Source organism: Molossus molossus, unplaced genomic scaffold (genome assembly GCF_014108415.1).
Source record: "Molossus molossus isolate mMolMol1 unplaced genomic scaffold, mMolMol1.p scaffold_m16_p_6, whole genome shotgun sequence".
Taxonomy (NCBI): domain Eukaryota; kingdom Metazoa; phylum Chordata; class Mammalia; order Chiroptera; family Molossidae; genus Molossus; species Molossus molossus.
This window is the reverse complement of record NW_023425399.1, coordinates 16,944,596-17,067,616: the sequence shown is the minus strand read 5'-3', so window position 1 is coordinate 17,067,616 and position 123,021 is coordinate 16,944,596. Positions and strand designations below refer to the sequence as shown.

The following is a 123,021-nucleotide window of genomic DNA, read 5'->3' as shown; positions in this document are numbered from 1 at the left end:
TTCTCTCTCCTTCCTCTCTCTCCCTCCCACTCTATCTGTACAAAAAATGGGAAAATATCCTCGGGTGAGGATAAAAAAACAAACAAAAAACACCAATAAAAACATATTTTTTTAAAAAGTGAGCACACAGGTTCTGAGCCTATAAAAGGGGAATGTTTAATTAAGCCCTATAGTGCCCTGGCCTGTTTGGCTCAGCGGTTAGAGCGTCGGCCTGCGGTCCTGAGAGACCCGGGTTCGGTTCCCGCTAAGGGCACGTACCTCGGTTGCAGTTTGTCCCTGGCCCTGGTGGGTTGTGCGGGTGGCAGCCACTCGATGTGTTCCTTTCACATCAATGTTTCTCTCTCTCTCTCCCTCCCACTCTACCTGAACAAAGAATGGAAAAATGTTCTCGGGTGAGGATAAAAAAAAAAAAAATAATAATAATAATAATTAAGCCCTATAGTGAGTTTAGAGAAGTCTTAAAGCTGATCATTATAAGGGTATTTTAAAGGATGGAAGGAGAATTCTAGGTAGAGGGTTTATCGGTTTTGAATCCCATTTTAATTTTTATGGAAACAAAGAAGCTATTTGGAAAATGAATGTATGCATGTAAATTTAGACCACCTCCGAATTTGCTCTATTTGAGTTAAGGAGAGCTAACATTGATTGAACGCCTGCCAGGTCTTACACTGTTTTAGGTGTTTTACATGTTACCTCATTTAATACAACCTTTTTAAATATTAGATAACAGGAGCTAGGAAATGGCAAAGTTAGACATTCCAAGTCATGTCTCCTTGTTTCCAGCCCTGATCTTTCCATGACTCTCATTTCTCTCAAAGACAGATTTTCTCCACAGCTGCATAGATTCTGAAGCCTCTCACTTCCACCTGGTTGCTTACCCATTCAGTAGTTCCTCTACTTGAGTTTACCAGCTCTCATTAGCTCTTCTTGGGATTAGTGAAATCTTTCTCAAGCTTGTTGAATAAAAGAATCATCTCTGGGGCTTCTTAAAATGCAGGTTCCCAAGCCTTTGCCCCGGAGATTCTGACTCAAGAACGGGTCGGGACTAGTAGGTGTTTTTAACAAGCATTTGAACCCCATGAGCAGGCACATCGTAGTAACACTGGGTTAGTGTCCTAGCCTAACTGATTTGCCCGTTTCTAAGCCTTACTCCAAACCATTTTTTATCCTCGTTTTTCTGCATTACTCTCAAGGCCCCTGAAGACCTCCTTCCATACGTTACCCATTGTTTATTACCGATAGTAATGAACACTACTGTTCGCCGAGCATTTACTTGTTCACTATCCAGTGTCGCCTCCACCTTGAACCGAGAATTCCATGAAGGAAAGGCTGAACACTGCAGCACCTGGGCGCCCAGGACCTATTTTCTGAACCAGCAAACCCACAAGGCAGTTATTATTATCCTTCAACTTGAAAATATGGAGGAGTGTAAAAGAGAAATAGTAAAGCTGAGATATGAGATCGCCTGTGACATAATCAGTATTTAGCGGTCCCTTCCCAAAGCTTGCCCTCCCGAAGCGAGCGGCCGCCACCCGACCACAACGTGGTCCTCCGGGGGCCACTGGGACCCGCGGTCCGCCCAGCTTTAGAGAAGTGTGATCTTTTCTCCGCGGGGCGGATCACGTGGGCCTGGGGGCGGGGCCAGAGCGCTCGCTGGGTGCGAGCTGTAGGTCACGTGGTGCAAGGGGGCGGTCGCCATGGGGGGCGTGGCCGTAACACCGCGGGAACCGCCGAGCCTAGACTCCTCGCGGGCCACGCCCCCCGGCCCGGGCTCGCGCGCGACGGAGAGGTGGAGGGGTGGAGCCTTCTTCGTCACCTTTCACCCCAGCATGGCTGCGCCCGTGGGACCGGTGAAGTTCTGGCGACCGGGTAAGGCTCTTAGCGGAATGCCGGGCAGATGCGGCGGCCTGACTGGTCTTGGCCCCGCGGCCGGCGTTCTGGGGCCTGCAGACCTGCCCGCAGGCCTCACCTCGGCGGGCTGGCCATCGCCGCCTCAGTGCCGGTCGGTTCTGCGGCTCTGGCGCCCACAGTGGTCCGGAGGGATTCGGGGGTCCGCGCCCAGCCTGGGCAGACATTGTGTGTGACCTTGTTCGAGTTTCTCTCCGGGCCTCATTGACCTCACTCCTGATGCCTGTCTTGCCCAACCCGCGAGATGGGGAAACGCCAAAGCGCCCACGCGTGTCCTGTTACCGCCCTGGGGCTACTCTGGGACCGGACAGGCGGTGCTGCTCAGGATTAGGAGCTCAAGCTATGGTGTCAGACTGCCAGGGTTCGAATTTTCCGCTCTGCCCGTAGTAGCCCAGTGGCTTTGGGCAAGTCACTTAACCCTTCTGAGCCTTAGCCTCCTCACCTGTGCAGCGGGCAGAGCAGTAACATTTATTCTATTGGCTTGAATAACGACCACGACGTGTTGCCTGGCAGAGTAAACGCTCATAAAAAGGGAAGTGTCTTGTTTTGTTTTAGGGTAATTCTTGTTCACTCCGAGTGCCAACCAGAAAGTGAACTCCTTCATATTGGCTGCCACGCACTTTCCCTCTTGCAGGTTAAAACGAATCTCAGTCCCAAAATGCTTTGCTTGTTTTGTTTTAATCTTCCCCATCAGGATTTTACTGAATGTATTACGTGTGAGACCGTTCTAGATGCATTACTCCCTTTCCTTCCATCAGTTTATCGTGAAAAACAAAAGTTTCATTTTTCCACCGCTTGCACCTCTGCAGGTCTGGATGTGCAAAGTATATTGCAGCAAAAATGAAATGAGACAGAGAAGGTAATGCAAGGAAAGCTTTTAAAGGATATTTTAGAGTGGGTCCCTGAAATTCTGACCATACGTATAAGTGATGTAGATAAACCCACACAAAGGGATGTGTTAATTCTTTTATAAAATCTGTAGTTTGTCACTTAACAGTTTTATGATTCAGCATTTTAAGTCATCAGCCAGTTATTCATTCTGAGTTTTATTTGTAGCCAAAACTAAGCTCCCATTAGGTGAGGAGATACCCTCTTTTTATTCAAGCCTTTAATAATAGGTCAAAGTGTTTAGTATAATAAAGGCCTGAATGAGCTGTTGATATTATTTTAGAACATGGGATTACTCTAAGAGTTTTATTTCATTATTTAGTTTATTCATTGAGCTTATACTTATTGAACACCAAATCTTGTGATCAGGAGACAGATATAGAAGACCAGGGCTCTGCTTTGCTCTCAAGGTTTATTTTCTCTCTCCCAGTTATACTATGAAGTTGGGTACCCTTTAGAAGAGATTTTAAAACAAGGCAGAAAAGGATGTGGTAAGGAAAATGGGCTATTGAGTCAGGCAGTAGATCCATCCTTGACTACCATTTACTAGCTTGGTGACTTGGTAAAGTCATTAAAGTGCAGAAAGTCTCAGTTACCTCATCTGTAAATTGGGCATAACACTTACCCAAAGGATTGTTCTGATGATTAAACGAGAGTACATGTAGAGCTGTTAGCACTAGACACATATTAACCATTATAATCATATGGAAGTATAGAGGAGAGGGAAAGATCGAATGTGTGGATGAGAAATACTTCATAAAGATAGTGATATTTTTGAGATGGACACTGAAGCACAAGTGAGGCTTTGTTCCATGCAGAGGTGGGAGAGGAGCTCTAGCTAGGCAAAGGGTGCAATATGAACAAAGACAAAGTGGGATGGGTGCCTCAAGAATGTCTGAAAAACCAAAATACTTGATGAGTAGTGTGATAGTGTTAAGTGGTAGGGTATACAGGGTGGGGCACAAGTAGCTTTACAGTTGTTCAAATGGAAAATAATGCAATAATAAATAATAACACAAGAATATAAACTCTGCTTTGCGTACTTACCACTGTAAACTACTTTTGTTCCACCTTGTATTTTGGGGTATAGCAGGAGATGAAGCTAGAAAGATGGGGGCCTCATTGTGAGACCTCTTATGGCAAGTTAAAGAATTTGGACTTTATTGCTTTTAAGCAGGAGATGACATAATCAGGTTTATTTTAGACAGATAACTTTGGCAGTGCTGTGAAGAATGGTTAGGAGAAGAAATTAGAGTCGGGCACCCTTAAGAAAAAGTGCTACTAAAATTGAGGGGTCCGGCCGGTGTGGCTCAGTGGTTGAGCACCGACCCGTGCACCAAGAGGTCACCCATACACCATGATTCCTGGTCAGTACACATGCCCAGGTTGTGGGCCCAATTCCAAATGAAGGCATCCAGGAGGCGGTCAGTCGATGTTCTTGCTTGTCGATGTTTCTGTCTCTCCCCCTCTCACTTCCTCTCTCTCTAAAATCAATAAAGGAAAAAATATTTTAAAAAAATTGAAGAGGGATATTGAAAGCCTTAATTTTAGTCTTGGAGCAGAGAGGAGGGACCTTATTGAAGAGACATTTTAGAGGCAGATATAGGAGAAGGTAAAGTCAGTAATGACTCAAATTTCTGGGTTAGGTGACTATATAGGTAAGTGGTTCTCAAATTTTGCTGTGTGGTTGAATCACTTGGGAAGCTTTTACATATTGCTGTTCTGTCATACCCTGTGGCACTAAATCAGAAGTCTGGAGGGCTAGGAACCAAGCATCAGTATTTTTTAAAGATTCCCCAGCTGATTCCAGCATGTCTCAAAGTATGGGAACGACTAGTCTAGGTAAACTGTTGTCATTAACGGAAGTGAGAATGGATTTAGAACATAATGTACTTACTGGGCCCTAACTTTGTGCTAGTCACTTTTACTTTCATCATCTAGTATCACTCTCATTTTACAGATTAAGAAACTGAAGATCAAGGTATGAAAGTAGGGTATGGGAAATATGGTGAAGGTCATGAAGGTGGTTGAGGCTAGACATAAGGCTAGATGTTGGAATCACGAACATGTCCTGTAGTCTGGGAGTCACAAACTCAGGTAGCTGCAAGCATCTTTCAGACCGTCTAAATAAGTGAAGCTGTCAGGTGGGATAATAGGGAGTGGTGAGGACTATGGCCAACGAGTATGCCTACACTGATAGATATACACCCAAGCTTGCATATGCTATCTAAAGCAGGAAGCTGTATTTGGTTCTACCTAATGGAGCTCAGAGTTGCAAGAGTCTTTTTTTAAGCCTAATATCCAGATTTGAATAGGAACTTTTTACTTTTTAATTGAACTATTTCAAACATTTGTTTTTTGTTTATTTGTTTTTGTTAATCCTCACCCAAGAATATTTTTTCCATTGATTTTTAGAGAGAGTGGAGGGTAGAGGTGGGGAGAGAGAGGGAAAGAGAGAAATATCCATGTGAGAGAGAGACATTGATTGGTTGCCTTCTGCGCGAGCCTGACTGGGGCAGGGATCGAACCTGCAACCAAGGTACGTGCCCTTGACCAGGCAGTGAAACTGAGACCCTTCAGTGTGCAGGCTGACTCTCTAACCACTGAGCCACATGGACCAGGGCCAAACATTTTAACCAAGGCATGTTTGGGTACCTTGAGTAAATAGTTGGTGATCTTGACTAGTTTGTGATTTCTGCCTTAAGAGCTTTGCATGAGCTGCCTAAGATTTCTGTAGAAAACTACCACTAGCACAAGTGGGTCAGAAAGGCCTGGTCATTTTTCTTCATTCATTCAATAGATATTTAATGATTGCTGACCACTTGCCTGACAAAAACTTTATAGCAACAACTTTGGAGATTTTTTTACCTGACCTACAGTGAAGAATGTATTGTGCTATGATCCAGCATGTACACACACACAGTCACACTCCTACACCCCTGAAAAAAGTTGTACATAAACAGTATTGCTTTCTGGGACACACACTGATACTTTCCATTCTATTTCTCATTCCTTATTAAAAAATGCTGGTCATGATCCACTACATTAATTTCATAACTCTCTGATGGATCACCACTCAAACCGAAAAACTGAGGAGGAATGCTGGATTGGTGTGGGTGCTGTCTTCAGCCTTGGTTTATAGGTGGAAAATGAAGGCATTTGTGGTTTGCAAGAATTACAAACTGATTATTCCCATAAGCCTAGAGAATGTTCCCAAGGGAAAAACAACCACAGGCAGCCAGAATGGGCCGTGGGATGTATATAAAGGGGAAGCAGTCCTTTGGCTGAATGAAGTCTTTTGTAAGGAGGAGACATGCTCAATATTGATTGACAGCAGCTGTTCTTGTAAAAGATCCCATAACAGAATGTTATACTTAGGTGGACCAGGAGGGGTGGGGTAGTGAAGGAGACACCTGGGTGGATTAGCCTAGGTGGTGAGGGAAGAAGAGACCTTACAGGAGCAATGCTAAAATGTTCTTGATGTGCTGTAAAGGGTTAAAATGTGTTTTGAAAAGGAGAAAATTCAGAACAAACAGCTGATGAGGGAGGATAAGGTATTCTTTGCAATAGTTTTCTTGGGTAAAGGTTTCAAGAAATTACTAGGATACAGTGATAATAATGTTGTGTATAACGAGGGAAGGAAGGAAACCATTTTCTGAGCACAGGCTTTGTTCCAGGTACTATTCTATCTTTTATCTGGAAAGAAAGGCCAACATTTTGGCAAAAACAGTGCAGCAGTGTTGGGTTGCAGCCCCTTGGAGAGCTTCTTGGATGAAATCTGAAATTGGCCCCTATAACAGAGGGCAGGGAGAGACCAAAGAAAAAGGCAGGCTTTCTTCCAGATTGGTAGGTGGCAGGTTAATAAGCAAAGGAATTTACATATGAGGCTTGTCATGGACATTGGAAAATGAATAGATTGCCACACCCACTGGCCAAATCTTTAAAAAATATTATTATATAGAGATCTTAAGTGGGGTCAGTCAGTCACATACACAGGGCCTTAATTGGGTTTAGTCATGCACACAGTCCAGAGAGTCTCATCCCACATTTCTGTCTCAAGGCTGAGTCCTTGGGCAGCGTCTAGGCCAGGGAAAACAAGCGGAGTGCACCTTCCAAAGCAGAGAAATGGGTGAGGAGCTCCCAATTGCCTGGGTCCAACTCTCAGGTCAAGCTGGTAGTCTTCTTTTCTTGATGATCTTCCCTAACAAGCAGTTCCTGACTTTTGGCAATCCTGGCCCTCTGAAATGATGTTCCTAGAAATGAATGGAGAAGGGATCAGAGATCTCTGGCACTGATTCTAAACCCAGCATTTTGCATTCTGATAAACTACATTCTGGTGTATTTTTCAGGAGAGGGCGTTCATAGCCATTGATTAGATTATTGAAAGGGGATTTGGGACCCCTAAAATGTAAACCTAAATCACTGGGCTAAATATTCTTGTCATAAAGGCCCTGTACTTTCACATACCATCACAGATTCTGAGTTCAGAAGACCTTTGAGATGATAGTTTTGGGTAATTATCCCTGAGGCAATCCTTAAAAGAAAGCTGTGCAGCATGTATTTGAACTTCTAAGGACGGTTTTTATTGATTCAAAAGGTACCACGCCCCAGGGCTGAATAGCTCTAACTTTTAGAAATTATCTCCCTTATGTTGAGTTGAATTCTGAATCCCGTGTCTTTTACTTATTACTCTTACTTCTGTCCTAGGGTTACATGAACAAATCGGCAGGAAAAGTCATGGAGCCGGTCATAGAAATGCTTCTCCTAAAGCATTTTCCTTTTCAGGCTAAAAATCCATGGTACCTCGAATAGTTTTTCATGACATATGGCTTCCCTATTCTTTACCACCCTGAGCACCAGGTCGTCATTGTTCTTACCAAGAAGGTTTAATCTGCTCAGCAAAGGGGTTTCTTAGAACAGCACTTCCCACCCACCCTCTCCAATTCTGTGATTCAAGTGGAGGTTGCCATTGATTGCATCCCAGTCCGCTGGCCATGGCTGATTGGATTGGCCTGGGCATTGGGCCTAAGCTGGGAGAAAAAGAGCCTCCCCCACCCCCAAATAGCACACACCTGGGAGTTTCAGTCTCCCCTTACTGGGTCTTTAATTTTCTACTTAGCACTTACTACAAGTTCATGCACTAAGTTATGTTCTGTTGGGAGGAAGACTAGAAGAAGCAAGTAAGCTGCACGAGGGTAGGGCCTGCCTCCGCAGTGTTCATGCTGTATCTCTTGCAGTTCCATCCCTGTTGGGTGAGTGAATGAATGATTGTTGGAAGAATTGTGAGACTGAGCTCTGGCACTGTCAGCAGCCTTGATTTTAGCTCGTAAGAGACCGAGAGGAACTTGTCGAGAGGTGCAGAGATGAGAGGAGGAGAAAGCCCAGGCAGCATTTAAGTAGTCCTTAGTTCGTCATCCTTGAACCTTGCTGCCATCCTCAGTAATAGGACTCATCCTTTGCCTCAGCTACTCCCATTGCATTTCTTGTCATTTTTATTAAGTGTTGAGTAATACCAACTTAGAGGCCAGACCTGAAAACATTGTCTTCTGTAATATACATTTGTGTGTGGCCAGCTTGGAGCTCACTGGGACTGTATCTCCGTTGTTCTTGAAACTGCAGGTGAAGCTTACAGAGAACATTTTTGTATTTTCAAAGGTATTTTTCTAGATGCTTTTCTGAAGTTAAAGTTTAATATCTCTTAAAAGTTTGAGATCAAATGCATTGCTTCTGTTGTATAGCTTCGTATTTGAATTTGTAACTTTTGCACATTTTTCTGTTCACTATATCAGAATTTGAAAAAAAATTTCTGTTACAGGTACAGAGGGACCAGGTGTCAGCATCTCTGAAGAGAGACAAAGTTTAGCTGAAAACTCTGCAACGACCATTGTTTACAACCCTTATGCTGCCCTTTCTATAGAGCAGCAGAGACAGAAGCTGCCAGTGTTCAAGGTACATTGAATAAACATGTTCAGTTTGCTGACCTGAAGCCATCTGCAAGAGTGTTATACTTGGCACCGAAGTGAATGGTGGCCTCTTATCCTAACGACTCTTTAGAATGAAAGAGCTCAGAGACACCCTTATCCGAAGGGATTACCTTTTCAAAATATGTGTGTTAGTTGACCTAATACATCTTCAAAGTCCTTAAGATTTTTTTTTTAGTTCTTCTGTACTGAAAACTGGAAGAAATGGAATGATGTTCTTTTCTCTCCTCTTTGCTTTCAACTATGGACAAGTTCAAACATACAGAAAACAGAGAAAAGAGCACATTGAACTTCTATGCATCCAGCTTCCATAGATTACTAACATATGGCCAATTTTGGCTTCCTTTTTAAAGGCATATTTTCTTAAACAAGATTACTTGGGAATATGAGGTGGTTTCTGTTGAAGAGGTTAATTCCCATTGAGACAGTGTCAGCATTTCAGTGTGTTTATTACGTACCAGGTGCACATCCAGACACTTGATTTCATTTGTCTCATGAAATGAGCACATCTCTTGTCATCTCACAAAATATCAAAGTGTAAACTAGAATTCAGAATGTGCTTGTTGACAGTGAGCCATAGTTCTTCAGTATAGGTGAACCCAGTCCATGGACACACTTTCTCCCTGTTGCCAAATCCACTTGGGAAGCCAAATTGTAATCAGGAAGTAAGCTCAGAGCCAAAGGTGATTTAGACATAGTTGAAGGGTATTTTTTTCATATATCCCCTAATGAAGGGTGATGAGCTGACCCTGCTTCACTGCCTCACCTAATGTCTCTGGAATGACCTGAGTAGGTGTGACCACCAGCACGCCTGTCTTTCTGTCTGCCTTCTGGACAGTGCTGGGTGAAAGCTGCCAAGTTCTTATACTTAGGGAGTCCCACTGTCTAGATTGTTAATAATTAATTCCTCTTTTATTAATATATTCTTTTTTCAAATGGATATAAAATGGCAGCCCTCTTAATTTAGCCAAGTGTCGTTCATTAGAATTTTGCATGGCCCCAAGCGTATTTTTTCTTTTGTGATTCCTTTTATTATGAATGGGCTCATACATTTTTTTTTCATAACTTTAAGAATCATTTGAACTCTTTTTTCTGTGAACTGTTTTGTTCATGTCCTTTACCCATTTTCTATTGTCTTTATTCTGTTTCCTTGTATGAATTATTATTGCATCAAGGAAATAAGCCTTTTGGCCCTGGCCAGGTAGCTCAGTTGGTTGTGGCCCCATACATTTTAGTCACTCACACACTGACAGTCTCTGGGTTTCTTTCTCAGGTGATTAACCTCATCTACTATATGTGAATGTAAACCATTTTGACCCTCAGGAGAAGAGCTCATAGTTTCACTGTTGCTTTCTCCCCAATGAGGGGCACAGTTTGAGCTGTGAGGAGGTGTCTGGACTGTGGAGTTCAAACCCAAGCTTCATCATTTGTGTGCTGTGTGACCTTGACCTTGCTTCACCATCTGAGCTTCTGTTTTCTTATCTATAATAGAAGACTAATGTGTGCGCACCATATATTGTGATAACTTTTATGCTCAGTTAGAATTGTATCAGCTGACTCCAGCAGTACCTAAGAGTTGGAAATAACATTTTGATAGTTCTTTTAAAACTTTACTTTTCTTCTGCAAACAGCTCATTTCATAATGTTTGAATGTCTTTGTTTAGGTCTTTTGAGAAAATGTATGGTTTTTTATAATGTATGGTTCTATTTTTTCAGCTTAGGAATCATATATTATATTTGATAGAAAACTATCAGACAGTGGTGATTGTTGGAGAAACAGGATGTGGGAAAAGCACGCAGATTCCACAGGTGAGTGTGTATTTAAATGTGCCTTTATGTTAGATTTGATTGGAAGTGTCTTGTAATAACTCTTCACTATCATTTGCATTTTCACTATCTTCTCTCAGGGAGAATTCAACCCAACTAGACATTTTTTATTAAACTTATAATTTTTTTATTAGTACTGAAGTAACAGTTTTTGATTTAACATAATTCCAAAATAACTGAATAACCATACTCTGAAAGTAACAGTGGGGACTGAATTACAGAGGTGTAATGCATAGTTTTTGTCTTCAAAAAAATATAGTTGAAGAGGAGGGGTAAAATGAATATTGCTATAGTTATAAATAAAAATTGACTATTTTAAAATTACAGAGGGACACGGGAGAAGGGCCATGTTAAATTACTGAGAGATTATCAGAGAATAATAGGACTAATAATTAGTAGTAATAAGTATTATAATAAGTGCTCATAAAATGATCATTTTTTTTTTTTTTATCCTCACCCGAGGACATTTTTGCATTTTTTGTTCAGACAGAGCGGGAGGGAGAGAGAGGAAGAGAGAGAGAGAAACATCGATGTGAAGGGACACATCGAGTGGTTGCCACCCGCACGACCAACCAGGGCTGGGGACAAACTGCAACCGAGGTACGTGCCCTTAGCGGGAACCGAACCCGGGTCCCTCTGTACCGCAGGCCGACGCTCTAACCGCTGAGCCAAACCGGCCAGGGCATAAAATGATCATTTTAAACAATCTAATACTGTTAATCCGTTTTGGATTTTTAAAATGCATATAATCAAATAAATATATAAAGCAAATAAGTACATAAATAAATATAATAAAATTTTATATCCTGGCTAGTGTGGCTCAGTGTTTGAGCATCAACTCATGCACTGAGAGGTTGCCGGTTCGATTCCTGATCAGGGCACATGCCCGGGTTGTGAGCCTGATCCCCAGTGCGGAGCATGCAGGAGGCGGGTGATCGATATTCTCTCTCATGGATGTTTTTATCTCTCCCTTCCTCTCTCTAACATCAATCAAACAAACAAACACAAAAAATTTTATGTACATTATAATCTCTTGGCACATACACATATATAAAAATCTAATTATTTTTATTTATTCTAACTAAAACATTTTGTATGATTGATATTTATATTGAGCTGTGTCTGTGTGTCCTTTAAAAGTCTTTGTTCTACAGATTTAGCTCTGTTCTTTCTCCCCCCTCCCCCACCTTAGGACTATTCTGAGTGACTCATGGATAGGTTTTATTCCTTTAAGCAGTTCTAATACATGGACATTTTTATAAGACTGGGGAGTCAGAATGTTGAAATTTGCCTTGGTTCTCCTGATTATTAGCTGTGATGTGAACTTAAATTACCTAACATTTCCAAGCCTCAGAACCCTCATTTGCAAAATAATTTCCAAAATATTTGTTAGGACAAAAATCTGTTATTTCTTTTCTCAGTGAATTTAACACAATACAGAGTGCCTGGGGGGAGATTGTTTCTGGAGAAGTGGTGTCAGATGTATACACAGATGTCATTTTATTTGCAGTACCTTGCAGAGGCTGGCTGGACAGCTGAAGGAAGAGTTGTAGGAGTGACCCAGCCTCGAAGAGTGGCTGCCGTTACGGTGAGTTTCCGTTTTTCCGTTTTTTTTGTGTTGCAAAGACTCCTTCTGTCTTATATTTCAGTAAAGCCTTATTTTTTTTGTTTCCTAAAACCTACAAATGAATATGACATTACTACTTAAGAATTTAATTCTTCGGTTTAAAAAGAAGTATGGCTTGATTATTTTTATAAAATTGATCCTTTTACATTATGAATTTTTTAAGTAGTAATAACGTACAGAGGAAGTTAAAACACACAAATAAAAAACAAAACAAAACAAAACAAAAAACCCCAAAATCTCACCATACAGCAAAAACATTATAAATGTTTGTGAACATCATTCCAAGCTTCTCTTTTATGTTCACATAAAGATGAGTGGTTAGCTGGATGGATAGAAATAACTTAATAAAAATATGATTATAGTCATATATTTGCTTTTGTTGAATTTAACAGAGGAGGACATTGAAGTTAAAATATGAGTAATTATACTGGACTTTGGATAAATATTTGTTACCACAAGATAATTTATTAAATCTTGAAAACAAAGAAAACAGAAAAAGCTTTAGGATGTTACTTATTTTTGAAACTATGATAGGTAGTTTCCTGTTATAAGAGTAAATTAGCACACTTATTCTTTCCATCTTTCCCCCTCCATTTGTTATAGATGCAGTGCTATACTTTTTATTTCAAGATTTATAAATGTACATATTTTTTCTGTAATCATAACTCCCACAAGTGTTTCATTCTAGTTTGGTGTTAATGTTCATCACTAAATACTTCCATTGTTTTGCCAACCTTGAATTGCTCATTTTGCTTTATTTCTTGATTGGCTGAATTTTATATGCCTGAGAATGTTTGATTATGTTCTTTGTTGATATAAAATTATTAGTAGTATTGTTAATCCTTACCTGGGGATATTTTTCCATTGATTTTTTTTTTAAGATAGAGTGGAAGGGAGGGAGGGGTAGAGAGAGAGAGAAACATTGATGTCAGAGAGGGACATCGATCCCTTGCCTCCCACATGATCCTGACCAGGGCTGGGGATTGAACCTGCAACCCCGGTAAATGCCCTTGACCAGGAATTGAACCCAAAACCCTTTAGTTTTGGGCTTATGCTCTAACCACTGAGCCAAAGCAGCCAGGGTGATATAAAATTCTTGATTCCACTCTCTTTCCCTGGGAACAGTGCAGACATTGCTGTCTTGCCTTTGCCATGGAGGATCACTATACAGAAGTCTAAGGTCCAGCAGGGTCCACCCCCCCTACTTCCTGGCTTACTTTTTCTGCACGAATGCTTTTAAGATTATTTTTACACAAGGATATTTCTTTGTTTTGTTGTTAATTTTCACTTCAGAATATTTTTTTCCACTGGTTTTTGGAGAGAGTGGAATGGAGGGAAAAGAGACAGACAGACAGACAGACAGACATTAGTGTGAGAGATCAGTTGCCTCACAGCTGAGGCAGGGGATAGAACCTGCAGCCCAGGTATATGCCCTTGACTGGGAATCGGTGTGTGGACTAATGTTCTGACTACGGAACCATACCGGCCAGGGAGCACCAGGATATGTCTTGATTCTGATTGCTGTCTCATTTTTTTCTTAAACATGGAAAAACTTTTAATCTTCAGGTTCAAATCTTTTTATATCAGGCAGATTTTCTTCTAATTATAACTTGGCATATTTTTCTGTCCCATTTATTCTCTTTTTCTAAGAGTATCAATTAAGTGTATATTAGATCTCCTTTGTCTATTTTTAGTGTTTATCAGTATCTCTGGAATCATGTGCTCTTTTCCATGTTGTTTTGTGAGATTTCTTTTAAGTCTGTCCACAATTTTCATGATTGTTTGTAGTCAAATTTATTGTATTTTGGTTCCTTTATATTTTTTATCTAGGTCTCATAATTCTTTCTTTTTTTGTTTAATTTTTAAAATATGTTTTTATTGATTTTTTGAGAGAGAGGAAGGGAGAACGAGGGAGAGAGACAGAAACATTGATGAGAGAAAACATCAATCAGCGCTGCTTCCTGCATGCCCCACACTGGGGATCAAGCCCCCAACTGGGCATGTGCCCTGACCGGGAATTGAACCTGGTGACCTCTTGGTGCATTGCTCAACCACTGAGCCACACCAGCCGGGCGGTCTCATAATTATTTCTTTGAATATTTTTTTTCTTTATAGATAGAGAAGTGAATATTTAGAATGGGAGAAGGTATTATAATTTTAAAAAGCAGATAATGCCACAAATATTTCTTAGAAGTTGAGAAAAATAACAGTACTTTTTTTAATTAACTGCCTGACACATTTCTGTAAAATTTTTAGGCAATTTTTGGCTGCTTTTCCATGACAGTGATTTTCTATCACAGTATTTTCCTATAGAGAGAGTAGAGCAATATTTCAGTATTACTACAGCATGGTGGATTCAGGTTTGCTTTTTATTATTGACACTGTGGAAAAGTTTCTTTTAATTTCATAACTGGTATTTTTATAGCACTGCATAAATTTTAGAGATTGTTCTCAAATTTGGGGAAAGCCTTTCTAGCGTGTCTCATGTCTTCAGTCTGGCTTCTGGTCTGGATATTTGAGACCTTGTTTCTCTTTGACTCTTTTTTGACTTTGCATGTGTTCCTTAAGCTGTTTTTAGCTTAAGCTTGTGATTTTTTTTGAAAGTGGATTTCTTTGGCTGAATTCTACTTCTGGGTTTTTTTTGTTTTTTTTGAGTAATACTTCTAAAGTTTATTTTTAAACTTTTTTTTTTTTTACTTGTATTCCTTTCCTTCTTTCTTCCTTGGCTTTAATGCATTGGGTTTGTATTAGTACTTTTAATGGCTGCAGAATTGTGAGGTTGTACTGGTCTGGATAATAATGACCTCTCACCAAGTGTGTTATCCTCCTTTGCTGGAGTATGAGGATGAGTATCGGGCAGTACACTTCTTAGTGATTTAAAAGGTCTGTAATGGCTGAAGATGAAATTCTCTGGGCGCTCTGATTTGGGATTTGCTGCTTGCTCCTGATTGCCTGCCTCTCCCTCAACTCCTCTCCCTTGTGATTCTTTGCTGTCAAAATGGGTCCCCCACTGAGACATTTCCTATGTCTTCAGGGCCTGAACACACTGCCGCTTCTGTCTTCCTAATAGAAGGATTGTCCACCCTGCCCTTTAGGGTGGTAACACTTTAAGGGAGCCGGCAGCCTGCGAGGAGGCTAGGGCTTCTCTTCGGATTCATACCTCACAGTATTTGGCAGCGCTCCTTCCTAATTCATTCGGGCCCTTGGTGGTTTCCTTCGTTCATTGAAGATGGAGGTTTTCATTGATAATATGTTTTATTTCTTTTGTTGTTTTAAATCAGCTCTGAGAGAGTGCCATCTTTACCTGGATGAGACATAATTCTGTTTCCTTGAATTATTTTTGCTGTGTGCTGAGTTTTAATTATTTTGTAATGCCTTTTCCCTGAAGTTCATTTTCTAATTGTCTTCAAGTTAGACATTATTGATAAATATTTTCAAAGTCTTGTGTGTGTGTGAAAATGGAAATAACAGTTTGGAAACTACTTAACCTTTTATATCACAAGAGATGACTGAATTACTTAAAATTTTCCTATTTGTGGTTTGGAATCCCAGGGCCTAATCAGTTTGCATTTTAGCTCCAAATTTGTAGCCGTTGATAATTTACATGAAACTGCATGCTTTCCCTGTAAAGAACCAAACGTGTATAAATTAACCATGTAACGTTAATTGAGCTGTCAGGTTTGAAAGGCTAAATCTCAAAAGTACTTTGTGTGCAGATTGAAATCTGAAAACAATCTCAGAGCCTAGAACAAACAGATTGCATAAGCAGTTGCTTGATCTCTGTGAGAGGCAGTTACTATTGAGTATTATGTTCACTGGGCTCAGATGGTCTGGGTCTGCCTTCAAGGCTAGGCCCTGCCTGAGCTGTGATTCTTATTTCACTTTCCCTCTTTGTGAAAAGGAGGGTATCTTGCCCATCTCATGGGCCGTATGCATCTTTAATGAGGACAATTTCTGAAAGCTTGGGGCACAGTACTTGCAGGTAGTAGGTGCTCAGTGATTGGTTTTTCTTTTTACCTCCCTTTCCCTATATTTATTTGTTTTTGTCAAAAAGATAATATTTATCCTGTCAAATTGATGAGGCTTTTGGGAGTAGAACTTAATAGAGGTAACAATCTATTAAAAAGCCAATATATTATGACCTTTCAAATATCAAGTTGTGTGGTCATAAATCAATTTTTTAAAAAAGAGCCTGAGAGCCCTGGCTGGTTTGGCTCAGTGGTTAGAATGTTGGCCTGCGGACCAAAGAGTCACGGGTTCCATTCCAGTCAAGGGCACGTACCTTGATTGCAGTTCGTCCTCAGTCCTCAGCCCTGGTTGGGGTCCTGTGGGAGGCAGAGTCGATGAGTCACTCTCGTGTCAATGTTTCTCTCTCCCCCTCTCCTCCCTCCTTCACCCTCCCACTCTATCTGAGATAAATGGAAAAATATCCTTGGGTGAGGATTTAAAAACAAAAACGAGTTCGAGGCCCAGGCCAGGTAGCTCAGTAAGTTAGAGCATTGCTCCCAGTATGCCAGGCTTGCGGGTTCGAGCTCCGGTCAGAGTACATAGGAATCAACCAATGAATGTATAGCTAAGTGGAACAACAAATCGATGTTTCTCTCTCTCAAATCAGTAAAAAGAAATAAAAGTTTCAAAATAAATTTTTTTTTGGAGAGGGTTGGTTCATTTATACTCATTCTTATATGCCTGTTTTCCCCATCAACTCCTAGTATTTCTGTGCACACATTCTCTATTTGTGCTATTTTCTGAGATTTATTATGTAATTGTAGGGTTGAAATTGAAACAATAACAATAACAAAACTGCCCTGGTGAAATACTGGTTATCAGGAAATATAACCTGCAGAGGTAGGGCAGTGTAGGATGAATTTCTGGTTTCATAAGATGTTTTGAAAGACTGCGGTGTAGGTCAGCTGCTGGAAGATTGATTCTGTTTTGGCCTACCAGATCTGTAATTTCAAGTCGCTAGGCAGAGCCACTTCTGATCTTCATCTGCTCTTCAGTTTCTTAAACACTGGTGTTCTTGGCTTGGGGAGCTGTGTGCAGTGAGACTGGGCTCCCAAGCCTGAGGCTGCTGTGGCCCAATGGCTGTAGCAGTAAACTGCTTCAGGACACCTGTGCCTGCCCCCATTCCAAACCCAGGACTCAGGGACTTCATGGGCAAGTGGCCTCACGTTGGGTGGGTGTGCCAGGTCCCCAGGAAACCTCTATAATACTGCTTCCCTTTGGTTCTTTTCAGTTCGGTAATTGATACAATGAATGTTCCACTCTTTATTTTCTTTTAAACAAAATTATAAGCATTATTTTTCTTCCACTTTTTTATTCATTATTTCAGTTATTTTCTATTAAGTTAATAATCTTTGACTGTCCTTGGGGAGGTAGGAGATCTTGCTGTTGGAGTCTTTTTTTGTTTCTCACATTCACCTTTTATTTGTCATATATTGGTAGATGAAAAATCTACAAATAATTTATGTTCTTCATAATATATTATACGCTTTGTTTTCTAGTTTCACTGTATTATGTTAACTTGGATCCTTGGTTAATCTTCTCATCAGTTCATCTGCCTTTTTTCCTTTTTAATCTGTATTCTTGTCTTTATTTCCTCTTTTAATGGTTTTGGTAGCTGGGACACTGTTGCGCATTGTTTTAGATTATCTTGCTCTGGAAACATTATTCTTTTTGCCCCTCAAAAGAAAATGAATTTGGCCCAGTAATGAATTTGATCATTCCTGTTCCACTGCCTTCATGGTCCAGTGGAAGGTGCTTTATTTCAAGGTATGAAGACATGAAAATTTATGCCTAGTTGGTGTATGAAAGAATAAAGAAGGCTTTAGGAACAGAGTGAATCTTGTCATTTCTTCTGCTTCCTTTTTTGCTTGACCACCAGAAAATTTAGAGCTGAATTTGTAGCTCAATTTAAATAACTTTGGCATATCTTTTTTTTTTTTTTTAATCCTCACCCGAGGACATTTTTTCATATTTTGTTCAGATGGAGTGGGAGGGAGAGAGAGAGAGAAACATCAACGTGAAAGGGACACATCGAGTGGCTGTCACCCGCACAGCCCAACCAAGGCCAGGGACAAACTGCAACCGAGGTACATGCCCTTAGCTGGAACCGAACCTGGGTCTCCCCGGACCGCAGGCCGACGCTCTAACCGCTGAGCCAAACCGGCCAGGACCATATCTATGTTTTTAAATTTTTCTCACTGTCCTTGATCTTTTGAATTTCATCTGTCATTTCTTTGATCCTGATCCTGTAACATCTTTATGTGATTCTGTTTTTATTGCATATGTTCTTATAATTTGCCTCAAGTTGATTGAAGAGTGAGGTGAGATATATAAAGTTAATAAATCACAAAGGTTATCACACTTGTTCTCTAATAACCTGCCCTTTTACTTTTCATTTTCTCCTGTGTTCACGTATTGTTTAAAAATAAGTGACCTTTAGATTTTCTGTGATGTGTGCTCTGTGCAGTAATTGCTATGTCTCTATTTTCAGCATGATCTTTCTTCCCAAAGGTTGCAGGGAGAGTAGCTGATGAGAGGGGTGCAGTGCTGGGCCACGAGGTGGGCTACTGCATCCGCTTTGATGACTGCACTGACCCGCTGGCTACAAGAATTAAGGTGAGGTACTCAAGCTGCTTGTTCTGTTGTGAATAAGGGAGACGATTATTTGGGGGGAATTGAAAACATGCAGTGTGACTGCTGATGGGACACCGATACCATCGCCCTCTGGGAATTTAGTCTGCCGGGAATTTAGTCTTAGTCCTGAAGGAACCTTTTTTCTACAGATGGGGAGGTTGAGGACCTGGGAGGTTGAATTACTTGCCTCATGTTATGTGCCTGTCAGTGATAGTACCAGGACTCAAAGCTGTCCTTCCTTGTGTGTGTTTTATTGTTTTCCACCAATTCACATAGCTGTCTAAATATAGAAACTTGCCTATAAATAAGGTCTAAAAACAGGGGCAAGGTAGTATAAATTGATAAAGTAACGAATTTAGTTTTACTAGTTAGAACTTTCTAATTTTTACATGATAATGGATTTTGTATCTGTGTTCTTTGACCTACTTGCCAACATTAAAATAATTAGTATCAATAGTAATTGCATACAGTCACCTCAACAGAGTGTCTACTAGGTACCACTATGCTGGAATCAAAGACTAATCAAATAGTACTCTAAAACCATGAATGAAAATGCTCTGATGAAGTGAAAATGGGTTATTAGAATCTCAGTTAACCTCTCAATTTGGAACAGAGGAAAATTTGAAATAATCAGATGAGCTAAATGAACATTGTAGTGGTTTGTAAAAAATATGGACCTTGTTTGTCAAACTTCTGTATTTTGTTACCTTTACATTCATTTTACTAGGTAAAGGGAATATTCTTCTGTACCACTGAATATATTTAAACTGTCTAATTTTTAGATAAATTTCAGTGGATTATATAACTGAATGATTGTTTTCAAATCTTTCATGAAAAGCTTTTGTATTCCATTTGGTCATGATTTCAGGGCATTCATTTCTTAACTGGTGGACTGTCATTGGTGGCAGGCTCTCAGTTTCACTCCAGTGTGTCTGTGTGGCAGCTGGTACCAGTTCCAAGAAAAACGTGGGAATGCATCCTGCTCTTATAGACAAAAAGTAAAAACACTAACATACAGCATGTGAGGGAGGTTTTAGCCTTGTCAAAGTGCTGAACTGTTTTGGATGAGAGTAACAATATCTCATTCTTGCTGCATATTTCTAAAGCATTTTATAAACATTCATTAATCTTAAATGATAATAGGTGACATTTTTAAAATTATCTTTTTATTTTTATTTTATTATTATTATTTTTAAATCCTCACCCAAGGATGTTTCCATTGATTTTTAGATAGAGTGGAAAGAGGGGAGGGAGAGAGGAAGAGAGAGAGAGAAACATCCATGTGAGAGAGACACATCGATTGGTTGCCTCTCAAACGACCCAACAAGGGCCAGGGATCGAACCTGCAACCCAGGTTTGTGCCCTTGACCAGGAATCAAACTCACAACTCTTCAGTCCAACTCTCTAACTGCTAAGCCAAACCGGCCAGGGCTAGCTGACATTCTTGAACACTATGTACTGGGTCCTGTGCTAAACACTTTATGTGTGCTATTTCATTTAATTCCCACAATAACCCTCTGAAGTAGATACTTTTTAAAAAAAAATTTCTATTTTACAAATGAGGAATCAGGCTCAGAGAGGGTAAGTAACTTGCCCGAGGTTCACACAGCTAGTAAGAGGTAGAGCCAAGACCTGAACTCCCAGCAGTCTGACACCATAGCCTGTGTTCTTAACCACAGTCACTTCCAGCCTCCCTAAAATAAGATCAGTTGAAGTTGAAGTTAGTCACCTCAAGAGAGCTGCAAGTCCATAGTTTTAAGAACAGTTATTTCATACCGGTGCCATTCCCTTCGGCAGACACAGGTTTGTCTTTACCGCCTGTCAGCAGGACCGTTGGTGCCGGCCTGGAGGAAGTGAGGCTCAGCTGATGTTCACAGAGTAAATGCAGGTGAAATTCGGCTGAAAGAATGCAAACTCATGTTTGAAGTCTTGTTTATGAGCAGCTCCATTGCTTAATAACTGAAATGTTGGGGCATTTCCTCATTGTGCTTTGTGGGAATTGTCTTGTACACTTGCTGATAAGGAGGTTGTTCGGTTGTACTTAAACTTTTTAGGAAAAATCATTAATATACAGTGTAAATGAATTCTTTCTAAAATTTTTGTGTTTTTGTTTTATAGTTTCTGACTGATGGAATGTTGGTCAGGGAAATGATGGTTGATCCTTTGTTAACAAAATATAGGTAAATGTCTTTTTCCTATGGTAACTTTCCTAAAGTTTCAAAAGTACACAAGGAGGTTGAAAAGCAGTTGTGTTCATACTGAAGGTTCACATCTGTGTTCAGCTGCCCTAAAGCTTTGTCTTTACCTTGGCTGTTTAGACCGTTGATGTTCTGCTCAGAATTTACACACAGTCAGAAAGGGAAAATTGAAATCCCTGATATTATTTGAACAGTCTGTGGACTTGTCCTTTTTATCTTGCCTCGGTTACATCCCAGGATTGATGGGGACTGCAGAGTTGCAGCACAGAACTGGGCAGCATTTTGTTGAATGTAATACTCAGTAACTACACTTCCCTCCTCCCTTGTATGTCTTTGATTATCATTCAAGGTATTAAAATGGTCCCACCAAGCTCTAGTATTCTGGGAAAGGATATCACATTTGACTCAATTTGTTACACACGGAACACAGCTGGATCACATGCCTTTTTGTGTTATTTTCTGCAGTTTAATCTTTAAGTGGTTGACCTGTTCCAATTGTTATGTGCTCTGTGAGGTTGTATGTTATATTGTAATTTAAAATCAGATGTTAGATCCTATTGGAATCCAGTGTGGGTGGTAAAACTCTTTAAAGATAGCAATAAATACACCATGTTCTTCACCAGGATATGTTGATGTCACCATTCTTATTAGCTTAAGAGTTACCTCCTGGAGGCTTTATTTTGATGCGAGGTGATTGCATGAGGGCTAAATACCCAGACACCCCTTGGATGATCTGGATGGGGTCATGTGGGGGCTGAGGGTTGTCTGGATGTTTATAGAGATATTCCTTTTGATTCTCAGTGCCATCATGCTGGATGAAGCCCATGAGAGGACCTTGTATACAGACATTGCCATTGGCTTGCTGAAAAAGGTATGACTTTGCTGCCAGACTTCTGTTTTATGTTTTTGTTTTGTTGCCTGATTAGGAAAATAATTGTAGCAATTTGGAAAATCCAACCAAATATGAAGGAAAAAACCTTTAAATCATCATCCATAATCCTAGTCCTACCCGTTCAGAGAAAAATCACTGGTGGAATGTTGGTATGTTTTCTTTTCTTTTTTCTGTTTGTGTGTGTGTATACATGCATCTGTTTTGGCGTAGTAGGGAATGGCTTGTATATGCTAATTTGTATCTTGTGTATTTCTCTTAACATTACATCAAGATCATTACATCATAATGTCATTAGTATTCTTTGAAGATGTTATTGTTGATGGCTGTTTAATCATGTCTCTACCATAAAGTATTTGATTTTTCCCTTACTGTTAGGCACTTATATGCTTCCAGATTTGAAGTATTTTAAATAATGTCGCAGTGAGCACTGCTGTAATAAATCTGTTTCATTCCTTTTCTGTTTTTTAATTTTTTACTATAGAAAGTGTCAAACATACCCCAGAGTAAAGAGAAGGTTTAATGACCCCCACGGGCTCATCATCTGGCTTCAATAATTAAACTTGTGGACAATCTTGTTTCAACCTTACCACCATCTCTCCCAACTTCCTAATTGTTTTTCTTGTATTTTCTGATTGTTTTCTTTGGATAAATTCCCAGTTACAGGAGTCTAGAAAGAGGTGGTGGAGCAGAGAGATTAAGATAATTGATTCGGGGTCAGATGGCCCAGGTTCAAATTCTGACAGCTGAGTTTACTCATCTCTAACATAAGGATAACAGAAGGGTCTGTATGTGTGCTGGCGCACTTTTCTATATGGTAGCCACTAACCGCCTTGGATTTAAATTGGCCAAAGTAGAATAAAATAAAAAATTCAGTACCTCAGTCACACTGGCTCTATTTCAAGGGCTCTGCAGGCACATGTGCCGAGTGGCTACTGCATGGGACAGAAGCTCTCCTTCCTGAAGAGTCCTTTCGCACAGAGCTGCTCTGTATCATGATTTGTTGTGGGGCTTAAGTAGACAGCGTAAAATTCTTAGGAGGGCACCTGGCACAGGGTCACAAATAGACTATGAGGTACCTTTGTGCAAATTAGAAGAAGATGCCCCCACTAGGAGGATGTTCCCAGCTAGGTGAGGGGAGGGTGGGCTGGATTTCAGATGCCCCAGCCTCCTTAGACAGGCATCTTTGTACAGTGGATATACTATACAGCTGTACTCGGGGATCCTGGAATGGTATGGAACTTAGTATTTGTTAGCTGCTATTGTTATTTTGATTATTATCTTATTCCTTGGCCAAAGCTATAAACTTTTTGATATTTATGAGGACTTATCCTATATTACCTTCTTAGGAACAGTATAATAAGAGAGCTTATTTTACTGAATCTTTGCCAACACTAAACATTAACTTGAAAAAGTAGATCCTTGCCAATGTGATAGTTGAAAAAATAATCTCACTGTCATTATATATATTTGCTATAGTTTATTTGACCATTTCTCTTATGCCTGTTGATCATCTGTTTCTTCTGATAACTGTTAATGTCTTTTATCCATATTTCTGTCTTGGTGCTATCATTTAGTATTTGTTTGCTTTTAAAGCACTTCTTTTTTTCTTTATTGATTTTAGAGAGAGAAGAAAGGAGAGGGAGAGAGAGATAGAAACATCGATTGGCTACCTCCTGCATGCTCCTCACTGGGGATTTGGCCCACAGCCTGGGCATGTGCCCTGACTGGGAATCGAACTGGCGACCTCTTGGTGCATGGGTCGATGCTCAACCACTGAGCCACACCGGCCAGGCTAAATAAAGTACTTTTTTGTATTTTGTATATAGGGTGAGGCAAAAGTAGATTTACATTTGTGAGTATTTGAAACACAGAGTTTATTCTTATATTATTATTTATTAATTATTGTATTATTTGCCATACGAACGACTATAAACCTACCTTTGCCCCACCCTGTATACGTAGATTCTGACTATCCAGAGACAGGTGTCAGGAAAAATGGTTTTACTTTTAGTAAATTCAAATTCAGGTCTTAAAGCTCCTTTATATTTTGTATAAAATATTTTTAACTCTTTATTTTGGAAAATTTTATACATTTATACAGTTGGAAAGAATAGAACGATTAACCCCTATTTTGACCTATGATTTTAATAATTATCAACTTGTGGTCGGTCTTGTTTCATCTATAATATCCTCCTCACCCCAAAAATACACATACTAAATTATTTTAGATATCAAATTTTGTCCATAAATTTTACAGTGACTGTTTCATGATGCCTTCTTTTTTAGATTCAGAAAAAGCGAGGGGATCTTCGATTGATTGTGGCGTCAGCCACTCTGGATGCAGAGGTAAGAACATTGCCCCTCTCTCCCTTGCCCCCCAGAAACACTGAAATTGCTGGCCATGTCTGTGGGAAGTTACCTCTAGCAAGAGCTTATCTTTGGCGGAATGGCCTACCTTCTTTATGGGGCATCTGATGACCCAGATTCCATAGGATCGGAGCATACTCCTTTTTAGCCTGTGGGTGGAAATTAACCTGTAATTAATTGAGTTCATAATACCTACTTGTCTAGTTTCTCTACATACTGTGTGTCTACTCTCACAGGCACCTTCTTTTTATTACTTTTTTTTTTAGTACGAGGCTGTATTTCTTGCATTTATTTATGGCTATAGCATTTATATTTAGAATTTTTGTACAATTGAAGTTTTCCCGTACATAGAATAATTTCCGTGTTATATTTTTTATGGCTAAGTTTATATTATTCTCTCTTAGCTAATATTTTAGTTCAAATAGCAGTTCAGCTCAACAGGTAATTCTCACCATTTGTCATATGTATATATAAAATAAATAGGTGTTTACAGTTCATTATGTTCAAGGTGCCGGGACAGCCCGGGAGGGAGTTCCTAACTCCGCTGGCTTCAGGTGTCCAGAAGCTTTCCCAGAGGAGCTACATCCCAGTTGGGTTTGAACGATGCGCAGAAGTTTGTCATGTGGTCAGGGTGGGGAGGGCATCCTGAGCAGCCATGTGTGCATGGGCTGGGGTCAGTGTAAAGCGGGAGTGTTGCCTGTAGGGCCTGGCACCGGGTGATCTGCCTCGGACTTACACTCTCTCCAGTTTCTCTGCACTTTAGCCCACCGGTCCCCTTGCTGTTTCTCCGAAAAACACAAGCATGCTCTGCTCTGGGAGGGACCCTCTTTCTAGACTCTTCTTCCCTCAGATGTTCTCATGGCTCCACCCTCATTTCATTCCAGTCTTGATCAGGTATTATCCTCTTAGAGAGGCCTTTCCTGACCACTCTGTCTAGAGTAGTGCTACTGTTGCTGTCCATCTTCTTACTCTGCTGCTTTTTTCTGTTTAGCACTTATCACTACCTAACATTATGTGTATGTCCAAGTGTTTGTTTATCGTGTGTCTCCCATCATGAAAAGTAAGCTCCCTGGAGGTTGGAACTTTGTCTTCAGTAGTGTCTGGCATAACGTAGGTGCTGCAGGTTGAATGGGAGGCAATGGGAGATTAAAATGGAAAGGTTGGGGGGTGGGGGGGGCATAAACCAAAGAACTTCTATGCATATACGCATAACCAGTGGACACAGACAGTAGAGTGGTGAAGATGGGGGAGTGGGGAAGAGGGTGTTAATAGGGGAAAAAAAGGAGGAACATCTGTAATACTTGCTACAATAAAGAAAAAATAGTTTCAACATAAAAAAATAAAATAAAGTCAGGTCTTTCAAAATTAACTCCAAAGTGGTGTTCAGCTCCTCTTTCCCCATTCCCTGTCTTCTTCCCCGACCAGGTGCGTTACCTTTGCCTTTCCCGCTCCTAAGCCCCAAGGGCCCTTCTGCTTCTGCAGTTTGTTTCCTGAGCCACACAGCCCAGCTGGCTCACTTCTGTCACCTCTGTAACCTTCTAAATACATTTTCTCTTATAATTTGAAGAAACAAAACAAAACAACTCAGTTGTCATAAATCCCCTCCTTGGGAGCAACTCTAAACCTCCTTGGAGATCGGGTCATCACGACACTGAAAATCAACTCTTGTATCCCCCATCTGTTCTAAGTGCCCATTCTCCCCTCTCCTGAGCAGGCATTTGTTTCCCACAGGTGCCCTTCTCCCCTTCCCCCCACGAAGGTAGTAACAAGCCCCTTTGAGTCATATCTCTTTTATGAACTCCTATACATACATGACTAAAATCTATTTTTTCTCTTGTTAATCTCTCTATTTGAATTTAATTTGCACACCCCAAGTACTGAACTAAGATAGCAGGACACATAACTCATTAAAAAAAAAAAAAAAAAAAGGAAGGGTTGGAAGGGGTCAGATGCTGGAGGGCCTTATAAGTCAACCAAAGGAGGAAGAACTCCATTTAACACCTGGGCAGAAGCCCTGGGAGGGTGTGAATATGTGACTTGATTATATTTGGGTTCTAGAAAGATCACTTTGGTGCTGTGTGGAAGAGATAAGAGAGATGTGGAAATAGCAGTCTATAGGCCAGTTTATAATCCAGCTGAGACATGGAAAGGGCCTGGCTTCTGGCTGCTGGTGTCTCTCTGGGTTCAGGATCCAAACAGCTTGGAGAGAGAAAAAACTCAGCATAGCTGAGAGAGGTGTCTGCATGTGTGCCCAGAACGTGTGTGGACCTTCTCACAGGCTGTTGTCTCATGACGACTTCTGGGTCAAAGCTCCTTGGTTGCCCTCTTTAATGAATTCTCATGACCTTCACCCACGATACCTGTTGGAATGCTATTCTGAGGACCATACCTGACTCTCCTTTCGTTACCTCCTCCATGGATAAGTTGCACAAAACATCTATTTTATGTCTTACCTTCGTTACCTCCCCTTTTTAATAAGCATTCCCAGCAGTTTTTATTGTTTGAAAACTAACATCCAAGACTTTTCTTAGAATAACCGTTAAATAATATTTATTGCTCATAATTGCCTTTCATAGTCTTTTGGAGTGATAGATTTTTAAAATGGCTCTTTTCAGTTCTTCCTACAGTAGTTTATGTAGATGGACTTTCTGAAAGTAATTTGTTTAAGTGGGAAAGTGGAGTGAGTGTAGGAGATTTGCCATGCCCTGGGCATGCTGTGATGTGGGCATGCTGGGACCCCAGCATTGTTCTGCTGGGCCTTTAATGGGCTAGGGCCATACACCCCTCCTCTTCCTCACTCAGTGTTGCGAGGAAGGTGAAGTCTGTGTGTGAGAGAGGAGGACCTGGGGGGAGAGTCAGTTCTGTGGGAGTGAGGGTGTGGGTGGGTGAGTGGGTGCATGTGGGGCCTGGTTTATGAACTCCCATGTGAGAGAGAGTGAGGAGGAGGAATGGAGCGAGCTAAGGAGGGCGAGGGAGAAAGAGTAGGAGTGGGCGTGGGAACAGGGAAGGGTGGGGCTCAGGTAGCATTTAACTGAGAGGTCCAGGGGTGCCAGAACTCATCCTTGGTCCCCTAGCTACTGGATCTGTGGTTGACATGAATTCCAAGCCCCACTGTCTGGAGGGATAGATGATGCCACCTGCTCTGGCTTTGCTCAGGGCCCCAGGTGGCTCCGCAAGCAGGTGAAGAAAACACAGTGACAGCGGCTGGGAGGCAGAGGCAAGCAGAGTGTGATGGCTTGTCACATAGTTGCCTTGATTGATTTAGCTGCTTTGTTAGCAGCCTAATTAAGCAAGCAATTACAGAAAACATGACCAGGTATAATTACGAAGTATTTATTGACCATTGTATCACATGTTATTGTTTTTCTTTTATTTGCGTCTATGCACGTGGCAGAAAATAGGATTGCTGACAACTCCCACAGTTCTTTGTCACAAGTCCAAATACTTGGGAAGAAGCTAGTTTCCCTTTCCAGATTCCTGGATTGGGTCAGCTGGGGTCAGATACCCACATGGGACCAATCTGCGTGGGTCAAGACCTGTTAGCCTGGGGTGGACTTGTGTGGACATGGCTGCTGGAAGCCCACTCCTGTGCATTAGGGAAGACAGCCTGGCAGGTGTCCACATCATTTACGTCCATCTCATAGGCTCTCCTTCCTTCATGCCATGTTATGTTTCTTACCATGTGTCCGTGTCAGTGTGACCCCACCTCTTTTGATCCTGACTCAAATTCTCTCCTTTTCCAAGTCCATTGAACCCATTTCACTCTTCCTGTTTCTTCATTCAGCCTCAAAACGTGTAACTCTGTTTATTTGCTTTTATCCTATAATTTTGTGTGTGTATTTTATATTTCCAAGTAAAGATAAAAGACCAGGATCTTAAGGATTAAGATGTAGTGCCTTCTCAGTTAATGCTGAATTTTATTTCTTGAAAGAGTAACTTCCCATCTTTACTCTTCAATACACATATTCCTGAGCAGCTAGGGGTTAGCCGTCCACTCCAACAACATTAAGGTATCAGCTTCCTCCCTGTTCTGCTTGCCTTTTTGGTCCAAAAAGCCTGTTTGTCAAGCCCTTTCTAAAATCTTCCTCCACCGGCAGCTTCTGGAGCCCCCAGTGAGGTCTCCCCTTTCTCCTGCCTTCCTGATGGCTTCCCCCAGGCTGCTTTGCTGGCTGCCCTTCCTCCTTCAGGCCGCCCACCTCCTTTGTGCTTGATTTGAGGTGAACTTGACTGTGCTCTTGTGCTGCAGCCTGAGCTGCCAGACCACCAAAACTCAGACCTGTGTCTCCTACCAGCCTGGGACGCTCGGCTTCTCGGTGGCAGTCCCTTTCTCGTTGTCGTAATCATCCAGGCTCAGGACATCCATTGCTTGGGGACCTGATTGAGTAAGAAGTAATTCCATCCTCCCCAGCTTGCCTGGGCGTTTGCTCATGCTCCCTGATTGCCGGGTCCCATCAGTCATAACCTCCGGAATGCTTTGCTTTCACACCGCCCTGCCCGAGTTCACGCTTTCATCCCTCCTGGGAGCTGTTGCAGTGCCTCCCTTAATTAGTCTGTTATCACACCTGCCTTTCTCCAAAGTGACCACCAGAGTCAGGCATCCAGAGTACAGGTCTGATAATGTGCCCATCCTCACTGCCTTTGTCTTGCCCATCTAATAAGGTGTCTGTGCAGCATGACGTTTGGGCCCCTTTCAAGTGATAACACAGTCACTTACTGTGTACTCATTATAAGTCACACTTTATTTGAACCATACAACAGGCTTGCAGGGTAGATAGCAGTTTGTTCATTTTGTAGGCAAGAGAGCTAACTCAGAGCCGAGGCTGGCCTGCCCTACACCTTGGATTCTGTCCTCTGTCAGGGGCCCCTTTACAGTGTAGTTTGTACTCTGCTCTCATCCTGGGAATGGGTGTCTCTGCTCCTTCCTGGCCATCTCTTAAGGCTTAACCAAGGGAGAATGCCACCTCATGCTGCCTTCCCTAGGAGTCTCATCCTGGGAAGGGGTGTCTCTGCTCCTTCCTGGCCATCTCTTAAGGCTTAACCAAGGGAGAATGCCACCTCATGCTGCCTTCTCTAGGAGTCTCATCCTGGGAAGGGGTGTCTCTGCTCCTTCCTGGCCACCTCTTAAGGCTTAACCAAGGGAGAATGCCACCTCATGCTGCCTTCCCTAGGAGTCTCATCCTGGGAAGGGGTGTCTCTGCTCCTTCCTGGCCATCTCTTAAGGCTTAACCAAGGGAGAATGCCACCTCAGCCTGGCCATCTCTTAAGGCTTAACCAAGGGAGAATGCCACCTCATGCTGCCTTCCCTGAGAGCCAGTCGTTGACCTTTCATTCTCTCCAGTTGTAACTTGCAGCTCTTTTCTGGTCATTTAGTTAGTCTGCCTCGGTTTGTGTTATTGGTTCTTTGCACACCCACCCTCCTGGATTATTCACTTGGGGCATCGGGGGTGTCTCTTCTCACTTGTTTGTGGGTCCCTTCCAGTGTGCCTGTGCACTGTACGTCACAGGAAGGCTGAAGTTACTCAAAGGGGATTTTCCCTAAAGAAAGTGAAGAATGGTGCCACATGGATCTTCACAGCACAGTGTGGTTCTTTTGTTGGCACAAGGCGCATGTATGTCTGCGCTGAGTCTTCTCAAACACAACTTTGAGGTTAATGTGCAGTGTCCCAGATTTTGTAGTTAAATCCAGTTGACCTTTTTTGAAATTTATCTTTATTGTTGAAAGTATTACAGATGTCTCCCCTTTTTCCCCCCACTGACCCCCTCCTTCCTGTTCCTGCCCCCCTCCTGCCTTCCCCACACTATTGTCTGTGTCCATTGGTTATGCATTGAAGTTCTTTGGTTTATCTCTTCCTGGCCCTCCCTTCCTGGCTCTTCCCTCTGAGGTTCATCAGTCTTACAACCAATTTTTTAAATCTTCACCTGAGGATATTTTTTCTATTTATCATCAGATAGAGTGGAAGGGAGGGAGAGAGAAACATCAACATGAGAGAAACACATCGACTGGTTGTCTCCCACATGGGGGATGAACCGCAACCGAGGTGTGTGCCCCTGACTGGAATGCGAGGGCTGTTGCTCTAACCGCTGTGCCATACTGGCCGGGGCCCAATTTGTACTTCTTAATCCCTTCACCTTTTTGCCCATGCCCCACTCCCCATCCCATCTGACAACCAATAAAAAGTTCTCTGTATCTATGAGTCTGTTTCTGTTCTGCTTGTTTTGGTTTTAGATTCAGTTGTTAATAGATTGTGTTTATTGCCATTTTACTGTTCATATTTTTTTATCTTCTTCAAGAAGACCTGTCAGCATTTCACATAATACTGGTTTGGTGGTGATGAACTCCTTTAGCTTTTTTTTGTCTGGGAAACTTTATATGTGCATCGATTCTAAATGACAGCTTTGTAGGATAGAGTAATCTTGGTTTTAGATCCTTGCTTTTCATCACTCTGAATATTTCTTGCCACTCCCTTCTGGCCTGCAAAGTTTCTTTTGAGAAACCAGCTGACAGCCTTATGGGAGTTCCCTTGTTGGTAACTAACTGCTTTTCTCTTGCTGCTTTTAAGATTCTCTCTTAGTCTTTAACTTTTTGCATTTTAAGTATGACCTGTCTTGGTTCCAGTTGACTCTTTTAGAAGCACTCTTCCAAGCCCATTTATTTTGTATTTGGTGCAGTTCCTCAGTGCACCCCTGGGATGCCAGATTCCAGAACCAGGCATGGGCATGCTGAGTAAAGACACCTGGGGGAAGTGAAAAAGACTGGTCTTGTGATCATATTGTTAGGTCTCCTAGGAGGATAAAGTCTCATGCCCATCCAGGCCTCACTCATGCCCAGCCACACCGCAGGGGAACTGGAATATAGTTGGGAACAGGAAGGGTAATTAAGAATTGGATATTGACACACTCCACCAGTGGGGTGTCTATGGCCTCTTGGCTATTGGCACAACAGCTTCCCATCCAGCACTCACTCTCCAGTAGGTTTGGTCACTCAGCTCTTCTCGGGCTCAGCTTCTTTGTGTGTCTTGGGTCGCATTCCCTGAGAGGGGATCTTGAGTCGTGTCTCCCTGCCCCGTTGTTGGCCAGAACTCTCTTTCCAGGCCTCCCTGTAGACTGCCAGTCTGGGGATCAAGTGCTATTGAAGAGGATGTGGCCACCTATTTGGGAGGAACTGCCAAGAGCCAATTCTCTTAAGGGGATGCTGTGGGAGTGTCGGAGAAGTATCTAATTGGTGACCTACCCCATGCAAAGTGTCGCGTGAACTCCAGTAGGGCAGATAACATGGAGAAGACACTGTCCCTACCATGAAATAGCTAAAATCTACTGGGAAGGTTATAGTAAATACATCTCTGTAACTGTGGTACCAGAAACTCCTGCTGTTCATAGAAGTACAAGTTTCCTTTATAAATTGATAACCTTGTGTGATCAGATCTTTGCTTTCCAGATTAGAATTATATACATCATCCTGCTTTAGCCTGTATTTTACTTGAATCATACCGTTTGAACTAAACTTTGATTAAATAAAATACAGGGGATAGGATAAGATAAATAAAACCACAACTACAATTTAACTCAGATATTTCAGTGAATACAGTTTTGAAATTTAATTATTATTATTTTGATCAAACCTTAGTAAAGAGTCTGTCATTGAAATGTGATTCCTCAAAATTGCAATAATAAAAATGAGATTTTTAGTAACTGTTTTGCAATCCATAGTCTGTATTATATGTATCCAATTCCTGTTGCCCACTCTGTGCTTTGCATTATTTTTTTGTATTATGTTTTTTCCATGAGTTACTATTTTGAGCGGAATGAAGAATTTATTTTTTATTTTATTTTTAGAAATTTTGGGATTTCTTTAATCAAAATGAAACCAGTGACCCAACCCGCGATACATGTGTGATCCTTACAGTGGAAGGGCGAACATTTCCAGTGGATATATTTTATCTACAAAGGTTTGATGATACTTGCATTTTTAATGATGGTGATGGTGATTGGAAAGCTAGGCCTGTGTTGTAGAATGAGAAGCAAGTGTGTGTCTTCCCAGGGTGATGTGCCAGGCCGGTGAAGAGGGGCACAGACTCTGTGTCTTCTGTCATTGATAGGATGTTCTGGAGCCCTGCTCAGTATCACTGCTGAGTGTGGTTTAAATTCTTTTTTTTTTTTTTTTATCCTCACCCGAGGATATTTTTCCATTTTTTGTACAGATAGAGTGGGAGGGAGAGAGAGGAAGGGAGGGAGAGAGAGAAACATCGACGTGAAGGGACACATCGAGTGGCTGCCACCCGCACGACCAACCAGGGCCGGGGACAAACTGCAACCGAAGTACGTGCCCTTAGCGGGAACCGAACCGGGGTCTCTCCGGACCGCAGGCCGACGCTTTAACCGCTGAGCCAAACTGGCCAGGGCTGGTTTAAATTCTTGACACTGATATTCATGTTTCTATAAATCTGTGGTCAGTAGCTCAGTAGGAAAGAGCAAAGTGGCAACAAGGTTGTGGGAAGGATGGCTTGATAATTTTCAGAACTGGGGTTTACAAGACTGCCTTTGGTGGGGGCGGTATTGGCAATATGAATTATTTGGTTCTCGGCTCTCTACATCCTAGCAAGAAAGCCTGGTTGACATTTTTGGGAGGAGCCCCCTTGGGGAGGAAGGGAGTCATTCTAATTTCTACACCGAGTCACTGGACAGATAGTGGCTGAAAGTCCAGAGAGTTGTGGGCTTGACTTCTGAGTCCTTGTGGTTGGACAGCACATCCATCAGCTCTGTCCATCCCCCTCAGACACGCTGCCAGTGGTCAGGAAGGAAAATGGAAAGAGTGTGGGGTTTAGCACTGGAAACACCTCCCTGTTTTCACTGGCTGACATCTTTGCATGCTAATGATAGCACGTCGATTTGCATGGGTTTATTGTTTTTATTTCTTTGTGAATAAAGCAAAAAAATCATAGTTGACATGTAATTATGAAATATTATCATTTTTTAAAATTATTTTAGGTAGAATGGAAGGGAGGGAGGGGGAGAGAGAGAAACATCGATTTGAGAGAGACACGTTGCACCACCCTGACTAGAGCTGGGGATTGAACCTGCAACCTAGGTATGTGCCCTTGACTGGAATCAAACCCATGACCCTTTGGTCCGTGGGCTGATGCTCTAACCACTGAGAAAACCAGCCAGGGCAATGAATTATTTTCAGATGTTGCATTTAAAAAAAGAAAAAAATGAATACTTACTTTGTTTATTCATATACTGATTATTGCTGGACAGGCCTAAACTAACTTTTATGAGCTTCTGCTGCCAGATTTCCCTGGTAATGGGTCTGTAACTAGTGTGTGTATTCTAGTGATGACTTTATCTCATGTATCTTTTCAGTCCTGTTCCAGATTATATCAAATCAACTGTAGAAACTGTGATGAAAATTCACCAGACAGAAGGAGATGGAGACATATTAGCATTTCTTACTGGCCAGGTAATTCCATTGGACCTTTTTCTATAATGAACAGACATGTAAAGGTAGCACCAAAATTAATACAGAGGCCTGTTACTTTGCTTAGCCATTTGTTTCAGTTTTATTGTATTCTGTGGTTACTTAATTGCAAAAAAAATTATTTGGTTTGGTATCATTCATCTATTGACTACATTGTCAAAAAGTCATTGGCTCTAACCTGTTCTGTCTGCAAAGGGTCAGATGTATTTGAAATTTATTAGCTGATTCCAAAGGATATTACACACTTAATTCAATAAACTGTTCTATTTACTACAATTGAATATTGCATTTTTGTGTATGCATGTTACTGCTGCATGCTTCTTTCCCAGTGACCCTTTCCAGTTTATCCTGGGGACACTGAGTGGGCACTTCACTGGAAAGACAACTGAACAAGCCCAAGTGCTCACTCAGGGTTGCAACACTGTTCAGAATTACCCTCTAGCTAGAATCGTTTCCGCTGTTGAGCATTTTCCACAATTCAGTAGTCTTTTCTTGGAAATGGGTGTAGTGATTTTATCTGTCACAACTTGTTCATATGTATGCAGTGCTTTGTTTGTCACAATACGTAAACGTTAATTAGTCCTTTTTTTTGTTTATTAGGAGCTCTTTTATTTTCTACAGATGGTGTAGATTTCTGTAATTAACCTGACAGTTGAACATGTTCACCCCGCAGACACCATTGTTGGGGTAGCATTTGATTAAATGCCACCCCAGAGTGAAATGTGATCATACTGGAAGACATGAATCTGACCACAGTTAAAATCCTGATCCCAGCTTTCATATGAAAAAGTGACATGCTTCAACTTCAAATTAATCTTGGTTTCTTTGGTTCCTGGTTCGATGTTTTTAGGAGGAGGTAGAAACTGTCGTGTCCATGCTGATCGAGCAGGCTCGAGCACTAGGTCGGACTGGGATGAAGAGACACCTTCGGGTTCTCCCCATGTACGCAGGACTGCCTTCCTTTGAGCAAATGAAAGTGTTTGAAAGGGTGTCACGCAGTGTCCGAAAGGTGAGACTAACCCGATGACCAAGGGTGTTTGCTGACATCTAGAATCATTTTGGTGCCCCTTTGCTGAGCACTGTAAAGATTTTCTGTTTTAAGCTGAAGTGAAACTTGCTGTACAGGCAGGTTCCTTTAAGAATTTTAGGTCTGTGTTTCTGTGCAGTAGATCTGTAAGCACACAATAATGTGCTGCAAAGATTTCAGAACCTGCTCCAGAGAATGGCCACTCTGACAGTAATCATCAGAGCAGGTGATTTATCCTGGCCTCTTTCCTGCCTGCCTAATATTTCCCCGTGACACTCTTGGCTTAAAGGATCGTGTTGGTGGATTGTGATCAGTCGGGAACAGTAGATCTATTACTGCAAGTGGTTCCTAAGCCATTTGTTTGAAGCATCACTTTGCCTGTAGAGCCAAGTTTAAGTTAATTAATTCAAGGTGTGGCTTAAAAATATCTAGCATTGAAATTGGGGTGGGGAAGGGTGTGGTGGGAAGCACTGGTTTGAGAGAGCCGGCAGGTAGCCAGTCTGCTTCTCGCTCATCGTTCCCCTGGGCCTTACTCCGCTCTCCCTTCCCTGGGATGGGGAAGGCCCAGAACTGGCCTGAAGTTGGCTGCTGGTAGCTGTGTATCAGCAGGCAGTAGAGAATACAGTATTTGAGGGGTGGTCTGACGATCTGCTCCCAGTTCAGACCACTTGGAAGAGAGAGCTCAGCCTCCTGGCCACTGAGATGGAGCAGCTTGAGTCTGCCCAGTGACCTATGGCCAACCAGTCAGAAGGCCTTGGTTCTGTGCCTGAGTTACTCTGTGCTCTGGGATGAATTACTCAACTGCAAGTCCAGGTTTTCTCAGCTGTAAAACATAAATAATGACTTTTAGAAAGATGATTTTATAGCATAAAAACATATGTACTATATAAAAATGGTAGGAAGATTTTTATGAAATGATAGATGTAAAAATGCCTTAAAAACGTTCTAAGTGCTATCTGTGCACATCCCCTGCTGCTTCAGATCCTCCAGGGGCAGCTCTAGTGCACTTGGAATGAAATGCAAACAGTTCATGGTGGCCCAGAGACTGTGCATGATCTTGTACTTACTCTGGACTCTGGTGCACTGGCTCTTTCTCCTTTCTCCCGGCTGTTTCTTCTGCCTGGATCTCCATAGGGTTGGCTACTTCTTGTAACTCAGGTCTCAGCTCAAAATCCTTTTAGAGAGGCTGTTTCTGACCATCCAGTCTAAAATAGTATACCCCATTATTGTAATACATAGTAAACACCTTAAATACTATGCAACTTTACAGTCTTACTCTGTTGTATTTTCTTCATAGTATTTGTCACTCTCTGCAATTATTGTTTATGTTCATTACTTCTTCACCCACACACTCACACTTGACAGAGAAGCACAGGGTTCTTCTCTCTCTTGTTCATCAAACATCCCCAGCACCTTGCACAGTGCCTGGCACAGCACAACCTCAGAAAATAGCTAGACTGTGAGTGAATACCTGAATATACCTGCGCACGGTGGTGATTTACCTTAGTTATGCAAAAGGCAATAACTAGCATTTGTTGAATATTTAATATGGGCCCAGTACCAGGCTCTAATCACTTTATGTATATTTCCTATTTAATCCCCTCCACAACCCTGAGAGAGGGGTAAATACTATGTTAATAAGGAACCATGCTCAGGAGGTTAATTAACTTGTCCAACGTCACATGCTCTGGGATACTTCAAACCCAGGGCACCCTGACCCTAAAACTCATGCTCTTTCTAGTATACCAAACTACCTCCTGAAGATTTTGCAATGTCAGAAATATCTTTAAATCTTTTAGGATTTTGAATAGTTGATTAAAAGTGAAAAGAACCAAATAACTTTTGTTTCTACTCTTCATTCTGTGGGGAATTTAGGTGATAGTGGCTACCAATGTGGCAGAAACCTCCATTACAATCAGCGGGATTGTCTATGTGATCGACTGTGGCTTCGTGAAACTCCGAGCCTATAATCCCAGGACAGCTATCGAGTGCTTGGTGGTGGTCCCAGTGTCCCAGGCGTCAGCCAACCAGCGAGCTGGGCGTGGTGGCCGCAGCCGCTCGGGAAAATGTTATCGCCTTTATACAGGTTAGTGTGGCTTTCTTTAAGGGTGTTGATTTTCTCCGTCGTCCAGGGCATTGGAGAGTATTATGTTTACCCTCCATGGGCAGGACTTCACGTAAAATCCAGACCTCCCTCACACGTCCCTCTGTAACCTGGCACCCTCACCTTCCTCACTCTAAACATAGCACTTCTTTGCTACTGTTCCCTATTGGCCAAAGCTGGCCTTTGTGTTACCAATGTCTTGCCATCCCTGTTCTACCTAATGTTTGGGCTTAGACCTGTTTTTTGCCATGTGACCCTGTAGCTTAGGCCATGTGTCTCAGGTTCTGTCTTTTTTACTTTTCCCTTAACTTAATGTGCTGTTTTCTTGTTCTGGGATCCCTGCATCCTGTGGGGCCCCACAATGGGTTCCATCTTTACCTCTGGTCAGAGCATCTTTGCAGAGCTAAAATGGCAAGATCTATCCTGAGACTCAATGATAGAAAGCAAACAGTTGGTCAGGTCCTGTTCTGTGCTGTGCACCATGCTAGGCTCTGAAGGAGCAAAATAAATACCATCAAGACTGTTCTGGCCCTTAAGGAGCCTTCTCTGCAGCTTGAAGACAGCCTTCCCTACAGACAGTGATGTCCAAGAGCTGTCTCTCTCTCTGCACTTGACTTGTTGACATGTTGATGGTTGTCCGGACTTCATTTCCACATCATGTTTAATTCCCTCCTCAGTCCAGTATCCATCTACAGTCACTTACCAGACCTGGGGATTTTATCATTTATTTCTTCTTTCCTTTCTGGTTACCATTGCCTGTGTTCAGTCCTTGACATCGTTCTTTCTTTTAGTAAATGTTTGCAGAGCCAGGCGCGGTGCCCGGGTTTGGAGATCTAGGGCTAGGTGGTCTGTGGCCACGTGTGGTCGCTGACAGCCTGTTGATGGAGGCAGACCCACAGACAAACAGATTGGCATGTTGTGGTGTGGTAGGGTTGCCATCAAGGAATGAGCCTTGGCAGCGGAGGGCAGGGAGTTACCCTGTTGGGGAGGACTTCGCAGTCGAGTATTTGGGCCTGATCTTATTGGCAGCCCAGTAATCCCGGTGAGGGGATAGCGGTGGAGATCAGATTTCAGCACACCAGGCAGAGGGAGTGGAACGCACAGGTACGCGGGGAAGGGTGGGGGGCGGAATTCAGGGGACAGAGGGAAGGACAGAGCCCGAGATGAGATGTAGGGTCTTCCGCACTGAAGGTGCTCAGAAGGAACGATTAGAGTGGCAAGAGGAGCGCCAAGGTAGTCGAGGCATCCAGAAAGCCAGGGCAGGAGAGTTTCAAGCTACTTAAACAAATCTTTTTGAGGTGAAATTTACATAACTTAAAATTGAACTGTTCAGTGGCATTTATTACATTCACCTCTGTCTAGTTTCAAAACATTTCCCTCCCTTCAAAGTAAAACCCCTTGCTCATTAGGTAGTTTCTCTCCATTCCTCCCTGCCTCCCTCCCTGCTCCCAACACAATCTTTGTTCTGCCTCTGGATTTATCTGTTGGATATTTTACATAAATGGGATCATACAATATGTGACCTTTTGTGTCTAGCTTTTTTCATTGAGCATAATCAATATTAAATGTTTTCCAGGTTGATCTATGTTTTATCAGTACTTTATTCTTTTCTATAGCTGAATAACATTCCACCGTGTAGATACACCACAGTTACACCACATTTTGCTTATTCATTCATCAGCTGATGGTTGTTTCCCCCTTTTGGTTATTGTGAATAATTGCTCCTATGAACATGTGTACACGTACTTGTTTGAGTACGTGTTTTTAGTTCTTTTGGGTGTATACCTAGGAGTAGAATTGTGGGGTCATGTGGTAATTCTGTCTTCACTTTTTGAGGAAATTAAAGTTATTTTTAAAGAGGAAATTTCTTTGGAACATCATCTCATGCTCCAAAGAAATCAAATAGTATGCAGACTAAAGGTAGGCAGGTCTATCTGGCTTCCTTAGCAGGAGCAGTCTTAGTGGAGGTGGGGTTGGGGAGGGACCACCAACAGTAATAGGGTACATTAGGTCCAGCCTCTAGGATCTAATGCAGCCTCTAGGATCCAGCCTCTAGATCTTGGCTAACCTCTAGAAACTTCCAGAGAGCGCAGCTCTGAGCTGGTGCTACCTGCTTAAACCCTTAAGAGTTTCTCCGAAACTCCCATGACTTTTTCTCTGCTTATCTTCTCCCGCAGTCCACCTATTGCTCCCCTCTGCTGCAGCACAGCTGAACTACACTCTTCCTGGGCATGCCTTCTGTTTTCCCACACCCACCTCTCGTTCCTTTGATACCTTTCCTGGAGCTGTTTCCTCTGCCCAACGTATTCTCTATCCTTCGAGTCCTTTTTCAAATGGCACCTCCCTCATGAAGCAACCTCAGGTGTTTTCTTCCAGTGGCTAAGCTTCTTCCTTCCCTGAGTTTCCCTTTCCCTTTGGGAGGACCGCTCACTGGGACCTGGTCTCAGAGATCATCTGTCCTAGGCCCCTTCGTATCACTGAAGCTTCTCAAAGCCATTGACCTGCAGCTCCCAGTGCTTCATACACTCAAGTCCTCGGTGGAGTTTGAGTGTCACTGAACTCTTACGAAGCACTTAGCTCCTGTGAGTTCTTCTCAGAAGTGGGGCTGTCCCCTTATCTGACAGCTTTGCTTCTCCCTCGGTCAGCAGTGTACTTGGAAAATGTGGTTATCCTACCAAAAATCCATTCCCCAAGTGTTCGTAAACTCAAAGGCAGTGTCCCCTTTGGAACAAACTTCCTGCCGTTGTCTGTTACCAGGGGCTCCCAGTTAGCCCCAGGCCTCTGGCAGTTTGTGTTGGCCACTCCACAGAACAGTGGTTGCCTGTTTTCTCAGCAAAGACCTTTCGAAAGTTCTTCGGTGATAGTGCTGTTTTGGTTGCTTTTTATCTAGTTAATTGAAGCTTAATGGTCTAAGTGGAAGTTGGGCCACCCTTGTGTTAAGGAGGGTTTGCACCATGAAAATGTTCACGATATGGGAGGATTTTGTGGGTGGAGCATTCTCTGTATAATCCATAGGCGTTCTGAATGTGTACAAAATGGATCTAATCTCCTCCTCCCTCTTCGTTCCCCTAGCCTTTTGGTCTAGCTTTTATACGCTGTCCTCCCACAGTCTCTTTCCCTCCCTCCCCGTCCTCCTCCCCTCCCATCTTGGCACGTCTGCGCCTCGTGGTGCTCTCCTCTCCCTGTGGGGAGCTGCCCTCTGTTCCTGATGGGCATGCAAGTGTGCATTCTTCTGTTTGGGACAGCCACTGGGCTGCGCGGGGGACGTGCACGTTTGGCTCCTTGATTTCAGAAGTTAGCTTTGGACAGTTTTTGTTCTTTATAAGATTTTGTCATTTGTTATATTCTAGCTACTGTTTTGGGTAATTCATTTTGAATTGTTCTGGCCCTTTTGACTTACTGTCCCAAGCAGTGGTAATGGCAACTGGGCACCAATAGTGATTCAGCAATGTTTGTTGCTTTGACTTAATATTTGACTTAATATTAAAAAACATTAAAAAAAATCACACTAAAATAAAAGGACAAATTTTCATAAAGATATATTGTTTATGAAGATATAAGTTGCTAAAGTATTTTTTAAGTAGAATGGTCTTTCTTAAACATGAAATAACTTTATATCATAATATATGCATCTGATGCTGGAACCCTAGAGCCTCTAGTCAGAGAAGGAAAACCGTTCCTCTGTCGTGGTGATTGCATTTGATTGTGACATTCGATCCCAAACAGTTCTGCTTTCCTATCCTCAGAGGAAGCCTTTGACAAGCTGCCTCAGGCCACTGTTCCCGAGATGCAGCGGAGCAACTTGGCACCTGTCATCCTGCAGCTGAAAGCACTGGGGATCGACAACGTCCTCAGGTTCCACTTCATGTCGGTGAGTCTGCCTTCTGTCTGGGGCCATGGGGAGGCTGGGGTGCTCGCAGCGAATGTCAGGACATTGGTGTGGAGCATGTCCCCTTCCTTTCTTCCTTCCCTTTCCCTTCCCCTTGCCCTCCCCTCCCCCTCCCCTCCTCCTCCTCTTCCCCTACCCTTCTCCTCCCTCCCTCCCTCTCTTCCTTATGTTTTGTGCCTACTTTGCACCAGTTCCTGTGCAGGGTATAGGGGAATACAGCCAGACCAGGCAGACACAGTTCCTGTTCTTGTCTGCGGGGGAAGAGAGACAAGTAATGGGTACTGCAGTGCATGTGCCCAGTGCTGGGAGAGACAGTGGCAGGGCCCCCAGCCCAGTAATTATGCCTGTGGTGAGATGTGAAACTCATGGGATTTCACCAGGTTGGGAGGGGTGGCGAGGTCCAGGATAGTGAGCATGTCTGTAGTCTCGATGAGGGTATCACAACTGGGGAGCCCAGAGGGCTTTGGAGGAGCTGTGGGGAGGGGACTGGTGGTGATTGCATTTCTGCTTATTCCTAAGGCAGGTTTCCAGGTGAGAAATTATTGGGTCAGTTGGCCATGGTCATGTTGTAGGTCCTTGACACATGGCCGAGTTGCTTTGCACGTACAAACTCCAGCAGCGCAGGAATGCCCTACTCACTGTGCTCCCATCACGCCGTATTATTTTCTTACAGGGTTTTGCTCATTTGATTGATGGTGGGGAGGGAGGGAGGGAGGGAGGGAGGGAGGGAGGAAGGAAGGAAGGAAGGAAGGAAGGAAGGAAGGAAGGAAGGAAAGAAGGGAGGGAGGAAGGAAGGAAGGAAGGAGGGAAACATACCATCTATACCTTAGTACTTTGTTCTCAAAAAGTAATTTTTAAAAAAAGTTTATGGTCCACTTTATACTTTTGTGTTAAAGCCATATCTGTTACAATTAGTGTTTAGAATCCTTGAACTATTAAAGACATTAATCTTTGTCTACAGTATTTCTTGCAAATAGTGTTTTTAGTTATTTGTATTTTACTGTTTTTAAGCTTATTATTATGTTTCAATGTGCAGGCATTCTAAATGTTTCCACAGTAAAGTCTTTCTTTACTGAAATAATCTTTGCCTTTATAACTTTTATTATTCTTGTGCTTATGAAACACTTCCTCATCTCTAGGTCAGTTAGTTAATAAATATTCACTCATGTTTCCTTCTCGGATTTTTATAATTTGGAGACTCGCACTTTAGCTCTCTGTTCTGTCCCAGCTGTGTTGGTAAACAGTGTGGCAGGTCTGGATTCCGGGTAATAAAGTCCCCAGTGTCACATACGCTACAATAAACTAGGCAAATGAAGGACCAGAAAGGAGCACTCTCCCTCGCTGGGAAAGCAATTGTGGGTTTATTGTAAGTGCGAAGAAAATACACCCTTTGTTTATTGGTGTATAGTGCAAGAAGTTATAAAGAAAAGATGAACAGTAAATGCAAATGAAAAGCTCTGAAAAACCCCACACCGAAGATGAAGGGAAAGGAAACATACAATGGCAACAGTGATGGATTAGCATCTCGTAACTACAGAGTTTTCAGACATCATTCAGAATAAATCTGGTATCCCTGAAGAAAAAGGAAGGGAAAGGAAACAGCACAAACAGTCAATTAATGTCGAAAATGCTCGCTTTTCTAGAAGAGAGAGGGGTGCAAAAGGAATAGCTATGAAGCGCCACTTTACACTGACTAATGATCACACACAAGGCGGGATGATAACAGCCAGAGCGGACCCACTGGGGAAAGTGGTTGCGTCCTGTTTTGGTCCTCATGGAGGCCTTCCTGACATTACTTATGAGCCATAGAAACTTCTGGTGTGTATTCTCTGGGAAATGTCTCCTGAAAAAGAGAGTTCAAAAGAAGACCAAAACTGTCTTCTTATATGTCCATATATGAAATGGACATTTTTTTTTATAGCATCATTTTATATTAGATTAAAAAATATATAAATAATGAAAACCATTAACTTTGGACTGAGAAATGAGGAAAATACATACCAATTCATCTTCATGTAGTCCCTTCTGGTTATTTTCCCTTGAAATGGTGTGTTTCACAATTGAAATCACAGGGTACATATAATTTTGTATATTTTGCCCTAAAATTACACTAGCAAAGAACTGAAAACAACTCAATTGCTCAGTAGCAAGTGAATTGCTTATTTTACAGAGTATGTATGACCTTGTTGGAATGTTATTGCAGCTGTCCCAAGTAATCACTGAAGTTCCTATGGGTACACGAAACAATGACAACAGAAAACCAAACAGTGAGAGAAACGAGCTAAAATTATACATATCCAGTATTCCCAGCTATGTGAAAATAGTGTTTGCATATGATCCCAAATCAGATGATGCCACTATGCTTTGTGGGGGTTGGGGGAGAGGTATTGTTTTGTTTTGTTCATTGATGATAAATTCAAAGAGTGGAATTAACAGGGGACTGGAAATAGGGTCAAGGAGTCAAAGAGGACCTCGTTAGTTTTGTTCTGTAAGTATTCAAAACCTTCCTGTTCCTGTTGACATATCTCATGTGATCTCAGGGTACAAGCTCCCAGAGGAGTTGGGCTCGTCCACTTAGGTGCAGTGTATTTTGCCTCTTGTCAAGGCAGATGTCAGAGGCACTAGTGAGTCAGTTCCATGAGTTAGTCGGCCATGATTTGTGCAGGACCCTCTGTGCAGTGATTAGGTCTAGTCCTTACCCTCATAAGCGTGTGTGTGTGCGGTCAGCACAACTTTGAAGCACAACCTTATTCCTTGGCCGCCAGGGGGTGGCCTAGAGTGAAAAAAGTGCGACCGGAGTTCGGTTTCTGGCTTTGCCATCAACTGCCTACTTGACCGTGTTCAGCTGTCTTTTACTTACTGTTACTCACGTTCTTCATCTGTAAAATTGAACTAAATATCTTGTGATACTTAAAATACGTTATGTGAATGCATTTAGGAAAAAGGAGCCACGCAGTTTGTAAAGCACTATAATTTTATTACCTGGTTTATTCTAAATGAAATAATTTAGCAGAAAATAGTAATGGTGCTTGGCAGTTAGTAGATATTCAGTCAGGATTTATGGAAGGAAGGAGGAGGTAAGGATCTAGACAGTCAGACTGAAGGTCACAGTATCAGCTTTGCTTAACTTTAGCTCATCTAGAGTTTTCTCTTATTTTCAGGAATTCAGATTCGACCACATGTCAGTTACCCCTTATAGGCAAGGCTTGGAGCAGGGCTCTGGGTGATGCCCACATCAGTCGCCAACCAGTACTGCAGTATCATGGGGCTTCCAGTGTGGTAGAAGGTGGAGGCTACAGTAAAAATTAGGATTGTCTAGTGTGAGTTTAGGAAAAACAAGGAAGCGGTTCAAGGTAGTCCACTTCTGAAGGAGGGAAGCATGAGGAAGGGCTTCCAAGGGAAATGTTTAATCAAGCGGAGATTAAAGACTGATCAGTGCTAAGGATGCTGGGAAGGAGAGGAAGGGCGGTTCAAGGGCTCCAGCATCATGACTAGGCAAGTGGAGGTGAAGTGTGGGCATGCGGGGGGCGGGGCGTAGATTGAGCAGGAAACACATTTTTATGTCTGCCACCCGAAGGAATTAATTCAGGAGGATTTTTATGTTTTTTACAGCCCCCTCCGGCACAGTCGATGGTTCAAGCGTTGGAGTTACTCTATGCCCTGGGAGGTATGCCCGTCTCTTATTGTGTGTTCTCTGACCTGTTTACTAATGTGTGATGTTAGTTAGGTTGTATTCACTGTAGGCCCCTTATTATCTTCAGGAATGGGATTGATTCTCCCCAGAGACATAATCTTCTTAAGGATTCTTAAGCTTTATGGAAATAAGGTGGCATTAATAGTACACGAAGTCTACTCATGACAGCCAATTCATAACGCATGTCAGTACCTCAGAAGTTTTAATAACCATTACCAGAGCCACCCTCCTAAAGACATCCAGAAGATTTCCTACCAGTATTTCAGGTGTTACCTCTCCTGACCTTTTTCTCTGTCCCTCCACCCACCCTGAAGTCTGTGGCTCAGCGTCCTCTCCCTGACTCCCCTTTACTCCATTTCTGGAGTTCCCTGTGAAGAACTGGGTAGGATACCAGCCTGGGCATTCTTTGGGCAAGGAAACACCATGTCATGGAGACATCTGTATTCTCTTGTTTGAAAATGCAGTATTTCCCTTAAGATAGAGAAAATTGTTGCCTAAATTCACCCCCTCAGGAAGTACGTGTTTTTTCCGTGACTGTTGCCCCAAGTGAATATAATATCCATTTTGGTATTAAGTTTTAGTGGAGGTTTTGTCCTTTGAGATTCCTTTTTTACTTTTAACATCTTTATTGAGGTGTAACTCACTCATTTAAAATGTACAATTCAGCGGTTGTTAGTATATTCACAGGGTTGTGCAATCATCACTGCAAGTTTAGAATATTTAGAAAATTTTTATCACCCCTGAAAGAAATCTGCCCATCAGTACTCACTCCTCATTCCCTCACCCCTCACTCCTCCCCGCCCCAAGGAACCACTAATCTACTTTCTGTCTCTACAGATTTGCCTATTCTGGACATTACATATAAATGGAATCATATAATATGTGGTCTTTTATTATTGGCTTCTTTCATTCAGCTTGGCGTTTTCAAGATTCATCTATGTTGGAGCACATATTAATACTTAATTTTTTTTTTATTGCTGAATAATATTCCATTGTATGGATATACCACATGTTATTCTTATCCACTCATCAGTTGATGGACATTTGGGTTGGTTTCCTCATTTTGGCTAATATACGTAGTGTTGCTGTAAACATTCGTGTACACGTGTGTGGTGGACATTCCAACCAGCAGGTTATGGTGGTTTCCAATTTCTCACATAATAGCAGATTGCTAATACTTGTTATGATCTGTCTTTTGTATTCTAGCCATCCTAGTGGATAGGAAGTGGTATCTTGTGGTTTTGATTTGGATTTCTCTAATGACTAATGATGTTGAGCACCTTTTCATATTCTTATTGGCTACTTGTGTGTCTTTTTTGGGGAAATGTCTTTAAATCTTTTGCCCATTTTTAACTTTGGGGTACTGTCTTTTTATTATTGAGTTGGAGGAGTTCTTTATATATTGTCGGTACACATTTCTTTTCAGGTCTGTGATTTGTAAATATTTCTCCATTCTGTGGCGTGGCTTTTCACTTTTTTGATGGTATCATTTGCAGTACAAAAGTTTTAAGTAATTCAATTGATCTATTTTTTTTTTTTGTTATTTGTGGTGTCATAGCTAAGAAACCATTGCCTAACCCACAGGCATGCAGATTTTTTTCCCCTAGGTTTTCTTTGAAGAGTGTTTTCATAGTTTTAGCTCATTTAGTAGGTTTATGGTTCATTTTGAGTTAACTTTTTTTTTTTTTTTTTAATCCTCACCTGAGGATATTTTTCCATTTTTTTGTACAGATAGAGTGGGAGGGAGAGAGAGGAAGGGAGAGAGAGACAGAAACATCGATGTGAAGGGACACATCGAGTGGCTGCCACCCGCACGACCAACCAGGGCCGGGGACAAACTGCAACCGAAGTACATGCCCTTAGCGGGAACTGAACCCGGGTCTCTCCGGACCGCAGGCCGACGCTCTAACCGCTGAGCCAAACCGGCCAGGGCCATTTTGAGTTAACTTTTTGAATGGAGTGAGGTTGGAGTCCATCTTCATTCATTGTATTTATGATACTTTCCTGTGGAGGAATAGCCAGTTACTGATTTAAAGGATCTTCTGTGATTTAAAAGGCCCTTAGGTGGGCCTACATCAAGCAACTCAGAGTGAGTGTGTGCTGGGATAGGTTTATACCTCCTGTTCCCAAGCATGTAACAGGAACTTGAAAGCAAACTTTCCTGGGATAATCTGTAATGGGAATGGAGAATGTTGACTGCCTAGAAGTTTTTCATCTGGACTAATTTTCCTTCAGTCGGCATAACATTTAAAATATTTTCTATTTCTTCACTGCCCTATATTAGTGGAAAAGCTAGAGGGAAACACCCAGCTTAATTTAGTTTCAAGCTGAATTATCACCTTTATTTTTTTTATCCTCACCCGAGGACACTTTTTTTTTTTGCATTTATCTTTAGAGAGAGCGGAGGGAGAGAGGGTGGAAGAGAGAGAGAGAAACATCGACGTGAGAGAGACACATCCAGTTGTTGCCACCCACATGACCCCAACTGGGGCCGGGGACAAACTGAAACCGAGGTACATGCCCTTAGTGGGAACCGAACCTGGGCCTCTCTGGTCCACGGGCTTATGCTCTAACCGCTGAGCCAAACCGGCCGGGGCTGAATTATCACCTTTAAAGAAGCTTGTGGTTTAATGCTACATCTTGGGACTAGTCTAAACAATAGTAAAACAGTCCACATCATGGGCATTCGGTTTCTGGCTATTGGCCAGTGGTACAGAGGCAAGGAGGGATGTGGAGAATTGAAGGAGTCGGCCCGGTTCAGTCAACTGCCCGGGAGGCAAAGTTAGATAAACAGCCCCGGTGTTGGCACCAAAGAGAGACCTGGACAAGTGCTTAGATTCATAGTCACGGCCTTGTAGTTGCTCACCTTGCCAGGGAAGAACACAGGGCACAGAATGTCGTCCCGGGACATCTGCCATGAGACCTGGAAGAGGATCCAGAGGCGACGGGGGTGGGGCACAAGAGATGGCGGAGAAGCAGGAGAGTGGGGGCCTGGAAGCCGGGGAAGAGTGTTTCCAGGGAGCCGTGGTCCACAGGGTCAAGGGCTGCTGCAGACCCTCCGGAAATGCCCTTTGTGTTTCACGCGGTGTGGCAGGGCCCTTGGAAAGAGCCGTCTGGGGCGTGGGGACCAGAGTGAGGCCGCTGTGGGCAAGGAGAGAGTGGGAGCAGGAGGAGGCTGCAGGGCCGTTCCTTATAATGAGGTCCTCGAATAGGAGCCATCAGAAGTATCAGTTTTTATTTATTTAGTTTTACTTTTTTTTTTTTTTTTTAAGAAGTGTCAGTTTTTAAAATTAAATATTCAAGAGCCTAAAGGAGATCTTTTCTTGTGAGGGCACTCTCGTGTCAGGTTGAGTGTGGCAGTGTGTGATTCATCTTTTGCATATCTTTTTTCAGCATATATCATCTTTTATTCCAACAACTGTCTGTCTGTCAACACAGTGGGGCATGCCTTCTGATGGTTGTCATTCTCACGGCAGGTCTGGACAAAGACTGTCGCCTCACTGAACCACTTGGCATGAGAATAGCGGAGTTTCCTTTGAATCCCATGTTTGCAAAAATGCTGCTTGAATCAGGTGGGTGGAGACCGACAGTTCTCACTGATTTTATTGTGACTGGCAGAGGAGTTATTTTCCTGAGTTCTGTGCGCCCCGGGGAAGCGAGTACAATATATTTATAGTGAAGGCGCTATCTCCTAAAGCTGTCGGGTTTGGGGCATGTTGCTAACTTGTAATTCAGTGTCAGTCATCAGCAATTCAGTAAGCATTCCTGTTTATTTCTCATGGGCCTAGCACCAACACCTTCAGATTTTTTTTAACAGGGAAGTTATTGTGGTAGAAAATACATAACAGTATTTACCATTTTAAGCATTTGTTATGTGCATAGTTCTGTGGAGCATTAAACACATTCACATTGTTGTTGAAGTGTCGCCACTATTCATCTCCAGAACCTTTTCATCTTTCCAAAGTGAGACTGTCCCCATTAAACCCTAACTCCCCAGTCTTTCCTCCCCCAGCCCCTGCAACCACATTCTGCCCTTGTCTCTGACTGTGACTCTTTTAGGATCCTCTTATAAGTACAGTCATACAATATTTGTTTTCTTGTGGCTGACTTGTGTCTTTTGGTATAATGTCTTCAAGGTTTATCCATATTGTAGCACATGTCAAAGTGTCCCTCCTTTTTAAGGCTGAGTAATAGTCCATTGTATGCATAGGCCACGTTTTGTGTGTCCGTGCATCTGCTGGTGGACACGTAGGGAGCGTCCACCTCGTGGCTGTTCTGAGCAGTGCTGCTGTGAACAGGGGTGTGCAGATGTCTGTTCAGGCCCCTGCTTTCGCTGCTTTCGGATATATACTTGGAATGGAATTGCTGCAATCATCTGTTTGATTTTTTTTTTTTTCTTGAGCAATTACCATACTGGTTTCCATAGTGGCTACAGCATTTCGCATTCCCACCATCAATGCACAAGGGTCCCAACTTCTCTGACACCTTCAGAATCTGTGAGGATATGAGTTAAGGGATAACAGTGTATGACCTGGAGGTCTTCTCATACTTAGAAATCAGAATTACTTAGAGAGTGCATTTTTCTCACCCCAGGAAAGGAAATAATTTTTTGTCTCTCTTTTATCTATCTTTTTACATTAACTGGCAATCCACAAAGCTGTATGTCAGACTGAACATGGTGAAAGTTAGCTGTCATTGTGTTTTGGAACAACCAGATGACCTTAGGCTTACTTGAGGCAACAGGATTCTAAGTTGGGAGTTGGGGAGTCTGTCACTCATGAGGCAGGAAGCTGGGGCAGTGGGACCGGCAGAGTCCCGGGGGGCCGATCGCTGCAGATGCTGGTCCCGGGTGCCAGCAGCAGCCCCCAGAGTGCTTCCTGGGCTAGCTTGAGCCCTAGTGACAGGCAGGCCACCTCAGAGAAGGGTCCAGGAGCAGAAACAGCAGAAGGGACACAGCCCACATGTTCGCTGCCCCCTTTCCCTCTCGGGCTCCCTGCCAGGATGCTAGGCGTTCACGTGAGGGTCGGAGCGGGTGTGGGGCTGACCTCCTTCAGTGGCGGTGCGTCTGGCTCCCCGTGCTCGCAGTGCGGATCCCTCCCTGTTACCGCTGCAGATGGACGAGCAGCTCCTTTCTCGGAGTCCGTCCAGGCCTCCGTCAGCTGGGCCAGATACAGGACATTCCATTCGGCAGGGTGAAGCATCTATGAATTATAAACTTTAAAAATCAAGCCATATATGGATATATCACCGTCGTTTGCAGTATGGTACAAGGGAAAGATGGGAAAATGTTTTTCACTTCTCACTGAAATCAAACGTGCTTTTTGTTTTATAGGAAATTTTGGCTGTTCTCAGGAAATTCTCAGCATTGCAGCCATGATGCAGATCCAGAATATCTTTGTGGTCCCCTCCAACCAGAAGGCTCAGGCAGTAAGTCCAACGTTCTCTCTGATGTTCGTACCAGTGCTTTTCACTCTGGGCTTTCCTTGTTAAAGCAACTAGCAGCTGCTGGCCGCCGAGCTGCACATGCTAGCTTACATGTGAGTTTGCTGTGTGCCTGACGCTGTGCCAGATGTTTTCTCTGCATCATTCCGTTTTACCTTCACCATAAACCGCTTGGGAGATACTGTTACAATCATTTTTGGAGATGGACGCACAGGAAGGTTAGGGGACTCATTCAGGGGTGCACAGCCACGGTGGAGCTGCCTTTCACAGTCCAGAGCCCCAGGTCTTAACCATTGTCCTGCTGACTCTCCCGTAAGGGGAATTGTCCTTCAGGCTGCTCTGGGAGCAACCCAGTGTGCACATCAGGGACGTAGGAGTCCGCGCCTGGGCACAGCAGCCAAGGAGATGACAAGGCCTTGCCTGAGGCCCAGGCACCAGTGACTGAAAGAGTGAATGTTGGAAGACGGGAGGGAAGTTACATTGAAGAGCACCGCAGAGGTGAGGCACACGATGGAGGCAGGTCGGTGATGAGCTCAGGTTGCTGCTGTCGGAAGGGTCAGAAAAGGCAGCCTTGTGCACGGAGGGGCTGACTCTGGACGTGTCGTGGGAGGCGTGAACCTTCATATAGATTCTTGTCATCTTCTCCGAGAGCCGTATAACCACGGATGACGAAGTGTCCTGCCTCCGTGCCCAGGTGGCTTTGTCTCTTTCCTACATTTTCTGTTTATTTGCTTCTCCGTTAGCCTGTTTAACAGCCCTACCTCAGGACAGGCACACTCACTTTCAGGAGGAGGAAGCTGAAGTTCTGACCAGTTTGCCTCAAGACGCAACATACACCTGCCTGCCATTTCCATCCCCGTCCCTGCTTTAATGTTTTCCTCTAACTCTTGCCACCTAATATACTAAATATTTTGCTTATTTATCTTGTTTACTGTATTTCTCTCACCACCGTTTTTTTCACTATTATATCCCAACTTCCTAGAACAGTGTCTAGCCTACAGTAGGTGCTCAGTAATTTCTGTTATTGAATGCTGGAAGGAAGCAGGAAGGTGAATTATGTGGTGTTGGATGCAAGGAGAAAATTCTGCAGTTAATAGCATGTGTGTGCTTGTATCGATATTGCGTATGCTGCTCCTTGAATCCGTGGGAGCAGATGGCATTGCCCAGGATGTTACAGAAAGAAAAATCTAGGGATGGGGTCTGAGTGGTAGTCTAGGAACATAACGTGTCTACCACGCGTCAGACAGTTGGGCCCCTGCCCTCCTGGAGCTGACATTCCGTTGGGGGCTGGGAGTTGTTCTGAAAGAGATGATGCTGCCTGGATAGAGGAGGTGGAGACAAGAACACTAACATTTATCTAATAACTGTGCCAGGCACTTTATAGTGAATTATCTTAATCCCACAGCAGTCTTGGTAGGTAGGCTTAATATCCTGATTTTACAGATAAGGAAATTGAGGCCGAGAAAGATTAAGTAACTAATCTGAGGTCTTTCAGGAAATGCAGAGCTAGAATGATGCAAACCAGGTCTTTCTGGCTCTACAAGCCATGAGCCATTCATTGTATGTTGTCTCCCAGTCAGAGGCTCACAGGAGTCAACTTCTGAATGTTGTTTTTTTCTTTCCAGATTCGAGTGCACCGAAAATTTGCTGTGGAGGAAGGTGATCATCTCACTATGCTCAACGTGTATGAAGCATTTATCAAAGTAAGCAGAGCTGCCGCTTGAAAGGTCCCTCCACACACCCGTTCACTCTGGGAGCGAGGGCTCCAGTAGTTCAGTTCCTACAGGAAGGGCCCAGGGACCACTCTGCTTCCCTGTTAGATTATTGCCAGTACTCCTTGTCTGTGGGTGGCCCGTGCCTGAGAATGTGGTGCAGTTTTGCGGGAAGAACTCAGGACTCGTTTCTTCTTCCGGCCTGGAGATGTGGCCTACCAGCAGTAGGCTGCCAGCTTGGCCCTCCTTGCCCTCCCCTCACGGTCTCTCCCCACCTCGCGTGGCCAGACAACTCTGTCCACATTGGACTAGAAGTTCTGTTACATTTCCTGCAAATCACTGAGGCTAGGAGTGACTGAGAGGGTTAGTTGACCCTTCAGAGCTGTTGCTGTGAGTGTGCGGCTGCGCACAGCCCCATCCCGGCAGCAAACAAGTTGGGAGAGACGCCTTGGCGAGGGTCCGTGGGTCCTCACGCGCCCTGTCTACATTCAGCCATAGGCGGTGCTCATTTGTGTTCTTAACATTCTGTACTCCTCAGAGCAAATACAGCTTAAAGTTATCACTAAAAATTGCTAAAGAGATTCAAGACAATGAAGACAATGAAAACAGAAACCTCTCAGACAAGGGAAAGGACATAAAAGGAGGAAATTACATATTTCGGATTTTTAGTATCCTGTAAATTTATTTTTAAAAACCTTTTTTAGTGGAGGAGAAACACGTAACCTTTTGTTTTACCAGAGATCTAAAGGGAGACATTCAGTGAATGAAGTTTTCAGAAAAACCTGCTCTCTTACTGAGATGATGATGGATGACGGATTAAGTCAGCTGACATTTATTTGTATACGCAATCTGTCACCTCAGCCAGAGCTCCCTGCCGGTGGGTGTGGTACCGGCCCCACTGCGTGGCCTGTGGCTGCCTTCTGGGAAGTCCTCCATGATTCACACTTTCTCCTCTAAACACTTTCCTCCCTGGCTTGGAATATAATTTCCGAGGTACATTCCCACAGCAGTAATTAATCTAAGACATACTGTTTAGAATGTAGACAGAATCAAGGACCGTTGATTGGAAAATCATGCGTTAGGGATAAATAATAGTAATTTGGAAATTATTTCTGAATTGGCAAGTGTCGAATTGCTTGCCTGCGGTCAAATAAAGTGATAAACTCAAGCCTGCCAAGGAAGGAAAGCTGATTTACAAAGAACCGCAGGGAAGTGGTTCTGTTTGGTAGTTTGCCACTGACGTAGGAAGGTATTTAAGATTGTCATTAAGATTGACAACGCTGCTTGTCATTAAGCCCTGTTTGCCCTCTGGGCAGAGGGTGAGATCACAGAGCGGCCAGATGGCGAGCTGGCCAGCATCTCCCGGCGTCTGTTGAGAGAGGTGTCCAGAAGGACGGGCTGCCGTCCGAAGATCTGGTCCCACCGAGGCAGCGAATGCAGGGAGAGAATGACGGTCTCCCCAGCCCCGCTGCGGTCGAGAGCCCGCCTGCTTCTCTCTCTCACTGCCTCCGTCCGCACTGTTCCTTAGCACAACAAGAACTCGCAGTGGTGCCAGGAACATTTCCTGAATTACAAGGGTCTCGTCAGAGCTGCGACCGTAAGAGAACAGTTGAAAAAGCTTCTGGTCAAGTTTCAAGTGCCCAAGAAGTCGAGTGAAGGTAAGCAGCAGCTGCCACTGCTGTGACGTCCCTCTGTGTGGTCGCTTCTCCGGGTGGCTTGATGCGAGGCTGCACAGTGCTCTCTGCCTGCCGCCGCCGCCGGGCTGTGTGGAGAAGCCGCTCGTTTCATTTCTGGGTCCGAGGGCTGTTCCTAAAAACTTTCCCGAGTCCTGACACGAATCATTAACCTTCAGATCATGGCACATTATATAGTTAATTTTCCCTGTAGGCTTCGTAAGAACAATTCTTCTAAGTGCACAGTATCTGTGACTGTGACCTGTAAGTTACATTTTACTTTCAAATACAGGTATTATATAAGCCCTGTGTGTTTAACCTGGGCCGTCACCAGGGTGAGACACGCGCTGTGTGAGGCACTGTCACTGGCCTCTAGCAGTGACGGTGACTGCCGTTAGTGAGGACACACAAGTTACCCTGTGATGGGTTCTGCAGGTATTCTCCCAGTCGCCCACTCTGCGAGGTGCAGGTGATACTCCCCTTATTTCACAGCTGAGTTGTCAAGTCCTAGGGAGAAGGTATGTTCAGGACAACGGTGATAGCAGAGGAAGGCCTGTGTGGCTCAGAACCTACACCTTTGAGGAAGTGACACATTTGTCCTGCATTCAGCAGTTACTTTTTGATCACCCATGGTGTGCCAGGCACTCAGTTGTACTTAGCACCCCGGTGCTTGCCTGTAAGAGGCCAGGCAGTGTTCTGAGTGTTTCCATATGTCAACCCTTCAATGCCACAACAATCCAGGGAGAAATGAGGCCAAGAGGCAACGAGTAACTTGCTGCAGTCACACAGTGAGTGTGTAGTGGAATCAGAGCTTGAACCCAGGCAGTTTGTTTTCAGAATCTTATTTTGCCTTGCACTACGAGCAAGTGATTACAAGGTGAAGACTTGGTTCTTACTCTCAGGACAGTGCAGTTAAGAGAGAGACACAGATAGATCAACTATTGCAGTAGTAGATCACCAGCTCTCTGAGAAGTTAGGAGAGCAGACAGTTACGAGAGTCTATTACTGTAGCAATGCAGACACAGTGATTGTGGTGGGCAGGTGTGGGGGCTCGGGGAAGAAGGTGTCCAGCGGGGGCTGGCCTGGGAGGTCTCCCAATAGGCCTCGAGTGCTGGCGGACGTCCAACAGAGCCAGACAGGCTGAGGGAGAAAATGGTGGCAAAGGGCACGCTAGGCAGGGAGGACCGTGGACACGGGTGCTTGAAACGAGGAGCATAGTTGATGCTCAGAGAATATTGATGAATGAATAAGCTCATGAGAGAGGGAAGAGTTGAAAGCTGGGTGATTGGGTAAAGCTGGTGTCGTTGCTAGAAACAGGACGCCTACAAGGGCAGCTTTTCGAGAGAAGCTGATGGAGAGAAGCCGATGGAGTGCCCATCACCTGGCCGAGAGAGGGGCTCTTCTACCTCTGTGTACTTAACCTGTTTCTCCTTGTCAGCCCTGCCCAGCAGAGTTACATTAGTTCTTCCAACGAGATAAATTAAAACTAAGAAGTAAGATTTTGGCAGGTAGGGTTGAACTTTGGAGGGCTTCAACCATTGTAATATCTAAGATTTCCTCCCACCTTGCTCCCCAAGAACTGTTTTCCACCCCTTTTGTTCTACATGGAAGTTTCTCGTGGCCAGTTGGGAAGAAGGGAGTGAAACTAGGTCAGGTTGTGGTTAGAGGTAGGAATTTGAGTCATCAGTTCTGTAGTAAAAAGAAATCAGGAGTGATCACATAATTGTGCAATACAAGAAGGAGGGACCTTTTGCCAAAACATTGCTGGTAAGAATGCAGAGAAGCTGACTTTCTCGTACACTGTCCATGGCTTTGCCAATTATACCACCTTTGGGGACTTATTAACAAACTGTATTTTATTGAAACTGAAACACCATTATGAATAAGACATGCCGTTATTTTATGTTCTACTAAGAAAGGAAAAAACGCTGCCAATTATAATGATAAAATGCTGTCTTTATTTCAGCGAGTTAAAGTGTAAAAAAGAGTGAGTCATAATTGATGAAATATGGTACGTTATAAGCCGTATAAATGACACTATCTGTTTGCACAAAAATTTGGAATGTGTCCCGTGGGAATCATCTAATAAATGGGAAGTCTTTATCCTTGGAAGATGTTTACTATAGCAATACAGACACCAGTTAAAATGGGGCATTTGAAAGTTTTGAGGAATTGCACACTAGCTTATAACCACAGAAATGATACAGTGTCAGTGTCCCGGTTTGTGTCCTGTGGCAGGAACATCATTCTCACGAGATGCTGACCTAGAAAGGAGTCCCTGAGGTCACTGGCCAGCTGGTGGCGTGTTCTCTTAGGTTCATGTGCCCAGCCTTGGTCTGGGTGTCTGTGGCCCAGGAGGGTTGGGGACCCCAAGTTAAAGGAACAGTCCAGCATGTTTCCTTGGCCCCCATTGTAGGTTGCAAGGTGGCCCGAGGCAGCCTGGGGTGGGGCCTCACAGCACAGGCCTGAGCATACGGCAGGTGAGGGTCTCATCTGTCATTCTGTTGGTTGCCTTGTGTAGGTGATCCAGATCCGGTTCTGAGGTGCATCGTTTCGGGATTCTTTGCAAATGCAGCGAGGTTTCATTCTACTGGAGCTTATAGGTAACGTGATACTTTGTGAAGTCATTTATTAAAGGAGAAATCTTAAAAATGATCCAAACCACATAGAAAGCTAATGTGCAGGGAAAGGAGAGAAATTAAATTAAAGAATTTCCCCCTATTTGTATCTTGCCTCTATCCAAAGATGAGTTGAGGTTAGCTATATGACTTTAAGCAAAATCTCTTTATGGAAATGCTTCTCAAATATGCAGCCCATCCACATGTAGAATGATGACAATTTATAAGTCAGGAGGCTGGTAATATTTTCATCCTGGTAGTAAACTGCTAGGACTAGAAGGAACATTGAAGATGATCTTTCCTAGACAAGTTACTGTTGTCATTGGGTAACTCATGTTTTTTGTTTTTGTTTTTAAATCCTCACCCGAGGATATTTTTCCATTTATCTTCAGATAGAGTGGGAAGGAGAGAGAGAGAGAGAAACATCGATGTGAGAGAGAGACATCAGCTGGTTGCCTCCTGCACGACCCCGACCAGGGCTGAGGACCGAACCGCAACCAAGGTATGTGCCCTTGACCAAAATCGAACCCAAGACTCTTTGGTCCATGGGCCAGCGCTCTAACCGCTGAGTCAAACTGGCCAGGGCTGTCTCTACTATGTTCTGTCTCTCGCTCCAGGCCGAGTAGTCTAGCTTGTCAGTATCACGATCCTGTTGCCCATCGCATGAGCGACCCCAGCGCTGTTGTCCATGCTTGAGGTGGCTCTGAGAGGCCTGTGGTCCCCTCCAGTGAGCACTGTTACTTGCCCCATTCTCCTCAACAGTATTAACTGGCAGTTTCTACTAGTAGTTAAAAAAATCCTCCAGTGTCCTCAACAAAACTATGGGCTATATAAGAGGCTTCACAGTCAGTGAGTCCCTTCGAGATGTTCAGTGTCGGTCAGCTCAGACGACCTGGCGGGACAGCCGGGACCCCAGGGGGCGGGCTTTGTAGCAGTGCTGGAGATGAGCTCGGTCATGGTGCTTGAACCACTTCCCTGATGCCTGGCGTCCACAGAGACAGGGTCATGGTTTGGGCAGTGACACCCTAATCTATGAATGCTCTCCGTGATCTGCTCTTACTGATTGTTCTGTGCTCAGTACTTCTTTAAAAATTAAATTGCATCAAATCTGAGTTGGAATTTGAAATATTATCTCAGCAAAATGGATACTTCAATATTGAGCTTTCTTTTTCCCCTGTTATTATCTCCTCAGTAGTCTTTATCTTTAGTATTTAACTTTGTTTAATAGAAGTAATAATTTATATTATTTGTTCCCAAGGAAATTATTTTGAAAGAGAACCTGCAGAAGATAAACATAAACATTGGCAGAGCAATATATTTCTAAATTTTTTTCTGGATGTCCATGTGTTGCCTTTCTTTTCTTCCCTCGTGTGCATGATTATTCTTGACTTCTGGGTGGTCGTGGGGGAGGGGCCCACAAAGGGCACAAGAGAAGGTGGAGCGAATAGTTTTGTTCTATGAAGTACCATTTGCATTCATTTTTTTTTTTTTAATCCTCACCCGAGGACATTTTCCCATTTTTTTGTTCAGGTAAAGTGGGAGGGAGAGAGAGGAACAGAGAGAGAGAGAGAAACATCGATGTGAAAGGAACACATCGAGTGGCTGCCACCTGCACGACCGACCAGGGCCGGGGACAAACTGCAACCGAGGTACATGCCCTTAGCGGGAACCGAACCCGGGTCTCTCCGGACCGCAGGCCGACGCTCTAACCGCTGAGCCAAACCGGCCAGGGCTGCATTCATTTTTTAAAAAATAAACAAACACGTCCCTGGGAGAGTCTCGCTATAAGTATTTAAAAGGTGCTTCAGATAAAATTGTTGTCTTACAGGACCATCCGTGATGATCACGAGCTGCACATCCACCCCGCCTCCGTCCTCTATGCGGAGAAGCCGCCTCGCTGGTACGCGCCCTGCTGCTCCGCCTCACGGCTGTGGGCGGAAGGCCCGGCGTTCGGCCCTGGGTCCCTATTCCTGGGCAGACCCCGTACACTTGGTGGATTTGGTAACTGGATCGTCCTAGAATGTGTGCTGTCAGAGCCTCCTTAGCAGATGGTGCTAGTCCTCTACTCGCTCATCCGCTCAGCACACGCTTGGTTTTGCCCGTGGACTAGACACTAAACACTGCATCAGGCACAGTGTGTGGAGATGAATTCAGATCCCAGATGAAGTCATAGTTCTTTTTTTTTTTAAAGGTTCTTAGGAAGAAACGTCAGCTTTTTTTCTTTTTTGTTAATCTTCACCTGAGGATATTTTTCCATTGATTTTCAGATAGAATAGAAGGGAATGAGAGAGAGAGAGAGTTATGAGAGAGACATGTCAATTGGTTGCCTCTTACACAACCCCAACCAGGGTGGCGACTGAACTTGTAACTCAGGTATGTGCCGTTGACTGGGAATCGAACCCGAGACCCTTCGGTCCTCGGACTGACGCTGTAACTGCCTAGCCAAACCAGCCCGGGTGAGTCCATAGTTCTGATAGACCCAAAGAGATTCCAGTATCTGAGGAGAAGGGCTTTGATGCAGAGGTGTATGAAGGGCTGAGGTCGGCACCTCCTGTGCCACGGAGAGTCGGGGATGGCTGAGATGTTCTGGAAATCACATAGACCTTAGTCTCACTGTGAATGGACACACTCTTGTCCACCACTCAGGTCATGGGGCTCGAGTGGGCAACATCAGCGCATTTGTATAGTGGGTGCCTGGCACACAGTAGATACCTATTAAAGGTGATGGGAAAAACTCCTCAGCTCTGATACAGGAAGTTAGCTCATGTTTCTTTTCTTGTTTCAGGGTTATCTACAATGAAGTTATACAGACCTCCAAGTATTACATGAGGGATGTGACCGCTATTGAGTCTGCGTGGCTGCTGGAGCTGGCGCCGCACTTCTATCAGCAAGGCACGGTAGGAGCGAGCAGTCTGTCCCTGAAACTGCCTCTTCATATTTAAACTTTTTTTTTCCCTTTATTGCTTTTAGAGAGAGAGGAAGGGAGAGGGAGAGAGAGATAGAAACATTGATTGGCCGCCTCCTGCATGCCCCCACTGGGGATTTGGCCCACAACCTGGGCATGTGCCCTGACTATGAATCGAACCAGTGACCTCTTGGTGCATGGGTCAATGCTCAACCACTGAGCCACACCGGCCGGGCATATTTTTACATGCACGCTTCTTCCCCAGTCAGTGCTTGAAATTGTGCCCCCGTAGTGCATCGGGTAAAAGGCAGTCACCACATCCCCAGCCACCTGGGTGGAAGCACTGTGCTTGCTCAAGGGAAGTGCTTTGAACAGTGACACGTGAGATAAAGAATGTATCTTCAGCTCTTTCTTTCACCCTCTGCTCTCCATTCACTTTTTATTTTTCTGTTTAGATTCTCCTGGTGTTCGCTCATGTTCATATTTTTCTTTAAATCTTTTAACATATTATTTTAAAAGGCTTGTTTACTAATTGAACATCTCAGGCATTTTCTGGTCTATTTCATCTTCTTACAGTTTTTCCTCGTTAGGGGTCTCATTTTCCTGCTTCTCTTGTCTAATAAATTGTTGTTTATTTTGGATAATATAACTGCTATGTTGTGGAGAATCTGGATTTTGTTGCCTTTATCTTTAAAGAATATTGAGCTTTTTTCTAGTAGATGTTAATAATGGCAGATTAGTTTAATTCCACTGAGGCTTGATTTCAGTCTTTAATAGAACTGGTCTAAAGTAGCCATACCCCTATGACACGATGACCTTTTCCATGTCTCATCTGAATGCCCAGGATATTCAGTGAGGTCTTTGCACTCTGGCAGACCTCCAGACTCCCCTTGTCAGCTCACACTCCCCAGCCACTTTGTCTGCCAGCCCTGCCAGGTCTCGGCCCGCACACGTGCAGTTTGGTGTTCAGCCAAACCCGGAAGGGCAGCCCCACATTGGGTTCCGCTGCTGGTCCTTTCTCATGACTTGTGTGGGTCACGGCGGTCTCGGGCTTCCTGAGCCCTTCCGACCCGTTTCCTCTGCCCAGAAGTACTGCTCTGCGTTTAGGTCTCGCATCTTCCTGTGGGCCAGAGTTTGCAGAGCCAGGCAGAGACCTGGGATGAATATGGAGCTCACCTTGAGTGTCCCCTTTTCTGAAGGGTCCTTGCCCTGTGTATCTGTTGCCCCATGCCTGAAAACATTTGCGTCGGATATTTTGTCTGGTTTTACCATCGTTCACCACAGAAAGGAAAGCCCGAAACCTATAACTTCATCAAGGATATATCCAGACTGCAGTATTTTCAACCCAAAATTTGGATTGATTGGGGCATTTAAAAATTGGGAGGTTTCACATTAAATAGGGGTTTCGGGTTTCTCTGGAAAGAGTGCTCAGTCTGCTCACACGGGCTTGAGTTTCTGCGGGGCAGCCGCCGGCCTGGGGAGGGACTGCCCGCTGTAGTGACATTCCTTCCGCTCCTGGGGGCGTCGGCGTCGTGACCTTGGACGTGGAAGAATCTCATCCACCCCCCTCTCGCAGTGTAAAGGGAAATGGTCTTTTAAATTTTTTCTTTTTAATATTTAAATCTTATCCAAACAAAAATCATTTCAAACATGTCCTCATACGGATATTTCAGCCCCAAGTGAGATCAGCTGCAGGGACCGGTGACGTGGCAGAGCGTGGTCTCTGCTGTGTGCGGAGGACGACCTACAGTACAGAGCATCTTTCCTCAGGGCCTCCGGGGGGAGGCCAGCGGTGATCAGAATGCAAAGCAGACGTTGCGAAGAAGGGCGCGGCTGTGACTGCTTGTGAGGTGCCGGCTGAGGGAAGGAGACCCTACACTTCTGAGGCTGCTGGAGAACACGGCTCCCCCGGGGCCGAACCATGGTCCTTTTCAGTTCCAAGTTCGGTTCTTCAGGTCACACCCGCAACGTTAAAGAGCAAACAGCCCCAGAAGTTTGAAGGAAATGACAACCACAAACTTCTGCATTTGTTTCTTCTCTCCACATGCCTGCTGTTCAGCTCTTCAGCTCTACTTATGTTTAGAGGGGCCAGGGCCCTTAGAAATCACCTGGTACATCCACTGTATTGTATAGGGGAGGGCCCTGAAATTCCCCAAGAGAATTCCCCTGAATTTCCCCTTACCTAGACAGTCCAAAGGTACTGCTGTTAACTTGTGAATCCAGAAGGAATGGATTTCTCACGAGCCCTGCAGACCTGCGGTGGCTGCGCATGTATGGTGGATGCTCCTTGGCTGAACGCAGTGGAGCACCTTGTGATCGCCCAGGGCCCACAGGCCATCCAGGCTCTGTCCCTGGCACCCTTGGTGACTTTCCATTACCGTTGTTTTTCAGTGTTGCTCTCACCCTGTAAAGAGGCCTGAAATGGTCCAGAGTTGGCTTTGTTTATACTCAACATTCTTCCCAGAAACGAACACCAAAAATGGTCCCACAGGCGTGATGAGGTCATCTCCACTTCCAAAGCTAAGGCTGTGGGGTGTCTGACATTAGTTGTAGGGGTCACGTCAGGTGATGTGAGAGAATTTAGAGAAATTCAACAAGACCCGCAGCTGGGGAGAAAACCAGGGTGACCTGTTCGGAGATTTGCCTGTCAGTCCTGACTTTACTTCCCTGATTCTTAGAGATGTCTTCGGAATCGGGGGAACGCTGTCAGCCAGAGCCTCGCAAGAACCCTACTGTCCTTCGTTGGGCATAAGCAGTTAGAAAGGGGCCTCTTACAGCTCACTGGGACTCGTGTCCTGTCCGCTTAGCGGCGTGTTCGGTGGGGTGTTGTGCCTTCTTTGGCGCCCTGCATTCTTCCGGGGCCCGCAGTTCTCTGTCTCGGGCCAGGGGGGCGTGCTAGGAAGCGGGGTTTGGGCACCGCGCCTCGGGAGTGTGGCCGTCAGGGCTGGGAGTTCCTCAGGTGACGATCTCACCGTGTGGGAAGGTGACATCTCTTGGTTGTTTGTTTACAATTTTTAAGGGGATATCAGGAGCACTTTACTAAGGGGATATCAGGGGTACTTTAGCCGGTAAGCAAAGTTTTTTATTAAAAACATGTTTATGCACTGTGCCGTAAATGTACATTTTAGGATTTCTAGCTAGCACTTTGGGCTCTACCTTGGGATGTAAAGTGTTTCTCTCTCAATCTGTTATCTGCTGCCCATCATTATGTTATGCTTCTTGTGTTATTTATGCTGGTAGAAGCGACATTTCTGAAAGAAAACCTGTCCCTGGGAGGTGTCCTTATCCAGTGTCTTCCCTGCGCTCGCACAGCGTCCCACAGGGCTGGGCCCAGAGCACGGGTGCCTGCATGTGAGACGCGTGTCCCCTTGTTCCTGTTCCAGAGGGGAGGACACTTTGCCTTGACCCTTTTTAAGGAATTCAGGAATTCTTGTCTGGCCTGAGCCTGTCCCTGGGCACAGGTGTTTGGCTGCAGCAGTGCCCTGGGGGCTGGGCAGAGGGGGACCCTTCCCACTGACAGCTTCCGCTCCACCGCGTGACCAGGTCGAGCCCTGTGGGCTGGGCCTTGGGCTGCGTGGCCCACTGCAGGCCCTGTCCTCTGCTGGTCACTTGTGATTTTTTCCTTGCAAACTGTTTCCTGAGGGGCGGGCGTGGTCCTCACTGAGAAGGTGTGAACCGGGTGAAAGCTTTGATTCCGTCATTCACATCATTTATGTGGGAATTGTGTTGAAGACTGGTCTGTCTTACCAACCCCAGTTATGTTTTCTCTTCTCTTGCAGCACCTGTCCCTAAAAGCCAAAAGGGCCAAAGTCCAGGACCAGTGAGCAGAGCGAGGCCGCAGCTGCAGGGGCTGCTTGGGGCCCTGTCCCCAAGCCCTGGGCGCAGGGAGCCACGGCTCATGTGGAACTTCAGCTGCTCTGACGGGGCAGCCCGTCCTTAGCCCCTCTCCCTGCTCCCTCAGCATCTGCGTTCCCCGCTGGGACCCTGGAGGAGTGGTGCGGGGGCAGGCGTCTGCCACGCTGCACCCAGCAGAGCAGGGGTTGGTAGGCTTTGCTCTTGGTCAGTCGGCACCCCCACTGACCCAGATGCCACCCCAGCAGGCACGCCGTGGCCCGGCCTAGGGAACGAGGAGAAAAGAGCCGCTGCAGGCTAGGGCACCGTGTCGGGCATGCCGAGGGTTTGCTGGGCGGGCTTTGCTTTCTCTGGGGCCATGGCCGTGCTGACCAGTGAGGTCCCTGCCCGGGCGGGTGTCTGTATCTACGGAGGGAGTGGCCCTGGAAACACTGCGGATTTCCACCAAATTCACCGAGGGGCTTGTCTGGCGGGCACAGGGGCTCCTGAGCCAAGCAGCTTCTGGTTCCCCTTTTCCCACGTCCCTATTTATCTGTGGCCAGAGGACTTGCGAGGATTGGCGATCAACAGTTAGCAAACAGTTTCTCTATTTCACAAGTGGGCTTAGCTTTCTTCGTGTACGACACCATGTCCTGGTGCCCCCAGCTCAGCCCCAGCGGGAGGGACCCTCTGCCGCAGGAACGCACAACAGTTAGAGGCGCTCTGCTTCGTCCTCAGGAACAGCTCGCACGGCGTCTTCGCTCACCGGCCGGGTCCCGGTGAGCACGCGGGCAGCCTCCTGCAGGCCCTGGTTTCGTTGCTGCCCAGGCTCGTCACTGTGGCGCTGGCATTCAGCACGCGGCCGATCCAGGTTCGGTTCCCCTTCCTGTTCCAGTGACGTTTATTTTGAGAACACGTAGCTTGAAAGTTTATTTTTGTACTGATCTTAGTTTGTACGTGCCACTTTGGCGCCAAACACATGTCATTTTTATTTCCATTTTATAAACATGTTAATAATAGTGGTAACTTGTTAGTAATAGTAAACCTTTATACCTAAAGTAAACGTATTCCCTCCCACCCTGGTTCTCGTGGTCTGTATTTTATGACAGTCGTTTTATTCTTCTGAGTGAGGGTCTGACATTAGCTAGGAACCTGATGCTGTAGCCTGCAGCAGCTTTTGGGGTCACATAGACAAGGGCAGCCCCGTTCAGCAAGGTCACGTGACCAGAGGCTCACGGCTTCACTAGAGCAATCCATGGAACGTGGTTTCCACGAAGTCCCGAGGATTTTTGCCAGTTTCTGATCGGGATCTTCCGTGGAGAGGTCTGAAGTACTTTCTTGTCTGAGTCATAAGTTCCTGTTGGGGTGTAAGGAGGAAAGGGTGCAGGATCCACACCCTCTGGGTGAGGCCGGAGGTGTGAAAGGAGAGACCACACACGTGGTCTGGGGAGCTGGCGTCATCTGCCTGTGGGTGTCCGATCCTGAGCACGTCTGCCTGTGCTCGCCTCTCAGCGCCCCCAGGCAGGCGTCTGAGCTGTGCTGTGTCACTGCGTCCACAGTGTGCAGAGAACTCATCGCTGTAAAGTCACAGCCTTGACGTTCATCTGAAGAGCCATGCACCTGTCGGGGTGATGTCCCGGCCTGGCTGAGAAAGACGAGACCACGGCCAGCAGGGCCTGGTGGCGTAGCAACTCACAAAACTGTCCCCAGGTACTTCCACGAGAGTGAGTCCCCTCGGGCCCGGCATGGATTTTCAAAATTGTTACTGAGATTTCCACGACACTGCAGGGTCTTCTCGCCGAGGTCAGGTGCTCCGGGAGAGGTGGCGGGCGTGCGCACTGGAGAGCTCCGTGGGGGCAGCGGGCAGCGGGTCCTGCAGGCCGAGACGGGAGCTTTCGGTGCCTGTGCTTTACGTCCTGCTGGTTCCTTCCTACAGCCGGTCTCCATGGGGTTGGGCAGTGCCACCCCAAGGAGTCCCCTGGTCCAGCTGGTGCTCCCGCTGGCCAGTCAGTCAGCAAGTGGTAGGTGAGCGCCTCAGCCGTGTGCATGGCACGGGGTGGGGTGGAGCCATTTGGCAGCAAGTGGCTGGGCGGGTGGACCAGCACAGGAAGGGTGACATGGATGAGTGCAGAGGCCAAGGCAGTGGTGAGAGGCTGGGGCAGATGCTTCCCCACGACCAGACTTCCCTTGTGAATGGACAGAGGGTGCTCATGCTCTGCCCTTCTGTCCCCCTCCAGCTGTGTCTCACTTTGGCTGTGAGCTTGGAGAGGGGCACAGCCCCCAGCCCCACACCCCTGTCTGCGGTTGTCCTGGCGTCAGCAGAGCCTGTGACCAGCGCTGCTTCGCTTGGTGGCCTAGGCGCTGCCGTTCACTCATTCCCGGGCATTCTGCCCTGTTCTGGCTCCGCTTTGCGGGACCCAGTCACTGCATAGGGTGCGTGGTGGGAGGCCCAGGCGGAACGCCTCAGTCTGCATGACCGTGGGACCCTTCCTGGAGCTGCTGGACCAGACCTCTGGGAGCGGATGGGTCTGCAGCCGGCAAAGCTGCGCCCACACAACTCTAACTTGGTAGCTCAGGACATCAGGACCAGAGGGGGTGAGGAGGAGCCTCAGATCTGAGTGACCGTTGGTACATTTGTTTTTGCACAGGTGATACCCTAATGTGTACCTAGATCTCACCCCAAGCCCACTCTCTCTTCCCCCAAAGCACTGTGATCAGTGTGGTTGGAATTGGACTCCAGGCGGTCGTGGCGGTGGGCACCAGTGTCCGTCGGCCCACTGAGTGAGTTTTCTTATCCCCTCCCAAAATGAAGAATGCGTGATCATGAGAATTTCACGAAGCTCAAATTATTCTACATAAAAGATTTTCCTCGTGTGTGTGTGTGTGTGAGAAAGTGTTCTTTTAGAAAATGATGGAAGTTTTAAAAAATGTTTTCCTTGGAACAATAAAATACAATCTTACATCAGCCTCTTAATTAAAAACCAATTAAAAACCAAAGCAAACACTGGTTGATGAAATCCTTGAGACCGGGAACCACTGGGTTGTGGGCTGAGCGGACTGCGGGCCAGCTGGCAGCACCAGCACCAGCACCAGAGCCCTGGGAAAAGGCACATCAAGGGAGCTCTGGGGCAGCTGGGGAGGACCTGTTCATGAAACGTAGGATTCAGATGAGCAGGACTGGGCGCTAATACCACTTCCTGCTCCTCTAGATAAGGCCAGACATTTCCCCTCTCCAGTGACTCATCGGGACTTTCCCTGGCCTTCTGACTTGCGCTGAAACGGGATGATGGAACGCTGGGTTTCCTGTCCGCTTCATCTATGTTTTCTGTCATTGGAACCCATAATAGCCAATTAAATCGTTGCAGACACCGCTGGCCCCTGCGGGTGAGGAGCCAGTCTGCATGGCAGGTCTCCTGGTGGGGGCTTGTCCCTGAGTACTCAGTCGTTGCTTCCTCTGGCCACCTGGTGAACCATGGAGATGTAGCCTGGTGTGCGCTCGGGTGGCACTGAGCTTGTTCAAACCGCTGTCTCCTCGCCTGCCTGAGATCCCTGGTGTGGCCTCAGCCCCTACGTGTGGGACTACTGAAGGCAGTGAGCAGCAGGGGAGGTCCAGGAGGGAGGGGTGGTGGTGAGGGCCTGGGAGGTCCAGAAGGGAGGGGTGGTGGTGAGGGCCTCGGTGGTGATGCCCAGAATCCATAGCCAGGCGAAGGTCCAGCACAGGCTGCGGCCCCAGGGTCTGGGCAGCGCCTCTGAATAGGGCGGGTCAGGCTCTTCACTGGCCCCAGGCTGCTGGGGTGAAACCTGACAGGATTCAAAGGCAGTTTGGGCTCCTTCCTGCCCCTGGCTGCGAGCAGCTGGCCCAAACGGTCTGCCTTCACTTGGATTATTAATTCTCTCTCCATTCCCACTTTGTTCCCTGTTCTGAAGTACAGTTGGGTTTGCTCTTAGCTCTTATTTGTTTGGTTTTGTCTTCACTTGTGAATATTCTGTATCCCTTGATTTTTACCTCTTTAACTTTTGCATTATTGCCCCTACCCCGCGCTTTTTAAAAAAATCATCAAGTTGCTTCCCTTGTGTACTCTTTTTATTTATTTATTTATTTTTATTTATTTTTGTTACAGATGTTTCTCCTTTTCCCCCCACTGATACCCCTCCCACCTCCCCGCCCTGTCTCCAGCTTTGTTGTCCATGTCCATTGTTCATGCATGCATGCATGTAAGTTCTGTGGTTTATCTCTCCCCCCACACCCTCTTCTGGGGATTGTCAGTCTGTACCCCACTTCCATGTCTCTGGGACTACCCCATTCCTCAGACTGTTATGTTCATTGTACTCCACGAATAAGTGAGATCGTATGATATTTGTCTTTCTCTGCTTGATTTGTTTCGCTTAGGATAATACTCTCCAGGTCCCTCCATGTCATCTCAATGGATAAGAGATCTTTCTTACAGCTGCATAGTACTCCATTGTGTATATGTACCATCGCTTTTTTATCCATTCGTTTACTGATGGACATTTGGGCTGTTTCCAGATCTTAGCTATTGTAAATAGTGCTGTTACAAACATGGGGGTACATATATTCTTCTTGATTGGTGTTTCAGGATTCTTAGGGTATATTCCTAGAAGTGGGATCACTGGGTCACATGGCAGTTCAATTTTTAATTTTTTGAGGTAACACCATATTGTTTTCCATAGTGGCTGCACCAGTCTGCGTTCCCACCAGCAGTGTACTAGAGTCCCCTTTTCTCCACACCCTCACCAACACTTGTTGTTTGATGATTTGTTGATGGCGGCCATTCTGACAGGTATGAGGTGATACCTCATTGTTGTTTTAATTTGCATCTCTCTGATGATTAGTGGTGTTGAGCATTTCTTCATATATCTCTTAGCCATTTGTATGTCCTGTTTGGAGAGGTGTCTATTTAGGTCCTCTGCCCATTTTTTAATTGGGTTCTTTGTCTTCCTTTTGTTGAGCTGTATGAGCACTCTATATATATTGGAAACTAACCCCTTATCTGATGTATCATTGGCAATTATGCTCTCCCATACAGTGGGTAGTCTTTCCGTTTTTGGTGGTTCTTTTGCTGTGCAGAAGCTTTTGAGTTTGATGTAGTCCCATGTGTTCATTTTCTCCTTTGTTTCTGTTGCCTTAGGTGATGTATCAGTGAAAATCCTGCTGCATATGATGTCTGAAATTTTGTTGCCTACATTTTCTTCTAGGATTTTTATGGATTCATGAATCACATTTAAGTCTTTTATCCATTTTGAGTTTATTCTTGTGTGTGGTGTAAGTTGATGGTCTAGTTTCATTTTTTTGCATGTAGCTGTTCAATTTTCCCAACACCATTTATTAAAGAGGCTGTCTTTACTTCACTCTATGTTCTTGCCACCTTTGTCAAATAGTAATTGAGCATATTGCCTTGGGTTCATTTCTGTTCCATTGATCTACCTGCCTGTTCTTGTGCCAGTCCCAGGCTGTTTTGATTACAGTGGCTTTGTAGTATAACCTGAAATCTGGTAATGTGATTCTTTCAACTTTGTTCTTTTTTTTTCAAGATTGCTATGGCTATTAGGGGTCTTTTATGGTTCCATATGAACTTTTGAAGTTTTGTTCTAGTTCTGTGAAGTATGTTGTTGGTATTTTGATGGGGATTGCGTTGAATCTATAGGATTGAGTTGAATCTATAGATTGCTTTGGGTAGTATGGACATTTTAATGATGTTAATTCTTCCAATCCATGAACAAGGTATGTGCTTCCACCATTCTATATCTTCCTCTATTTCTTTTTTCAATGACCTGTAGTTTTCTACAAATAGGTCCTCTATTTATTTGGTTAAGTTTATTCCTAGATAACTTATTTTTTTTGCTGTGATGGTAAATGGGATTGTTTTTTAGTTCCTCTTTCTGTGAGTTCATCATTGGTGTATAAGAATGCTGTCGATTTCTTGATGTTAATTTTGTATCCTGCTACTTTGCCAAATTCATTTATTAAGTCTAGTACATTTTTGATGGAGTCTTTGGGGTTTTCTATGTATAGTATCATGTCATCTGCGAATAATGACAGTTTCACTTCCTCCTTTCCAATTTGGATCCCTTTTATTTTTTCTTCATGTCTGATTGCGGTGGCTAAGACTTCCAGTACTGTGTTAAATAAGAGTGGCGAAAGTGGGCAACCTTGTCTTGTTCCTTTTCTTAAGGGAAATGCTTTTAGTTTTTGCCCATTGAGTATGATGTTGGCTGTAGGTCTTTCATATATGGCCTTTATTATGTCGAGATATGATCTCTCTATTCCCACATTGCTGAGCATTTTTATCAGAAATGGATGCTGGATTTTGTTGAATGCTTTTTCAGCATCTATTGATATGATCATATGATTTTTATCTTTCATTTTGTTTATGTGGTGTATCACATTTATTGATTTGCGAATATTGTACCAGCCTTGCATCCCTGGATGAATCCCAGTTGGTCATGGTGAATAATTTTTTTTGATGTATTGCTGGATTCGATTTGCTAGTATTTTGTTCAGGATTTTGGCATCTATGTTCATCAAGGATATTGGCCTGTAGTTTTCTTTCTTTGTAGTGTCTTTAGCTGGTTTTGGAATTAGAATTATGTTGGCCTCATAAAATGAGTTTGGAAGTCTTCCTTCTTGAATTTTTTGAAATAGTTTGAGGAGAATGGGGATTAGTTCTTCTTTGAATATTCGGTAAAATTCCCCCATGAAGCCGTCCGGGCCTAGGCTTTTGTTGCTGGGAGAGTCTTGATTACATCTTCAATTTATTTTATTGTTACTGTTCTGTTCAAGTTTTCTATCTCTTCCTGTTCAGTTTTGGGAGACTATGTGTTTCTAGGAATTTGTCCATTTTGTTTAGATTGTCGAACTTGTTGCTGTATAATTGTTCATAATATTTGTTAACAATATTTTGTATTTCTGTGGTGTCAGTTACTTCTCCTCTTTCATTTCTGATTTTGTGTATTTGGGTTCTCTCTCTTTGTTTCTTGGTGAGTCTAGCTATCAATCTTGTTTATCTTTTCAAAGAACCAGCTCTTTGTTTCATTGATCCTTTGAATTGTTTTTTTGGTCTCCATGTCATTTATTTCTGCTCTGATCTTTACTATTTCCTTCCTTCTACTTCCTCTGGGGTTTTCTTTTTGTTTGCTTTCTAGTTCTTTAAGTTGTGAGGTTAGATAGTCTATTAGAAATTTTTCTTGTTTCTTGAGGTAGGCCTGTATTGCTATGAACTTCCCTCTCAGAACTACTTTTGCTGCATCCCATAGATTTTGTGTTGTTGTGTGTTCATTTTCACTGGTTTCCAGAAAGTTTTTAATTTCTTTCTTGATATCCATGGTAACCCATACATTGTTCAATAACATACTATTTAGCCTCCATGTGTTCAAATATCTTTGCATGTTTTTGTTGCAATTGATTTCTAGTTTCATGCCATTGTGATCTGAGAAGATGCTTGATATGATTTCAGTTTTCTTGAACTTGTAGAGACTTAGTTTGTGCCCTAACATTTGGTCTATTGTTGAGAGTGTCCCATGTGCTCTTGAGAAGAATGTGAATTCTGCAGATTTGGGGTGTAATTCTCTGTAGATATCTATTAAATCCATTTGATCTAGCGCTTCATTTAGAGTATGTGTTTCCTTGTTAATTTTTTGTCTAGATGATCTATCCAGTGATGTCAGTGGAGTGTTGTCCCCTACTATGATTGTATTGCTGTTGATTTCTTCTTTGAAGTCCTCCAGAAGATTTATAATATATGTTGGTGCTCCTATATTGGGTGCATATATGTTTACCAAGGTTATATCTTCCTGTTGGATAGATCCTTTCAATATTATGTAGTGGCCTTCTTTGTCTCTAGTTATGGTCTTCATTTTGAAATCTACTTCCGTTTGCTTGGAAGATTTTTTTCCATCCCTTCACTTTCAACCTATGTGAGTCTTTTGTTGTGAGGTGGGTCTCTTGTAAACAACATATATATGAGTCATGCTTTCTTATCCAGTTAGCTACTCTGTGTCTTTTTATCCGAGCATTCAAAGCATTCACATTTAAGGTGATAATTATGTACTTATTTATTGCCAGTTTTGTTTAGTGTGGTTATATTTTTTTTTCTATTTTTACTACTAATTACAGCAGTCATTTTAGCATATCTTGCAGTGCTGGTTTGGTGTTAATATATTCCCTTAGCCTTTTTTTTTTGTCTGTGAAGCTCTTTATTTGACCTTCTATTTTGAATGATAGCCTTGCTGGGTAGAGTAGTCTTGGATTCAGATCCTTGTTTTTCATGACCTTGATTACTCCATGCCATTCTCTTCTGGCCTGTAGTGTTTCTGTTGAGAAGTCAGCTGAGGGCCTTTTGGGGTTTCCTTTGTAGGTAACCTGTTGCTTATCTCTGGCTGCCTTTAGGATTCTCTCTTTGTCTTTAATTTTCGGTATTTTAATTACTATGTGTCTTGGTGTTGGCCTGTTTGGGTTCTTCTTACTTTGGTCTCTCTGTGCTTCTTTACTTTGAATGCCCTCTTCCTTCACCAAGTTAGGGACGTTTTCTGTCACTATTTCTGCAAATATATTTCTAACCGTGGCCCATTTTCTTCCTCTTTGGGGACTCCTACGATGCAAATGTTATTACATTTCCAGTTTTCCCACAGTTCTCTTAAGCTGTCTTCCTGTTTTTTAATTTTTTTTTTTTTTTCTTTTGGTTTTCTGGTTGTTTGATTTTGTTCTACCCTGTCTTCTAATTCACTGATCCGGTCCTCAGCTTCCTCTACTCTGCTGGCTAGTCCTTCCAATGTGTTCTTTATTTCTGCTATGTCATTCTTCATTTCCACTTGGTTGATTTTTAGTGTTTCTATATCTTTACTCATGGTGCTGATGTCCTTACTCATGCTGTTGAGCTTTTTCAAGATCATGGCTCTGAACTCTACCTCTGATAATTTGCTTAACTGCATTTCATTTATCTAATCTTCGATAGAGTTCTCTTGTTCTTTCATTTGGGATTTGTTTCTTTGTTTCACCATTTTGGCTATCTCAGTGGGTTTTGGAGCCTGCCAAATTTTCCCTGTGAGTGTTGGTGTTCTGCTGTTTGTGGCTCCCTCTACTGGGTTTTATTTTATTTTTTATTTTTTTATCCTCACCCGAGGACATTTTTTCCATTTTTTGTACAGATAGAGTGGGAGGGAGAGAGAGGAAGGGAGAGAGAGAGAGAGAAACATCGATGTGAAGGGACACATCGAGTGGCTGCCACCCGCACGACCAACCAGGGCCGGGGACAAACTGCAACCGAAGTACATGCCCTTAGCGGGAACCGAACCCGGGTCTCTGCAGACCGCAGGCCGACGCTCTAACCGCTGAGCCAAACTGGCCAGGGCTCCCTCTACTGGGTTTTGATGGGCCTGGGTGGGCCCACGTTAAACACCACTGTCAAGTCTTTTCTGGGTAGATTTGCAAGTCCAGGAAAGGTTCAGTTATCCTCTAGCTTTTTCCTGGAGGCTAGTAGTCTCAGTTACTCACTGCCTTGGAATGTAGCCCTGGTGTTCTGCATAAGAGAATTTCCAGAGGGTGGTATAGATGCTGGTTGTGAATAAGCCTCAATTTGCATTTCTTTGCTTTACCTGGGAAAGGCTGAATCTCCGAGGGGCGGGGGCTGCTGCTTTTCCCCACAGCTCTGGGAAGGAGCACACTGGCCACTGTCCTTTGTGGCCGCAACTCAGCAAAACCTCTGAATGCCCTCCAAATCCCGGTTATTTCCACAGAGTTCCAGCCCAGTCTGCCTTCCATCTGCTGTAGCCCCCAGATGAGTGGCTGTGGCTATTTTAGTGTTCTGTCCAGGCTCTCTGCACTGTGGAGCGGGCTTGGTCTTTATTCCCCAAGGGCGCTACTTACAGTTAAGACTGCTGCTATCCTTGGGCTCCCAGCCCGCCACCGTCTCGTGCTTCTGTAGATCCTACCAGTGCCCCTGGTTATATGCTCCTGTCCTGCTGCTTTTCTGTTGCTTTTTTCCGAGGATTTGTCTTTTAGTCCTGATTCCCGTTTGGTCCTGGGAGATTGTCTGTGTAGCTTCCATCCACCCCGCCTCCATTTTCACATCCTCTATGACTATCTTGTGTGCAGCTGAGTCACAGGCCTCTCTGGTGCTTCAGCACCCCGCAGATCCCGCTGGTAACTGGATCGCACAGTCCCTGCTGGGTCGCACAGGCCTCTCTGGTGCTTCAGCACCCTGCAGGTCCCGCAGGTAATGATTGCACAGTCCCTGCTGGGTTGCACAGGCCTCTCTGGTGCTTCAGCACCCTGCAGGTCCCACAGGTAACTGGATTGCACAGTCCCTGCTGGGTCGCACAGGCCTCTCTGGTGCTTCAGCACCCTGCAGGTCCCGCAGGTGATGATTGCACAGTCCCTGCTGGGTCGCACAGGCCTCTCTGGTGCCCCTGCACCCTGCAGGTCCCGCAGGTAACTGGATTGCATAGTACCTGCTGTGTTGTACAGGCCTCTCTGGTGCCCCTGCACCCTGCAGGTCTCATGGGCAGGCAGCTGAATCACACCAGTCCCTCTCGGGCTCCGGCTTCCCACCACTCTTGTGAGCTGCTGGGTCGCACAGGCTTCTCTGGTGCCCCCGCACCCCGCAGGACCCACGGGCAGCTGGATCGCACCAGTCTCTCTGGGGCTGAGGCTTCCCACTACTCTTGGGAGCTACTGGACCGCACAGGCCTCTGTCCCAGGTCCCGCCACTGGTGGCTGGGGAGTGCTCCTGCCTGGTGGGGCTCAACTCCTGCTCAGCTTCTGCTATAGTTTTGGTGGATGGGTCTCAGCTGCTGGTCTGTTGCCTGGGGATAGATGTCTGCTCCCCAGCCTCTGTTGCTGGGGGTATATCTGGACCCTGATCTGGCTGCTACTATGGGGGATGGTGCTGGGCTCTGGGCTGTCTGTGGCATCTGTGACCAGCACCTTGGGGGCTCCAATAATGTGCACTGGTCTGTGTTGACACAGAGTGTCCACTGGTTCAGTGGTGCCAGGTGTGCTGGTGGGCTTGGGTTGCTGGGCCCTGACTGCTCCCACTGCCTCCTCCCAGGGAACACCCAGATCTTCCAAAATGGTGGGACCTCCCTGCAGCGCAGGGAGAAGTGCCCTGAAGGGCCGCTCACCGCGGTAGCCGGCTGCTCCGTCCACAGCACAGGAACCTCTGCTCCGCGGCTCTGCACTGCTCGGGTCTGGTTGTCCACCTTCGCGTCCACTCACACTCTCACACACACTCGCTCACTCTCTTACACACTCGCTCACACTCGCTCACACACTTGCTCACTCTCTTACACTCACCTTCCGGGCCTTCCCGCCCCCATCTTTTTTCAGGATTTCTTGTGTACTCTTTTTAAAAAGTACTTTCACCTTAACATTTATTTTAACTTCTTGGTCTTTTTTTAACACTCTACTTTAAAAACATTTAAAAAATGTTTTTATTAATTTTTAGAGAGACAGGAAGGGAGAGGGAGAGAGGGGAGAAACATCGATAAGAGAGACACATCGATCGGCTGCCTCCTGTACATCCCCACTGGGGATCGCGTCCGCAACCCGGGCATGTGCCCTGATGGAGAATCAAACCAGTGACCCCTTGGTCCATGGGTCGACGTGCAGCTGCTGAGCTATATGGCTGGACAACACTCGACTTGTTGTTTTTAACTTTTATTTTGTACTTATGGTACCAAAATAAAAATCTCATTTAGTTTTCTTTGTTGTTGTTCTGTAAATATTTTCTCATTGTAATACATCAGTTTTAAACTCACCTGAACATTAGCCTCCCATTTCCATTTATTTCTGTAGCTCCCCTTCCCTTATGCCTTAGTGTGGCTGACTTTGTGTTCACGGTTGGCGACGGGCCTCACTGCAGGTGTGGAGCTGAGAGCACGTACTCGCAGCGGTTGAAACCAACAAAGGATGGACTGCCCAGAAGATCCAAGGAGCCCCTACAAATCAACAATAAAAGGACAACCCCAATAGCAACACGTGGGAGACGGGAATGAACACTCTACAGAAATAGATCCCGAAGTCTCCCAAGCCTGCGGAGAGACGTTCACACTCAGTCGTCAGAGCAATATAAACTGAAGCAACAAGGATCACTTTGTACTCACCAGATTAGCAAAAATTTCAAAGGTGGGTAATGCCAAGTGTTGGCAGAAATGCGGGGACCTCAGTGCACTGCCGGCGTGTCCACCCTAGAAAGCCACCTGGGACAACTTGTCAAATGAAATTGATGCATGATCCACCGTCCAGACATTTCACGTGTGGGTAGATGTTCCCGACAGACTTCCCACCTTGGCCCACAAGGAGATGTGTACAAGGATGCTCACCCCGTGTGATTGTAGGCGAGGGTAATGTCCACCACTGGGACAGTGTGCAGGGACATTTTGTGGATGACATCGTGGCGTACCACAGAGCAGTTTCCAGCCACAGACAACACCTACCGTGGACCTTAAAAATAGCTGAGTGAAAAAAGTAACACATAAGGAGATGCGACTACTGTTTACAGACACCAAAATGCATGCATGCAAGAAACAATGAAGCGTTTGCAAAAACAGGTACAAACCAAACGGTGCACATGAGAGGGGCTACCTGGAGAAGGCAGGGAAGATGGGAGTGAGGCTAGGGGATAAAAGGAAATTAGAATGAGACAAAATGGGTACTTCATGGATTTTATCTGGGCACAGCTCACCCAAATTTCCAAGACAGGGACTTGTAGGACAGATGTCATCATTGTGAGTCCTTCCTGCGGATCAGCATCCTTAAGATGGAATTTTTGTTCTCAACTCACAAGGACTGTTTTCCCTTTACTTCAGCTCATGGCACTGTGCTTCCAGAACCTTCTTGGCCTCAGCACTGGCCTGAAGCAGTATGAGGCTAAAAAGAACAGGATATGCCAAGGCCTTGGAAATCCCTTGGTAATCTTTTATCATCCAAGAAACCCCTGTACTTTAGCTGTGTTTGCTGCCCCCGTGTGGCTCCTGTTCGCGTTGTCACTGGCTGGCTGGTCATTTAGAACCCTCTTAACTAGCCGTGGTGCCTGGTTTTCCATGAATTGCCTCGTAGCTGGGAGAAATCTGGGCCACGTTAGTGAGGCAACATGCAAATTGGAAGAGGCTACCAGGGAACTTGTTAAATTTGAGTCTTACTCTAGATTTTTCGTTGCTTGGAGAAAGGGTATCATAAATCCTCCTGGCTTGGGCTGCGGACTCCGAGGAGGGCAGATTGCGGAGCAGTTGCCTGTCCCAGTGGTGAGTGGGGTCATGGAAACCCCGTGTCTAGGGAAACAGGGCAGATTTCCTGTTCCAAGATTTATAAACCGAGGTCAGCTCTCCTGGACTGACGGTGCCTGGCCCAGTTCTGAGGGGGGCCAGGTGGAGTGAGATTTTTACATGTGATTTTTGCCAATTGATTAATCCTTTGCTCCAGCGAGGATTAGGGTCCCTGCATTTCCGTAGCCTCTCCTGACTGCTCTCCTGGCGCATGCCCAGATGCGTGCCTGCTGGGTGCCAAGAACAACCCTTGCAGGCCACATGGACACCTATCAGTGACAACACGCCTGGGTGTCTCCTGAGTGGTGGGAGCGAGACCCAGATTTAGAAACTAAAAAGTAAAAACTTTTATTGAAGTATAATTTACATATGATAAATGCATTCGTTTTAATTGGATAGTTCAATGTTTTGATAAATACATATACCACAGATGAATACCAAAATCAAGTATAGAACATTTCATCCAAAAACTTTCCTCCTCATCTGGTCTAGTACCCCCGTCCCCCACCTGCCAGCCTCAGGCATCACTACTTCATTACGAAGTGGTTTTGTCTTTTCGGGAATTTCCTATCAATGGAATCATTCAGAAAATCCTCTTCTGGGTCTGGGGGAGACCCGGGCTTAAGCCCCAGTCCCACGGTTGGATAACTTTGTGACCCTTGGCAAGATGCAATTTCTGTCTCCATCTCAGTTTCCTTATCTGTAAGGTGAGCAGAAGAATTACTTGCGCCCTTCATTCATCCACGCGCGCTGGTGCTGGAGTCTCGCCGTGGGGCTCCCCGAAGCCAGGGCCTCTGCTCTTCTCGGCCTGGCCCCGTCACAGCAGGACCCCTCTGCCCCTGCCCTGCCTCCCAGGTGCCATGATGGACGCCTCACCCCTTCAAATTCTATTTAAATGAGAGATACAAAGACACCGCAGGAAAGAACCGGATGCAGTGATGATGGGCCCCCATATGGACAGAGGTAACTGGGTCTGAGTGAAGGGGACGGATCTGTCTGGGAGACGTCCACAGAGGCTCCTGGACTGGGGCCTCCCTGGCCTTGGGGACACTGGGGCTCCCCGAGGTGAGGGGTGAGTGTGAGCAGGGGGTGTACAGGGCTGCTGGACATTCCAGGCGAGTGGCGGCATCAGGGACAGACCCATGCTGGGACACACACTCCGACCCACCCAGGCACAAACCTGAGGGATGCCCCTAGACTCTGCACAGTCAGGCACAGGCTCACTGACATTTGACATTCGGATCTGAGGACTGCACACACAGTCACACCACCCCGGCATTCAAATGTGTAGGGATCGTCTTCTGTGTACCAGGCCTGGGAGGTATGGCAGTGACCATAGGGGCCAAGTCTCCGCTCCCTTGAAGCGCACTTGCTAGGAGATGATCCCATATTCAGGCTGCACCCCAGAGATAGGGAGGGTCCTGGATGTGGCCCTGAGTTCCATCCTGCCAATCTGCTCTGCTGCTGCCAATCTGCTCTGCTGCTGACATGGCAGAGTGGGGCTGTGCTGCCCTCTGCTGGCCATTAGGAGGCAGTGACTCCCTAGATCGGGTGGTCCCAAGTGGCAATGGGCTGAGGGGAGAGGTGGGTGATTTTGGTCCCTTGTTTATGACGACCTGGCAGAGCAAACGCGGAGAGGCAGGGGCAGTGTGCAGAACTCTTCTCCTGAGCCCTGATCTTGTTATATCCTGCATGCCCACTGCTTCCCTGTAAGTACCTGATTTGAAGTGAGAGCTGAACCAGGTCGCGATTAAAAAAAAACAAATGTCTCCTGCAGCTCCCCCTTCCCATGGCTCCTCCTCCTGACCCCCAGCTGCTGCACTGGTTCAGGGGATCCCTTCTCAGCCATTTAACGCCCAGTATGATGGGGGGACCCACAGCCTAAATTTGGAGGTGGAAGGAGGCCAACTCCCCGAGGCCAGGGAGCTGGAGAGGCCCGCTAATAGGCATAACGCCTGGCCAGGAGCCCAGTGGAGCCCAGCCTCAGCCTGGGGCCACGATCCACAGAAGACGGCATCTGGGAAGGGGCTCCCTCCAGGCACAAATCTTCCAGACACCGAGAGGCCCAGACAAGCCATCCCCATGTGCCCTGTCCACAGGCCACAGAATCTGGATGCAAAAAAAAGTAGTTTTTGTGCCATGAAGTTTTAAAAAAAGTTTTCCCCCCTTTATTGATTTCAGAGAGAGAGGAAGGGAGAGGGAGAGATAGAAACATCGATGAGAGAGAACATCAATTGGCCGCCTCCTGCATGCCCCCCACTGGGGATCGGGCCCACAACCTGGGCATGTGCCCTGACTGGGAATTGAACTGGCGACTTTTTGGTGCATGGGTCGTGCTCAACCACTGAGTCACACCGGGTGAGCCACACCATCTATTTACTTATTTATTTAATCCTCACCCGAGGACATTTTTCCATTTTTTGTTCAGATAGAGTGGGAGGGAAAGAGAGAAACATTGATGTGAAAGGGACACATCGAGTGGCTGCCTCCCACATGACCCAATCAGGGCTGGGGATAAACTGCAACCAAGGTACATGCCCTTAGCAGGAATTGAACCCGGGTCTCTCCGGACTGCAGGCCCACGCTCTAACTGCTGAGCCAAACCGGCCAGGGCCTACCTGGACTTTAAAAAAAGAATCCTAACCCCTGGATATTTTTCCATTTTTCTTAGAGTTAGAAGGCGAGAGAGGGAGAGAAAGGGAGAGAGAGAAACACATTGACTGGTTGCAAGACCCTGACCAGGGCCGAGGATGAACCACAACCGAGGTACATGCCCTTGGTCAGAATCGAACCCGTGACTCATTGGTCCGCAGGCCCACACTCTACCACTGAGCCAAACTGGCCAGTGTGCCATGAAGTTTTAGGGTGGATTGTTAGGCAGTCCCTGGCGCTCCAGACTAGTCTACCACATCAGACCCAGGCCATGATGGGCGAACGGGATTCTGGTCTGGAAACGGACCCACCATGGTACGGAGGATCCCTGGCCCCTTCTGGGTAACTAGCCTGGAGATTGGGGGCCTCCAGCCCTGTGATTCCTAGGGGGTTGGTGGAGCTGACCTGGTCAGCTCTGTTTGGGTCTGTGTGACCCAGGTTTATTCTAATAGAGAAAGTGTTTTATGCAACAACCACTTCACCTTAGGGGTTTGACGTGAAGTGGCGCACTGCGACTGGAATTGCAGGAAGTGCCATGCCTGTGGGGTGGAGGGAGTGGTGGGGTTGGAACTGGACTAGAGTACAGGCAGGGACACGGTTGGGGCGAGGTTACAGAGACACTGGTGGTGGGGAAAGGATGCAGCTCGAGTTGGGTCCACACCCCTGGGCTCGTCGTGGAGCAAGGACGGACACACCCTCCGTGCCCAGCTGGGCCAGGGCTGCGGGAGCCCGGGAGCCCGTGTCCCCAGCACCCCAGCGCAGACGGATGCTGCGGGACGCTCGGGCCGGTGCTGCGCGCGGCGGCCGGCAGGGGGCGCTGGCGCCCCGCGTTTGCGCCACTAAAACCAACCTGCCTTGTTCCCGGCCAGGCTGGCAGCGAGTGAGAGAGTGCTCAGAGCCCGCCAGACCCGTGACCTTGCCAATGAAGTCTCACCCTCTGCCTGCCAGGCATGCTCCCCGCGACTCTGGTCCCCGCCTGAGCTCCTCGGAATGGAAGGACCTCCCCACCATCACCTGTGACAGAGTCCTCTGCTCTGCCCACCCTGCTCAGAGCCAAACTTGACCCACCAGGTTTTTTTTTTTTAAATCTCTCCCCCCTTTATTGGTTTTAGTAAGCGAGGAAGGGAGAGGGAGAGAGAGAGAGAGAGAAACATCCATGACAGAGAACAACTGGCTGCCTCCTGCATTTCCCACACTGGGGATCGGGCCCACAACCTGGGCATGTGCCCTGACCGGGAATCGAACCAGCGACCTCTTGGTGCATGGGTCGGTGCTCAACCACTGAGCCACACCGGCTGGGCCACCCACCAGGTCTTTAAATCTTTACCAACTCCTGGAGGAAGTCATGAATCTCCCAGTTTACAGGTCAAGTTCATGATAATAACCAACAACAGAAATAAAAAAATAACAGCTGACCTTTACAAAGTTCTAGTTATTGACCTGGCTTGGGTCAATAACTAGACCTTCCAGGGTCCTTCGGGGTGGAATCTGGGCAAGCAGGGAGGGCTGTAAGGCCAGCCCTGGTGATGTAGTCACCCTCACAGTGTCCTGCTCCACCATCAGGGTCCTTGCAGACCCGAGAACCAGGTAGGAGGAGCGGGTGGGCCATAGAAAATCTGAGGGGCCAGTGGGATGTCCAGACCATCCCAGGCCACCCCGTGTCTCCACTGTAACCATCTCTCCTGGAGCCTTGAGTGGCCAGAGTGCCTGGTAGTGGTGCAGGAACAGGATTGGCACCTACCAGGGAGCATTGCCCAAAGTCACAGTGCTCAGAGCCACAGCCTGGTACCGGAGCTGAGCCTACCTGTGCCAGGGCCATGAGCATGAGACCAAGGCCTGGTCTAATGGCAACTGGCCAGTGAGCAGCTGCAGCCTGGGAGGTATCCCTGGCATGAAGAGTGTGGCATGATGAGGTCACGGGCTGGGCCTGGGGAGCCAGGCTTGGGTTCAAGTCCTGCTGTCACCACCTGTCAGCTGTGACCTTGGGCATGACACTTAAGCCCTTGCCTCAGTTTCCTCATCTTTAAAATGAAGATAATAGCTCTGTCTGGTTTGGCTCAGTGGTTAGAGTGTTGGTCTGCAGACAGAAGGGTCACAGGTTGGATTCCTGGTTAAGGGCAGGTACCTGGGTTACAGGTTCAATTTCCAGCCTTGGTCAGAGTTGTACAGGAGGCAGTCAATCAATGTGTCTCTCACCTCTCTCTCTCTCTCTCTCTCTCTCTCTCTCTCCACCCCTCCCTTCCACTCTCACTAAAAATCAATGGAAAAATAACCTCAGGTGAGGATTAAGAGAAATAAAAAAATAAAATGAAGATAATAATAGTATACATCCCTGTATCCCTCGTGTGTGTGTGATGATGCTTTGACAGCTTGTGGACTTGCAGACCCAGGGAGGGACTGTCTCTCCCAGGACTGGCTACACAACCTGCCTTGAGCACACTTTGCATATGCAAATGGACCCGTCTAAAATCCTACCCCAAACATCTCCTTTATCTACCTCATGGTCCAAGCCGATATATCACCCCAGGGCCAGGGCCAGGGACCAGACAAGGAGGACACCTCCACAGCCTGAGCTGACTAGAGTGATTCACACTGACTAGTCCTAAACCACTCGCCTTGCCGCGTCCATCCTTCCTGTGAAGCCCCAGGAGAGGCCCCTGCTAGCCCCTCACCCTTTGTCTCCCGAGGCCGGGCTTCTCCACGCGGCCTCCTCCTCTGGGGACCTGTGAGGGATAAACCCTTCCGTCAAGGCAGTTGTCTTCAGTCACACCGATTACGACAAAATCCCAGGTACGTTTTAACACAACCACATAAGATTGTTGCAGGATCAAACGACAACTTTCTGAAAGTGCTTACAACACCTGGCCCTCGCCGTCAGCGGCGTGCTCAGCACCTGGCCTAGGGGTGACTGCTAAGCAAGGAGTAGCTATTATTGTTTTATCTCCCTGGCCCCGTTTGCACCAACCGCCTCCCTGTGGGCGACTTGGGCATGCGGCAGCCAGCGCCAGGTGCCCGGCTGAGGTCGGCCAGGTGCTGCCTTCCCTTGGCGGGGGTGCTGAGCATGCCAGGCTGACGGCGAGGGCCAGGTGAGGAGGGCTGCCGGGCAGAGCAGGGAGGGCCTAGGAGGAGGCAGAAGGAACCCCACCTTTGCCATTTTGGCTGCAGGAATGAAATCCCTAATCAGGGTCTCCAGCCCACACCTACGAGAACCCCCAGCTCAAATGTTGAACTCGCCCATTGGTAATGACTCCTAATAATAATGAATAATAATAATTTACCCAGTGCTTACAGAGCGCAGGCACAGTGCTAGCCTCTTGTATCTGCAGTTCTCAAACGTTAGGTCTCAAGAACTCTCGATGCTGTTAGAAATTATTGAGGATCTAAAGCACTCTTGTTCATGGGGGTCCTATCTGTTTACCCCTAGGGGAGTTACAACTGAGAAATTGTAACAACACTTAAAATTGCAATAATAAACACATTCCATGTTCACATAGTTTATGAGACATAACTGTATTTCCCAACACAAAACATTTAGGGAGAAGGGAGCGTGGCGTTGTTTGACATTTTTGCAAATCTCTAGAATGTCAGCCTTAATAGTAAACAGCCGAGTTTTCGTATCTGCTTCTGCGCTCAGGTTTTTGAGATATCACATGTAGTTTCGGGAACACTCCCCTGAGAGTTAAAAAAAAAAAGCCAACCTTTAATTAGAAGTAAAAAGGACAAATGACATCTTAGTATTTTTATGAGCATAGTTTTGATGATTATGGATACTCCAAAAGGGTCTCAGGGACCCCTAAGATCCCTAGAAAATACCTTGGAAACTCTGTCTTATATACAGGATGGGTAGGTTCTAATATGCTCCAGCTTTGCAAATGAGGAAACTGAGGCACAAGGGGTTGAAGTGATTTGTTCAAGGTCACACAGCTGGGATTTCGAGCCAGGCCACCTGGGGGGTGGGTAGGTCACTGGGTGTCTGTGGCCCTAGCGCTCAGCCCTGAGAGACAGGGCAGGGACCAGACGCAAAGTGAGCCGGGCAGGTTGGGCCAGCGGAGAAAGGAGCTGGGTCTGAAGTGAGGGGGGCTTGGGAGGGGCCTGGGGGATCAGTTAGTCACCAAGGGGTCCTGGTGACAGGGCTGGAGATGGCAGCTGGCAGCGGATGCAGCCTCCGCGGGAAAATCAATAGGTGATCAGCGGTCCAGGGGCAGCGCTGTTCATCAGGTGCGCGGAGAGGCGGGGGCGGGTGCGGGGGGCCAGGAGGAAATATCACTGACCCCCGGCAGGATTGATCAAACAGCCAGACACCCAAGGCCAAACTCACTAATAAAGTGAGACGTTCAGCTCAGCCAGGCGGCTGCTGGCTGAAGGTCTTAAAAAAACCGCTTAGCTGGGGAGTTCTTGCTAAACTGTCTTTGTTTCTTGAGGCCAGTGGGAGGGAGGACTGGCGGGGGGAGGCTGGCTGGCTGCGGTGGGCCTGTGTCTCTTGGCTTGATGCAGGCCTGGGCCACAGAAGCCTGGAGCCCATCTGGTATGTGTATGCACATACATGCACATGCTACAGCACCACCATTCACATGTGGTGCGTGTGCACACACATGCACGTGCTACAGCACCACCATTCACGTGTGGTGTATGCACATACATGCACATGCTACAGCACCACCATTCACATGTGGTGCGTGTGCACACACATGCACGTGCTACAGCACCACCATTCACGTGTGGTGTGTGCACATACATGCACATGCTACAGCACCACCATTCACATGTGGTGTGTGTGCACATACATGCACGTGCTACAGCACCACCATTCACATGTGGTGTGTGTGCACATACATGCATGTGCTACAGCACCACCATTTGCATTTGAGGGATGAGTATGTGTGCTTGTGGGTTGAACTCTTTCTTATTCATTTTTCAGTAATTTCACCATTTCCTCTGCCTGTAGCCCCCAAGATGCAACATTCGTAATGACAGTGCTGCTTGTTGTGGGGGAGTGGAGAGAGGTGGGGATTACTTTGCAAATGAAAGGCTGGACATACAACAGAAGACTTACAGACGTGGAAAAGGAGGAGGGGACACAGAGTGAGGGCCTGTGTGGGGAGTTGCTCATGAGAGTACTGCTCACGAGGGCAGAGAGAGAAACTTGGGGATGGGGGGGAGTAGCTGCCAGAGAGAAAATGGGGCCTCCGGAGCGGTGTTGGGTGATGGCTTTGACATCGCTGACATGCTTTGAGAGGTCCAAGCAGAGGAAGAGTGGAGTGACTTCCAGCAACCTTCTAATTGTTGGGCTGTGTTTCGTGACATGTGCCACCATATTGAGACTGGGCTGCGGGCCCAACAAATATATTTGTGTTCAAGAATAACATCATTTGTGTTAAGGGGTACCTTTCCTGGAATGCCTTTGTGGATCAGAGATTGCTCCAACGCACCCTCTCCTACCATCTCTAAGGGAGAGGCACCGCTTTTATTTCCATTTTCTGGATGGGTTCATAGGAGCTCAAGGGTTTACTCTCCTGCTCAAAATGTTGGCCTGTGAGGGGCGGGCCTGGGGTTTGAGTTCAGCCTTCCGGCTCCAGAGCCCCCTGCTGCCTTGGTACTTAAACAGTCTCAGGGTTGCGGTGTGGATGCTGGGGACCAGGGGGAACACCAAGCCTGCATTTGGGGGGCATTTCCCACCATTGTACTTTGCCCTAGATTAGGAGAGCAGAGCCCAGGGGTGAGGGCCAAGGGTTTGGCTTGCAACCCATTCAGACCCTCCACCAGTAGTTACGGCCTGTCCGACCCCCAGCCCCCTCATCCCAGAGCCCATAGTGGGGTGACATCTTCTCTCTTCATTGCTGAGGGCCACATGGACGCATAGGAAGGGCATGGCAGGCCATGCCACGCTCTGGTAGCTGACTTTAACCGTGTGGAGGTCTGAAACCTAAAGCCTTTGGGGTTTTGTAACGCATACCACGGGTTCAATGAGAATGACCGGGGACCTAAACGGTGGGAGAAATGTAAAACCACATTTCCTCCAAGTGTGGTCCTCGAACCACTTGTTTCGGAATTACTCAGGGAACATGAAAATGGAGAAAACTGGGCCCCTCCCAGACTTCCTAACCCGGAGTCTCTGAGGCTGGGACCAAGGGCTCTGCACTTACAGGAATGACGTGAGTAACTGCTCTGCACATTCTGACGTGCTCCTTGGCGCTCTGCCTCCTCGCCCGGCATGCTCTCCCGCGGGTCTCTCCCTGGCTCACTCTTGCTCTCCTGCAGGTCCCCGTTCACATGTCACCTTCTGTGAGCACCTTTCCTGCCCACCTTACCTAGAACAACACTCCTTTCATTCTCTCTCCCTCTTTTTTAATCCTCACCCGAGGACATTTTTTCGTTTTTTGTTCAGATAGAGTGGGAGGGAGAGAGAGGAAGAGAGAGGGAGAGAAACATCCATGTGAAAGGGACACATCGAGTGGTTACCTCCCGCAGGACCCAACCAGGGCCGGGGACAAACTGCAACCGAGGTACACGCCCTTAGCGGGAACCGAACCCGGGTCTCTCTGGACCGCAGGCTGATGCTCTAACCGCTGAGCCAAACCAGCCAGGGCACACGCCTTTCATTCTCAACCCCCTCACGCTGCTTAATTATGTATTATTTACATCCACTGCATGGCTCCCTCGCTGAAATTGTAGGTGGAATACAGCGTACGATATATAGAACACCACGCATGATGCATGCTGTGTTATACGTATTACCTGGCAAGGTATTTATTTGCTCCCTTTGGGCTGCTCTACGGGAAGAGGACCCCCCGAGGGCCAGGCTTGCCCACCCAGTTCAATGCTGTGCCCTCAGCGGCAGCCCTGGGCCCGGAGAGGTTGATGGGGGAGGGATAACTCATGCAAAGTGCCCAGTGCTTAGCGGGTGCTCACCCCCGATCCCTAGACATAGTGACTGAAGCCCGAGCCTATGTATGCAATATGAGACAGTAAATCCAGAAGACCCGTGGTTCTGGCAGGAATTCCCGATCCCTCCACCCTGAGAACCGGTGAACTGTCCCAGGGTGATGGAGGAGAATTTTCCCCAGTTCTCTTCATGGCTTCAATCCCGCCTCAAGCAGATCATCTTCCGTTTCCTTCAGTCGCTCCCTCGCCTTCTTCCTGAAGGACTATCAGCATTAATAATCTAGGCAGTGGGAAGCAGTGCTGGGGGTTTGTCAGGTGCCGGGAACCATGCTGAGGTTGGGGCATCAGCAGCTTCCCCGATTCTCCACCTCATACCAAGTGCAAGGAGTCCTCCCTCCCCCATTCCTCCTAAGGGCTCAAATTCCACACTGCAAGTGGACGCCTCCTCAACTCTGTCTGTGGCTCTTGCTCTCAATCAGTTTGGGGGAAGGCTATGTATTTGTCAGGGAATCTGGTCTAAGGTCAATCAGCTCATTGGCTGGCCAATGACCAATCAAACTTTCCCTCTGACACTGACCGCGGGGTAAGCAGGTGGAAGATGTTTGCACTGACAGGTGGACCCCAAATGGGTTCCTAAAGTATTGGAACGCAGAGATTGGGGTGACCCTTCTACAAGCCAAGAAACCCTAAAAAGACCTGGCAGCCACCAGACCCGCCCAGGGAGGTGTGCAGCCGACACGTGGGTTTCGGACCGGCCTTCGGGAACGCGAGCGGGTACTCTTGTTTTAAACCATCGGGTTTGTGGTAATTCGTTGGGCCAGGCCTAGGAAAGGAACCCAGGGAGGTCGCAGGCTGTTCTGGAAGGAGAACAGGTGGAAGCACCGTGCCCCTGGGGGAAGTGGGACTCGCGCGGCCCCCAGCTCCACAGTGAGGCGGCCCACCGCCGGTCTGGGGTCTGGGAAGGGGCGGGCTTGCCGGGGAAGGGGCCTCCCATCGCTGACTCGCCAGGCGGGTCGAAGCCTCTGCTGTCCTTGAACTTGACAACTTGCGAGGTCTCCTCCGGCCCTGGAATCCGTGCTGACGTGGCCAGCAGAATGGGAAAGGCCAGTTTTCCACCCAGATGGCCTCTTCCAGGGCCCCTGACACGAGCCTCATTTCCTGTGTGCCCAGCGGGGCGCCACCTCTTCACCGGGCTCCGAGGGTGTGGCAGTCCATGCCAGCGTCTCTGGGTGCTGCCGAGGCGGCTGGCCCAGCACCCCAGGTTGTGCCTGTCTGTCCCCCTTCCCTGGCCTCCCTCTTCTTCAAGAAGCCTTGGAGCCCCCCTCCAGACCCTCCTTCTGCCGTCTCGAGGATTCTGTACAGAAAGGCAGAAAACAAGGTGGAAGCGAGCGTTTTAGGGAGTGTGCAAGCGGCAGCTGAGTGTAGCGGATGAAGGTGTGTTCGGGGCCCGACTGCCTGGGTTTGGACCCTGGTGCTGCCACTCACCAGCCTCTGCCTCATCTTTCTGGTCTGAAAAGTAGGATACAATGGTGTCCACCGCATAGGGTTATGAAGAGCGTGACATGAGCCAGTGGACATGTCACACGGTGCTATGTAAGAGTTAGATCTACTGTTACTTGCTGGGTGTCTGTGTGTGTAGGTGCCTGTGGAAAGTTCTAGAAATGGGTAATGATGCTACCTCAGGGGAGTAGAGGGAATTTAAAAAGAGGGATTTGGCCCTGGCCGGTTTGGCTCAACAGATGAAGTGTCAGCCTGCGTTCTAGAGACCTGGGTTCGGTTCCCGCTAAGGGCACGTACCTCGGTTGCACTTTGTCCCCGGCCCCAGTTGGGGTCATGTGGGTGGCAGACACTCAATGTGTCTGTCACATTGATGTTATTCTCTCTCTCTTCCTTCCTCTCTCCCTCCCGCTCTATCTGAAGATAAATGCAAATAAATAAATAAATAATAAATAAATAAAAGTCCTCAGGTGAGGATAAAAAATAAATAAAAATAAAAGGGAATTTTACTTTTTATTTTATATACTTTCAGATGATCAGCTTTTTAAAAACAAGAATCTAGCACATGTAACAATATTTAAAATGAAGATAGTTTTCTTGGAAATTTCAACTCTTGAGAAGCAAAAGGTAAGCTTTTGAGGAAACTGCCAAGATTTGCACCTTTGACGTAGAATACAAGACACGACGGGCTGTCATCCGTCTCCCGATCGCTGCGTCTGTGCCCGGGGTTGGCGTGGAACTGCCAGCTGCCCTGGATGCCAGGTTCCCTAAACTCCTCCTGCCGGACCAGGCTGAGGGCAGGGCCCTGGCCTGCAGCTCCCCTCGTCCCCCTGGCGGGTCTCTGCCCCTCCCAGCACCAGCCCTGGTTGCCAGGGAAACGGCCCTTTATTGAGTGAAGCCATTCCCCACCCAGCCCAGTGATTTGTCCTTGTCTAATTATTATCACTCTTTGCATTTCCCCTTTGGATGAGTGATGGGGGAGGGTCGGGGGTGGGAGGGCACCGGAGCCCAGGAGCAGTGATTTGTGGGGTTGGCAGCTCATCTTTGAGAGGAGGACATTTATCTTTCTAAAGGCAGAAAACAGCCCAGTGGAGACAAATCCAGCAGTTCCCGTGTGGATCTGTTTGTGTGTTTGTGTGTTCACACACGAGTCAGGAGTTCCCCACCCGGAAGGTGTGAGCACGTGCACTGGTGGTGTGAGAGTGTGTGCCAGTGTGTGCCCAGTGTGTGCTTCCCTCACAGGCCTCTCAGAGCTGTGACACCTGTGGGTGTGTGGGGTTGTGTGTGGCTCGTGTACAGCTCCGAAAGCTGTGTGTGCACACACCTGCCTGTGTGTGCACCCTGTACTGGCCCTCTTCAAGCCTCAGGATACTCTGTCTGGAACCCTAGTTGGGAGGGCACAGGGAGAGTTTCCTGTCTAGGCAAAGCAACCTCAGCTCAGGACCCGGAGGAGGAGAAGAAATGAATCTTTATGTCTATCAAAATGCATACACATACATATGGGTCTCTGTAGAAGTTTTATTCATAACAACCTAAGCTGTAAAAGATCCAAATGGCTATCCACAGTAGAATGGATAACTGCATCACGGTATATTCATGCATTCACTGGAATACTATGCAGCAATGAAAAGGAAGTCCTGCTACATGCTGAATCTCAGTGTTGAGCCAAACACACCAGAAACAAAATTTGTGTCAGCCTCCCAAACGGGCACTGAAATCTATGGCCAGAAAGTGGGGTGGTGACTAGAAGAGGATCTGAGGGGTGTTGGGTTCCTGCTAAGGTTCTGCCCTCCCCCTTAAAATCTGCATGCCGATTTCGTGGATGTGTTCACTTCGTAAAACTTGACACTCCCAGCTTCTGCCCTTTTCTGTATGTACTCTATCCTAGAGGAAAAAGTGTATCGAACAAAAAGACACGCTAGGGAACAGTGAAACACAGGGGTGCCTGGGCTTGCGGAGGAAGAGGAGGATGGTGACTGACGAGCTGGGGCATCAGCAGGAGCTGGGTCATGTTGGAACTGATAGAAAAGATGCTGCGGACCGTGGAGTGGCGGGAGGTCCGACACAGGTGAGTACCATGTTTTGACTTCCGTTTCAGAAAGCACCCCCGCGGGGCTGAGGAAGGATGCCAGGGGGAGAGGAGGAGCTGGGAGATGGGCGAGGAGGCTCTCAGCATGGTCCAGGGAGAGACAATAGTCTTGGGCTCAAAAGTAAGGATAGATGAGGGACATCTAGGGAGTGGCGTTGACAAAGCTTGGAGGAGTCAGAGATGGGGTGGGTGAGAAGGAAGTAAGAGGGAGGTGGAGGAGGGAGCATGAGACAGGATAACGAGCACACTTGGCACTTGATTAACACATGTCGTGGCTTTAACCCCTGTCTGGGGCTGGGAGGCTGGTTCCGAGGTGCTTATGCTCTTCCCACGGGAAACTTCCAGAAGGCAGGCAGAATCTTAGCTGCAGAGGGGCACTTTCAGGCAGAGTGACAGTGTGCCCCTGCGTGCTCGTTCTCCGGGAAGGTGGGTGCTGGGCGTCTGAGACTCTGGGAACCTCTGGAAGGCCAGCCCTTCCCTTCAAGCCCCTCCCCGTGCAAGAGCCTCTCTCAGGACAGACCCACCCCCTCCACCTTTGTTCCAGTCCTGTTCCTGGTTTTGCTCTCTGACCTCTGAACTCTGTTTGCCAGGACTTTACTGACTTGTACAGTTAAGACACCTAGAGATATGTCTGCTTCAGGAAGAGCTGGATCCAGGGGATGGACCAGCGGCGCCAGGAATCTGCTCTGCCTCATCGTTTAGACTCCCTTCCATTCTGTGTTCCTGATTCTCAGTCAGATGTCTAGCCTTAGACTTCCACCTTCGCTGTTTAGCAACCCCAGAGCTAAGAAGACTTTTTATTTTGGGGACAGTTCCATCAACCACCCAGGATCGACTCTCGTTGGTGTGACCCATCACTGGTCCAGCAGAATGTGGCATTCGCCGGGCTGGGCATATATGGGTGCTCACGCCGAGGCTCCGTCAGCCCAGCTCAAACCTCGTGGCCTGAGAATGAGAGAAGGCTGGAGCTCAGAGTCAAAATCAGGGCGCTGGCACCAGCATAAGGAGGAATGGAAACTGGGCAGCGGGACCTGCAAATATGGACCACAGACCGCACCCTGTCCCTGCCTCCTTGGCTTCCAGTATTGGAAACTCATGCGCTCACCCAGCTCCAGGTTTGGCCCTGACACCCTCCTTTCAGTGCCCGGAGTTGAAGATTTTGCTCTAACTTCATCAAATCCTCATTCTGACTACTGGGGAGCACTGTATGAGCCAGGGTTCTCCAGAGACACAAAACCTATCTATCTATCTATCTATCTATCTATCTATCTATCTATCTATCTATCTATCATCTATCTATCTATCTATTATCTATCTATCTATCTATCTATCTATCTATCTATCTATCTATCTATTATCTATCTATCTATCTATCTATCTATCTATCTATCTATCTACTATCTATTATCTATCTATCTACTATCTATCTATCTATCTATCTATCTATCTATCTATCTATCTATCTATCATCGATCTACCTACCTACCTACCTGTCTATCATCTGTTTATTTATTTTAAGAACTCGGCTGACATCATTATGGAGGCTGACAAACCCCAAGATCTGCAGGGTGGAAGTGTAGGCTGGAGACCAGGAGAACCGACGGTGTACCTCCTTCCTAAAGACCAGCAGGCTCAAGAAGCAGGAAGAGCTAATATTTCAGTTTGAGTGTGAAGGCAGGATAAAAGCTGATGTTCCAGTTCAAAGGTCACCAGGCAGGAAGAATTCTCTCTTCTTGGGTAGGGTTGGCCTTTTTTTCGTCTTAGGTCTTCAACTGATTGGGTGAGGCCCACCCACAGTGAGGAGAGCAATCTGCTTTACTTAGTCTACCAGTTCAAAGGTTAACCTCATCCAGAAAAACCCAGAATAATGTTTGACCAAATATCTGGGCGAGTCCCCCCCCCCCCCCAGTCCCATGACCCAGTCAAATTGACACACAAAATTAACCATCACAATGAGTGTGCTTGGAAAATGTTTTCCTATGCCAAAGATATATTTATATTTATTCTCTGAGGAATTATAGTGTTGTATCGTCTGCCCATTCTACTAAGTGCCAGTGATGGCCTTTAACATTTATGGACATAGCCCAGCCGGTGTGACTCAGTGGTTGAGCATCGACCCATGTACCAAAAGGTCACCAGTTTTATTCCCAATCAGGGTACATGCCCAGTAGGGGGCATGCTGGAGGCGACCAACTGAGGTTCTCTCTCATTGATGTTTCTATCTCTCTCTCCCTCTCCCTTTCTCTCTCTCTAAAGATCAATAAAGAAAAAAAAATTATGGACATTTAACCTTTTACCGTCATATATGTCAAAAGGTTTTGTCAGTTTGACTTTGACCTTTACTTGGAGGGGTATGTCTTGAAATACAGGCATGTAAACATTTTGGAAACTAAGTCTGTCCATCATTTTGCTTGGTAGTTTTGTCCAAGGTCATGGATAAAATCCTCCTCATCCAGACATCAAATCATTTTCTTTTTATATGTTCTTCTAGTCTTTTATTATTTTCTTTTTAACTTTCCACTGTTTCACCCATCTAGTTTTTATTTTTTGGACTCTAGAATGAGATGAAGATCTAAATGGACTGTTTTCCAAATAACCCAATTTACAGATAGCATTTACTGAATAATCCATCCCTTGTCTATTGATCCTTCATTTTTCACGGGCCAAGTTCTTACTCAGGACTATTTCATTCCATCGATTTGTCTGTCGAGTCTTATGCTAGTAACAGACTGGTTTTATTATTGTAGCTTTATAATGCATTTTCATACTTGATAAGGCAAGCCTTTTCCCAAATCGATTTAGCTATTCTCATTGTGTTGGGTTTTTTATTTTTTTCACCTGTGCTTTAGAATCAATTTTATCTCTCTTTACATTGGTCATCAGAGGGCTGTGACTTGGACATTTCGCAGGGGGGCTGTTTGGTGGGGGCATCATGGACTCGCACAGCTTCCCTGGGGCGCCCCTAACTTGGCTGTTCTCCCCGGCTGTGGCGGTCGGATGGTTGTGACTAGGAAAAGCCCGGGTCGACTGTGTGTTCCTTCCCCAACGGCGTTAGTGTTTCTGCTAAATAAAAGTCCATTTTTATTCTTTTTTTTTTTTCTTTTAATCCTCACCAGAGGACATTTTTCCATTTTTTGTACAGATAGAATGGGAGGGAGAGAGAGGAAGGGAGAGAGAGAGAGAAGCATCGACGTGAAGGGACACATCGAGCGGCCGCCACCCGCACGACCAACCAGGGTCGGGGACAAACTGCAACCGAAGTACGTGCCCTTAGCGGGAACCGAACCCGGGTCTCTCCGGACCGCAGGCCGACGCTCTAACCGCTGAGCCAAACTGGCCAGGGCCATTTTTATTCTTATAGAAGCTGAGCAGGGAGATGTTTTACACCCCAGTTCTCTCCCTCCATGATCTATGTCCCTTTTACAAACTTATCTCTGGGTTTTTGCTCAGTTTATAAGCTCGGGGCAATCTTTCTTCCCCCAAGCTGCCTCCCCCCGCAGTCTGGAGGAACCTTGAGGTTTCCTGCCGATGATTTAAAGGGCTATAACACTCGCGGGCTAGATTTGTTTTAGTGTCCATAAAACTCAAAAATTTCATAAAACAATTGGTGAAAATAAAATTACCAAAAAATGATATAGTGCCAGCAGACTGTATAATAGTTACGGGAGAAATGGAGACTATGATTCACGGGGGGATAAAAATGACAATGTATTTATGGCAGAACACTGACAAGAAACTAATTTGTCCCTTTTACTTTTGAGACAGGACAAGAATCCCGATTTTTCTCCTCTCGCTCTGACTCTGACGGGAGCAGAAGGTGGTAGCAAATGGTTCTCGGCTTCGGGGGCCATGGGCACACGTGTGCGTGCATGCGTGTGCGTGTGTTTGTGTGCAGCGACCGGAAGGGTTTCCCTAAGAACAGAACTGTTGTTACTTTGCCTTACCTTGACCTATGTCTTTTGGAGCCTTGAAAAAGTTTCCTAAACCTACAACATATGTGTGTGTGTGTATGTAACTTATTTTTGTGTGGCATGAGTGTGTGTGAGAGTGTGTTGTGCATGTGGACACATGTAACTGTGTGTCAGTGTGGGTTTGTACACAAGTATCGTATCAGGTCATGGTCAAAGAAGGTAGGTGGCAGAAAAATGCATATTGTCCGGCCGGTGTGGCTCACTGGTTGAGAGTCGACCCATGCACCAAGAGGTTGCTGGTTTGATTCCCGGTCAGGGCACATGCTCAGGTTGTGGGCTCGATCCCCAGTGGGGGGCATGCAGGAGGCGGCCAGTCTATGTTCTCTCTCATCGATGTCTCTCTCTCTCTCTCTCTCTCTCAAATCAATAAAGAAAAAAAAAATCAATAAAGAAAAAAAGAAAAATGCGTATTGTTTTACCAAGGCAACATGTGCTCTAAAGAAAAAAGGAACAGCCCTGGCTGGTTTGGCTCAGCGGTTAGAGCATTGGCCTGTGGTCCCCGGAGACCTGGGTTCAGTTCCCGCTGGGGGCACGTACCTCGGTTGCAGTTTGTCCCCGGCTCTGGTTGGGTTGTGCGGGTGGCAACTACTCAATGTGTCCCTTTCACGTCGATGTTTCTCTCTCTCTCTCTCTCCCTCCCACTCTGAACAAAATATCAAAAAATGTCCTCGGGTGAGGATTAAAAAAAAAGGAAAAAACATACCAGCAAAAAGAAAAGTAAAGGCAGACTTCAGCTGAGGGAAAAACCGAAATCAGATGGGTGGTTGTTGTTGTTGGTGGTGGGGTAGGCAGGATACTGACAGCTGGGGGACTCGAGGAACCTTCTGTAGTCACGGAAATGAGCTGTGTCCACTGGGTTACACAGGTATATTCATTTTCCAGAAGTCCTTGACCTATAAACCTAAACTGTATAAATTTCATTTTATGTAAGTGATACCTCAAGAAAGTTGATTTAAAAAACCCTTTCACTGGAAGACAGGAGGAGAGAGAAGGAAGTGGCTTCTCACCGGATGGACGGTGGTCAGTCTGGCTCGGGTGGAGCCCAGAGGGCCGCCCTGGGTGGGGGAATGAGCGAGGACCGACTCCATCTTCCCCAGACACGACGCCCACCGTTAAGGAAGAAGGAAGCTGTGGAGAGTAGCCTCTGGGAACGTCTTACACCCACTTCACAGATGGGGCAAGTGAGGCTCAGAAAGGTCACCTGCTCTGACTTGCGACAGGTCACACACTGAGTGAGAGGCAGCGAGAGAGTGACCCAGGCTCAGCGAAGGGCCCAGACTTGTCATCCCAACGAAGAGGGTGGGGTTAGTGCAGGTTCCCGCTGGGCTGAGTGGAGCCTTCTCAGAACAGAGAGCCTTAGAGACCGTTGGGGGAGGGGAGGGCCTATGAGGGAATCTCAGGGCTGGGCTGCCCCCTGCTCTCCAGAGTGGGCCCCCAGCAAAGCCGTCCTCAGCACGCCCAGCTGAGGAGACAATGAGGGGACTGTGGGCAGAGGTGTGGGCAGGATCGAGGGCACCAGAGACCCTCGTGAGAATGTCTTCTGCCTGATGGCCTTTGAGCTGGTAAATACGTTTCTTCCCTGCCTTTGGACTTGAACTGAAATATTCCTTCTTGAGTCTGCAGCCCGCTGGGTTTCAGACCAGAACTAGACCATCAGCTCGCCTGGGTCTCTATCCAGCTAGCCGACTGCAGATCTTGGGAATGGTCAGCCTCCTTATCACTCGGGCCAATTCCTGATAAATCTTGTTTTATATGGATCTCTATCTCCATGTGCTGTTGGTTCTGTTTCTCTGGAGAACCCTGGCTAATAGACTAGTCACCAAAGAAATACCAACTAAAGTGTCAATGATATGCGTTTTCCTCATGCTTCTCGATTTATTGAGGGTTCTCTCGGACCCTGACAATCAGCATCTCAAGCCTCTCCCAGCGTAAAGAACGTCTCTCTCTGGTCCCAACACCGTCTCGAGCCACCGCTGTCCCTTGCTCCTCTCAGAGCCCAGGTTCTTCCTCCAGATGTGCGCCTCCCTAATGTGCCATCCAGCCGGCAAGCACGTCAACCTGGCTTCCCTGCCCCCGCCCATTTGTCCCATGGGCTAGTCAGCATCTCTGTGTACAGCCACACGACTGCAGGGGGCGCCACCTGCTCGGACTTCCCTGCAAATGATGCCTCGCTGGGTGATACAGGCACCCTGCTAGAAATCCATGGACCTTGCAGCTCCCTCCTTATTATTGCTTTCAGACTCCTTGCCCTGGAGGCAGGGTGGAGGTGACGCAGGGTAGAGAGAAGAGAGAAGAGGTCCTAAGACAAGACCCTTCGCGTGGGTTTTCAACCAGCATTCCTGTCTCGCTGTTTGCAGGTAAACGGGCACCTGTCTTCAACAAGGCTGTTCTGGCTGTGTCTCAGGTAGGAAACACAGGCTCCTGAGGCTACCTTAGCATTTTTAATGACTTTTAAAAATTGATTTTGAGAAAGAGAAAAACACCTATCAGTTGCCTCGCGCATGTGCCCTGACTGGGGACCCAACCTACATTTGGGTATGTGCCCTGACTGGGAATGGAACCTGCCACCTTTTGGTGTACAGGACGACGCTCCGACCAACTGAGCCACGCTGGCCAGGGCTCACTTAGCATTTTAAAAACGGCAGATATTCAGTTAGTCCTTGCAGAACGTGAACATGTCTTCCTAATTCTCCCTAACCCTGCTCGCTGCATCAGGGCCATGGAAGGGTACAAGCCCTGCCACTTGAACTCAGGTAGCCTGGTCACAAAGATGTCATTTCTCTCCTGGACATGGGTTGTCTCCAGTTCATTCTCTACCCAGCAGCCAGGAGGGGCTTTCTAAGGCAATACTAAAATCCCATCTCTCCCCCATCTTTGCATATACGATGAGATCAGGACTCCTTCCAGGTCTTGCTCCTCGCCCGTCTCTCCCCTCATTCTGTCCTGTCTGCCCTGTGGATCACTCTGCTCCAGCCATGTTGCCTTGTTAATGTGCCCAGAACACCTGCCACGTGCCCGTGGTGGCCTCTGCCTGAGCTCCGCCTCCCGCCTCTACTGCTTGCTCTCCGGTGCTCCAGAGGCTTGGTTCCTCCTCATGGCCGGTTCGGTACCCTCCCCGTCAGAGCGGCCCCCTGGCCACCATCTACGGGGCTGCGGATGCCCTTTCTGATGCCCTTTCTATTCTTTCTTTTTGAGAGAGAGAGAGAGAGAGAGAGAGAGGTGAGAGAGACACATCAATTGGTTGCCTCCTGCACGACCCCAACCAGGGCCGGGGACTGAACCACAACTGAGGTACGTGCCCTTGACCGGAATTGAACCCGCGACTCTTTGGTCCATGGGCTGATGCTCTAACCCCGGAGCCACCCAGGCCAGGGTGCCCTTTCTATTCTTTATCCCAGTCTTTTGTTGGTTTCCCCTTCAACGCTCATCACAGCTTGCAATTTTTACAGAGTTGCTTCGGTTGTTTACTTGTGTTTGCCTGAATGTCCATCAGAAGGTAAGGGCCAGGGCCCAGGAATATCTGTCCCGTTCACTGTGACATGTCCAGCACTGAACACAGCTCTTGGGACATCGGAGGCACTCAATATCAAGTTGTTGACACACAGTGACCGAGAATAAATGAATGAGATAAAATGGTTGGAAAACGCGGTGGCTTGTGAAGAGCCCACTGCCCCGGCCTCAGCTCCCAGGAACAAGCGATCCTGGGACGGCGCTGATTCCAGGAGGGGCGTGGGGCATGAGGGTCACGGGGGGTGAACTGAAGCTGACTGGGATAGTTCGCGGCTGAAGGTCCGTGGAGAGGGGCCGCTGTACCCAGGTGTGCGCATTGACCTACTGTGGTTCTAGTGATGCTCTCGGAACACGAATGCACACCGGTATCATCTTGTTAAAATGCAGACGCTGAGGCGGTCGGTGTGATGCTGATGCCGATGGCCAGCGGCCACACTTAAAGCAGCAGGGTCCGGACCAATGGTTCTCAGATGTGGCCGCTCACTCTCTCACCCAGGGGTCTTGACAAGATGGTGCCTAGGGATCTAATGCATTGGTCTGGGGCATGGCCTGGGCATCTGGGCTTTTCCTAAACCCAGGTGATCCTCATGGGCAGCCACATTTGAGGACCTCCATTCCAGACAGTGTTTTACTTTATAAATAACCGTGACAAAATGAAAAAATAAGATTTGTCAGAATTCTTTTCAGGAAGAGCACTGCATTTTTATGGGGGGAAAACCTTCCCTGACAAGCCAGCCGGCGATGGATCCTAAGTCATGGCAGGGCCTGAACGTGGGTGGGCGCTCTGCCAGGACACAGCAGACATGGGCTTGTGGAAACAGGTGTGAAGAGGGGGAGGGAAACAGGTGTGAAGAGGGGGAGGGAAACAGTGTGAAGAGGGGGAGGGAAACAGGTGTGAAGAGGGGGAGGGAAACAGTGTGAAGAGGGGGAGGGAAACAGTGTGAAGAGGGGGAGGGAAACAGGTGTGAAGAGGGGGAGGGAAACAGGTGTGAGTGTTGTGGATCCCACAGATGTTGGAACACCGCTCACTCCTTTGGACCCTCAACTCTTCAGAAAAATGTATAAGTAGTGAAATGCTTGAAAAGCGTGGAATTCATATTAAAGGATGCCGGTGAAGGCAGCGGTTGCCCGGCTCACCTGCACACTGGGGATCTTTTAGATGTTTTGGGTGAACTCACAATCTCAGGGTGGGACACCGGCCCCGGCCCTTTCTGCAGCTCGCCAGGGGATGCCAACGTGCAGAACACCTGGTTCGGGTGATGAGCCTCCAGTGCCCACGTGGATGCCTGCAGGGTATAAAGACAGAGAGAGGCCAGAGGGAGGGATCAGCTCTGGGGCCTTCCCCGAACACAGGGAGGGGTCTAGATCCTCAGTTTGTGAAATCAGGGCTTCAAATCAAGTGCAACTGGAACTCTAAGGCGAGGAAGACCGCCACCAGCAACCGGGTGAGGCCACCACTAGGGAGGCACTTGGTTTGCGAGAACTGCTTCCGTGAGCCTCAGTTTCCTCCTCTGTAAAGTGGGAGTATCAGAAATGTTTTGAGGAACAAAGAAGAAGACTGCGTGGAGGTGCTCTCTATCCGCTGTACAGGGAGAAAGCCTCTCAAAGCTCTGAGCATGGTTTGCTATTTTACAGGGCGTGGCTATTGAGAGAAAAGCATTCTTCGAGGAGAATAATTTGTTAATCTAGGCTCTGAATTATCCACCAGTATAGGAAAGAGAGGCTCCAGCTCAAACGCCACCTTGTGGTAGAAACGTGAGTTGCAGGATTAGGAGCTGGAAGGTTTTTTTCTTCCACAGATGAATGAGTGGAAGGGCTTGATAGTATCTATCCCTGCATTTTCTCAACCTCTGCGCTATTGACATTTTGGGCCAAGTAATTCCAGTTGGGGGCGGGTATCTTTTGTTAGGTAGAATGCTTAGCAGCATCCATGGCCTCTCTCACTCGGTAGCACCCCTCCCTGCAGGCGAAACAACCGAAAAATGTCTCCAGACTGCCAAATGCCCTCCAGGGGCTGAACTGGCCCTGGATGGAAAGCACTGAGCTACAGCAAACAGCAAACAAGGACAATAATAATACCTGCTAACAGTTTTTGAGCCCTTAATACTTCCAGGCTACATGCAGGCTAAGGCAGCAGGGCCTGGGGGAAGGGAAAACCGACCTCCGCACCTCCATCCCTGATGCTGGTGGTGGTCCAGTGGCGCAGGCCCGGGATCCCGACGGGGGTGGGGGTGGGGGTGGGGGTGGGGGGGCGGGGGGGGCAGTGCGCGTGCGTGAGGGTCTGCACTTGCCCAGCGAGGGTCCCTGTGCCTGGAGGAGTGTGCAGCAAATAAAAACCCCATGACAGGCCGGGACGGGGTAGGGACCATGGGGGAAAGGACGTTTTGTATTTGCGTGCTTTCGGGGTGGCTTCCTTGCTTTTTGAACAAGGGGTTTCTCATGTTGCACTGGGCCCTTCACATTACGGAGGTAGAGATGGGTGAAGTGAGCCACAGACCCGGGGATCTCCCCATGGAGGTGGAGCGGTGACACGGTTAGAGAGCGGCTTTGAGGGCAAGAACCTGTGTAGGGTCTGGGGCAAGAGGGCAGATGGAGCCCAGGCCCCGGGCCTGTTCCCTTCTCCTTACTCCAGCTCTGCCCTGCACAGTGAGTGTGCTGTGTGCGTGCGTGGGGACACCCCAGCCCCACATCCGACCTCCGTCCACACCCCCACGGCTGCTCTTGGCCCTCCCCCAGGCCAGTGACTAGTTGGTCTTGGGGCAGTAGACCTAGGGAGAGGCCTAGGCAGAGCCTGGAAGTGAGCTTGGCACTATTTGGGCAGAGAATTGTGGGGTGCAGGTACCTGGGACGTGGTGTGGGAGGAGGGTAGGCTCTTAGAGGGCATGACTCAATGGTCCCATGGACCTCCGTGTGAAGGGGAGACTGGACAAGAGCCAGGCAGGGTCCTGGGCGGGTCCGGAGTGGAGCTGATCCCTGGGCACAGTGTGAAGGGAAGGGCAGGAGCTGTCTCTGCTCAAGGGAGGGATCCGAAGGGAGGAGCCAGGGGACCGGGTCTAGAAAGCCTGGGAGTCCCGTGGGCTCCCTCCCCCTCGGTGAGGCATCGTGGGTGCAGCCGCAGGGGTTTCTGGGACAGGCCTGGAGCATTAGGACATCTCCGCCTGCCAGCGGGTTCCACACAGCGCACCCCTTTCCTTCCCGAGGGGCTCTCCTCCTTTCTTCTTGGCAGCTCACCTTCTGAGACCAGGCACACCTTTACTTGTATTTTAAGACGGGACTTTCACATTTCAGTGGGGGAAGGCATTCCAAATGCGGGAAGGGCTTGAAGGAAGGCCCTGAAGCAGGAGACCACGTGGGCGGAAAGAGGAGGTGATGGAGAGGAGGGGGAGGGGCACAGGCCCCAGGGAGGAGGTCATCTAGGTGGGAGGAAAGTGACACTTCCTTTGGGGGGGGGGGGGCGTGTTTGAGCCAAGGAGCGACCCAGTCCGATGGGGCGACAGGCGTGGAGGCTGTGAGCAGGAACCAGGGGACAGATACCCCAACCTCTCTCTCCTCCTTCCTCCAGGTCTCCAGTGCCCCCTGTGGTCCAAATACAGCCAGAAGCCAGGGGTCAAGTGGTCACACAGGTCATGTTCTTCGGTCGCCTTGCAGGGGTGGAGGCTGGCCAGGGCCCTGGCCGTGGCTACATCAGGCTGGGGCAAGTGGTGAGACACTGAAGTAGGGTCAGGTAGGGGGACATGCCAAGTTCAGGTCTGGCCTGGAGGCTTGAGGCAGATGGAGAAGTCTGGGGAGAGCTGGATTCAACATGGGGGGTCCCTTTCCCCAGCCTTGCATACTCAGGTGGGAACAGAGCTCAAGCGAGAGGGGGCAGAGGAGCCTGTGTAAACCTGTCCTGTGGAACCGAATTTCTACTTGGCCCTGGAGGACCCCAGACAACAGCCTCTGGCTGGGGAGGGCTGGCTCCCACCTTCCCCGCCCCCTCCCTGTCAGGCCGTCCTGGGCCGGCTGTGGCTCCCTTGGCCTCAGGCTGGCCTGGCCAGCAACAGCTCTGTCTCCTGCTGTCACGGCTGCCAGGATGTGACAAGCGGCAGATGGGCCTCTGATCAATGGACCCCTTCCCTGAGCAAGGACGGTGGGGCTGGGGGCGGGCCGGGGAGCGGCCGCTAATGGATGGGCCCAGGAGCGGTGATGGATGGGCAGGAAGAAGCTGCCATTTGTCTTGGGGAAGTGAGTGACTCCGGAGAGGAGGAGAAGGGAGTGTGGCTGATGGGCAGGGAGGGTGAAGAGGGAGCTGGGAGCCCAGTGGGGATGGGGAAGTGGGGGGCAAGGTGCCCCGGGGGCAGGGCAAAGCTCTTTGTGCCCTAAGCCTGGCCAGGAGGACCCTGCTGTGCAGGTGGAAGGTTCAGAGGAACCTGCAAAAATAGAAATCAGACCCTGCCCTCACCTGGCTCTCATTCAGGGTAAGCAGATTCCTTGCATAGTTATCCTTTAACCCTTCGCAGTCTTCCTCACCTCCTCCTTTTCCTCTCTGACCTGCCTCCCTGCTCACGGCCCACTCCAGCCAACTCCCTGTTCTTCCTCAAAGGCCCCAGGACCTCTGCCCTAGCTGCACCCCCATCTGGGTGCCCTTTCTCCAGGTGCTGTCCCTCACCTCCTGCGGGTCCCATGTCAGCGCGGCCTTTCCTGGGCACTCCTCGGACGTGAGTGCCTGGCACACAGTCACCCTTGTCCTGCCTTGTTGTTGTTATTTTGTCAGTACCAGGCACCAGCTGACACGCCGTTTGTTTATTTGCTGTGGTCTGTCTGCCCGAGACTGCGGACTGGCCCGTCTGCCCGCGTCCCCAGAGCTCAGAGCTGCACTCAGGAGGGGTCCTCTCACCAGCAAGGACCAGAGGGTCAAACGGCAGCTCTGCCGCTCACTGGCTTTGTGAGTCTGGGCCACCTCCCGAGCCTCAGTGTCCTCGCCTGCGCGATGAGGATGGTCATCCCTCCTCGAGCCCCCAGGGGAAGGTGACGCAAGGCAACTGCCTTCTTGTAGGGCCGGTGCCCGTAACGCGGAGCTGTGATCACCAGGGTCTTACATGGACCCTGATCACGGACCCTGATCACGAGGCCATCCCGTCTGGGTGTTCAGCCCCGTCTCTACCCTCACCCCAGAGCCCCCGGGATGCTGGTCCTCTGCTCCCCAGCACAGCTCCTCCCAGGGTGCACCCCTCCTGCACCCAGTCTGGAAACGTCCGCTCCCGTCGGCACGGCCAAGGCACCGGGAGCCTGGCAGGCCTCTGTCTGGCCTTGGGGTGTTCAGGGCGCAAAGGGAGTCGAAAGCACCTGGACTTACGCCCTGGAAGCAGGCTCAGTGGACGGCAGTGAGGTGGGGGGCACCTGCTCCAGCTCACTTCGGGGTGTGCGTGTCTGAGGTGCGTGGACACCCTGTGACCCCTGCATTGTGACCTGCTCCATGATGTTCTCTCTCGACTGCTTTTCTTTCTCCTCTTCCTCACGCCTGTCGCCGGTCGGTGTCTCCAGGGACCGCCGTCCGCGGTAATCAGCTGGCGCTTGAATCCTGCTGCAGGCCTCCTTCTGGGGAGCCCGAACCGAGGACACTCAGACTTTTCGCCCTTACAACGAGGAGAGCAGGTTCTCACCTCCTCGGCTCATGTCACCGTCACTGTCGTGCCGACTTGCTGGGCCACAGGCGCCGGTGAAGCGCTGCCTCTGGGTGTCTGGGGGTTTCCGGACGAGACTGAGTAAAGGAGACGGTGCCCCGGGGTGGGGGCCTCGTCCAATCCGCTGAGGGCCCCAATGGAACAGAGTGGAGGAAGAAGGAATTCACCCCTTTTCCCTGCCTCCCTGTCTGAGCTGGGGCGTCTCACCTCACGTTCTCCTGCCCTTGACCTGGCTTCACATCATCGGTTTCCCGGTCCTCAGGCCTTCAGACCCAGATCGCATCAGAGTGCTGGCTGAGACCAGCCTCCGTCAGCGTGCGAGCCGGTCCCTGACACCCGGTCCCTCTCACCCGGCCCCTCACACCCGGCCCCTCACACCTCACACCTGGCCCCTCACACCCGGCCACTCACACCCGGCCCCTCACACCCTCACACCCGGCCCCTCACACCCGGCCCCTCACACCCGGCCCCTCACACCTGGCCCCTCTCACCCGGCCCCTCACACCCGGCCCCTCACACCCAGTCCCTCACACCCGGCCCCTCACACCCGACCCCTCACACCCGGCCCCTCACACCCTCACACCGAGTCCCTCACACCCTGTCCCTCTCACCTGGCCCCTCACACCTGGTCCCTCATGTTCAGTCCCTCTCACCCGGTCCCTCACACCCTCACACCGGGTCCCTCACACCCTCACACCGGGTCCCTCACACCCTCACACCAGGTCCCTCACACCCGGTCCCTCTCACCTGGCCCCTCACACCAGGTCCCTCATGTTCAGTCCCTCTCACCTGGTCCCTCACACCCTCTCACCTGGCCCCTCACACCCTCACACCGGGTCCCTCACACCCGGTCCCTCTCACCTGGCCCCTCACACCCTCACACCGGGTCCCTCACACCCGGTCCCTCACACCCTCACACCGGGTCCCTCACACCCGGTCCCTCTCACCTGGCCCCTCACACCCGGTCCCTCTCACCCGGTCCCTCAAGCCTGGTTCCCATAAACAGACACAGCCTGTGGATCTTGTGTATGTTACAGCTTAAAGCAGAAGCACTAACCACTGTTTCCAAATCAAAGGCAGCTAAGATACAGAGCAATGAGATGTCTCCTCAGCTGTCCCTTCTCCTCCTCCCAACCAGTCTATGCCATTTGTTCCTCTCTGGATGACATTTTCTCTTCTCTCACCATAAGGCCAAGTCCTCAGCACACTTGGTGGGCAAGAGCAGTGAGAGCTAGACTGTCACCTCCTTGCTTTATACCTCTGTTGATGAATCCCTCTGTTAATGAATCTGCCAATGTCAGATCCCATTAGCCCCAGTGGTTCCTACTGCATTAAAAAGGAAACCTAGAGCACTTTTCTCTTCATTTTTTTTTTGCTGTGCTATACTTAGTCCCCAGGGAAGAGCTCACGTACCCAGGTTGCACTGGTAGACTGCTGATGAAGCTTAGACTTCCAAATGGTGAGGGCTGTGACAGAGTCAGATTCTGTCATCCAGACAAGCCCACCCACGGAAGACTGTCAGCCCTGTGAGAGAGACAGTAGTCCTAACTGGATAGGATTGGTGGCCTTATAAAAACAGCAGGAGAGAGAAGTCTGTCCCCCTCTCCAAGCAGAGACACCAAGGAAAGGCCTTGTGAGGACACGGTGACATGTCTGTAAGCTCGGAGGAGAGCCATACCACAGCCCGACTGTGTGGCTTCCCTGATCCTGGGCTTCCAGCCTCCGGAACTGTGAGAAAATCCATGTCTGTTGTTCAAGCCGCCCCGTCTGCGGTGCTCAGTGATGGCAGCCTGAGCAGACCAAGACAGAAGATGCGAGGGGGGCATTCAGCCTGAGCATGAGCCGCAGACGGATGCTTTCTGGGGGAGAGAATGAGCACAGTTTGAGCGAGGGAGGTGGAAGGACTTGGGGCAGAGTGTGGAAGTGGTGAACTGAAAACCGCGGACATGGTATTGTGTAGACCCTCCCAGGAAGAACTAGTCTTGTCCCCGTACCGGGGATCTGGGCTGATCTCAAGACTTGCTTTAGCCAGTAGAACGTGATGGAGATGATGTCGGCAAATTCTCCAGTCAAGCGAAATGGTAGGAACAGCCCACGTGGCTGTTGTCAGGTGATGGCACGCCCATGTTGTGGAACACCTCACAGCAGGTAACTACGGGATGGATCTATTTCTACCAAAACGGAAATGTCTCCAAGACATTGTTGGGTTAGAAAAGCAAGTTTGCTGAATGGTCACTGGAACTAATAATTCATTTGTGTTAAGATATAAGCACACAAAACAACACCATAGATTCTCTTGTGGCTACACAGGTGTGTGTGTGTGTGTGTATGTGTGTGTAAAATCATTGGAACAAAAGAGAAAGACAGAGTGTCTGGTAGGAAACACACCAAACTGAAAACAGGAATTTAACTCTGGGGAGGGGAGGAGTAATGGGGGGAGGGGATGGAGTGAGAGGAAACTTCATTGTTTTGTTCTATATATCTCTGTATTTATTTATTTTTATTTTTTAAAAATATATTTTTTTCTTTATTAATTTTAGAGAGAGGAAGGGAGAGGGAGAGAGAGATAGAAACATCGATGAGAGAGAACATCGATTGGCCACCTCCTGCATGCCCCCCACTGGGGATCGGGCCCACAGCCTGGGCAAGTGCCCTGACCGGGAATCAAACCAGCGACCTCTTGATGCATGCGTCTCGCTCAACCACTGAGCCACCCTGGCCGGCTGTATTTGCTTTTTTTTTTAATGGTGAAATACATTCACACATTAATTGTGTAACTTAAACTAAGAAAAAAAAATGCCCACCCAGTCCAGAATCTGGCCAGAGGAAGAAATGGAGACACAGAGAGGTTGATTAATGGACCCATGACCACACAGCTGGTCAGTGGTCCTGTTTGAATTCAACCCAGTCACCCTCTGCCATTCTGAGGACGATCCACAAGAACATAGCCACACCAGGGTCGGGGAGAGTGGGGATGAGGTGGGATGGGGAGCAAAGTCTGGGCGGGGGAGGTCTGAGTCTGGAGGTAGGACCCTGCAGCACCTTCCTGCCCAGGGGCAGACGGGAGGGGCTGAGAGGAGACGACGGGAGCGCTGTTGACTATCTCTGGCCTGCGACAGTGTCTGACTGGTCCTGTGAGCTGTGCACAGGTTGCACACTGCCCGGGTCTGCGTGGCGTCCTTCATACCAGTCCAGAGAGGGGCACCTTGTAGGGTTGTGTGGTTCATGCTTTATTGATAGGAGGACCTCAGCAGTCCTGGCCACGATGCAATGGGGCAGGGACAGCCATTCTCACCCTGGAACAGGGTTCCCGGGCCCCTGCAGGGGACAGACATCAGACGAGAGACAACCCACAGCAGGCCATGGATCTCCCTGGAAGCACGAGGTGGAGGTGTGAGCCCTGTCTCCCGGGCATGCTGTCCTGGGTCTCTCCTTCACCGCAATGCCAGCTCATCGCCACCTGGGGTCCCTCCCTCTGCTGCCCAGAGGTTGAGGTCCCCGCATGCCCAACCCTGGAACTGTGGGAGCTGGAACCCAGCCCCCCTGCAGGGATGCTGACTTTCTGGGCCTTGCCTCCAACCCCGTGGGTACCTCTCCCTGCGGGTACCTCTCTCTGCAAGCTCTCCTGGCTGGCTTCTGAGTCTCCCTCCTCTTTTCCCCAGAACAGCTTGCGGGCCTTAACCTGCCTCTTTCCCAGGGACCCTTCCTGTGGCCAACTGGGGGGCTAGGGAGGCGCAGGGTAGGGCGAGGAAGGATGATGTCTGCTTTGGATCGACTCAGCCCTAAGAGCCTCTTTAAAATGCAGGGGAGTCCTCCTGCCACCCACCTGCCATGCCCAGCGGCCTCGCCCACCCATTCCCTGCCCTGTAAATCCCAGGTCCCCTCCCGCTCCCTGTCCGGGACTGATGTCAGCCCACAACGGTGATGCTTTATTACAGCTCACTTCCTGCTGTGAGTAAATAAGTTTGTCTCCTTTAAATTCCCTGGGCAATTAGGAGAATGAAAGACTGAGCTCTGGATTAGCATTTATTTGCTCCCAGCGTTTATATGAGGCCATTTTCCCACTGACAAATCGTGGGGCAAATTGTTCTCGAGAAAGTGTGTCTGCGGCAAAGGTGCGATGATTAAATGACTGGTGTAAATTTGGGGTCATAAATCCTTTCCCCGGGTTAACGGGATTTATGCACAGCGACTGCCATTCTGGGCTCAAAGAAATAATAATAAACGAGGTTGATTTTGCACCTGTTTCAGGGTAATTAATATGCACACTAAAGGGAAGGGAAGCTGTGTCTGCCTCATGGCCCGGCATTCGGACGTGTTCTGGGTCCGAGGTCTGGAGCTGCTGGGAAGGGGTTCGAGGTGGGGGGCAGTCTGGGGTCTGACCCAAAGCTCTCGCATTGCAGGTGACCGACAGAACCCCTCAAATCAGTATGCGTAGTGGGGATTGTTATAAGTGGAAGGGGCTGAGCAGGACATACAGGAAACTCAAGTGTAGAGTATTGGACAGAACTCATTGGTTGCAAGTGACAGAAACTCACGACAGCAGAGCCCCCGGGACTGAAGGGAAGACCACAGGAAGCTGGGCTCTAGGAACTGGGATGGGGCCAGGTCCACCATGCCTCGCCCTGCGTCCTCAGCGCTGGCCCTGCTGAGAAACCTTCCAGAAGGGACACCAAGTTCTCTAAGTGGAAGTTCTCTAAGTGCAACCTCATGCTTCCTCCCTAGTGTCCCCCATGCGGGGATGGAGGGGGTCATAATTATTTCTGAGGCTTCTCGTGTCGGGGGAGGTCAGCCCTCCCAGATCCCACTTCCAGCCCAGCTGGGTCAGAAGAGGTTTGAGGACATTCAGGGATGTTGCCCGTCATGCACTGACCTCCCTCGTGGCACGGCAGCTGACCATTTTGTCGCCCAGCCTGGATGCCCACAGACCTTGTCCAGCTGGAGAGCCACCGTCTTGGAACCCTGCCAGGTCCTGGTCAGAGCTCTCCCTGGCAACTCGAAGCCTAGGACTCCAGCCACTGCCTACAGTAGTGTCCCCGTCAGATCACCCCAAATCCTGTGATCTGAGGCCCCCCAGGTGGGGGCTTCCTCGGAGGGGACTTTGGACCCTGGATTTCTGGTTGCTTCTGCCTATTTAGGTCCCGTCTGGTCCCCAGCTCTCCTCCTGGTCCCCACCTCCCTGGCCTGGGCAAGTTAAGGTCTCAGGGGGCTCCTCACTGAACCCCCGCGGGGAAGCAGCTGCAGCCATCTGTCCAGACACGAATTCGATCGGGGCATTGTTTTTGGAGGCAGCGAGACTGTCGCAACTCTGAGCTTGGGCTCCGGAGCCAGACTGCCTGTCTGAATCCCGGCTCGCTGCTTCCCAGTTGTGGAAGGAGCTGGCCAAGTCCTTGCACCGCTCTGAACCTCGGTTTCCTCCTCTGACAAATGAGGATGACGGCTGTGTCCGGTTTGACCCCTCCCAGGAAGACAGAGAGGTGGGGAGACAGCAGTCTTACTGAAAGGCAGGGGAGCTGGGTGGGCTGAGCTCAGCCCTGCCTCCGCTCCTTGGGAGGTCTGCAGAGTGGCTGATCAGCCCAGGGCAGCCAGAGAAACAGTCACAGAAGACAGGGCATTGGAGATGGGGCTTCATGGGTAAATAGGAGTTCTTCGAGTGGAGCCAGAACAGAGGACATTATTCCAGGCAGAGAGAACAGTCCTGCAAAGTGGGAGGGAAGAACGAACTGTGTGTTCAGGAAACAGAGAGGAGTTAGGGTGTGGCCCTAGGTGCTGTATCGTTCTGAGGCTCAAAGCAGAAACTCAGATCTGCAGAAAATATCCACTCAGATCTTTTCTTTAAACCAATCAAATCGGACTCTAATCCCTCCCCCCGCCCCCTTCCCCCTGTACTGGCAGGAAATTCACTTTCTGTCAGTCCTGAAGCCCTGCCCTTCGGGGGTCGGACCAGATTCCAGGTGTCTCAGGCGCATCTGACGACGGGCGAGTCTTCAGACCTGCTCTCCGCGTGGCCACGGCAGCTGGTGTCCTCCTTGTGGGAGCTCACACAAATCCCTGGGACCCCATGACTTTCTCCCACCGGGGCTCCCGTCTGTGTCCACCTGGGGGTCACGGGGCCTGGGATCTTGTTCAGTACCTAACACAGCTGCCCCCTGGGCCATCATCTATGGAGGGTCAGGGCTGTGAGGATCCTCACACCTGTGCCCTTGCAGTCGGGAGGAAATTCTCTCCTCCCTCCTGGTCTAGGGTCACCTCTCCAGCTCACCCAGCTTGTTATCAGAGCCAGGGGGCAACGCACTCCGGAGCAGGCCATGCACGAGGTCGGGGTGTAGGTTCAAAAGGCATGGGGGAAAGGGGGGGAAAGAGCGCGAGAGAGAAGAGGGAACACACACACAAATCAATTTCTAAGGGAGTTACCCCACTGGGGTGTGTGCAGGAGGGGGGTATGGGAGGCTGGCGGGCGTGGTGTCCCAAGCCTGAACCTGAAGGGGTTCAAATGTCAGGCTCGTTACTGGTGAGGACTTGGCGCAGGGATGGGGATGATACGGTCAGGTGTGGAGCTCAGGGGTGGACCCAGAGAAGGTCCTGAGCGGGACAGCGTTACTGCCTGAGGGGTATTTCAGCTCCCCAGACACTTGATCCTCGGACAAAGGAAAGCCAAGTGGTCAGTAACCTTGAACCTAAACCCCAGCTCCCTCTATTTTCTCTCGGTGTCGCTCTGAGAGGACCCTGGGACAGTGGCAGGAAGAAGCCGATGGCACCCTTGCCGGTGTGTGTCTGCAGTGTGGCCGAGTTCTCACCACCTGCATGCATGAGTCTGCTGGGCTGTGTGACGAAGTCCCGAGGACTGAGTGGCTCCAGCCACAGAACTCGTCTTCTCGCTCCGGAGTCCCAGAGCAAGGTGGTGGCCGGCTTGGCTCTGTCCCCGTGTCCCTTCGCATGGTCTGCCCTCGAGGCGGGTCTCTGTCTCTTGTAAGGACACCAGTCAGGTTGGATGAGGGCCCACCCTGATGCCCTAGATTACGTCTGTAGAGACCCTGTTTCCACTGCAGCCTAGGACTTCAACCTGTGAATTTGGGGGGGGCACCCAATTCAACCCATTATACCTCCTGATAATCCCACAAAGTGTAGAAATGATGATTATTTTACAAATGAGGAATTGGAGGTTGAGCGAGGTCAAGCGATGTGCTCAGGGTGGCAGAGGGAAGGAATAGAGGGGTGGTGGAGGGGGGCCCCTGGGAGGGCAGGGGACGGGGCTCCTGGGGGCGGGGCCCTGCCTGGCCCCTTGGCAGGTTTTGGAGGCCAGACTTCCCGGAGGCTGGAAAAGGCAGGGCGGAGAGAGATTTCCCTCTGAGAGGCAGGGGGCCGGCCCTTTGTCCCGCCCTGCGCCCTGCGTCGCCCCCCCCCCCCCCCCCCCCCCCGCGTCTGCGGGGATTCCTCGAGCTAGGTAGATTTTTGCTTGGCTGAGCTGAGATCAAAAAGTAATTTTTCTTTTTGCAACAGCCAATTAGAAATTCATTTATTTTCACATTACGGACATTTGGCAAAAATTTCTTTGGCAATTTAGCTCCATTTATATAGTCTGCATAAAGGGAGCCGGCGCGAGGCTGGGAGAAGGAGGCAAGGCCCCGGGCGAAAATTAAATGCAGAATCATGTATTAGAAATGAGATGTATTTACTATTGTTTTTGAAAATTAATGGTGCATTTTTAGCTTTTATAATGTAATTTAATGATGCAATTCATCTAATAATAAAAAAAAAAGAACACATTTTAACTCAGTCACGCTGGCTTCCTGGGGCACAGCACAGCTACCTTTGCCGTGGAAATGGGTTGGGACGGAGTGCTGGGGGCCTTTCTCCTTCTCCGTAAGACAAAAAAAAAAAAAGAAAAAAAAAGTGTGTGTGTTCTCATCTGGGGTATCTCCAGAAATCCAGTAAAAAGGACAGTTTTCTTTTGCCCTGTTGGTGTTGGTGCCGTGTTATCACTGCTTCTGGAATATTTGGCGCACTGGCTGCCCCACTTGCTAAGTAAGCGTTGATGCTCAGACCCCGGTGGGTGGGAAGGAGAAATGGCCCCGGAGCTGTGTCTAGTCCATCGCCTCTGGGCTCTGAGTGGGGCTGGGCATCCATCCCGAAGGGTTGACCACACTTGGGAGTTCGGGGCCCCTGTTGACCTCCTGTCTCCAAGTCATCTCTCTCACGCTCCTGTCAAAGGACCCGCTGTCCAGTTGCTATGAGTCTCACTGCAGGTTAAGGCCATGGAAGACACTCCGGCCTCATGCAGGATGCCAGGGAAGGAAGAGAGGACGCAGGGAGGGAGCAGGGCAATGACATGTTCCTATCACGTGTCGGGCACTGTGGTGGGTATTTGGTTGCCCACCACCCATTAGATTGACAGTTCCTTGAGGGTGGGGTTTCTGCCTGTCTCGTGCATGCTCTCTCCCAGCCCACAGTCCCTGTAGACACTCCCTAGAAAATGTTTGCCCAGCAGATGGATGAGCCCTGGGCTGAAGGCATCATGGGGAGCCTCTCTTTCAACTCGCTCAGGTGCAGTGAGGTGGTGTGTCCTGTTCCCACTCTGCTTTATGGGAGAGGCCGGGAGAGGTTCCGGACTTTCTCAGCTCACCCAGCCGGTGAGCAACAGAGCAGGGACCTGGCTCAGACTGCCTCACCCCGGAGCACTCGCATAAGCCACGAATGACTAAACGGAGGAGCGAGTGAATACGTGAATGAATGAATGAAAGAATGGGTGGTCTTCCCAAGGCCAGATTCTCTGGTTCCGAGGTGAGAACTACTTTCCCCTCAGCAGAAGGATGAACGGAGGCTGTGGGGTTCAGTTGTGATCGGAGGGTGGGGTGGAAATGAGGGTTGTTAGAGTGCGGGAGGCCAAGGGTCACACAGGCACAGGTGTCCTCTGGACACGGGAGTCCCTGGGGAGGTGATGAGGAATGAGTTCCAGAGTTGTCCCAGGGGTCAAGCTGAGTGTCCAAGGCATTTTCATTCATTCGTCCCACAGTCATTTCTTGAGTGTCTACCCTGTGCGCAGAGCTCACCTGACCAGTTTCCTCACCTATGGAGGTAATCTCAGCACGTTTCTCAGTGGGGTACACTGTTGGCATCGCAGGCGGGAGAATCTGTTTCTTCCTTTGCCAGGCAAGGTGCCTCCTACTCTCCACAGTGTGGTTCTCCAGTCACCCTGAGACGCCCATCTGGTCCCAACAGCCCCTTCGAGTGAAGACAGCAGATTCATATGAAGTTACTTTATTTTATTAAAAAATGTTCTTTTTCTTGCCCTGGCCGGTTTGGCTCAGTGGTTAGAGCATCGGCCTATGGTCCGGAGAGACCCGGGTTCGGTTCCCCCTAAGGGCACGTACCTCGGTTGCAGTTTGTCCCCGGCCCTGGTTGGGTCGTGTGGGTGGTAACCACTCGATGTGTCCCTTTCACATCGATGTTTCTCTCTCTCTCTCCCTCCCACTCTATCTGAACAAAAAATGGAAAAATGTCCTCGGGTGAGGATTAAAAAAAAAAATTTTTTTCTTTATTGATTTTTAGAGAGAGAAGAAAGGAGAGGGAGAGAGATAGAAATATTGATGAGAGAGAACAATTGGCTGTCTCCTGCATTACCCCCACTGGGGATTTGGTTCACAACCTGGGCATGTGCCCTGACCGGGAATCGAACTAGTGACCTCTTGGTACATTGGTAGACGCTCAACCACTGAGCCACACCAACCAGGCACACAAAGTTACTTTAAACAGAGCCGAGCACACAGTAGGGTTTTCACTCCTTGCTTCCTTTGTCTCCTTCCCTCTCGCCTCTCCTTCCTTCTCCAGCCCCAGAGGTCGGCTCTGAAGGCCGGCTGCTGTCTGCCCCAGGATGCCAGCTCTCTCCCGCTGCCCTGCCTGAGCGCCCCCTCCCCACCAGACCGCACCTGGCTGCAGACACTTCGTCATCAGCACTGAGACCTGCAGCCTCAGCAGGAGAGGGAGAGCTTTGTCCTTGCCTCCCAGGGGCCAGCGCGGTTTTCCAGGTGCCTGTCCCTCCGCTGTAGAACCCCCATATTGGAATTTGGCCTTTTGGGGCCCCCGGGAGTAGGTGCATGGAAACTGGCCACTGCTTTTGGAAGTCTAGCATCGAACGGTCCAGGGTGGTAGCTGGGAGCTGTCTGTGGCCGCTGAGCCCTTGACCTGGGGCTGAGGTGTGCTTTCAGGACAAACCACCCGAGGTGGAAGACTCCGTGCCGGGGCCAGCAGCCGGGTGCCACACCTCTCTAGTGTCTGGGTTGAACGGGAGTGGCTCACCACCTCGTGAGAACCCACATCAGCTAGGCAGGGACACTCTTTCTCCTCTGGGCCACGTCAGTCCTCAGACTCAGACACGTCCCCACCAAATCCCCAAACTGGGATTCTGACTGCTCCCCTGGGAGCACCCGGAGCCTGCCCCTCTCCAACGAGCCAGAGGGCCACCGGGGGAACATACAAGGCCCCTCCCTCTTCTTGGGCTCCCAGGAGTTCTGCAGAAATCCTTCGTGTCCCCTGAGGCCCAGCTGGAGGGCCAGCGCTTGTGTGAAGGTTCTTATTCTAGTGTCGGGGTGGAGGCTTCATCTGCGAGGTCTCAGGGCACTTTCTGTACCTGTGGATTTCATTCCAGATCTTTTGTCCACCACGTTCTTCTGGGCTTTGGTTCCGGGCAGGCACGCTGCCTGACGCACCGTTGTCCCTCACCGACAGGGCCAGGCACCTGTCCACGCGGCCGTGTGGCTCAGAGGGAACCGAGGCTGTCATTTCCGGAGGCATCTTTGCAAAGGCATCAAATGGATTCAAATCACATCCTGGAGCTCAAGCAGGTAAGAGCAGGTAACAGAAGCTCCCACTGCTCGGGGTAGGGCTGCCACCTCTAGAGTCGCCTTGCAATGGCTCTCCTGACCTGCGTGCTCCCGGGGCTCCGTGCTGCGTGCTTTGTTAGGAGCTCACGCGCCCCTCGCAATGGCTGTTCCTCTGCTCGTAAGGCGACAGGACCCTCCCCTTGCAGGTGAGGAGCTGAGTCCCAGAGAGGTGACGGAATGCCCAGGGTCACACAGATGGCAAGAGGCAAAAGTAGTATTGGTCCCCAAACTGTGTGACCCCAGAACCCCAGTTCTCAACAAAATGGCAATTCTGCCTCTCACTGAAACACATGTACAGACACAAAGACACATAGGTGACACATATACATATATGAACATGCATGTACAAACTCAGAGACCCACTTGGATAGGTGGACAGACATACAGACACACCCACATTCACATGGCTACGCAGATATAAAGATACACCTGCACGCACGTCCATATACACCTAGGCCTGCATATATCCTTAGACACACACCTACACGTACACCTGCAACTACACAGACACACACACCAATGTACATGTGGCTATAAGATATAAAGATATATCGACACATCCCCACATATACCTGCACATACACCACGTTCATACATACCTACACACACGCCCACCTGTACACACACCTGCAGCTAGACATGAAGGCACACACACAAGGCACACATTTGCACACGGTCATGTCCACAGGTATGCAAATTCAGAAGCCCCTCCCCCCAGGCAAAGCTGACAGAGACACTTGCGCACCCCCCACTTAGCCCCAGAAACACACACACACGCGCACACACACACAGGTCTTGACACACCTGTGCGAGCACCCACCCCCAGGTGTACGGAACACCACTCCCCAGACACACACTCGCGGACACTCACTCAAGCACAATGATCCAATTTAAACTGAAAAGGGAAAACCGAGCTGAAAATTAGAGGGAAAAAAGTCCTTCAGAAAGTATAAAGCTAATAAGCTGGAAGTGGCGAGCCTGCTGCCTTCATGATATCAATAACTCAGTATTGGGTTTCCAAAAAGACATCACATAATTTTTCAATGAGAAATCCATGAGCCCGGAGATGCTGCTACGGTGTGAATTACAATGCGCGCGGCTGTCAGCGTCCCTGTCAGCACTTTCTCCGCCGCCTCCGCGCCGAAGTGCTGCGGCTGCAGCACGGTGGTTATTGTTGTTATTATTTCTTCCTTTTGGGGCCTCAAATTAAGAACCCGGGAAGCCAGCAGGTCCCCTCCTCCCTTCTCCCCTCCCCTTATTGTACCCAAATCAAGAAGTGTTCTGGCTGGATATTTTCTTGAGTGTGGCTCCTTAGCTGTCTGCCCCCCCTCCCCGTCCTGGAGCCCTACTTTCCAGGACTGGTCCTCGGGGCTTGGGAACCAGGGTCAGGGCCTGTGGGTGGGGGCCACCCGCCCCTTGCGAGCTCAGGCGTGTTTGAGGCCTGTCCTTGCGTGCGGTGGGGAGGGGAGAGCCTGTTTCTGTTCCCTATCCCCAGTCCAGCTGCCTGCGGGCATTGCTGTCTCCTGAGGTTGCCCTCGGGGCAGGACTTGTGCTCCCCGAGGAGGACAGGGTCTGTGGGAAGGGAAGTGAGGGATGATCTGGGTAGAGGGCACAGACATCCCTCCTGGGTGCTGAGCATGGCAGGAGGACTGGGTGGCTGAGAGGAAGGAGCCGAGCACACGCCTGGCAGGAGGAACAGGAGCCTTGGGGCTGGAGGCGGGTGGGCTCCGGCCTGTGGTCGCTGCATTACTCTGCTCAGCCTTTCTGTGCTTCTCCCACTGGCCACGCGAAGAGGGTGCTGCCATTCGGCACAGGGTCAATCCCTCCTTCCTCCACACTCACTCCTGGGGGACCCGGAGCACCTGGCCCGAGCATCGGGGGCTACTCCTGCCCTGGCAGCCACCTCCACCCCCGGGCCATTGCCCAGTGCATCCTTCTTCCTGGAATTGATTCCCTGCTCACCTTACATGCTTCTGTGGAACTCTGGGTGTCTGATTCAAGTGTCCCCTCTTTCCTCTGAGCTGGTGGCAGGTCCTTGAGCACCTCTTGGCCACTCCTGGTGCTGTGGTTCCTGGTCTTCAGGCCCAGGACGGGGCTCGGGGTGACCCGCGGACCTTTCCAGCTTCTCACCAGAGTTGCAGCAGGAGACGGAGGATTCAATACCTTCTTTCTCTTCCTTCCGCACTTAGATTCAGCACGTCGCGTACCAAGGGAAGATGACTTGGTCCTGCCTTCTAAGCTACTGGGGTCATAATTACATACCTGTCACGATACAGGGCTTTGCGGTGTAGTCACCTCAGCCCCGGTTTCCAGGGTGCGTGCGGGGCAGAGGTGGGGGAGAAGTATGAGAACCCTGACCTGCAGGAGGGAGAAGGGAGGGAGGCCAAGAGGCAGCTGAGCCCTGGGGAGGAGGGGCAGGAAGACGGCCTGGGGTTTCCCGGGAGTTGGGGCTCCTAGGCAGCTTGGACACCTTTCACATGGTCAGTGACGTGAACTTCACTGGTCCTGGGTCTGCCGACAGCTGTGACAATGAGTCCCAGACGGCGGCCGTGGCCCTTTCCAGTGGGGAGCTACCTGTGGTCTGTAAGCTCTTGACCTTGTGATTCCATCAGGATTTCCAGAGCCGGGAACAGGTGTTGTGAACATGCATCCCTAGGCTGACTCTGGGATAGTCATTCATTAATTCATTCGCTCATTCATTCACTCATTCATTCCTGAGCACCTTACTTTGTGCCAGGCACTGTCTTATCTCAAAAAGAAAAGACCCCCTTTCTCCTGGAGGAGCATCTAGTCTACTGGGAAGGACAGTCTATGAGAAAGAAAAGAAATAAATGTATAATTAGAAATTGACACCAGTGCCAGGAGGAAAATAAATGGGGTGCCTCTAGATAAGGGGATGGGATGCTGACTGAGACCAGTGGAAAGGGGAAGGCTTTTGGAGGAGGTGACATTTGAGCTGAGACCCGAGGGATGAGGTGACAGCCATGGGGAGAGTGTGAGTAAGAGTATCCTAAGCAGAAGGAACAGTGAGTGCAAAGGCCCTGGGGCAAGAAAGAACATCATGTGTCCTAGGAGCCAGGGGAATGCCACTGTGGTTGGAGGATCCTGGGCAGAAGGGGCCTGAAGCTTCAGAAAACATTCCAAAGGGGCTCTAGTCAGGTGGACGCGGGTGTCCAGATGAGCCTTCCTGCTCCATCTCTGAGTTCCCAGCATGGCGGCAGAGCGTTAGGATGGGGAGCTGGAGGCGAAGGCTCTTCACACATCCAAGGAATTACCAAACATCTCCCACTGAGCTGATATAATTCTGGGCCCACTCTCCATGGGCATATCCAGATAGGAAATAAAACTTAGGGCAATTCTAGATCCTGTAACAGAGAGCCCTCCTAATCTCAGTCGTTGAATAGCATAGATGTCTAATTCTCACATTGAGTCCAGCTGGGAGCTCGGCAGGTGGCTTTCCATGTGGTGACGCAGGGACCCAGGCGCCTCCCACCTAGTAGTCTGCGGCCTCTCCGGAGCTTGGCAAACCGTTGAAAGAGCGTGTAGAACTTTGCACGGGAGGTGTCGTGGGCCAGGTGTAGATGTGGACGGCACTTCCACTCACATTCCTGTGGCCAGAATTCAGCTGCTTGGCCACGCCCAGCTGCAAAGGAGACTGGGAAACATATTCTACCTGGGGCCCTCCAGGCAGAGGAAATGGGCCCTGGTGACCACAGGACCCTCTCTGCCAGATCCTCTCCCTCTGCTGTTAGTGACTAGCACCACCTGGGCAGCTGCCAGGTCCCTACCCCACTGCTGACATCAGGATCCCTGGAAACGGGGCCTGGGCATCAGGACTATTAAAAGCACTCCAGGAGATGGCAATATGCCATTGAGGCTCAAACCATCAGTGTGGAGAAAGGAGTTTGCAGGACAGTGGTCACACCTAGGCCCCTGCCCCCGATGCTCACTAATATAATAATAATAATAATAATAATAATAATAATCTACTATGTCCATACCAGATCACAGGTTAGTGTGGCCAGAGGGAAACTAAACGTTATGTAGAGAACACGGTTATATTTTGTAGTCCAGGGGAGGGGCTGACTTCCTTTCAACTGTGGGGGGCTCTGTCGCTGGGACAGCAACTTTCACAGCTCCTCAAGGTTGAGATAGGTGAGGACCTCACCTGGCAGGTCTGGGTGGGGGAGGGCCAGAGAAAAAGATGATTACACTGCTCAGCTTGGCTAGAACTTGGAGATTCTGAGGAAACGATGTGAGGTTCCACGTCAGAGTAGAAGGGAGATGTGAGCGGGGACGGGAGGGAGGAAGTGTGGGAGAGAGACTCTTAGGAACCACCATGTTCACCATTAATGTTAAAGCTGTTCCTTGTTCTTCAATTGTTTTCTTACCCAGAGCCCTTTAATAAGAATCCTATGCACACCTGCCTTATATGAATGGAAAGGAAGGAAGGAAGGAAGGAAGGAGGAAGGAAGGAAGGAAGGAAGGAAGGAAGGAAGGAAGGAAGAAGTGTGTAAGTTAGATATCTTATCTAGGTTCAGGCCGGAAAGAATGGATTCTGACTAGTTGAAGAAGCAAAGGAATTTGTTAAGGGAGTACTGGGTAAGCTGGTGATGCTTTAGCACGGGGACTGAACTCATAAGAGTCACCCTTCAACCACCAGTGGAGGTGCCTGGCCTCAGACACCCTCATGCTCCATCTCTCCAAACATCCCTTTCCTTCCATCCTTCCGAGGAACTGGACAAGAGCAGGTGGATGCGGGCAGGCGATGTCTGGCCTCTGTGCCTCCTTCTTGACAGACATCACTAATCGATCTTGGTGCAGGGTCTTGTGGAGCCATTTATGGTACCTGTTTCAGGCAGTCATTACTAGTGGATCACAGATGACACATGAAACAAAGTGTATTTCTATTTCAGGGTTAATATGACATCCTCTCCAAGACAATATGTGTGCAATTTAAATGAGATGATCATTGTCTTAATCCAAAGAGGCCAGGACTTCATGCCCGAGGGGTAATCTGGGGGCCACTGCTTCTGATCCGGCTGAGGCTTAGAGACCTCAGCATTGATTCTTGGGTGGTCCACCTAAAGCAGTCCGAGAGGACAGTTCCTGGTGGCTATCACATCCTTCTCCTGGTCTCTATTTGGGGAGGCCTGAGCTTGCCCCTCCCCCTAGTCAGTGGGCTCTGCTTTGCTGTGGCCTCTGGGTGGATTCTGACCCAAAGGCAATTTATTTGCTAGCTTCGTGCCCACCCCTTGTTTCCCATCAGCCCAAAGGCTGTGGGGGGTCAGGGGCTGCAGGCTTGGAGCTGGGATGGGACACACCGAATGCAGAGCTCATAGGCATGACTCTTCAAGTGGCTTCCAGGCAGATGACTGGTGTCCTCTCGCCTGGCTCCCCCAGCCCTCCCAGTTACTGTTCAGTCTGTTCCTAGACTCTGTTAGTTCCCACCCAGGGACTTCTTGCCCAGGGAAGAAAGAACAAGAGGTGTTCAGAATAGAGGCGGGGCCTCGTTCACACCCTGAGCCGTCCTTGGGCTGGCTGTGTGACCTTGGGCCAGTTACTTCACTTCTCTGAGCTGTCCTTGGCGAAAGGGAGAAAACAGCCTCCTGCTGGGATTTGGGGGGATTAACTGGCAAGTGTTTAGCTCAGTAAGGACCGGCTTCTCGCCCCTCTCATTCTCCAGGGTTTGGGTTGAAGTTTCAGGGTCCAGGGTGGGGTGCGGGTAGGACTTGTCTATTCTTTCCTCCCAGGCGCCCCTGGAACAAAGCTCTTCCTCCTCTCTTCAAGAAAGAGGTGACACCAACTTTGCTTTAGCATAAACAAAACCCAAATAAACCATCCGCGGAGGGACCAGCAGGCTAATAGGACGCTCTTGAAAGGGCGTGGTGTTGCGCCAGATTGCTCCAGGGCACTCTGGTTGCCATCCGCGGGCAGCGTTGCGGGAGTTTGTTCTGGGGTGATGAGAGGGGCCGCTCTGACAGGTGTCCGAGGGGGTGCCCCGCGCCTGTCGGCCAGGGCCGCTCAGTGTGCCGGAGGGGAGGCGTGGGTGTCGGGGCGGAGGGGGAAGACCCCCGCAGTCCTCACGGGGTGCCACCAGTACGGCGGCCTCAGAGCCCCTTTCCCAGCCCGGGCGCCGGCTGATCCAGGCTGATCCAGGCGCGGTTTTCGCTTCCTCCGGTTTGCTGAAAAGCGGTGTCAGCACAGGCGGGGCAGGTGTGCGCTCCCCGAGACCGCGCCTGTGCCCAGCGCGCGAGGAAAAGTGCCGACTTGGAGGGAATCGAGTCGGGCGCGCACTCGCCTCCGGAGCTGGAGTTGGTGGGAAGGGAGCTCGGGGACAGGGCCAGGTGGCTGGCTTGCAGGGCGCACGCCGGCCTCGCCAGGGCCCCTCCTCCCTGCCAAGGAAGGGGGCCCCCATGAGGTGACCGTGAGAAGTAGGGCAGCTGTACCCCTCCCTCCCTCACCCTCCGCCCTTCCTTTCCACATTCCTCCCATCTCCCCTCTTCCTTTCTTTCCTTTTCTCTCTCCCCCCATTCCCTCCCTTTACTCCCCACCCCCTTTTCCCTCTTTCTCTCTCTTTTCCTCCCCTCCCTCCTTCCTTCCCCTGGTCCTCACTCTTCTCTTCCCTTCTCTCCTTCTCCCTCTCCCCACCCTGCCCTTTCCTCCAGTCTCCACCCCACATTCAGGGACAGGCCCATAGCAGGCCCTGCTCCTCAGTGTCCCCCGCTGCACATGGTTACAGGGAGAGAGACTGGACTCTGTCCCCCAGGAGCTTTCTTCCCAGTGGGGCACCTGGTGGGTGGACAGGTGTGATCTCACCATGTGATCCGCGCCCTAATGAAGGCCTGAGCTGGTCCTCCCCCGAGCCCTGCTCTACGTGGAGGGGCGGAGAAAGCCCTTGCAGGGCAGGGGATATGGGCTGGGGTCTCAGTGTTCATTGAGCAAGAGCTAGGGGCTCTCAGGGCAGAGGGAGTGGCTCGCACACAGGCTGGGAGACGGGACAGGGCTTGGTGTACTTGAGGAAGCTGTGAGCCTCAAGGTGGCCCGAGCCAATGGTGGCTTTGGAGCTCACGCATCCATTGCCCAGCAAGCACCTCCATCCTGACACGGTTAATCGATAAACCTGTATGCGTTGAGCCCCTAACATGTGCTAGTCACCAAGCAAAGTTCAGGGAGGTCAGAGATGGTCGTGATGAAATATCTGCCTTCAGCCGGGGGCAGAGAGTGAGCGCTCATTCAAACCTGAAAATTGGACTCACATGGGCTCAAGTCCCATCTCTGCCTTGGATTGTCAGTGTGACCTCCGGCCAGTCATGTCAGCGTCTCCGAATCTCAGTTTTCTCATCTGTAAAATGGGGGAGGGCAGTAGCCATGACCCCTGAGATGTTTTGGAAACTGAATTAGCTCTTGTGTGTAAGTATCCAGCATGATGTATTCAACCCTCATGACAACTCTGGAAGAGAGATACAATAATCTTTGTGTTTTATAGCTCTGCAAATGGTTGCTCAGAGAGGTTGAGCAAGTTGTCCAAGGTCACACAGTCAGTGCAAGTGTAGAGAATGAACACATCAGTGAAATGGGGTTGCCCACACCTGGCGGGGGGGGGGTCTTCAGAGCTGGGAAGAGCCGGCTCGTTCCATCTCCACAGCGTCTCCCATCCCACCAGCCGCACTCTCCTGGACTTCCCGGACGGTGGGAGGGAAGGACCGGAAGTGGAGGGAGGAGAGGCCCTCCCTCTCTCCAGAGCCCCAGCCCAGTGTGTCTTGGGAATGCGGTGCTCCAGGAGAGACCACGTGGGTCCCGTCCTTGTAGCTGTGCCTTTTCTGTTTACGTGAGACTTTCTCTTGCCATCCTGTCTTCCAGGGGCCTTCGGTCTCTGCAGAGGAGCTTTTATCTATGGGCTCTCTCAGACTTCCCTTGCACCTTTTCTGTCCCCTTGCTCTGGCCTCTGTCTTCTGTTTGTCCTGTATGCTTTCCCTCTATTCCCATCCTTCCCAGAGGGTGACTGGTTGGACTTCTAAGGCCTAAGGAAGGGCTAAGGATCTGACCTTAGAAGAAGTCTAGAGAACACGTCCCCAGGAGGGCCCCTTTGGTCATTACATGGATTGGCCACAAGATGGCGCGCTGGGACCATCAAGCACAGGTTAATCTATCCCTCGGGCCTCCTTCCGCTGTCGACCCCTAGGGCTATTCTCTCTCTTCAAAGTTCCACTGGCACCAACCGGTCTCTACTTTATCTTATCATTGTTGTCCTCCCTCACCTCCCCCTTCCTCGTCTGTGTACCTGGGCAGCTGAGTCTTGGCTCCTCTGCTTACCCTGGGCAGACAGACTCCAGTTACTGCTGGAGTCTGTGTAGAGAGGAGGGGAGTGAAGGGAAGAGGGAAGGGGGGAGGGGGGAGGAAGGAGAGAAAGGAGAGGCTGGCGAGGGGTTCGAGGGAGGCTGCAGCTATGAGGAAGGAGTGTCTGGAGTTACTCATGGGCTCGGACCCCTCTGCAGCTGGGCTCTGGGAGGAGTCTTTGGGAGCAGGAAACAGAACCTTCATGTCCAGGGCACATCCACTGCCTGGCTTGGGGTCCCAAACACAGGTCCCACCTCCTGGAAGCTTGAGGGCCAGAGGTGACACAGCAAAGGATGCCGTCAGCTGCCAGGACATTGAGAAGGAGCCAGAAGAGGTCAGAACTCCAGCTGGAGGTGCCCTGATGGCAGACCCCGCTGCTACCAACTGTCGCCTTCCCTGGACGTGGCTTGGAGGCCAATGGACCTGTGAGGTGAGGTGGCCGGGTGTGGCCTGACCTGGGCTCAGAAAAATGAGGCTCATTTCATGGAAGAAGAAACAAAACTCAGGCAAGAGGTGACCAAGAGTGAATTTCACGCATGCTCAGAAGCAGTGAGAAGTTAGGGTTTTGATCATGACAACGATAACCATTTGCTGTGTATTTACTACACGCCGGGCACTGCTCTAAGTGCTTCACGTGGACTATTTTGTTTATGTGGGTCACCCCCTAAGGCAGGCAAAAGAAGAGGATTTCTAATGCGGAATCCACCCCGGAAAGGAGACAGATGTTGCTTAACTCAGGAAAGTCCAGGGTGCACGCAAGCCTGTTAGTAGAGCTCCATGGCCCTCGTTTTAACTCACAGGGAACACTGGGCCTGTCGAGCCGGCCTCGTTTATTTCCAACTATTTTCTTCCTAGGGGAAGGAACATTCCGCCGCTGACGTTGAATCCTGATTTAATAAGGCAATAAGCAGAGAAATGCATCTCAATTGATTATTAAGCATTTGTTTATTGGAGCTCAGTAGCTCTGACCCAAATAGCTGCTAAGCAGTCATTAAACATCAAAGAAGATGTTTCTGTTTATATATTTTGTTTATTTACCATCATGAACAAACATTATTGCATCAATTAAATGTCGATTAGGGGCCCATGATTTGAATTAGATTATATACATAGTGTCAAGTCATTTTCCTGTCTCCTTTGGAGATATAATCCATTTCTGTTTTAATATGAAAAAAATGATGCAATGTAAGTGTTAGAGGCTGGGGCGGGGGCGGGGGACGGGGGGGTGTTCTGAGCACTTCTTGAGCTGATCTTTTGTCGGTGTTTGAGTGGAACTGGGTGATCATGACATTCATCATCACTGGTTATTCCTGCAGGTGCTGTTTCTCCATTGCAAGTCTTTGCTCCTTTTTTGGGGGTGTTAATTTCTTAAAACACAAAAAAGAACAATAATTCCCCTATCAGAGTCCTTAGGTATTTATCTCCACGGCTGTACCAGTGAGGTGCAGAAATGAAGCCAAGCTCTCCAACATCAGCAGCACTGATATCAGAAATGACACCTCGGAGCCCTGGCCGGCGTGGCTCAGCCGACTGGAGACACCAGAAGGTGGCAGGTT

At 48.1% G+C, this 123,021-nt stretch overlaps 1 protein-coding gene across 1 annotated transcript; it reads left to right on the top strand.

Moving 5' to 3' along the window:
- Positions 1-1,810: 1,810 nt before the first annotated feature.
- DHX35 (DEAH-box helicase 35) lies at positions 1,811-63,695 on the top strand. The gene is made up of 22 exons (XM_036245035.1): positions 1,811-1,869; positions 8,612-8,745; positions 10,494-10,586; positions 12,115-12,192; positions 18,751-18,855; positions 20,992-21,053; positions 21,873-21,942; positions 24,250-24,309; positions 32,164-32,276; positions 33,691-33,787; positions 34,656-34,814; positions 36,708-36,918; positions 40,683-40,807; positions 44,438-44,492; positions 47,996-48,091; positions 49,852-49,946; positions 51,587-51,664; positions 53,202-53,331; positions 55,868-55,949; positions 57,793-57,864; positions 58,750-58,861; positions 62,649-63,695. Exons 1-22 carry the CDS (start codon positions 1,830-1,832, stop codon positions 62,691-62,693), a joined length of 2,112 nt encoding a protein of 703 aa, XP_036100928.1. The 5' UTR covers positions 1,811-1,829; the 3' UTR covers positions 62,694-63,695.
- The last annotated feature ends 59,326 nt before the right edge of the window (positions 63,696-123,021 follow it).

Coding starts and splice junctions, on each gene's coding strand:
- DHX35 (XM_036245035.1), top strand. CDS start 1,830: ATGGCTGCGCCCGTGGGACCGGTGAAGTTCTGGCGACCGG. Junction 53,332..55,867: donor GCCCAAGAAGTCGAGTGAAG/GTAAGCAGCAGC, acceptor TGCCTTGTGTAG/GTGATCCAGATCCGGTTCTG. Junction 55,950..57,792: donor CATTCTACTGGAGCTTATAG/GTAACGTGATAC, acceptor GTTGTCTTACAG/GACCATCCGTGATGATCACG.